Raw genomic sequence first — 121,896 nt, 5'->3', positions numbered from 1 at the left:
ATATGATGAGACAAATAATCTTATGGTATAGTGTGCTTACTTTCTGTGAAAGTGTTCTTTCACAGAAAGAAGCAGTGGAAAGGGGGAGCGAGAGGCCTCAGCCGACACTCCGGTTATCCGCCGCCGACACCCTGGGCGCAAGAGGACAGCTTATGGTCTCCAACTCTCCCTTCCTAACAGGCCTCGGTCGCTAGACATGGAGGTGTCTGGTGGCGGCTAAGGACGAATGCAACAGCCAATGGCGATGTCCCGCGTTCCCTCATATCAATCATATGGATCATGGCAGAAACAGTCAGGTTTTTAGTGGGTGTAGGGGCTACCCACCTTCTGGTAGGAAGAACCCCACATAACCCACTAGCTGCCCCCGCAGCTGGTGGGTATGAAATGTTATGCATTTTCCGGATAAAAAAAGAATAGTAAACAGGAAAAGTTTGTTTTGAATAGAACCGATTTGAAAAAATCTCTCACCATTAAAATTCAAATTTTTTTCTGCTGAACATAGGCTGTATAAAATATTCTCAAAATAGTAAAAAATCTTTGATAATTTACTATTTGATAAATAATTTACGTATTTATTATTGATTAGGACTAATGTATACCATTATTTATAATTATGGAGTCGGTGTTGTAAGATTTGAAGATTTTATAGTTTCCTTGTGCTGTCACTTGACAGCCTGGCACACTTTTACGATGGTGGATCAAAGTATTTTGGTTTGACTATAGAGCGTGAGAACACGCACACAGTCATAATTATTTTAGTGTGAATAAAATTAGCATCGAAATTACTTAAACTTGACATGCCACGCTAGACGTAAACGCTCTTAACCCTTATTCAAATGCGAGCTGGTATGCATTTTTTTTACAAAGTTGAAGTGGATTTTGGGTAATTGTGGGTCACTTATTTCATATTTTTGATCAAAATTTATAAAAAAATAGGGGAAGGGCAAGGGGCTGACATGTAATTATTATTAGCAAGGTAGAACGTGATGGTTATATACAACAATCAATAAGAGTGACAGAGACGCACAAATTGTTTTTTGTCCCTTTCTGCGTACATAGGTAATTTTTGTTTGCCCCAAACTTGTTTGGGGCAAACAAAGGACGCGTGTGCAAAACGATTGTGAAACTTAATTAAATAAAAAGACATTTTGTTAATGTGAAGTGTTTTAGGGATTGCCGAGTGATTCTTCTAATAATTAAAAATGGTAAATTGTAGCGTAATTGGCTGTAAAAACCGTACTCAACGAAAATGTGAAAACATAACATTTCACACGTAAGTAAGCCTCCTTTATATTATGTTTCTTATGGTTTACCTTTATTTAAGTGTATTGATCTTTAATCCTTTATAACAACATAATATCAATGGTAAAAAGAAGACTATTGTAAATTAAATTGAAAAATGTATTTCTATTAATACCTGACCAATAATAAGAGGTCGTCTATGGCCCAATTCGGAGAGCTATGACGATAAAGGCAGCCATTTTTTGAGTATTTTAAATTTAGCCGGATTATTATCCTTTCAGGGATACCATAATACAAAAGGGTAAAAGTTCCCGATTTAAAGGGTAATTTAAATTTGACTAAGAAATCGTTTAATAATTTAATTTGATAATAATAATAAGCCTTTTATTTCCGCAAATATGTTCATTTTACATGTAACACTCTGAATTTATAACATAGAAAACTTATTGGAATTTTATTTGATAGATAGAACTTAATTGGTTTGGAGTGATAGGTATTATTTAAATTAATTATGACTCTTGTTATTTTTTATAGATTCCCAAAGGACGAGACTTCACGAAGTCTTTGGATTGCAGCGACTGGACGGCAAAATTGGCAGCCCACTCAGCACACTCGCATGTGTTCTGTCCATTTTCAAGCTGGTTGCTTTCAGAAAAAGCAGCAGAAAATGTATTTGGCAAATTATTCAATACCAGCATTAGCCGTTCATGTAAGTTTAGAAAGCCTCAATGCATACCTATGTAAATAATAACGCTTTTAATTCACTATTCTCACAGCGTCGCGTTGGGTCTTCATAAATGACCTCGAGTATACTTACTATTTTTGTTATCTTTATTCAAAAATTTTTTTAGTCATTTAGATATAAAGTTTTTCCTGTATAAATTTTATTTTGCAGGATGTACCAGTTCATTGTGACAAAGCTTCATCTAGCGAAACTACCGAAGTTTTACCCATGGAATGCGATATTCAAGCAGTAAGTAATATCTTGTTAGATAAATAATTTTACTAGGTGGAGCTTGAGAAATTATTTTCTTGAGTTGCGGTCTTGCGAATCCCTCAACTTATTTCATCTTTTTTTATTTTGCAGTCAAATAATCTAGCAGACACGATGACACCAAGAAATTTAAAGCTGACAATGAATTTACAAAGAAGAACGTTAATAGCTGAAAACCGCAAGAAAAAAATAACCGCATTGAGATCAAAGACTCGAAGACTTGTAAAAAAAAATGCAGAATTGACTGATATTATAGAAAATTTAAAAACAAAGCTATTCATCAACCAGGAAGCAGCGGATTTACTTTCTGTGCTTAATAATGGCTCGGACTTCATTAAGCCAAACAAAAGTAAATTTTCACCCGAAGTGCGAAAATTTGCTTTAAATCTTCATTTCATCAGTCCACGCGCCTATATTTATGTGCGCCAGCATTTTAAAACTTGCCTGCCCCATACACGTACATTAGTACGTTGGTATTCAACTGTAGATGGTGAACCAGGATTTTCATCTGAAGCTCTTCAAGCTATAGAAAAAATTGCAAAAAATAATATTTCGAAAAAACTGTTATGCAGTTTGTGCTTTGATGAAATGGCAATAAGAAAATGTATAGAGTGGCTGGTAGGGCAAAAAAAAAATGAGACATGTATAGGCTCCTTAGAGCATTAATTGACAATTTGTAAGTACTAATTTAATTAGTGTATGTATATGTTACGGCTAAAGATAGGTGTGAACATAAACTTAAGATTAGCCGGCTAAACTTAAGTTTATCTTCGAGAAGCAGCTAAAGTTCGATAACATGTTAGTTTGCGTCGTGATATTCCATCTTTAGCCGGCTAATATGCACATTAGCCAAAACGAAATGGCTAAAAATGTATTCGATGGGCGCGCCAGGCCGGCGGAGGGCTTAAGGGGGTGGTGGGGAGACAACGCGCATTTTGTAATTTTAAATACCTACAGAAGATCCTGTAATGATTAAATGGTTCCTTATTATTTTATTTTAATGATTAGGTAGATATTATTTTAAGTAATTAATATTTTGTTATTTTAATTATTGTAATTTTGAATACCTACATAGGTACATAAAAGTATGTGTAATGAAAGTGATTATTTTTAATAAAGTTTTCATGTCAAAATAGTAAACATTAAATACATTGTTTCCTTTTCCATTTCCTTCTACATTTTTAGCCAAGGGCCTGCGGTTACACTTAAGTTTATCCGGCTAAAGATAGAAGAAACTAACATTAACACCTCGTCGAAGATAAACTTAAGTTTAGCCGGCTAATCTTAAGTTTATGTTCACACCTATCTTTAGCCGTAACATATACAAATAAAGATAATTTTGATTTAATTTATCCTCTAAACAGAACATTCTGCCAATAATAATATTTGAATCTGCGTGTAATAAATATTTTTATTTTTAAATGATTTTCGTTTTATTCCTGTATGCCTATTGTATTAAATGATTAAATGTTGTCAAATCTTCTCATTATTCATATTAGGATAAACTTAAAAATTGGGGAGTTTATTTTCAAACATGGCTACCCCAAATTTTGAATGTACTCTACAGTGGGTAGACACTTCTCATACAAAAACTAGTCTCTATATGTAGCAATTGATATACAACCTTATCCCTTAAGCAATAAAGTGCATTTTGGATTGATTTCACTATAGCAGGGGAACCCGCGGATCAATACCACCATACTAAAAATAATTGTTAGTGTCCTTATGTTGGTAGTATTGTTAGTTTGACAAATGAAAAAAAATGTCTGTCAATTGAGTTTGAGTTTTTAACCGGCGAATTGATTCGTGTGAAGTTATTTTCTCAGATTTGGTGCAATATTACTGTAAATAAACTTTTCTGTCGTTTACGTTGAGTTGATTAAGTTCCTCCGTATAGGGCGTGATAAAGTTTGCTGTTCAGTGTTATGTTTTTTGTGAGATAGAGACTCTTTTAAATAAGCTGTGTTTCAACTTCTACAGAAGTTTAAACTCTTATTTACTTTTCTGTTTAATGGGTATGTTATCTACTTACTTGAAATATTAGATCTATTACAAATCTATTATTCATTAAAAACAACCCTATGTGATGAAAATGTAAATGTACTTTCAAAACTGGTAAATGCATGAACCAGGGCATTGACACTGGTTGGAGAGAAATTATAGGCTTTGTTTAATTAATACCTATTTCATTTTAGGCTTCTACTGATAATGGAGAGTAGAAACAACAAGAAGTGCGTTATTTGTAATAAGAGGCGAAGTCGTGGTGGATCACCCTTACTTTTGAGTAGGTTTCCTCTGGATTCTGACCGGTAAGTTTCTAATAACACTCATTTATTACAAGATAATTTTACTGATTGTGTAAACTTAAAGGCTGGGATTAATATTTTTAATCATACAGTAAATAACCATAACCAATTTTTAATTTCAGTATTTTGTTTCGTACTCTGTAAATGAATTGCATAACAATACTAAAAGAAATTAGTTGATGAATAAATTTCAGTTTGTTATTCTTTTTCTTTTCTAATAGGTATTTCTTATTTCAGTTGTCGAATGTGGGTTAAAAATGCTGGCATAGAAGACTTAGCATATGTACCTATTGAAAAGTTACACCAACTGAAGTTTGTTTGTGGTGGGCACTTCACTCCTGAATCCTTCAATGCCAAAGGAACTCGGCTGAAGAACTCAGCTATTCCAACACTGGAATTGAGCAATCCCATCTTGCCAGATGAAGTTTTGACAGAGTTTCCTCTTCATGTAAAAGACTCCAATAAAGAAAACCTCAAGACAGGTATGATGAGGACTTCAATTATTTTTTTTAAATTTAATTTACTATCTATCAATTTTTCTGAATTATTTAGATGTCTTAATTAATTTTCTTTGGTTTCCAAAACAAACCAACCGAATGCAATTTAACAAGGTTCTTTCTTTGTAACCACAAACATGTGTTGTATGCTTATCAATAAATAATATATAATTTCAATTATTAATTATATCTATACTTTGTTACAGTTCTTTATGATCATTCATATTGCATTCCAAAGAAGTCAAATCCAGTTGAACGAGGTATGTTTATCTAAAATTATACTAATAATATAAAAAGGAAATATTTAATTGTTTGTTTGTATTTGATCGGCTCCGTAACTCGAAGCCAAGATAGCCTAAAGTGCGGGTTAGAACCCCACAGCTTGAATATTGTAGTAAACCCACTCGTAACACAATTTAGCTTAGAATGTGTGTTGAGTTAGAGGGACTTTAGTAATTTGTGTAATACAAATTCTTCAAAAAAAGTACCGGACCAATTTGAAAAATTTTAGGCAATCTACATTAATTAGCCAGGTCAGCTAGTTTAATAATATTTATAAGCTAGTAATTTTTAATGTGAGCAAGACATGTACTAGACTGATTGTACCCTAAAGTTGGGTAAGAACATGACATTTTATTACCCAATTCACATTTCATTATCTGCTTTCAGTTCCCCTTACAACTACAACCAAACAACTAAATTCAACATGTTTGGGAGCTGTGGATATACCAGATTCTGGTATTTCTGCGAAAACAACTTTTGAACCTCTTCCTTCTACTTCCAATGCACCAGAACATATGACCTATAAACCCATTACTCATGGTAAGTGTACAAACTAATTATTTACCTTCTAAAATATGCCTTCCCTCAAACTAAAGAATACCACCCTGGATGCGTTCTGCAGTCTGCAGTCAGGTCAAAATGAACTTATATGTACAACATGTCATTCTAGGTTTCTGTACATTTTATATTAATGCGATTTGACCGTGCGGATACGAACAAAGAACGCAAAGCACACGTGACTGATTGCCTTATCACGACCACTTACAGATTGTCTTGACATACCCGCAGACCGCATCCAGAATGCAGAACATTAAAACCTCTAAATGCCTTTAATTTAATATTATGCCATTGTTATTGAAGGTGGGCCCACGCTTCATATTTTATGAGAAGAGCTATCATTATCCTGTCTTTGCATTTTTTAAAAACTTGATAATGATTGATTGATTTGGAAATAATATGTTTCTTAAAACAACAAAATAAATTTTAAACTAATTTGCATATTTATAATATTTCAGATGATAAAAACATTTGCCATCAAGATGCACAGGCAGAAATATTAGTCCACAGTTATAAAAGACCTAAGAAAAACATTGAAATGAAAGGTAAGATAAAACATACCTAATTTAAAAAACTAAGTAAAATTGCTGATTAATTAACCAATATTCAATTCAATTTGCTTTAATGTTGTTTTTTTTACTAATGGAAATGTTTTTATTACAGACACTTCATCAACATTTACAATTAAAGAGAAGAGGCTTTGGCGACAGTTACAAAATGCAAAAAAAACAATAAGGAATATAGCGAAGTCAAGAGTGAATTTAGACAAGTTAGATTCGGAAGTGCTGACATCGTTAGTAAAGGATGTAGTGCAGAATAACAAAAAAAAGTCACAAGGAAAAAGGTGGACTTTAGCCAACAAAATATATGCTTTGGCTATATTTAAACGGTCCCCTAAAGCATACCGCTATATGCAAAAGCTGTTTACGCTACCAAGCACTAAAACGCTCCAAAGGATTTTAAAAAATATACCAATGGAGCCTGGTATAAATAAAAATATAATTGATATGTTAGAGGCAAAAGCATCAAGTATGCCAAAGGAAAATAAATATTGCTCGTTAATATTTGACGAGATGGCGTTAAAGAAACGGATAATTTATAACGAAATTGCTGATAAAGTGGATGGCTACGTGGATTATGGAGAGGGCGAGAACATGGGACGAGAAAAGAAAATTGCAGACCATGCGTTAGTGTTTATGATACAGGGTGCTAAACATAAATACAAACAATATATTGCGCACTATTTTGTGGAAGGCACAATATCAACAGCAAAACTGGCAAAAATTATATCGGACATCATCAAAAAATTAAAAGAAATCGGATTTATGGTTCTAACAACAGTTTGTGATCAGGGATCTACAAATATAGGAGCTCTTAACATGTTAAAAAGAAACTGTGGACAAGGCATAGATAGCAACTTTTTCTCTGTAAATAATGACAAAATTTTTATAATCTATGACATCCCTCACTTGTTCAAATCATTACGAAACAATTTCTTTAAAAGTGGAAATATGTCTTTCGATGGAAAAATTGCACAATGGAGGCATTTGGTAGTTGCAGAAGAACACAACAGAAATTTTTTAAATTTTAAAAAACTGAATAGTACCATTGTAAATCCAACATTCAAAACTAAGATGAGGGTGAAGTATGCTGCGCATGCTCTGAGTAATACCGTGGCAGCTATTTTAAAAATGATGGCATGGAAAGAAGTTTCTGATTGCAATGATACAGCATTTGTGATTGAACAGTTAGATAAACTATTTGATTGTACAAATGGTCCATCATCTTTAAATGACGTAAAGAAAGGGATCCGGGAAAATGTTTCCACATCAAGTAATCACATTGAGTCTTGGACCTTTTATACTGATAAGTTAAAAACCATAAAATTTATAACAGCAGAAAACACGATACTAAAAAATGTTAAATGCGTAAAGGGATATCAAATATCTATCAAATCCTTAAACGATATTTGGGAAAAGTTAAAGAATGAAGGGTTTAAATATATGAACCTTAGACAGTTTAACCAAGACTCTCTGGAAAACTTATTTGGAATCATTAGGCAACACAGTGTAACCAATAGAAATCCCACTATCACGCACTTTACTGCAGCGCTTAAAACAAGCATGGTTACTGGGCTGAAAGTGCCTCATAGCAGAAGTGCTAATTGTGAAGCAGACAACAATAAACATATGCTGGAATATAAAGACATTTTAAAAACTAATTTAAAAACAACAGAAATAAAAATTAATGTTCAAGATTCCACAGACACTGAATTTTATCCTGTGTTGTCTATCCCGGACCCTGAAAACTTAGAACAGCCCATTGAAAATTTGTGTAGCCTTGAAAACCAACCAGTAGTATATGTAAGCGGGTATTTAGCTGCCAAACTATTACAGAACAGTTCTTGTTTAATTTGTGAAGAGTGTTTGAGCGTGAAAACTCCTGTTGACAATGATTTGTATGCATATATATCTCTTCGCGAATGGTGGCATGATAAAAAAAGTCTCGTTTATCCAACAATTCAATTATGTACCACCGTAAATGAAGCTAAACAATTTTATCATGACCATATTGCCGACCAGATATATATGGAAAATGTTGGAAAATTCATTTTCTTAATGTTGAGTACAAATTGTAATTTTAGTTGGTTTAAATGTCAACAACATAATAAAGAAATTTATGATAAGATGTTTAAAATATTAAGTTACCTTTTTCTAAGAAAAAGTTGTAAAATCATTAATGACAGCTTCATAAAAAGTGAAAACAATTTTGCTGACAAAAGTAAAAAAGCACAGCAACAAAGCATTGAAAAGTAATCTTGAGGCTGAGGTTCGATCAGCTGATAAGAAAATTAAAGATGTTTATAAATAAAAATCCTATTTTTTCTTAGAAAAAGTTGTGAAAATAAAAGTTTACAAAATTATCATTTCTGTACTTTGTTATAATTTTCAATAATTCCTCATGCCTACAACTGCTATGTCATGTTCAATACTTATTGTAATATATCTATTTTATTTCGAAATAAATAATTTACGTTACAAAACTTCGTTTTACTTACACATAGTATAAAATAAAAATAGTAATCATTAAAATATTGAAGGTTCCTATACTAGATATCGATATGCAATTACAACCCTAGCAAAGTATCGATAATCGATAAGTTATTACGAACGTCACTAATACTGTCAGAAAATAAGGCATTATGTTGGTAGCTCCGCCTGTAGTTTGTGCGGTTGGTAAAGATTTGCGGGTCGTTCTCTAAAATGCATATGTGTGCGTGAGCTCAAAAAATATCTATGGAGTGCCGTCTCTTACTCTTTTATGCTCTTTGGTACTCTATGTCTGTCTCACAGGGGTGTACGCGGCTGTCAAGTCTATTTTATCCTTAGTCTGAGGGGAAGGGGTAGTTTTTTGGGTGGTAAATAATTTACCATTATCCATTCATGACTACCAATTATTAAATGTTGGTGGTAAAATAGTTACCATTGTCCGTCTTGGTTTGTTTTTGGTTCTTGACTAGTGACTTCCTCTTGGTTCTACCTATATTTTATTAAATATTTTGGGAATTAAATAAATTTATTGTTTTTATAAAAACAATATTTATTAATATTAGTTATTATGCTTACAATTATTATGCTTACCTTGAGTCTGAAACTAACAATTCACTAATTACGTAACGTTACGTAAATAGTTATCAAAAAAACTTAAAATTTCTCCAAATATTTATTTACTTTCATTTGTGCACACACAAAAAACAACAGTTTTTTTATATATCATCAAAATTTTGTCAAGACGGGATCGGACAGTGGTAAACTATTTACCACTTCTTTAAAATGTCTAAATTATATGAATAAATCAATTGCAGACGCTGCCTATAAGTGAGATTATACAATAAATATTATAGTTTAGGAATTTGAATCGAAAAAACACTTTTCAGAATTTTCGTTGAACAAAGTTTCAAAAATACCAAAAAAGCGCGCTAAAAATTTGAAATTTTTCACACCAAAACCGTTTGGTTGACTTTGACATTATCTGACAGTGACGAATGACGTTGAAAAGTTGTAAGATGGCATAGATAAGTTAAAAAATATATTTAAAAATATAAATAAGTGACCACGATATCTTTAAGTATTACCATATCGAATATTAGGATCCTTTTTTAAAAGTAAACGAAGTGGTAATATATCTACCTTTGTTTGAATAAGGGTTAAGGTGGTGCAACTCAGCCTAAGTTTTATAATTCTATCAAAAAATTTGAGAAATAAAATAACGAATTTATTTTGTTTAATATGAGACTATATTTTTAGTAACCATTCTACTAATAATAATGTTTAACATCTCTTGCAAATCAACATCACATTTTAAACCATTAAACTTGTACACATTTTTTATTTTCCTTAGGTCCCTAAATTCAATAAGGCTGCTAATAGGACATCTTTCACCCTCAATTTTTGATAAGATTTCAGCACTGTTGTCTTCCGATGCTATCAAGAAGCACACTAGCATGTCAGTATCTTTCTCTATTCCAAACTTGTTCAGACTCTGTCCAATGTTTTTGGTGATAGACAAGTTGAACAATACTTCAGTGTACACATTTCTGGTGGTCATTGCATTGCGTTGCTCTGAGATCACCGCTTTATTGGCAGCAACGGCAATTTGCAATGGGTCTAATATTAGGGCGGGCTTTATTATTGCACATTTCCAGGTACCTTTCAATATGTTCATCCGTATATCTTCGACATTCCGAACGTTCTTGAAAAGGTGAACATGAAGAGTTACACCATTTTCTGGGTCTAGTTTGCAGAGATAAACTTGTTTTTTTAACTGCAAAAGAACATTGTGTAAACAATCATTAATTACGAATTAATTTACAATATTAATTAAGTTACAAATCTAATGAAATATGCATTGTATCCTTACAGAGTCTTCTATCACTTGGTCTGTTGGTTGTTGATATTTCGAACAGTTTTCTTGGAGATCTGCTGCACTGCGCTTGCTTTCTTCCATTATTTCTCAAAATAATTACGTATTTGAACTGATAATGACTAGTATTCAGTAATTAAAATCGATTTATTTGATTTGTAGCAAGTTTTGTTTGGTTATTTTTTTGACAATTCACGACTGACTTCTAGAGTAGAGATGAGACGTATTTACTAGAACAGATCCACACACTAGGTATTTTACAGTACTAAGTGGCACCTATTCCAATTTTTAAAATACTTGATCCACCTAGTATTTTTTACACGATTTCCGACCCTACCATCAAAGTAATAGAGAAAAATAAAATGTTATAAAGAAAATGATATAATAAAGAAAATGATTTTTTACTAGGTTCAGTAATTGAACCAACATTTTCCTCAATTTTGTCTTCATCAAAAACTAGTTGCCAGACCCAGTTAATTGGAGATTCAAGCCAATCACTGTTTGTTCTTAAAAATTGGGGAAGAGATAGATGACAGTTTGTCCATCGTCCATTAAGATTAGTACAAAAATTCCGGCAAAACTTTTTTTAACTTAAGAGCGTTTAGGCGAAGCGCGGCGTTTCAAGGGGCATCATTGGAAATGATTCGCGCGAGGCGTTTTTTAATAGTTTTCAAATGTTTATAGCAAAACAATAACAATGAATTATATATCGTTTCAAAGTAAATATTTTAAAGAAGATATTATTTTATTATATTAAGCTATTTAAATGTTGAATTAAAGAAGAATAATGGTGTAAAAATCACTTTGATTTTTGGGTATTTCACGTTCTTTGAATTTGTGATTTCTTATTGTAAAATGCAATCTAAGAATTTTCTCAACTAACTATTTGCCCAAGGACCTATGCTATAGGATATAAATGTTTGTTACATCGTTTTCACAGTATTTTTATAAAAGTTTCAGCTTGTAAACTGACGCTAAAGTGGAAATTTGAAAACCTGTGTGGACTTATCTTGATAGAATTCTTAAATACTATACTAATCGAAATATTTTCTCAACTAACTATTTAGACGACGAAATTGCCTAATTATTTATGCCTATAACATATTTGTAATGTAACTGGTTAATGATTGTAACGGGTTGAAAAAGGCGTAAACGCTCTTAACACAAAGGTGATTATAAAGTTCCTCACTGTCCATCAAAGGTTTTAAGGTATTTCTTAAGACTACAAACAAATCTATATTATTCACAATAGCTTCCATTGTAATTACATGTTAAAAACCGCATTTAAAGTTGAATGTTATTGGTGACGTTACACAGCCCAAACTAAATTTAAAACAAATAAACAATCCTTATCTGTTTTTTACCCCCACCCCTGACCATTATCTGCTTATTCGCAAAACACGTTATTTACGAGGTATGAGTAACTTCGTTGTTGTTTTAAAGTCATGTGCTGATAGGAAAGAAAGGGTTTAACAGATTCTGAGAATAGATAACAATGTCACCTAACGATAAAATCACTTTCTGGTACCGTAATCGACGCTTTTTCTAAAGAAAAGAACTAAAATACAATTACAAGAAGAGTCAATTTTAATTTTTTTCTAAATCGTTTAACAGGTTAAGTTGCGGTTTGGAGCAGCTGGAAATAGCTTAGAATATTAATAAATAATGCAGTTATACCGACCTAGGTTGTTTCAAGTCACGATCTAGCAGGTCTTCGGAGAAAATTAGCACTTTATGTCTCGTTTCATACAAAAAAAACACAAATTATTTTTTTTTACGCTAAAGTATCAGGTTTAGAGAAAAATGTGATATGACATGTCGTGATGAGTGAGCAAAGGACTATCGATTGGCAATTTTTAAAATTCGATTTTCCGGAAAAAAATCCTATGTCCACTTTAATGCCATTTCGATCCACCGTGCTCCGTCTCTGTCTGACAAACAAATTTGAGTGCAGGCAGGTGTGAGATAGAAATAGGTGTTTGATGTATTACGTAATTTAAACTCTATTTGTACACAGATAAGGTTTGAAGTATGAAGGGAGGATATCAATCAATCAACAGCCAGCAAAAACATTATTATTCAATTTCAAATTGCATTATTAATACTACGGTTGTATCTTTTCAAAGAAAATTGTATTTTAAAGTCATAATACGTGGATTAGTCCGCACTAGTCGCGTCAAGTATGGTAAATTACTACGTACTAGGTGGAATAGGTATTTGGATCAAGTATTAATAAATACTTGGAATAGGTGCACCTAGTATCAAATTTACCTAGTATAGTTCCAAAATACAGAACTGTCCTATGCATGACATTGACAGTGGGGCGCCACCGTCAATACCGGATCGCTGGTTTCGATTTTTGCCATGTTGGAAACCATATAGTTGAACGATGGTAGCGCCCCCCTGTCATTGAGTTTGGTGGGACAGTTCAGCGTGGGTCATCTATATAACCCATCTTTACTAGATAGGCCCCCATAATTTAATTTATTGTCCGTGGTGCATAATCTTTTTCTTAAAGGTTTTAAACCTTTGTTTGTCACCTGTCATCCGCTTTGCAATGGAGGGAAGTCGAACCTTAATTTCGAACTCCTCCTATGTTCTTCTGATTAATTTCGTTGCGGGTCCAATGACAGTTAACTTTTCCCCGGGACCAACTTGACCTTCATTGGTTGGGTTTTTGTGGCGGTCAAGCTGTAGATCCTGGCTACACAGGAGTTGCAGTGGTGGGAACGAGAGGTGGGAATAGTCCCGTAACCCATCTTTACTGACTTCACGTCAAAAAAAACTCAAAACATCGAGAACCAACGATTTTCAAAGGAATTGAATGCAGTATGTATAGGTAAGGTTACCTTGGCCTCAGAAGAAAAAACATGGCTTGCTTGTCAAACTAAACTGTCAAAAATATACAGCGTGACCACTTTTAGTAGATTTCTACTTTTTTGGTAGATTTGAGGCAAAGAGAAGGAAGATTTAGTAGTGCGAAATCGTTTAGTAGATTTTGGTAGATAATTGGTATTTTTAGAACATTGTTAAATAAGTCTTAGTAAATGGTAGTCCAAAATTAAATTGTAACCGAGCCGAGAATCCAGGCCAGAAAAAAAGAACATTAGGGTCCGTTTATGGTCACTATATGAAGGCGAACTAACTTGACAGTTCAATCACAAAATATAACAGAAGACAAACTCCATACTAAACGCGCTCGAGCCACGCACACATAGACACCGCTCTAGCAAGACTGTCTTGGACGAATGCGAGCGCGACGTGGCGCGACAGATGTTCGCCACACGTTCGCTGTGGTTCGCTTGAGTCACGCGCCGGTCAACCGCCTGTGATATTATTTTGTTTTGCGAAATTGACGAATGAGTGAACAGAAAAAGTCGTATTATAATAAAATTGTTCGGTATTTGGTTGCTTAAACTCATCATTAAATACCGAATTTTCATTTTTTAAATTACCAGTTGATTCGGGGAGGTAAGTAAGTTATTTATTAGAATTTCAATTGAAATTGAAAGCCAACTCAATTATTAGGAATATCGAATTGTTTTAGAGAGGTTTTAGGAATTATTGGATAACTAGCTTTTGCCCGAGGCTTCACCCGCGTGAAATTTAGTTTGTCACAAATCGTCATAAATTATAGCCTATATGTTATTCAGGGTTATAAACAATAATACTGTAAAGTTACATCAAAATCCGTTCAGTAGTTTTTGCGTGAGAGCAACAAACATCCAGACATCCAAACTTTCGCATTTATAATACCTACCTATTAGTTGGATAATAGTTAATAGTGTCAACCACTCAACTAAATACTACTTCCTTCTCGTGTATTTGTTTGCAAACTATTACTATAATAACGTACTAAATATAAATGTATACGTGGATATCTGTTATTGTCTTTCTTGCATAGTATTAAGAGTAACATTTTTCTATGATAACGAAATAAACGCAACACATGACAAGACAACCCTAGCGCGACGGCCGAGCGTGCGAGCGAGAGAGGTATGCAAAGCGAGGTACATACATGAGTTTACCTTCTGTTATATTTTGTGGTTCAATTCAATGCACACAAATGTTGCCACATATTGGCTAGTGTTGTTAATATCGACATAAAAAAATTCAAACGTTCAAACCAAGGGTTTATTTTTAAGAAGTACTTTTATTTATCAATGAAATTAAACTTAAAACTTGTATTATTAAATAGTACTAATTTTAAAAGTGTTATAATTATCTATACTAATATTATAAAGAGCGCTGGAAATTGCACAAATTTTAAACCTGAAGCATCCATGCTGCTACAAGTAATGAAAAATGACAAAAAATTGTATAAAAATGTTAAAAAAGACTATAATGATGAAGATAAATAAATAAAAATACTATATTATGTTCAAATTATATGTTTTATTTTATGTGGTAGAATTTAAGTAGAATTTTAAATAGGTCTTGGTAGATTTGAGCATCGTTTTTGGTAGATTATCTGATGAAAAAGTGGTCACACTGAAAATATATGAATGTGTGTGTTTGTGTGCCGCACACTCAGCTGAAGTTTGTTTACTTAATTTTTATGTAGGTTATCTTTTTGTGTTTATGCTCTTTGGTGTGAAGTTGTTTGTTATCTTGCCTTTGCTTGCCTGCTGTTGACTAGGTACTGATAAGATTATTCTTGAGGAGCCTTGTCGTATTATACTGTATAAAATTAATAAAGGCAGAGGTAAAAAGTCAACAAAAATGTTGTCCTCTAGATTACCTCGCTTAGGAGTTTTGGTAAAAAATGTAAGTGCTCGGTTACTGGCTACGCAATCCACGCCGCAGCTGGATAGCACAGGGCTTGTGGTATTCCAAAAGCTGACCGGGGCCGACCGCGGCATCGCCGTCTACGGCCTCAACAGTCCCAAGGACCGGAACGCCTTAGGGTTCGACTTGATCAAGGCTATGAAGGAAGTGAATCAATTGCTACGCGAGGATACTAAGATATCTGTCGTTATACTGCACAGTTTTGTACCAGGGATATTTTGTGCTGGTGAGTTATTGTAAGTTAGAGATATAGACCCAAACATTGTGACTTATTTACTATCATACTAATTTAATCTTATTCGACTAGGTGCAAATTTGAAAGAGAGGTTCAAAATGTCTGATGAGGAGGTGGCATCATTTGTGCGTGGCCTTCGAGGCACTTTCATTGAAGTGGAAGATCTCCCAATGCCCACCATCGCAGCAGTAGAAGGAGTCGCCGTAGGGGGCGGGCTGGAGCTGGCGCTGGCCTGCGACATCCGGGTGGCGGCCGACACTGCCAAGCTGGGCCTCGTGGAGACCGGCAGGGGACTCATTCCTGGTGCAGGTGGCACTCAAAGGTTACCCAGAACTGTCCATCTCAATATTGCCAAAGAATTAATATTTACATCGAGAGTAGTTAATGGCAAAGAAGCAAAAGAATTTGGTAAGTAATCATTTTAATGTCTAGCTGAAAAGAAGTATTTGAATATTTATTTATTTCCATATTAAGCATACATTATTTTAGTACATTTTTGTAAGTTTAATTTGCATATTTTATCATAATTTCAGGGTTAGTGAACCATGTTGTGCCACAGAACAGCAACAATAATGCTGCTTTTGAAAAGGCACTCAGTTTAGCGAGGGAGATCATTCATAATGCACCTATAGCACTGCGGTGTGCCAAGCAAGCTATTAATGAGGGCATCCAGCTCACGATCAAAGACGGTTATGAGGTGGAGCAGAAGTTCTATGAGGTCAACATTCCAACCAAGGATAGACAGGAGGGGATGATCTCTTTTATAGAAAAAAGGAAACCTGTTTATGAGGGTCACTGAGGAACCAGGGTTGCCTTATTATTACTACTACTGTACACATCAACATTATGTAATAAGATAGGCCTGTGTAGATAATATTAATATTCTGTGGCTGTTGTTATGTGGTAATCTTATCACAATGTTGTTATAAAATTGTTCCAATTTATATTTTGATATTTTTGGATGCCATTTTCTGGATGAGGGTTTACAAATATTTACTTTAATATACTTTATTAATATATTTATAATATAAAATGCATAATAAATAATGACTTAGTAATATAAAAACTTGTTTCCTTATCTTGATAGTAAAGTATTGTAGACAGTAGGTTACACCTACACAAGTATTTACATTAGAATTGTACATTTACATATTTATTGTATTATTTATTAACTCCATTGAACTAAAGACACTAACCAGCATTGTGAAATTAGACAATCTTAATCAATATTATTATTCTTTGTATGAAGCTCTAACAATAAGCATTTATTTAACTCATTTATGCAATATTAAGACACTTTCTTAATTGTTCTTTGGTGTCATCAGGAGAGGTAACTTTGTGCCCAATAGTTCTTGCATCGTTGTAGATTTCATAATCGTTTCCCCCAATGTCAGTTTTGTCACCAAAGAAGTGTATTTCATCATACTTTGCATCAGCCACATGACCCAGGCAATACGTTTTGTCCCATCCTGTGGGGAACACATCTACACTTATCTGCCCCCCGAGGGCAAATGTCAAGCCATAGTCAGGGAACTGCTGTTTCAGTGCATCCACAAATGTTTGCCTCACTTTATGCTCTATGTCATACTTTGAAAATTGATCCCTTTCTACTTGTGAGCAAGACCGGCCCACGGGGCAGATGTTTATCATGCTAGACCGGAATTCAATAAAATTGCCTCTTTTTGCAGGCAATTCTAGTTTAGACATATAACCAAGAGCAAAGTTTATAAGCTTTTGTAATCTTGTTTCACCTACATGTTTGAGAATGCTCTGGGTGCTCTTCAGTTCCCCATTTCTGTATTGCATCACGCCATTTTCGCAAAATACGTAGTCAAACTGATTAGTCACTTGCTCTCCACTCATTTGCTCTACAATTTTGACATAATCAGACCCGCTTACGAGGCCCACCGCCACTCGGGCTTTTACTTGCTCAAGTATAAATGACTTTAAATCCTCTGAGATCACTTGGCGAGGCTTGGTCAGCGTACCATCCACATCGAACAAAAATAACACGTTTTTCCGGCTCGACATCTTCAATAACTTTGTAATTCGCGGCGTTATTTGAATTTTGGAGGCAAAGTGGGAGCGGTCAATAACTGGAGCACCGACACTGGCAGGGGCAGCGGCACTCAGTTCGGCAGTGCCAACACTTCACGCCGACACGTCACTCGTTGAATCAAAAGTTCAAAACACTGCTAAATCTAAGACTGCTAACAACATGGCTCGAGCACCGGCCACTGTTTTATTTTTGATTTTGATTATAGTTACAGAAACAGTACTATCGAATAAGGCAAAAAATGTGCTGGTATTATTAGGTACGTACTTAGTGACACTTTTATTCTGTTATCAAAGCTATATCGCTAGAAAATCCGGTTGGTTTTTTTGGCGACGTCAGTTCACGTCAGTGTTATCATTTTGACAGTTCTTCCTTATCTGTGGTTCTTCCACAGTTTTTTTTTGTTTGTCTTCTACCGTTCCGTTTTGTCCTAAGTAAATTATTTTACATACTATTAATATCGTATCGAATTGTAATAAAAATATTTTATTTCTTTCTTTCTAAAACATTATTTTGTGACGTCTTTAAAGATAAAAAAAATGCATTTTTACTTGTGACCATAGAGAAATGCTTGTGACTAAACTTGCGGAGTTGTGGGTAGTTTGTAGTTTTGTACAAGTTCGCGTAATTCGCATTTTTAATTTTTGGTTCATTGGGTGGGCTGTAGAGGTGTGTTGTAAGTAGCTCAGATTAATTAATTTTATTGGAAGCGGATGGGTAGTTTAAAATTTGTATTTTTTGGTTGTATTTACAGCGGATGATGGTGGCTTTGAAATCGGAGCATATATGAACAAAATATGCCAGACTCCGAATATAGACGGCCTGGCACGAAGGGGCGTGATATTCAACAACGCATTTACATCCGTAAGCAGCTGTTCGCCAAGGTATCGTCTATTACATGGCGTAGAAACTTAAAAATGCCTACCTACATTTAGCCTCCTGTGATAATAGCTATATTATATTACTTGGTCAGCAGTAAAGTAAGCATTTAGCTTTAGAAGGTTCATAAAATAATAATTTGCGGTAATTTTCGAAGCCGTGCGGCGCTGCTCACGGGGACCCCGAGCCACCAGAATGGCATGTACGGGCTGCACCACGGCGTGCACCACTTCTCCTCCTTCGACAACGTGTCCAGCCTGCCCGCCGTGCTGCGCGAGCACGGCGTTATGACCGGTAGCTATTGTTTCACTAGCTTTTGTCTTTTATTGTGTATGTCTGACATATGCAAGAACTTGAATTGAACGAATGCATCATAGGCATCATCGGCAAGAAGCACGTGGGCCCCGCCGACGTGTACCGCTTCGACTACGAGCAGACTGAGGAGAACAACCACATCGACCAGGTCGGCCGCAACATCACGCACATCAAGCTGCTCGCAAGGGAGTTCCTGGCTGACGCCAATACCAAAAACAAGTCAGTTTTTTTTTATCTTTTAATCTATTTTGTCAATGTGCACCTACCCACAAGTTTAAAATGTACAACAAAAATGCCGTAGGAAATTAGGTATGTGCCTCCATTTTTATCTTAAAAGTAACGTCTATCTTCTTAGGCCTTTCTTTCTCTACGTGGGTTTCCACGACCCGCACCGCTGCGGCCACGGCGAGCCGCAGTACGGGCCCTTCTGCGAGCGCTTCGGCTCGGGCGAGCCGGGCATGGGGCTCATCCCCGACTGGAAGCCCTGGTACTACCAGTGGGACGAGGTGCAGCTGCCCTTCCATATACAGGTACCTACATAAAGTCTTATTTCAAATTAAAATTATTATAAGATTTTCAAGCCATTACACTTTAGACCCAATAATCTTGGAATAAAATGTTCGTTAAAAAAGAAAGTTGATAAAGAAAGCAGACCTAGAAATTAATGAATTAAAGCTACCTAGTTAAGTAGTGAATAAGTGATATTATATGACGCCATATTATGCCTACAGGACACGGAAGCGGCCAGGAGAGATGTGGCGGCACAGTACACCACGATGTCTAGGCTGGATCAGGGTAAGTACCAGCTATTAGCACTTTGTTAGAATAGTTCTCTTTACCATTGATCTAATGCTGAATCAACGTCCTATACCAGGCGTCGCCCTGATCCTGAAGGAGTTAGAAGCGGCCGGGCACGGCGACGACACGCTCATCATATACACTTCAGATAACGGCATACCGTTCCCCTCCGGCCGGACCAACTTCTACGACCCCGGGGTCAGGGAGCCGCTGATCATGGTGTCCCCGGAGGCCACGGCGCGTCGCAACCAGGCCTCGGGCGCCATGGTCAGCCTGCTGGACCTCATGCCCACGGTGCTGGACTGGTTCGGGGTCGCGAGGGACGAGGTGCAAAGCAACGAGATCTGGGGGCCCGACCAGCCGAAGAGTTTGCTGCCTATATTGGAGAAGGGTCAGTTTTAATAATTTACTCGTTAACATTTTCACAATTCCTACCCTATATTGATATCTTATTAACCCTATAAGTAGTATCTAGTTTTTTTTTTGCGGTCCACACAGCTTTGTCTGTGGAGGAACACTATCTGTGGTCGCGATCCTCATCAGTGAGGGAACGAGGAAGAAGAAGAAGTTTTTTTTTGCATCTTTGATTGAAATGGTGTCTTAAGTCCTCTTGAGGTTTGTCTAGACACTATTGTTTTCTATACATATAATGTATTCCCTGGTCGGCAGAGCCCGCGCCGTCGGCGGACGAGGCGGTGTTCCTGTCGCAGACGCACCACGAGGTGACGATGTACTACCCGATGCGCGGCGTGCGCACGCGCCGCCACAAGCTCGTGCACAACCTCAACTTCGCCATGCCCTTCCCCATCGACCAGGACCTCTACGTCTCGCCCACCTTCCAGGTACTATTCATATTCTTTCCATTCAGACGTTGTAAAATCTAGAGCCTTCCTCGCGTTCACTGTTGCCAAACGAAGTTTGGACGCGAATAGGTGACAAGACCATAACTTACCATAAGCAAATATAAGTCACGATAATAACGATGGTCTACAATTAAGTACTTAAGATGCCAATCTTTTAGCTTATCTATAAATGTTTTTTGTTACCGTCACTTGACATACCTAAACTGAATTCGTAATGCGTAGGATATCCTGAACCGCACGCGCGGCAAGCAGCCGCTGCCGTGGTACAAGACGTTGAAGCAGTACTACTACCGGCCGGAGTGGGAGCTCTACGACCTCCGCGTCGACGCTGCCGAGACCAACAATCTGCATGGTGAGTTGCATTCGCTTCCGATTTACCTATTTACTCTTAGATCGACATCACACCGCAATAATAATGCCGCGCGAGAAAATAGTGCTACCAAATTGACGATGCCGCCGAATCCGGCCGTCAACCCTCGTCCTCTTCAGTCGATAGTACCGATCGTTTCATCTACGAAGACGCGCCCCACCAATTTTTTGTCGAGGGAAGCGCGGGGTGCGAGAAGTTTGATCCGAGCGTTATTATTGTAGTGTGCGTGTGCACTTATGGAAATTGCCTGTACCGATAACACTCAAACATTAGCGGAAGAATGGTGGGGCGCGTCTCGTGGATGAAACGATCTACAGGGTGGAAACGATAAGTGATCTCACTCGATTATTTCTAAACTATACAAGATATCGAAAAACTGGTTACTGACGCTGAAAGTGCTTCACGAGATCTATCCAACGGTACCAATAATAGGTTAGAAAATAAACTGGATCTATCCGAAAATTCAATGTTTCCAGCTTCCATACATTTAGTAAAACCACTTAATATTAAAAACTATACAAGATATCCAAAAACTGATTACTGATCCTGAAAGTGCTTCACAAACTATCCAATAATACCAATAATAAGTTAGGTACCTACTAGATAAACTGGATCTATCCGAAAACTCAATGTTTTCAACTTCCATACATTTAGTACTGCTACAGTCATGGTCATGGCACTCATGTCTTGATAATATTATAGCGAGTATAGCCTAGATAGAACCAATGTTTTCCATTAATAATTGTAAATAAGATTGCAATTTACGAGTTCATTTTAAGTGTTTATTATTTAGTAAAAAAAATTAACACTTAATATTGTGTGGCTGGCATACATTTAGTATGGAAGCTAGAAACATTGAATTTTCGGATAGATCTAGTTTATTTTGTAACCTATTATTGGTACCATTGGATAGATCTCGTGAAGCACTTTCAGGATCAGTAACCAGTTTTTCGATATCTTGTGTAGTTTAGAAATAATCGAGTGAGATCACTTATCGTTTCCACCCTGTATACACTTTGAATCGTCTCAGGCAAGCCGTCGCTGGCGGGCGTGGAGGCGGCGCTGCGCTCGCGGCTGGCGGCGTGGCAGCGCAGCACGCGCGACCCCTGGCGGTGCGCGCCCGCCGCTGTGCTGGAGCGCGACGCCTGCCGCAGCCTCGACAACGGCCTGCCGCTCCACCACCCGCGCTAACCGCCCGCCGCGACCGACACATGTCTCGACCTTCGATACTCCGACCTAGGCTTTACTTTACATGAGTAAACTTGGGCAACTCCTGAATGGCGGTGGTGAAGCGTGAGACGACTGTTCTTTGTTATGAATACGCTATGATGACTCGCCGCTAGAACTCGCTTTACTCGGATATAATGGTGAGACTTCTAAAGTGTGTGATTATTAATTTATGGTGGTGGGTATAGCTATTTTATATCACTACATCTATTGACGACATCTATTTGCTAGTATTCTATGTTCTTTAGCATGTACATATTATATGAATTTGTTTCTTTTATAGAGCAGAAATTAATCTACACTTGTCAATGTAAGAAAATTGAGTGCCCTATATCTATTTTTTTTATCATTCTGTGATATTAATAATACTCATAAAGAACAAAACATGGTTATAATAATATTAAATAATAATGATCCTAAAATTATCAAGTACCTACATAATTTAAGTACTGTTGGTGTTAACACCAACTATAATTTAATTATATGAATGAAATAATTTTATAATTTGTTTACTTATCTCTATTGTGAAGTATAGTATAGTTAATAATAATGTTGGTTTCTCTAATAAATCTCATGGCTTCATTAATGTATCTTTTTCATGAAAGTAATAAAACTACACAATTAGATGTTATGACATATTTAATAAATAAAATATAATTCTCCTAAATTTAAATAAACTACTAATTAATGCAGTTTAAAATTGCACAATAACTTAAATATACTAACGGTAACTATTCGAGTACAGTTGTGAACAATCTAACAACAAAGAAGACAAAACTACACTTGCCCAGCTTATAGCCTAATAATTTGAATAAAGCCATCTTCACAATCCATAAATTATATGGGATCAGAATTGATATTTAACCCATGATATTGAAATATTGAGTTTAGCATAATTTATGATGAAATGCTTTGTTTACTTATATTTAAAATCTATAAATTATATACGTCAAATAAGACAGACTTCAACTTTTTCATTAAATACTGATAGTTATTTTTCAAGCTCATTGCCTTGAGTTACATTTCCAGTACATTTTACTTTAACCATTTTATGCTTCTGATAGTGAATAGTTTTCAATTTCTATATGCAATTAACAATTTATTTTTATTTTTTTAACATTTTGTAAATAACATACTAGTTTTAAACAAGCACCTGCTTTTGTTACTATTTGAAGCATTTAACAGTTAGGGAAGAAGCACCACAAATGTGTAAGTAAATTGAGATTCTTAAAATTTAAAGTAAAGTTAATTTTCAAATTTCCAGTCAATAGTCTTCATACAACTTGCCTAATCTTTCCATTTTTGCAGCAAGATTCTGATCAATGCTGTGGACATTGCTAATCATTTTGTCAGTGTCCATGGCCTGAAACCAATAGTAATGTAGTGTTAAAACAATGGGTGAGATTATGACAATGATATTGTTGGCAAGCATAAAGAGTATCAGCACTCACCATAGCCATTACATGGTCCAGCCTTTTGCTTTTCATATAAATAGTTTTGATAAACAGGAGGCCGTACACGTACAGCGCCAGGGCCAGCAGCAGTGCGCCGAGCTTGAGCTTTGATGACCAGTAGTTGATCATGTTACCCTGCATCGACAGAATAATATCGTCAAACATTAGGTACATACTAACTTACAGATCAAGGACGCTCCGACGACGAAAAAGTACTTACAGGTTTAACCACAACCTCCGGAATTTCTGTAAGGTGAGACATTCAGATGATATTGTTTTGTTGCTCGTGTATAAACTTTGGTGCACCGACACGATCCGCTGGCACGAAGTTCGTGCGGAATTCAATGAAATGAATTTAGGTGAAGCGAGACGTGGATAGTTTTATAAATGTGATGGCTGGCGATTAGTTTTCAGAAGTAAAATTGCTCTCGATCACCAAAACCAAATTACCTATATTTATTTATTTATTGTTTTGGTGACAGCTGTCAGCAAGTAATTTTAATGACAGCTGGCCTTCAATAATATTTTTTTGTCCTTTTCTGGAAAAGGCAAAGGCACAATATATTACAGCCAAGTCTTAAGATTTTGATAATGACCCTAAACTTATTAGTTTGATGTAAAGCCGGGTCTCTAACGCGTCTTTTGCCCTACATCATCAACAAGAACATCTCGGCATTTAACAAAATTGCCTACAAAATATTTACGATGTTTAATGACAATGCCGACATGTTTTTCTTTATTGTGTAGGGCAAAACACGCACTGGAGAAGTGGAGACCCGGCTTAGTGAGCTGATAGATTTTATCTCCCCTTTTCTAGAGTTTCAGCTGAAATGTCTTTTGGCGCTTTACTGATGAATATTAGTTCGATTCTTTCCCTTTACAGGAAAAGGTTGTTGTTATTTGTACAGTTTATTTGGCCTTACCCTGCCTGAGAATTGAGAAATTAAAAAAAAAGAACAGACGTCATTGATGTCAAATCAATCAATTGTCAAAAGGTTATGTTAATAACCTCAAAATTTATTTTTAAATGAATAGTTTCATTGAATTACACAAAATATTTAGTTGAATAGCACTACATTTGGCGAATTTATGTGCTTTTAAGTTCTGCGCAACGGTACAGTAAAATATTTTCTTGTCGTATGAAATTCATTTTTTACTCTTTTGTGGGTAAACAACAATAAATTTTATTTACTTTCCAGTCCTTACGATGTCAACGAATTATACAAAGTACGCAAAGTTAATAAACGCATCTACAAACTACGCCTCCCGCATGAGACGGCTCTCCAACCGGATCTTCGGCGAAGTCGCCATTCCCACCAATCCAAAGTCGATGAAGGTGGTGAAGATATTTTCCGCGCGGCCGCTGCACTCCGACAAGGAGATCGTGGAGTACTACCCGCGGCACGTGGAGACGCACGCGCTGGTGCTGCGGCTGCGCGAGCTCGGGCTGTTCCGCGACGAGCACCAGGACTTCAAGGAGGAGATGCGGCGCCTGCGCGAGCTGCGCGGCAAGGTCAAGGTGTGGCGCCGCCACCTCGACGACAAGAAGGACTGACGCGTGCTCGTGTTTATTGTACATAAGTAGATGCTATTTTAGTCTATTTTGTAAATAGTTTCAAATACTAGCCTCATTCAGTTCAGTGGAAGTCGCACGGTTATTAGTGAACTGCAGGGCAAAAGGGAAATTAACTGACTAAAGAATAGAATCAGATGAGTCTTTCATTATGTAGCTGAGCATCTACTCTTTTCAGTTGAAGTACAGGCATAAAATGTGGTTAGTGGTTCGCTTTCTGCTCTCCGTTGACCTGAGTAAGTCTAGTAAAGGATTTCTAAGGTATAGGGAAATTAGTAAATAAAACATAAGAAAAAATAGCCATCATTTATTTGATTACAAAATCTTTCGTCAGGAAATAAATTGCTACATAAAATATTTCAACAAGAAATGCTCAACTGCTTAACGATGAGTGCGGCGTGAGGCCGAGCGAAGCCGCCCGGCACTGTCGGTAGTAAGCCACAAACAGTCTAGGCAGAAATATAAATTAAACGGTTACGGTAGATATCATGCTTTACATCGAACTATTTATTAATTAGTGCACGCTGTGAGCTCGGTTTTACATACTTTGGTCGGCGACATTACTTAATATGATACCCTATAGAGGCGCGGCTCTGCGTCCGGTGCAACGTATACTGCGGCCGCTCGTCGCGCTCCGGGCTGGGGAGGGCTCGAGGCCCCGAGATCCCGAAAGCGTAGCGAATCGAGTAGAAAACTTGCCAGTTTGATAATGTACCTCATATTACTATTTCATATTTTATTTATAATGTTACGCTACTATCACATCTCACACAAAAAATTTAAAAATTTAATAGATTAAAATACAATGTATTTAGTTTGATAAAATTATTAAGGTGCGTGTTCGGTAAACGTGCTTCTCGCGGGTATTACGTTACAACTGCAGTCGTGTTCGCATCTGGCCGAAGGCGGGCGGCGCGCGCGGCGGCAGCGGCCGGGGAGGGCGCGGCGGCGGTGCACTACGGTTAAAGCTTGTGTTTATTATAACAAAATACTATACCACCGTCGCGCAGCTCGCGCCGGAGCCGCTCGGGACGCTGCGAGTTTTGAAATGAACCAACGGTACGCTGCCGCCGCGAAGCGTCGCCCGGACGGGACGGTTGCGTTGATGACGTCACGGAGTGCTCACCGACTGGCTTGCGCTAGCTGCCTCGGCTGCGCGCAGACGCCGCGAAGATCTTTGCTTCGAAGTGGTTTTGTTTCAGGGATTTAGTGATTAAACGGGCGTCGATGCTAGCTAAACTATACACGTGAAGAGCTTTCACTTTACAGATTTCTTTGTGAACAGAACGCTGATTGCTCCACTTAAGGGCTAAAGTTAGGCCAAAGCCGCTTCCGTCTATAGTTTCGGTAGTATCCGTATTTTCTTGAACAATCAAACAGAAATACAAAGTGCGATGGACTCCAACAAAGACTCACTTATTTATTGCCAAGATCAAGAAAAAACGTATTCAGATCAGTCTGCGCGCAGCCTTTCAAAATATTGCTCAAATTAAAAAATTAACACTCATATCCGGCTCGCTTTACTAATCTTTGGAACATCAGTCGGGCCAACTTTGACGAAAGTCACCATGAAATATTTACCATACATAAAATTACACTAGCGGCGCGCTGCAGGCCGCTCCATCTTACAGTTACATCTGGCGGGGCGAGTACCTAAACCCTTCTAATTCTATAAATTGCAAGTCGTGCAATGCAAGCTGTCAACCATCACATAAACACGCGGCGGGGCAGCGCGCCGGTGCGACGACGCGGTGCGAGTGGCTTCGTGCAGGCGCAGGGCCGATTCTGAACTTTTACAAAAAGGGAAAACCTAAATTTAGGTGTAATAAAATTACGCATGCACGACTTCCAATCGTCAAGGCTATCGTTAACATTTCGTGAATCAGAATCGGTCCTTTGACCTACAAAAAAAATGTGATTTCCAGGACCTTATCAGTTAATCGGATTTAGCTCGAAATACAGTTCATTTTTGCCTATAGATAATAAATTTCACACCTTCCGTCTCAACAGTTTATCGAGACTATCCTAAAATAATTCACGCGGGCGGCGAAATACATGTGAGAATCATTAATTTTGTCGCATAGCACACACCGTTTTGTGCTAAGTTAATTTTTACATACCATTACGAGTACATACATTATTATAACATTATCTTCGTAACGCGGGACCGCTCCCGCGCGCGGTCGGACCCGAAAATGTTTGCACGCCCGCGTTTACGTCGACGTAAAGTCGTGGACACATTTTCGGTTCCGATCGGAAGCGGACGCCGCCCGCCCCGCGCGACCGACACGTCCCGCGCACTCGACGACAAGAAGCCGGAGGCGACTTTTTTTACGGCTCAAAATCGTCTCAATCAAAGTGTCGGTGTTCCATCGCCATCGCGACTTCGAGCAGGGCGGGGCGGCGACGGAGCCGACGCGGGGCTCCTAGGCGTAGGCGTTGAAGTCGTCGACGGCGACGCGCAGCGCCTGGTCGGGCGGCGGCGCGGGCGCGTAGGGCGCGGGCGGGCGCGCGGCGGCGGCCAGGCGCTCGGCCTCGAGGCGGCGGCGCAGGCGCTTGATGACGCGCAGGCGCTCCAGCGAGTTGGACGCGTACGCCGCGCCGCCCAGCGTCAGCGACTGCGAGATCTGCGCCGCCAGCTGCGGGACATAGGGCTTGCGTTAGAATGAAAGAAAGATACATTTATTACAATGGACATCACACAAATACAGGCAATTACATAGACATGACAGTGGCACATAATAATAAAAGAAGAAAAAATAAAAACATGTGTAAACTGAGCAGTGCCACCCATTCACCAACAAGATGCCCACTGCAACGGGACCCCACTCAGCATATGCCGTGGCCCACGGTGACGTTAACCTTCGTTTTCACGTCACGTGACTACAATTCGACTGCGGCACAGGAGGTGGAGTGTGACAGAGTCGGACTTGCGCTTCAGACGGATTCTCAAAAAGCGGTAGACGTAATCCCTCTATGGACCATACGCACCAGGATATAAATTGTCACACCCACACTATACTATTATTGTACTAATTCAGAAGGATATTAATACAAAAATAATTAAATCCAGTATGAATGAAATAGTAGACATCTTGATTCATCTGGTAAATATGTCTTTCAAATCAGGATTTTTTCCAGAAACACTTAAGGTGTCGGTGGTAAAGCCACTTTACAAAAAAGGTCATAAAGACGATGTTAACAATTATCGTCCTGTTAAAATATTTTATTAAAATGACATTTTATGGAAATGATTTGCATGCTATTTTTAAAAGGCTAAACATGAGCACATTGTAAAAACCAACATCCTTATACCATGTTTGAAGCAAATAAAGATATTCTTTCTTTCTTTCTATTTATAATATGCACTTACAAAAATGTAAAGCTCAGCATACGTCTCGCAATTTCGCAAACTGTACCTTGTGAGGCCTAATACAAGGTGTGGTTTTGTAAAACAACGCTCAATTTCGGTGAACTGATTTCATATACATTTTTTGAATTGAATAAATTGTATAAAATAGAGCAGCGGGTAATACCCGCCGGGTACGCACGTGCGCGTGCAGCGCGAGCTGGCGCGCCAGCAGCGCCACGTTGCAGTCGGACACGACGTGCGTGTCGGCGTGCGCCAGGAACGTGCCGCGCACGCGCTCGTCCTTGCTCTTGATGAACACGCGGTTGAGCCCGTGCTCGTACGGCTCCACCACCACGATGCAGAAGTTCAGCTGGCCCTGAGGGATTTATTTTATTTTATTCGGAAAACCAACAGATAAGACGACTCCTTGAATATTGACTGAAAGGTGTGAGTTTCTTCCGCCGCTTCTTTTCAGCACCAGCCCAGTTGTCCCGAAGTGGTGGTAGGGCGAGCTATATTTGGGACGTGTATAAGTGCCCTGGAAAGGGCCTATGTACTGAATAAACTATTTAATTTTTATCGCGAGAGCTCATCCAGTTGATAAATCAAAATTGGTGATGCCGTTACGTGATTTATGACTACTATGGCTGTACTGAAATAGCCACGAAAAGAAAAAACAAACAGTGTTGTTTGTGACTTTTAAATAAAACTAGCTTTCCGCCCGCGGCTTCGCGCGCGTGGACTACATTTCTTTGCTATAAACCTCACGGAGCCCGAGACCTTTCCAACGAATGCAAAACCGTGGAAATCGGTTCGTGCGTTCTGGAGTTATAGCGTCAGGAAGGAAAACCCGACTTATTTTTATATAGTAGATAACTATTAAAACAACGTCATCAAGTGAATCAAAAAGGGTGAAGAGATAAGAAAGCACAGTTTTACCTTGATGGTGGAGATGTTGAACTCCTGTCCGGAGTCGTTGTAGACGATGGACACGTAGTCGTTGCCGATGTACTTGCGCTTCTCGTTGCAGTTGGGGTCCTTGGCCAGGGTCGGCATCGCCGTCGCCACGTGGAACAGCACCTGCCGACATGACTCATTTTGAAAGAAAGAAAGAAACATTTATTGCCATGGACATCACAAAAGACAAAAGAGGTAAAATAAAAAAAAAAGCAAATAAGACAGAGGTGACATAAAACATACAATGAAAGAGCAAGTAAATGAGGATCATTTCGATTTTTAGCTGTGAATGCAGATTTATAGGGCTAAGAAATCCTTAATACACAGTCCAAAAATTTTTGTTCTACGACAAAAATTGACGAAGTTATGGCCAAATTACTAAAAAAATTCACTGACCGCCCGGCGCGGGGACGATGACGTCACTATATCCGATCCGAACGCTGCCGGCGTACTGCGTGGATAGAAAATATTTTTTTCTAGCCAAACTATCAGTTTTAGAGAAAAACTTGTAATGACATTTATACATCAGAATAAAGTAAGCTATCGATAGGTAATTTTTAAAAATAGAAATTGTGAAAAATAACGCAAAAAATCCATACGCTCATACGATTCAATGGAACGCAGAGACGCGATTGGGGTCTCCGCGGTGGTATATTTGGCGATTTATTCAAATAAAGTGTTCATAAGTGTTGTTAGAGTCATATCTTCTTCCAAGTAAAATATAAAAATGTATATGTATTAATTTATTTACTTCTAACAATAAGGTATAGCTGAGGCAGATACACTCTGCCTAGGCTACAAGACATTGCTATGAAGATCATTTCGATGTACATGCAATACCTACCTGTTATTTAGTTTTTCTGAGTTAAACCTACGTACCTATCTATTCGCCGTTCCCATGGGCGGGCCAGCTGCTGCAGGAAAGGACAGCTGCTTCCTCCTGGAAATCTATTTAATCTTAGCCTAGAAGCTGGGTATGACTCCCCCCTCGGCCAGAAGTTGGGTATGATTAACCCCCCCCCCCCCAGGCCCGAAACTGGGTATGACTTGACCCCTCCCCCTCCCCCCAGGCCATAAGCATAAGCTGGATATGACTCCCCTTCGGCTAGAAGCTGGGTAGGACCCCCCCATGCCAGAAATTCCAGAAACTTGGTATGACGTGACCCCCCCCCCCCCCTCCCCCCAGGCCAGAAGCTGGGTAAGGCTAGCCTAGGGGTGTCCACTTTGAAAAAACATCGATGTTTTTTTCGATTCGATATATTGAATCTGTACATCGATTTCTTTCGATGTATTGGAAGAAAACATCGATGTTTTGTATAAATCGAGTACTTTTTTAACCCTTCATTTGGCAAGACATAAACTGTTTGATTTTTTCAATAAAATCTATTTAAACCTAATTGTTACTATCAAATAAAGTTAAGAAAAATAATAAAAAAAATATTTGGTTGGTATTTTCGCGAAAAACGACTGTTGCTTATAGACCACATTGCCAAATAGGGGTACTTAAATAAAATATTGAGATATATTATAGAATTAATTTTTTAATATGAAAATCATAAAAAAAATCAATCGTATTTCACATTTTATGCATTAAACTATTTTTTGACCATTATCGCAAAGTCGACAACGACCTTTTTCTCCAACATTTGATAGATGACTTATGTCATCATACTTCATGATCAATATGCCGAGCCAAGGTTGGCTTTTTATTTTCTCTTTAGTTTCTGAAACTGGTATGTTACCGTTATATGCTATAGTTGTTGACTTCAACGCAAGAAAAACGTGTTTATCATTTAAATCAGTTCAGAGATATAAGCGTGAAGACAGACAACACAGAGACAGACAACAAATTCTTCCTCTCTCCTAAAATGCTGTGCCCGACAGGGTCCATAATTGCATCCAAAGTAATTACCATACCATCTCTATAACATATTCATGTAATACATGATTGATTTATTGGGTATTGACACTCGTTTGTATTGACAAAAAGTTAAACCTATTTTGTTAGATGTTTGGCACTGTTGCTTCTAGGCAACATCGAGGTTCGGAAGCATGTCATGTATTAGAAAACACTGTTTCTACGCCAAATATTGCTTTATATGATTAGTTTGATTTATTATGAACAAAATTTAGACAAAACAAAAACAATTGGAGATCATAAAATAGTATAAAATCATAAAACTTCCGTCTTTGTTATTCTCATTGCGCGTCATCTTGACATCTGACAGAAATATGGATATAAAATCACTCAAAACTAAGTCGACGACCGATTTACTAGTGTTTTGCTGAACTAAGCTTCGTGACAAAATCGAAAGATTTGCACAAAACTTATTATTAGGTCCTGTAGAAATATTCAAAGTGGTTGTTGCTTAAAAGCATCACTGCCAAATGAAGGGTTAAGATTTTTTATAATCCACTAATTTAAGCATTATATTATTAAAAAACAGTAAAAGCTATACATGAGAAAAATCTTCATTATATTAAAGTAAGAACAAAAAAAAACATCCGCATTTATTTTTATAAGTTTGTTATATCCTAAGTATTTCCAGTGTTCTTTTGGAAGACTTTGCAAAAACAACTATTTCTTTGTTGATTGACACAAACAAACTCGCCAACCGACACGCGTGACGCGACATTGACATAAGTTTTTTTTTATTGTCACTAGAGACACTACTCACTGCACTCGTACGCAGTGTTGCCAACATTTTTAAAATACAAGTTGGGTTGTCCGTATATGTAAAATTTTAGTGGTCAGACTTGAGTTTTATGAAATTTTAATTGGTTATCATCGATTCGATGTTTTAACACTGAAAACTTAAAAACATCGATACATCGAGTATTTCAATAGCTTTTCAAAACATCGGATCCATTCGATGTATCGCATTGTAAACATCGATGTTTTCAATACATCGATGTATATCGAATATCCCTAGGCTAGCCCCTCCCCCCAGCCCATAAGCATAAGCTGGGTATGACTCCCCCTCGGCCAGAACCTGGGTATGACTTACCCCCCCCCCCCCCCCCTCCCCCCAGGCCAGAAACTGGGTATGACTTGCCTCTCCCCCCCTCCCACCAAGGCAAGAAGCTGGGTAAGGCTTGCCCCTCCCCCCAGGCTATAAGCTGGGTATGACTTATCCCCCCCCCCCCGCCAGAAACTGGGTATTAGCATCATATTATGTATTATTATGTTCAATCCAAACAATCATTAAGTTACACTCACCCCAACCGCGTCTCCGCATTGCATCGAATCCTATGAAAATGTGGTTTTTGGACATAGCGATACTTATTTTTCACAATTTTTATTTTTAAAAATTACTGGTCTAAAGGTTACTTTATTTTGATGAATAAATGTTATTAAAAGTTTTTTTCTAAAACTGATAGTTTAGCTGGAAAAAAATATTTTCCATCCCAATAGTACGCCGGCTGCGCTCGATTCGGATATAGTGACGTCACGCGGCCCTGCGTACGTTGACTTTTAGCGGCAAAAACGGCCTATGTTTATTACTTAATATCTTCGTAAGTAATGGTCCGATTTGGATAATTCAAAAAGATATATCTTTCTTATGTCTTAAAGATTAACGTAGGTACTAGTTTTATTGAATTTTCTACAACAGTACTGATCCTCATTAGGCAGTGCCACCCTGTCGCACAGCGATCGCAATGGGACCCCACTCAGCATGTGCCGTGGCCCCCGGTGAGGGAGGCCACGACGCTGGTTTTGAGTTTTTTGAGTTCGTTATAGGATGGAATGATGTACCAGTTCGATTCCAGATGGGAAAAGAAGATTGAACTGTCCGGTATTTGCGCTCAAACAGTTTGCCTGAGCAAATTCGATTGGCTTTGATTGTGTCGCGTGACTTCTGCAAGCTCCATTTTTTTAACGTCGGAAAATGCTTTGTGCATATCTACTGGTTATAGGGAGTGCAGGGAACGGCCATTGAATTATGATTATGACTCACTAAAATCCGACGGTGTCCACCGGAGTCCAATGAAACGAAGCCGTGAGTTATTGTCCTAATTTAGACTTTCGTCCGCTTCAGGCTAGTTTCACTCTCCAGGGAGCCTCTCCGGCTTCGAGGGGTCCCCCATTCCTCTACGCCAATTGTTTTTTTATAGAGGTTCTTGTCCTGGTGGTCCTGGTGTGACAGGAGTTGCCATAGCGGGTTACGGTTTGTTCTATGTCACTGCTCAGTCATGGCTGCTGATCAAGAGCGACCCTCCAAAGAATGGGCTCGGCTCGGGCAAACACCCTGCCAGTCCCTGCCTATGGGAGTTTTCAAAGATATCCCCTGCATCGCGGCCCACTCAAGTAGACAAAACCACTGTTAGCAGGTCCCGGTACCGACCTGCATGATGTCGTCGTGCCAGACGTAGGTGTAGTGGCCGTCCTTGCCGCCCTTCTCGAGGTTGAGGAACAGGTGCGGCTGCTCCTCGCCCGCCGCCAGCGACACCAGCGTGCCCAGCGCAGACAGGAACTCCGCGTATCTGAAGAGAAATATACATCTTAACCGCCTAAAGCCTGGTCCGTGAGCACGTAGAATCCCGTCCAATGACCCCAAGCTACCCATCCTTATCGCTCGCGCGTAATTATATTGCTGTCGCGACTGTGAGTGTGCGAGCGCGACCAGGCTTTACACGTTTCATCGATTTCCGACTATCGTCGTGCTCTCAAAGACTTGGTCAATGATTAGTGATTAACAACCCTAGATAAACTTGACGTATTATTGACAAACTCAATCAATAGTGGTGACGTCATTACCTTACGCTGCCATATTCATTCTTCAATATTAATACTTCGTTGTCATGTTGGCCGGGGCCGACGTATAAAACTCCGACCTAGAAATAAAACAGAAAATTAGTAATGTTTCTAGTTAAACAGCTCCAAACACAATTTAATACCGTGTGGAGGGAGAGAAGGGGTAGACGAAAGAAAGGCAGACGGAGAGACGAAGAAAGAGAAAGGGATGGTTTTACGCAGAGTAAATACAAACGCACTTCACCGCTAATCCACGCTAAATTTTGTCAGTGTGTGCGTGCGCGCCGCATACGTATTGGCGCGCTCACATACAAACCGCGCTCGGTGCGTTTCTATGAAGATGAGCTACTCATTTGTATTTACTCTGTTTTACGCTTTCTTTTCTCACTGACCACTCACATATCACATACATATACACACATATACACTCACACACGTATTCAGCCTACTGCACACAATACACACAAACGCATGCATTCTCAAACTCAAAATATCTCTGGATACACTTTTCCGTATTTGTATTAAATTGTAGTTTAGTCATTATTAGTATTAAATTAAACGTTGGACTGCTTAACTTGACTTGTAGACGCTTATATCTGTCGCTGTACTGGTTACATAGCACCACTGGGTGCCCACGACACAGGTTATTCCTAGTGTGGGACCCGCAGACAAAGCAATATTAGTCCAGTCAAATTAGACATGAACCCTGCAATAATTCGCATACAGCTGAAAATTGGTACGAATGTTCGGAGCACCATTATGAATTAACTGTGAAAAGTCCCCATCGATCCGACGTGTGCTAAAAAAAAAATTTAAGGTCAAACTTAAAAAATACGGGTTTTTGAGATTTTCAGCCAAACGGTAAGTTTTATCACAAAAATATGTATGACAAGGTTTAAGGCCATACAATTATCTATCAAAATTGTCTATACACTTTCTCCTAAGAGTCAGCGTTTCTGAGATTCGATGATCCGAAGAGTCAAAAAAGTGTTTTCTTCATAACGGTCTTACACATAAATCCAATGTGATATCGCCTCGTGCCACGACTCAGCATTGTATCATGATGTGTTGTCGACGTCGAATATAAAATGATTAACCTCAATGTCATTTGTCATCTTTAACTGTCGAAAAATGTTTGCAACTTAGACGAAGGACTGCACTGTGAGTTTCTAAGATACGAAGTTTTCGTGTCTATTATGTTTAAGAGCTCTTATATGCACACGTCACTACTCTACTTGTAACTCTATGGTCACTCTTTTAGCCTGGTCAAGTCAGAAAATCCAGGTTATAATAATTCGCATAGAGCTGAAAATTTGTGTGATTGTTGAGAACACCATCCTTAATGAAATGTCAAAAGTCCCCAGCGATCCGTCACTTGAAAAAAAAATTTACGAAGTCCAAGTTTTTTGCATTTTTCCGCCAAACAGTAAACTTATCATAAGAAATGATAAGAAATAGTAGTAGATCATAAAATTATCAATTAAAATTGTCTTTGCCCCTTTTTCCTAACAGTCACCGTTTATGTGGTAACGATGCAAAAAGTTGGAGAATTCGCATTCTGTTAACTACTCCAAAAGTCCACAACTTCAACTCCATTAAAATAGTTTTGAATTGAACAGGATAACAAATACATCTTAAAAAAGGCCTACTGGGGAAACCTGGTAAAAAAAATACGCCAAATAACCCTCATAGGTGTTGTGGAAACATGTGCATATAACGAGAACATCAAAACTAACTTTTTGAATCGTTCTACCTCATAATCGGTGACTCTTAGGAAAAAGGGGTAAAGACAATTTTAATAGATAATTTTATGATCTACTATTATTTCTTATCTATTTTTATGATAAAGGATGATGGGCACAAATGTATGGAAAGTGGTACCCGCTCCAATAGCCATAACCAATATATATTTCAAAAGGCCTTTAGATGTAGGAAAATGTCTGCTATGGGGCCAGTTCTAATTCACGTTTTGAAAGCAGTAATTCCACTAAGTATATTATAATGAAAGTATAACACTATCATCCATGTATACGAGTATGTACTATGACTACAATCTATTAATATAACTAAAAGAAGCCTTGAAAAGGAAAGGATTATACCTACGATGAACTACCCAAGCTTAGCCCTTTATTCGCTTTCATAATCATAATCATGATCATTTTAGCCATAAGACGTCCAGTTGAACATAGGCCTCCCCCAATGATTTCCACAATGGCCGGTTGGTGGCGGCCTGCATACAGCGCCTTCCCGCTACCTTTATAAGGTCGTCGGTCCATCTTGTGGGTGGACTTATTGGGTCTTGTGGGTTTATACGCTTTAGCAACCCATAATAAAACCCTTAAGAAATAATAAAACTCCAACCCCTTAATTAATAAAAGTTACACCCTAGTTGAACTCTGATTTAAATTATCATTTGGTATGGAAATGTCATTTTAATCCAAGGTTCATCCTAGGTAGGTATAACTTTTTTAAATAAGGGGGTAGTAGTTCTTCAAATAAAAACATTTATTTCACAATTATCTCTATCAATAAATATAGAGTTAAGGAAGGATGCTGGAGCAGTAAACCCTTCATGCCTCGCATAACTTAAGTACCATAAGATGGACACGTATAATACTTCGGTTACACAAAAAGTATGTTTATCTTCGAACGCAACCAGATCTGAGGCTGGTGGCCATAGTAAATGTTGTTCGTCTTGGTAAGACCTTTCAAATGACACTACAAACATAACTATTGGAGCCGAGTACCATTTTGCAAAAAAGTATGTTTATCTTCGAACACAACCAGATCTGAGGCTGGTGGCCATAGTAAAAGTTGTTCGTCTTGGTAAGACCTTTCAAACGACACTAGAAGCATATCTATTGGAGCCGGGTACCATTTTGCCCATTGTCCTTTACTACTTGGTCAAAAAATGCAAAAAACTTGGGACTTCGAAAACTTTTTTTTTAAATAACGGATCGTCGGGGACTTTTGACATTTCATTTAGGATGGTGTTCTTAACATTCACACAAATTTTCAGCTCTATGTGAATTATTATAACCTGGACTGTCTAACTTGGTCGGGCTAAAAGAATGACCATAGAGTTACAAGTGGAGTAGTGACGTGTGCATATAAGAGCTCTTAAACATAACAGACACGAAAACTTCGTATCTTAGAAACTCACGGTGCAGTCCTTCGTCAAAGTTGCGCCCATTTTTCGATAATTAAAGATGACAGACGACATTGAGGTTGATTATTTTATATTCGACGTCGACAACACATCATGATACAATGCTGAGTCGTTACACGAGGCGATATCACATTGGATTTATGTGTAAGACCGTTATGAAGAAAACACTTTTTTGACTCTTCGGATCATCGAATCTCAGAAACGCTGACTCTTAGGAGAAAGTGTATAGACAATTTTGATAGATAATTGTATGGTCTTAAACCTTGTCATACATATTTTTGTGATAAAACTTACCGTTTGGCTGAAAATCTCAAAAACCCGTATTTTTTAACTTTGACCTTGAATTTTTTTTTTAGCACACGTCGGATCGATGGGGACTTTTCACAGTTAATTCATAATGGTACTCCAAACATTCGTACCAATTTTCAGCTGTATGCGAATTATTGCAGGGTTCATGTCTAATTTGACTGGACTATATAATGTTTACCGATTTCATTGTTACCAATTGTATTTGAAGGTGTATGCGTAAACGGTGTGTTGGCATAAATAAAATATTTGTATTTGTATTTTAGACATCTACAATTTTATCGTTTTTGACATTTGACATTTCCTTTAATTATACATATTAATGTTATTTAATTATTATTATTTTTATTTGTATTAATTTCTTCTACTACTTGACATTAAATTTGACATTTATAAAACTCATATCCTGATACACCGAGCAACTCAGACCACGGCCGCCGTCTGAAAATCAGCGTCATGTGGTATGCACTTGACACATGCTGAGACGGGGACCCTTTTGCTGCTGCAGCGCCGCCTAAGTAACTGTCCTGATTAATTTTAATTTTAATTGTCATTCTTTTGACTGGTTTTGTAATGTTGACCGTTTGTTTTATGTATGTATGTGTATTCATGTGGCAGCAAAATAAACGTTATTCTATTTGTACGCGTCACCTTGTAGGTCTCGACGGGCGGCACGAGGTCGAGGTTCTTGATGGTGCGCTCGTGCTGCGCCCCCGACACGCGCAGCGGCCGCTCGTTCAGCGGGTTGGAGATCGTCGGCGCCTCGCCTGCGCACGCCACACCACACGTCACAACCACATACCAACATATCGCTACACAGGGTGGCCCAAAAACAATGGATAACCTTGTCAATAATACCACAGAATAATAATAAGTACTACGTACAGAAATTTTACTTCGCGAAGGTATTTAAAAAAAAAAATGCTCAATGTCATTAACAATATGGTGTAATTTAGCCTGTCTCAAGAGTCAAGCACCATTTTGTTGACAAACGTCAGTGATCGGCACTGCGCCGAAGCTATAGGGCTGACTTCGGTAAAATGATGTGACGTGAGGTGCCAAACTGCGGAAAATGGCGGAGGAGATACATGATTTAGCATGAATTATCATGAATAATATTAACTAATTATTTACCTCTCAGTGTCTTAAGGCAACTTAAAAAAGTACATTCTGTGTTTTTATTATTATTTAGGCAGTTAAATACTGCACAGTATTTAGTACACCATTTTCTTTATTTTCTTCCATCATACACAAGAATACGCGTGCGTGAGTCAATGTTCGCTCGTATGTGAGGCCTTGTCGAATAGTATCCTGCAGGTGGGCCATCGTGCGTGTTTTATTTTCGATGTAAACTCGCGGAGATGAACAGGCCTGATAATACAATCAATCAAAATCAAAAATATTTATTCAGTAGGTATAGACAACAAGTGGCACGATTAATTATAATCTTTTGACCAGGTAAAAATATCACGGTTTTGGAGATGTTTAAGTTTTTTTGTATTTTTAGAAAATTGCCATCCGCGATTGCGATGCTATTATGAATTAAATTTTCCTTTTCTTATTTTTAGGGTTCCGTACCTCATAAGGAAAAAACGGAACCCTTATAGGATCACTTTGTTGTCCGTCCGTCCGTCTGTCAAGACCCTTTATCTCAAGAACGCGTGAACGTATCAAGCTGAAATTCACATGAAATACTCAGGTCTATTGTCCCTTTAAGCTGTGAAAATATCAAACTTCTAAGCCAAGCCAATCAAAAGATACAGCCGATTATGTCGATATTTTCAACAAATTTTCGACACTCGCAAAGGAATCAAAACCTACAGGATACTTCCCGTAAACTCAGAATCTTGAAATTTGGCATAAAGCATTGTCATATAATGCAAATATAGGAAAAATTGCGAAAATTTCATTTTTTTAGTTATATAATATAATAAAAATATTTTAATAAAATGAAACTTACTACCTTATTTCTCACGAACGAATAAAGGTATCAAATTGAAATTTATACCAAATACCTAGATCTATTGTCCCTTTAAGAAGTAAAAAAATCAAACTTCTAAGTTAACGCGATCAAAAGATACAGCAGTTTATACCGACACCTTAGACGAATTTCCGTCACACGCTAGGGAATCAAAACCTACAAGGTACTTCCTGTGAACTCAGAATCTTGAAATTCGGCACGAAGCAACGTTATATAGTACAGATAAAGGAAAAATTTTTTTTTTTATTTTTTTTTATGTGATAGGAGGCAAACAAGCAGACGGATAGACGGAAATTGCGAAAATGATAAATTTGAAGTTATATAAAATTTAAAATATTATTTTTGCTTACATGACAAAATATTTTTTTAATAATTATAAACTTACTACCTACCCTTTTTCACATGAACGCGTAGAGATATTAAAGTTGAAATTCATATCAAACACTTCTTAAATCTAATTGCCTCTAAACTGTGAGAAATTCTAAATCAACGCAAAAATTGAAAACGCTGAGGTAGGTACCTACCTATAATGCAAATATAGGAAAAATAAATAAATAAAAAATAATCATACCGCATATTTTGAAATTCGCCACTACTCGCAACGGAATCAAGTAAGTAATTTGATTTAATACGTCATAAATTGTAAACCGCTACGTTTGTACGGCGGAACCCTCGGTGTGCGAGCCCGACTCGCACTTGGCCGGTTTTTTTAATACTTTGGAACTAATTTAATGAATTTCATAAGAAAAAACATTTAAACATAAGACAAACATAAATTAAAATTTACTAAAAATACAAAAAAAAACAGAACAACTGTGATATTTTTACTAAGGTCTAAATTTGATATCAGAGAGATCATATAGAGGACTATCGATGGTTGCAGGGTTATCCATCGTTTTTGGGACACCCTGTATAGTATAGGTACATAAACATAGTGCACGTACCGGGCACCGGCGGCGTGATGGGGTAGGTGCTCATGTTGTGGTACAGCTGCAGGAACACGAAGGCCGGCGTGACCCCGCCGCCGCCGCCGCCCACCGCGCCCGCCGCCGCGCCCGCGCCCGCGCCCGCGCCCGCGCCGCTACCGGGACGCGACACGGGGTTCTCCCTGTGTGGACGAAAGAGCCCGATTCAATTTGCTAAATTTCAAATGACTAGTAAACGATTAGGCGGTTATCACACTGCGACAGGTTTTTTCATTGTATGCAAGTACCTCAGTTTGTATAGAAAACACGCGCGGCACTTCACACTGACAACGCGTCCGCGCGCGTGATTTTTTATATGAAAATCACGCGCTCCGCGGCGGAGCGCGGCGCAGTGTGATAACCACCTTAAGGATTAAAACGGCAAGGTAACGGTCAAACGGTGAACGTTGCAAAACATGGTTGCAGGTCGCATACCTGCAACCATTCACGTTGTCCAGTCCACGTCAAAGCCGTTTTGAAACAGGTCAACGGTTATAGTCGGCGATGGCGATCACTGCGCGTGCATATATCGTCCCGATCGATGACAAGACGCGTCGATGTGAACTCAACTGTGAACATGAGTCCAATTCATCGCTACAAATTCATATAATACGACATCTGATCTTGGTTTGGCCGAGCCTTAACTTTTTAAAGTTTTGTTCTTAGTGTGACAAATGAATGCGTGTTCACTGACCGGTGCCTCCTGGTAGGACTCATGACGGAGATGGTGTGCGAGCGCTTGGAACGCGCGAGTGGCGGCAGGTCGGCGCTGTGGCCCGCGGGCCCGGCGCTGGGCCCGGGCCCGCCGGAGCTGCTGGGCCCGGGCCCGCCGGAGCCGCTGGGCCCGGGGCCGCGCGGGGCCGCCGGCGGCTTCAGCGAGGACGTGCTCGTCGTCACTGTGCTGTCACTTGCCGTCTGCGATACAAGAATATTGCATTTTGAGGGGAAACATGTTGATTGGTGTGCGTCTATAGTCTGGTCCGTGAGCACGTAGAATTTTGTCCAATGACCCCAAGCTACCCTTCCTTATCGCTCGCGCGTAATTACGTTGCTATCGCGCTCGCATACTCACTGCAGGTGCCAGTCGCACAGTCGCAACAGCAATATAATTACGCGCGAGCGATAAGGATGGGTAGCTAGGGGTCATTGGACAAAATTCTACGTGCTCACGGACCGAACTTTAGTAACTCACATAATGAAACAGATAAATGAAACGAGTTGCAATTACCTTTTGTAACTGATGGTGTGCGTTAGAATGTGTGATGCCTTTCGTCGTACTGTTGCTGTCCGGTTGTGCGTCCACTGTGCCTGACACAAAAAAACAATACTGATTTAATTTTCTTTTTTCACCTTTACATTCTAACCAAAATATGCAATAGAAGACTGGTATTGCCATGGTCGTTAAAAAAATTATTTTAAAAGTAGACGACAGACAGTGGTAGATGTAAAGAGATGCTACCATACCGTGTGAAAATGTAAGCTGTATTTATAGGTAAACGGTAGGTATTTCTTTCGTCAGTGACGACGATGGACTCACCAGGGTCGGAGTTATACGAGGTGCCCGACATCTCCTCGGGGCGGCTCGCACGCTGCCGGGCTCGCTGCGAGCGGGAGGGACTCACCAGGGTCGGAGTTGTACGTGAGCAGCAGCGGGTGCGCGGCGGGCGCGAGCGGCGAGGTGCCCGACGTCTCCTCGGGGCGGCTCGCACGCTGCCGGGCTCGCTGCGAGCGGGAGGGACTCACCAGGGTCGGAGTTGTACGTGAGCAGCAGCGGGTGCGCGGCGGGCGCGAGCGGCGAGGTGCCCGACATCTGCTCGGGCGGCTCGCACGCTGCCGGGCTCGCTGCGAGCGGGAGGGACTCACCAGGGTCGGAGTTGTACGTGAGCAGCAGCGGGTGCGCGGCGGGCGCGAGCGGCGAGGTGCCCGACATCTCCTCGGGGCGGCTCGCACGCTGCCGGGCTCGCTGCGAGCGGGAGGGACTCACCAGGGTCGGAGTTGTACGTGAGCAGCAGCGGGTGCGCGGCGGGCGCGAGCGGCGAGGTGCCCGACGTCTCCTCGGGGCGGCTCGCACGCTGCCGGGCTCGCTGCGAGCGGGAGGGACTCACCAGGGTCGGAGTTGTACGTGAGCAGCAGCGGGTGCGCGGCGGGCGCGAGCGGCGAGGTGCCCGACATCTGCTCGGGCGGCTCGCACGCTGCCGGGCTCGCTGCGAGCGGGAGGGACTCACCAGGGTCGGAGTTGTACGTGAGCAGCAGCGGGTGCGCGGCGGGCGCGAGCGGCGAGGTGCCCGACGTCTCCTCGGGGCGGCTCGCACGCTGCCGGGCTCGCTGCGAGCGGGAGGGACTCACCAGGGTCGGAGTTGTACGTGAGCAGCAGCGGGTGCGCGGCGGGCGCGAGCGGCGAGGTGCCCGACGTCTCCTCGGGGCGGCTCGCACGCTGCCGGGCTCGCTGCGAGCGGGAGGGACTCACCAGGGTCGGAGTTGTACGTGAGCAGCAGCGGGTGCGCGGCGGGCGCGAGCGGCGAGGTGCCCGACATCTGCTCGGGCGGCTCGCACGCTGCCGGGCTCGCTGCGAGCGGGAGGGACTCACCAGGGTCGGAGTTGTACGTGAGCAGCAGCGGGTGCGCGGCGGGCGCGAGCGGCGAGGTGCCCGACGTCTCCTCGGGGCGGCTCGCACGCTGCCGGGCTCGCTGCGAGCGGGAGGGACTCACCAGGGTCGGAGTTGTACGTGAGCAGCAGCGGGTGCGCGGCGGGCGCGAGCGGCGAGGTGCCCGACGTCTCCTCGGGGCGGCTCGCACGCTGCCGGGCTCGCTGCGAGCGGGAGGGACTCACCAGGGTCGGAGTTGTACGTGAGCAGCAGCGGGTGCGCGGCGGGCGCGAGCGGCGAGGTGCCCGACGTCTCCTCGGGGCGGCTCGCACGCTGCCGGGCTCGCTGCGAGCGGGAGGGACTCACCAGGGTCGGAGTTGTACGTGAGCAGCAGCGGGTGCGCGGCGGGCGCGAGCGGCGAGGTGCCCGACATCTGCTCGGGCGGCTCGCACGCTGCCGGGCTCGCTGCGAGCGGGAGGGACTCACCAGGGTCGGAGTTGTACGTGAGCAGCAGCGGGTGCGCGGCGGGCGCGAGCGGCGAGGTGCCCGACGTCTCCTCGGGGCGGCTCGCACGCTGCCGGGCTCGCTGCGAGCGGGAGGGACTCACCAGGGTCGGAGTTGTACGTGAGCAGCAGCGGGTGCGCGGCGGGCGCGAGCGGCGAGGTGCCCGACGTCTCCTCGGGGCGGCTCGCACGCTGCCGGGCTCGCTGCGAGCGGGAGGGACTCACCAGGGTCGGAGTTGTACGTGAGCAGCAGCGGGTGCGCGGCGGGCGCGAGCGGCGAGGTGCCCGACGTCTCCTCGGGGCGGCTCGCACGCTGCCGGGCTCGCTGCGAGCGGGAGGGACTCACCAGGGTCGGAGTTGTACGTGAGCAGCAGCGGGTGCGCGGCGGGCGCGAGCGGCGAGGTGCCCGACGTCTCCTCGGGGCGGCTCGCACGCTGCCGGGCTCGCTGCGAGCGGGAGGGACTCACCAGGGTCGGAGTTGTACGTGAGCAGCAGCGGGTGCGCGGCGGGCGCGAGCGGCGAGGTGCCCGACGTCTCCTCGGGGCGGCTCGCACGCTGCCGGGCTCGCTGCGAGCGGGAGGGACTCACCAGGGTCGGAGTTGTACGTGAGCAGCAGCGGGTGCGCGGCGGGCGCGAGCGGCGAGGTGCCCGACGTCTCCTCGGGGCGGCTCGCACGCTGCCGGGCTCGCTGCGAGCGGGAGGGACTCACCAGGGTCGGAGTTGTACGTGAGCAGCAGCGGGTGCGCGGCGGGCGCGAGCGGCGAGGTGCCCGACGTCTCCTCGGGGCGGCTCGCACGCTGCCGGGCTCGCTGCGAGCGGGAGGGACTCACCAGGGTCGGAGTTGTACGTGAGCAGCAGCGGGTGCGCGGCGGGCGCGAGCGGCGAGGTGCCCGACGTCTCCTCGGGGCGGCTCGCACGCTGCCGGGCTCGCTGCGAGCGGGAGGGACTCACCAGGGTCGGAGTTGTACGTGAGCAGCAGCGGGTGCGCGGCGGGCGCGAGCGGCGAGGTGCCCGACATCTGCTCGGGCGGCTCGCACGCTGCCGGGCTCGCTGCGAGCGGGAGGGACTCACCAGGGTCGGAGTTGTACGTGAGCAGCAGCGGGTGCGCGGCGGGCGCGAGCGGCGAGGTGCCCGACATCTCCTCGGGGATGGCCTCGCAGGACACGCGCATGTCGCTCTTCTTGGCCGCCTTCTTGCACGCGTGCAGCGATACCGCCGTGCTCCTGGAACATTGTTGACAGATTGACACCGAGTATCTATTGTTTTATCAGTCTCCGTCGACAGGAGTATGCAAGTATATGTGAGTAGTGTTATGTGTCTCACGCGGGCTCGCTGGGCAGCAGGATCATGTCGTCGGGCTCGGGCGCGCGCTCGCCCGCCTTCCACGACGACGACATCTCGGGCGACGAGTTGGAGCGCCGCACCGGGTGCCGCGACTTGCCCTGCCACCACACACCACGGTTAACATCGGACGATGGAACATGGAAACAGTGACGTCATCGACTTGTAGTGACATAGGAGTGGCAAAATTATAGGAAAATTGCATTTTGATAGCTTAAAAACAGTACGTCAAATGTCAAAGTTGCATTACAGAAAAAAAAAATTAATAAAAAGATAAATAACAACAAGGCCAGTACTAAGTAGAAACTGCATTGATTAGTATTATCAACTAGCTTTCCGCCCGCGGCTTCGCCCGCGTGGAATTTTGTCTGTCACAGAAAAACAATATCGCGCGCGTATTTGCTCACCGTTTAGACCTACCCTGGACTACGACAAACATTTTAAAAACAAAATCAGCTCAATCGGCCTAGCCGTTCTCGAGTTTTAATCAGTCTAACGAACATCAATTATTATTCTTTTTTTTTTTAAATCTTTGGACAATTTCACACAGCGCCAGCTAGCCCCAAAGTAAGCAACTTAATGCTTGTGTTATGGGTGCTAGCTTAACGGATATACTACTTATATACTTTTTTTTTAAATACATACATATTATACATAGTGACACCCAATATTTTTATTTATATAGATAGATAGATGAAGGTAAGGGCTCACCTCGGGGATGATGAGCAGCATGTCGTCGTCGTCGGTGGTGCTGGACGACGACTGGCGCTGCGGCGAGCCCGGGATGTTGATGGGCTGCGTGCTCATCCTGCGGCATCACACAATAATCAACCTTATGATACACAGTCACTGAGTAACGATCTCTTTTGTATCGCGAGCAGAGAAGAATAAATCGATAATTTATTACATCCCTTGTACGCAATTAGGGAGCGTACATTAGTTGAGCTGACGAGTTAATCGAACATTAATACTGATAAATCACAAGTAAGCTTAGGATGCGAGCAATTATATCGATTTTGCGTGATATACATTTTGACGTCTAAAATCATCGATAAGATATTATTACGGCGCGCATCCTAGTCCGGCTCTTGGCCTGCATCTTACCTGATGGGAAGTGATGAATAAAAAAATTACCTTATAATTTTTTTGGTAAATACATACATTTGCCAAACATTCGTATCATTTCTTGCGAATACGAAGTCAAAACATTTGTGATGTACCCTTTTTGCGTACCTGAGCGGCTGCGGCGGCTGCGGCGGCACGATGCAGTGCGAGGCGGCGTGCGGCGGCTTCTTCTCGCTCGCCACCACCGAGTCCGAGCTGCAACAGCGCCAACAGCGCGCGGTCAGTGCCTACTACTGGACGTTGGAGGTGTATACTACATGGGTTTCATTACTCATTCACGCACGAAACGTAGGTACAGTAGAACGCCGATTATCCGAATTAATTGGGCCCGGGGTAGATTCGGATAATCGGACATAGACTGGTAATAGAGAAAAACGAACTGTCACACATAGAATAAAATTTAATAAGTTTAATAAACAGATATATTTCTACTTTGCGTTATTGTAGAACTGCTAAAATAACGCTCAGATTAAATATATCCGAGTTCCAACAGAACAAATGAAAAAATACTTGTTTTTAATTTTTTATATTACGCTCAGGACTGATTCGGATAATTTGGCGATTCGATTAATCGGCGTTCGGATAATCGGCGTTCTACTGTATTTAGTTAAAATATAAATGTAATGGTTATAAAAACATCAGATACAAAATAATATACACAAAGTGAGTTGAAGTATTCTAAAAGTAATCTGTACTTAACACTTATTATTCTGTGCATCATGATGTATGAATTATGTACAAATAGTATGTAACTTTATTTACAATGGGTTTAAAAAACGCATCAGTCAGTACATTTAAAAATAAAAGGTTGTTACTCAACAAACAACTACCCATGACTTTCACCCACCAGCTAGGCGTGCACGTGTTACCTGGACTTGTGCAGGTCGGGGTGCGGGCTGGCGTGCGGGCGCGAGTGCGACGACGCCGAGCCGCTGCGCGAGCGCAGGTCGCTCTCCGAGCCCTGCGGAAACAACATAAGTGTCTAAATGACAACTAAACTGTAGCTGTAGATCCTGGCTACACAGGAGTTGCAGCGGTGAGAACAAGAGGTGGGCGTCTCGTATATGACAAGAAAATAGTGTTCTGCGAGACAACGGCTGTCGTTTTCATACTTAAAAATCAAATTCAAAAATATTTATTCAGTTTAAACCACAAGTGGCACTTATGAACGTCAGTTGGCACCATTGACAATTTATTGACAGGACTTTACAGTGACGCCGTCATGGTGAGTGTAAATGCGATAGACCTCCTACGTTTCAGCGCTCACCAGTTGGCGCCGCTGTTTTTGCCACTAGTAAGTGACAGTGACCTTATCTACAGAGTGGTGCCAACTGGATACTAAAAAGAGCCCTCATTGGATAAAAAAATTAAACTAAGTTGTCTCACAGTTGCCACTTTTTGCAAATATCTGGTATGATGTCGTGGGTCCTTGCAATTTTCGGGGTAGACTAACGGGGGTTCCAGCAGTGTGGAGAGAAGAGACTCGGGCATGTGTCCCGGCGCAGTGAAGAACAGAGACAACTCACATGGTCGAGGCGCGAGTCGCCGATGCCGCTGGAAGCCGACGAGGGCGGCGGCGGCTCGGGTGAAAGTAGCGCCGCCACTTCTTCTAGCGGCCACTCCAGCATGTGGTCCCAGTTCAGCTGGAACATGCAAGCATAACGTTTAACAAACTCGAGACGGTATGAGCAGGCCTGTTTATCTCCTCGAGTAGGCATCGAAAACAAAACATGCGCGACGTACCCGCCGGCGAGTTTAATTCACAAGGGATTCACAAGCTTTTCTTCACCCATTGTATAAAAATATTTTCTATGGAAAGAAGAAAAAATACGCGTGTAGTGCGCTAGATGGCGACACAGTAGTTTCTTGTAGCAGTCAGCCCATAGGATCGGCACAGTACTGACTATGTAAATGAAACGGTGCTCAACTCTGAGATAAGCTAAATTACACCATGTCGTTGACGACATTGAGTAGACATTTTTTGAAATATCTTCGCAAAGAAAAGTTTCTGTACGTGTACATAATATTATTATTCTGTGGTATGAATGGCATTTGATAATTTGCAGTTACACTAGAAGTAAATGTAAAAATGCATGACATGTGTGTGACACCGACCTGGTTCTGCACGCGCAGCACGAAGGAGAGGTCCCCGGTGGGCGCGCGCACGTGCACCTCGGCCCAGTTGGCGCACCAGCACGGGCACGCCGTGCTTGCCACGCCGCCCACGCGCGACCAGTTCGGGTCTTCCGTGTCCTGCGAACACAATCGCGTGATTACATTGGCGCGAGCGTATGGGGTGAGAACCGCGCCACGTGGCAATGTGATCTAAAGGCTGAGTTGCACCACCTTATTTTAACCGTAACACTACCCGGTGCTTTTTGTATGGAGTTTGACAGATTTTGACGTTTGTCAAAGTTAAAGTAAGATGGTGTAACCCAGCCTAAGTCCACAAATCCCTACAGATTAGTGGTAACGCTGCTAGTGATAGTTCAATAAACATTAATGGAAAAATGAGATCATTTACTTTCTTTTACCTTGATCTTTTGTACGCTGTCTCGAACTCGACTGTTATTTGCTAGCACATCTAGTAGAGATTTTCCAAACCAAAGTCTCAAAATCTCTGAACCATAACCAGTGAAAAGGCATTTGAAACGAAGGAATACAGAGAATGCTTGGCTACTGAATACTGGGGTTAATAAACTTACAACTTCTTTGGATATCCTTTCGAACCGCTGTGTGAACTGGTTGAATACGTCCGCCACGTAGTCCATCGTCTTGTTGTTCTCCGAAGAGTTTTGTCTGCAACACAACTGACGGTTATCCCACGCAATAGCGAAGTTTCTCGAAATTTTTTTCTTGTAGATTACGCAAATGCTCTGGCAAAATATCTGATGGAACAATAAAACTAACAAACTACCTTGACTTAGCGCAACTAATTTGAGTGCATTCTTTTTAAAGATCTATCGACGAGCATATCCATAATAATATAGACTATTTAGTAAAAAATCATAATTTTTATCTACTACTTCTATTAATACCTTTTATAATATAAGAAATACAATAAAAAATGATATGAGATGTCAATAACATATTATGAGATCAAACTGCGAGCGTAAACAGGAAAATGATACAAAGAAATCAAAATCGTGCATATTTTTTTCTTAAATTATGAGTTAGCATGCTATCATATAATATTCCTATAAATTAAATCGTGCTAGCTAGTTAGGTAAAAATGCCTACGTTTGCGCGCTACGGTACAGGCCTAGGAGTGTAGATTTATATTTTTCTAATGTAGAGGAGAAAAGCTAACTCATTCTACAAGTGAGTTCGGTGAAATATGAGAATCTGTGTTAGTGGATGCATAATGCCGCTCAAGTGATACATCAGCCAGGGAACGGCAGCGTCGGATCGTTGTGCACTAATAATGAGAGGCCGTTTGCACATCGTGCGCATGAGTCGTGCAGGCAAGCGTGAGGCCCTTTTCACACGTCCCGGTTGCCGGCTAACCGGCGCCGGGTACCCGGTCGTGAAGTGTATGGGAATGCCGGATTAATTACGCCGGAACATGTGAAGGCTACGTACCATGACCATACACTTCACCACCGGATACCCGGCGCCGGTTAGCCGGCAACCGGGACGTGTGAAAAGGGCCTGAGAGGAGGCGTGCAGCGTGAAGTGGGCGGGGCGGGGCGGGGTGGGGCGAGGGCGCACACCTGGTGGTGTGTCCGCTGGACGGCGGCTGCAGCGGCTCGGAGATGGACAGCGACGAGCTGGAGGTCTCGGTGGAGCGCGAGTGCTGCAGCGAGTGCTTGCTGTAGCTGCACACACACGCACGTCAAGTGGCTGCCCGCCAGTACGCTAGTGGCTCCCCTCTTTAGGATTGGCACGGTGCGGATACTTAAAAATCTGACTGAGGCCCTCCTGGGCCTCATTTTACCTATTCTATCAAGGGTTTACTGCCAGACACACGCACGTCAAGTGGCTGCCCGCCAGTATGCTACGCGACGCTAAATAGCTCCCCTCTTTAGGATTGGCACGGTGCGGATACTTAAAAATCTGACTGAGGCCCCCCTGGGACTCGTTTTACCTATTCTATCAAGGGTGTACTGCCACACACACGCACGTCAAGTGGCTGCCCGCCAGTATGCTACGCGACACTAAATAGCTCCCCTCTTTAGGATTGGCACGGTGCGGATACTTAAAAATCTGACTGAGGCCCCCCTGGGACTCGTTTTACCTATTCTATCAAGGGTGTACTGCCTCACACACGCACGTCAAGTGGCTGCCCGCCAGTATGCTACGCGACGCTAAATAGCTCCCCTCTTTAGGATTGGCACGGTGCGGATACTTAAAAATCTGACTGAGGCCCCCCTGGGACTCGTTTTACCTATTCTATCAAGGGTGTACTGCCTCACACACGCACGTCAAGTGGCTGCCCGCCAGTATGCTACGCGACGCTAAATAGCTCCCCTCTTTAGGATTGGCACGGTGCGGATACTTAAAAATCTGACTGAGGCCCCCCTGGGACTCGTTTTACCTATTCTATAGAGGGTGTTCTGCCAATAATATTTACTGATTGACATCGAATGTCAAATTCGGTTCCCTTTGATATTTGTCGTGCCGTATGACTTTAATATTTTCCTCTCGGGATCAAACGTTGTCTGGTAAAACAGATCGCAGCTAAAATAGTGTAAAAACCCGCCAAAAGTAGGACGTTAACGACATGCCTTTATTCACCTTCACCGGTTAGTAAATACACCATGGTGAGTACAAATGTTACTGATTGTGCCTCGTTTTTAAATTTCCTATTTAACATTAGTCAGTAAATGCGAGATTTATGAACCAAACCTAAATGAAACTACACTGTTATTACAACTATAGTTGATATTACTCGTGTCAGTGAAGCCAAAGCTAATACTCATTACAATGTTGGAGAGATAGTTTATCAAAATTGTAACTGGATTCTGTTCGATTTTAGATAGCTAGATTTGTTCAAGGGTTTTGTACAAATGAAGGAGCAACTTACCGCTTGACTTCGGGCTGCAGGGCGCCGTTGCTGTCGCCGGCGCTGTCACTGACTTGCACCTGCGAGCAGCAAGTTTTGTATATAGGAAAGTTGTATTTTCTACTCCAGCGCGTCGTTAAATGACCCAAAATTTAAAAATACCGAACAAATTAATAATTAACGTCATTTTCTATCTTGAAGAAAATTATAAGCTAATACGACCAGTACTATAAGTAATGATAATAGGACTAATGTCGACAGTTACCTGCACCGCGGCAGCGTGCGCGTTCTGTTGTGTCTGAGATTGGTCTTGCTGTTCCGTCGCGGCCGCGACGCTTTCTGAATGCTGTTTGCATAGTACTGCACATCTACACAACACCATATTAGTCATTAGCTCTTTATTCAGTCGGAAGAATGAGAATTTGTGATTTGTTCGATGTGAACAAAGTGCATTTTTAGTGTCCTCATTTCATCTCGGAACCATCTCACCCAGGTGAATTGATTCAACTAAGGCCCAGAACAGACGGTGAAACGCAACTGCAACTTTCTGATGATTCTGATGAATGAAACTGAAACTGAAAGTTTCAAACTGGTCGCGTCATGTGTGGTCTCTCAATGGACGCTATGGCAGAAACTTAGATGCAACTCAAAAGTATCTAGCAGTTGCAGTTTCGTTGCAGTTGCGTTTCACCGTCTGTTCTGGGCCTAAAGCGGTTGACTTTGTTCACGTGGGTGAATTAATTCCTAGGTGAACAAAGCGGAATAATCCACAAGTATTACCTGTCACACAGCCCCTGCTTGATGGAGTTCTGCAGGCAGCCCGACGTGGTGATGGTGATGAGCTTGTGGCCCACCAGCCACGTCATGGACTGGCCGCCCGTGAACAGGAACTCCGCTAGGTCACTCCTGCGCACGGGACACAAAACCACGCAGCGTTAAACTCATGTTTAAAAAGTTTTGGTGATACAGACACGTAAAATACTGTCGAAATGATTCGTTATTTATTAAGTAACCTATGCATTTGATAATGGGACACTTGAGACACTTCCCTAGATATGGTCAACGCGAGAGCGTAACCGGTGTCGTGTTAAAAAGGGTATGAACAGTTAAAGCCCGGTCCGTGAGCACGTAGAATTTTGTCCAATGACCCCAAGCTACCCATCCTTATCGCTCGCGCGTAATTATATTGCTGTCGCGACTGTGCGACTGGCACCCGCAGTGAGTGTGCAAGCGCAATAGCAGCATAATTACGCGCGAGCGATAAGGATGGGTAGCTAGGGGGTCATTGGACAAAATTCTACGTGCTCACGGACCAGACTATAGGTACAGCGACAGCACATCACGTGCGCGGGCCGGGACTTTGATGAAAAGGAGGCGTGGTCAGTTCTGTATTGATAACTTTTTGTGCTAGTTTTTTATGTAATCTGGCAAAGTGGTGCTAGAGTTTATTTTGACGCCTTGTTCTCGGACTCTCACTTGCAACGAGATCGTGACAGCGATACCTCTGCGGCTTGACGCTGCAAGGGGAGGACGTGTAGCGCGCGAGGAGGTCCACGCAGGTCTCGGTGAGCTCGACGTGGAAGGCGGCCGACGCGCTGTGTGTGTGTGTGAGAGTGGGCGGTGGTACCTCTGCGGCTTGACGCTGCAAGGGGAGGACGTGTAGCGCGCGAGGAGGTCCACGCAGGTCTCGGTGAGCTCGACGTGGAAGGCGGCCGACGCGCTGTGTGTGTGTGTGAGAGTGGGCGGTGGTACCTCTGCGGCTTGACGCTGCAAGGGGAGGACGTGTAGCGCGCGAGGAGGTCCACGCAGGTCTCGGTGAGCTCGACGTGGAAGGCGGCCGACGCGCTGTGTGTGTGTGTGAGAGTGGGCGGTGGTACCTCTGCGGCTTGACGCTGCAAGGGGAGGACGTGTAGCGCGCGAGGAGGTCCACGCAGGTCTCGGTGAGCTCGACGTGGAAGGCGGCCGACGCGCTGTGTGTGTGTGTGAGAGTGGGCGGTGGTACCTCTGCGGCTTGACGCTGCAAGGGGAGGACGTGTAGCGCGCGAGGAGGTCCACGCAGGTCTCGGTGAGCTCGACGTGGAAGGCGGCCGACGCGCTGTGTGTGTGTGTGAGAGTGGGCGGTGGTACCTCTGCGGCTTGACGCTGCAAGGGGAGGACGTGTAGCGCGCGAGGAGGTCCACGCAGGTCTCGGTGAGCTCGACGTGGAAGGCGGCCGACGCGCTGTGTGTGTGTGTGAGAGTGGGCGGTGGTACCTCTGCGGCTTGACGCTGCAAGGGGAGGACGTGTAGCGCGCGAGGAGGTCCACGCAGGTCTCGGTGAGCTCGACGTGGAAGGCGGCCGACGCGCTGTGTGTGTGTGTGAGAGTGGGCGGTGGTACCTCTGCGGCTTGACGCTGCAAGGGGAGGACGTGTAGCGCGCGAGGAGGTCCACGCAGGTCTCGGTGAGCTCGACGTGGAAGGCGGCCGAGGCGCTCCCGCCGCGCCCGCCCATCGGTACGCGCGATACTGCCTTGGAACCCTGACAACAGCCGAAGCCAATCTTCGTTAGCCTACTTGTAAATAATGTCCTGTTTGAGGTCTGCTCAATTCGAAACTCGACTAGAAAAACACATTTTAGATCACACCAATTCTGGCAACGGTTTTGAAAGTAGTTGTTGTTAGTGACCTATTTCTGGAATTGATAATTAACTTTTAAAAAAAATAAAACCGACTTCAAATGCGTGAACACAAAAAAAAACTAAAAATTGAAAATATTGCGTATTTAAAAAAAGTTCATCCCCAATTTTCCACCCTTGGGGGTGAAATATTTTCTTCAAATTCGCATGAAACCACCCTTTTGATAATACCTATTCAACAAAAAAATAATCGTTCAAATTGATTAATAATCGGCGGAGATATTGCGTATAAAAAAGTTCATCCCCAATTTTCCACCCTTGGGGGTTGTTTTTTCTATTATTAAATTTAAATGGGACCACCCTTGAGGTATTACCTATACGGCGAAAAAAGATTTGTTCAAATCGGTTCATAATTGGCGGAGTTATCGCGTAACAAACATAGAAAAAAAAAAAAAACATACACGGGTCGAATTGAGAACCTCCTCCTTTTTTGAAGTCGGTTGAAAATGGAAACATAACATGGTAGACAGGTAGCTTACCAAACTGGAACTCCTCTGTCGATTAGAAGAGTCCTCGTTTGCGTTCTGTTGGAAATTGTTTGACTTGTACTGCAACTGCTCCTCGAACGGCATTATGATGTAGTTGTGTAGGCCCTGCGCACACGACAACGGCAAATTAGTAACCAATAAACGGTGAACGTTCACAGGCGTGACCTGCGCACTCGAGCATCCTGTCATACATAGCACACGTCACAATGATAAAGAAACTTTATCCAGCACATCAAGAATACATAACACATTCCAAAAAAAACATGGTATGCTGAAAATGTTCCCGCTCCGCAAAAACCGCGTCACGTCACAGTCGTCACATCGTGATGCTGGTTTTCAGCGGGCACCAGCGCGCGAGGGATTATGACCCTCCCCTCTCTGACAGAGATGGTTTGTCAGAAAGGACAGATTATAAGATTATACGTAAAGTTTTTACACAGAGGTGCGCGTGGGACTCACGTGGATGATGAACCGCACTCGTTGCGGCGGTAGGAGAGGCGGCACTTGAGGAACCAGGCGGCGATGACGTGGTGCGCCTGAGCTGGTGGGCGTGGGACTCACGTGGACGATGAACCGCACTCGTTGCGGCGGTAGGAGAGGCGGCACTTGAGGAACCAGGCGGCGATGACGTGGTGCGCCTGAGCTGGTGGGCGTGGGACTCACGTGGACGATGAACCGCACGAAGTTGCGGCGGTAGGAGAGGCGGCACTTGAGGAACCAGGCGGCGATGACGTGGTGCGCCTGAGCTGGTGGGCGTGGGACTCACGTGGACGATGAACCGCACGAAGTTGCGGCGGTAGGAGAGGCGGCACTTGAGGAACCAGGCGGCGATGACGTGGTGCGCCTGAGCTGGTGGGCGTGGGACTCACGTGGACGATGAACCGCACTCGTTGCGGCGGTAGGAGAGGCGGCACTTGAGGAACCAGGCGGCGATGACGTGGTGCGCCTGAGCTGGTGGGCGTGGGACTCACGTGGACGATGAACCGCACGAAGTTGCGGCGGTAGGAGAGGCGGCACTTGAGGAACCAGGCGGCGATGACGTGGTGCGCCAGCGACACCACGTAGTGGTTGTAGCGCGAGGGGTTGGTGTAGGGCAGCAGGATCGCGAACACCGACATGTACTGGTCCTCCACGAACGACGCGAACACACGTGGGAGCCGCGTCAGCGCTGCAAGGGGCAAGCGCGTGCGAGTTTCATTTATCAGTCAACTACACTGGTCGTCACAAAAATCGAGCCTCCCGCGACAAGCACTTTCAAACGTATGCATCCCCACTTCCCACCAATATTGGCACCATTTAAAAGCCTAGTTCTAAACTTCATTTCATTAAAGGAAAGTTTTTTACCCCAAAAATGTGTCTGTAGAAGAATCCAGAGTCACTTCTTAAAAAAATAGGTAGTTACGCTTGAGCCAACTTTTATGGGTATAAAACTTTAAGTTGGGATTAATCGCTATCCATCTGTTAAAGAGGACGCGTGAGATCATTATTTGGTTTTATAACCATAAAAATTGGTCTAATTGATCCCGGAGGTGAGCCCAAAGTGAGGTCTTTTTTCAAGTCACATTTATTGTATATGTTAATCGTTTATAAAGAAATTAAATGTGTTTTTCTTTCAGGATATTTATTGGGCTTTCAAATAACATCAATATTGTTAGGGCACCATAATTGTGTGAGTAGAAACGTGTTTTCCTGTAAAACGTAGGTGGGCCGATTTTTGTGATGACCAGTGTAGTAAAAGTGGGTGGGTAATTTTATTACGTATAGACTAAAAACCAATACATAACTCCAAAGCATAACTTCTCAAACAAAACTCATTGAAAGAAGTAAAACAGTGATGTTTTAGCTTGTTTTTAAAATCTATAGGAGAAATAAACTTGGACAGCTTTAAAAAGGGGAATTATAAAATGAGCGACTAAAAAAAAACTTTGCGACTGATGATGGCATACTGTTTTAATACCTTGAGCGGTATGAATTTGAGTAAGCGAAAAATTAACCAAACTAATGACGAATATTGATCAATAATAAAATCCAGAACGAGCTTACAAAATGTGGGTTTTGATTATTACATTTCAGACATAAAAATATTATCCGGGCGACTAAATTACTAAGTGTTCGACTAGAAATACAGAGAGGGCAACTTTAATATGAAGATACATTAGATTTTTCTAATTGAGGTTTTACTGAACGAACTACAAAAAAGTTAATTCTAAGCAAAGTTTTGTGAGCTGCTTTATTAACCCTTCATTTGGCAAGACACAAATTGTTTGATTTTTTCAATAAAATCTATTTAGACCTAATTGTTACTGTCAAATAAAGTTAAGAAAAATAATAAAAAAAATATTTGGTTGGTATTTTCGCGAAAAACGATTGTTGCTTATTTACTACATTGCCAAATAGGGGTACTTAAATAAAACATTGAGATATATTATAGAAATAATTTTTTTATATGTAAATCATAAAAAAATCAATCGTATTTCACATTTTAGGCATTAAACTATTTTTTGGCCATTTTCGCAAAGTCGACAACGACCTTTTTCTCCAACATTTGATAGATGACGCATGTCATCATACTTCACGATCAATATGCCGAGCCAAGGTTGGCTTTTTATTTTCTCTTTAGCTTCTGAAACTGGTATGTTACTGTTATCTGCTATAGTTGTTGACTTCAACGCAAGAAAAATGTGTTTATCATTATTTTAAATCAGTTCAGCGGTATAAGATTGAAGACAGACAACACAGAGTCAGACAGCAAATTCTTCCTCTCTCCTAAAATGCTGTGCCCGACAGGGTCCATAATTGCATCAAAAGTAATTGTATACCATCTCTATAACATTATTCATGTAATACATGATTGATTTATTGGGTATTGGCACTCTTTTGTATTAACAAAAAGATAAACCTATTTTGTTAGATGTTTGGCACTGATGCTTCTAGGCAACATCGAGGTTCGGAAGCATGTCATATATTAGAAAACACAGTTTCTACGCCAAATATTGCTTTATATGATTAGTTTGATTTATTATGAATAAAATTTAGACAAAACAAAAACAATTACAGATGATAATATAGTATAAAATCATAAAACTTCCGTCTTTGTTATTCTCATTGCGCGTCATCTTGGCGTCTGACAGAAATATGAATATGAAATCACTCAAAACTCAGTCGACGACCGATTTACTAGTGTTTTGCTGAACTAAGCTTCGTAACAAAATCGAATGATTTGCACAAAACTTATTATTTGGTGCTGTAGAAATATTCAAAGTGGTTGTTGCTTATAAGCATCACTGCCAAATGAAGGGAATGATTATTGGTTACTGATATTATATTTGAGGTCTCATGTTTTTTATTTTGATACGCTTTATTAATGAAAACTACAGATTGTTACAGCGCGCGAATTCGAATGGGGGCGGGGCGACTGTCCCGAATTTTTAACAAAATATGTATGCAAACACGTTTTGGGTCTAGCAATTCGGCTCAAACTAACAACACCGCCACTGGAAGCAAAACTGATACCTATTGGACAAAAAAGAAAACGAGGCTAAGTCCAAGCCAGCACTTATCATACAGTGACGATGAGTAGGTAGAGCTCCTCAATCCTCATAGGTACCAATCAATGAACCTTATTAATAAGATTACTTTTTTTTGGGTTGACAGAAGCGACTTATTTTATTTTGTTTTTTTTTTGTTGATTCGATTTAAGAAAATACAAATTTATTTCATTTTTCGTAATATACCTACATTGTTTCATTTGATTACCTACCCTTAAATTTTAATGATTTATTTTTTTCGCTACTAGAATAGTGTTCCGTCAAATATTTATTTCATAAGATCATTTTTTATTTAAATGTGGGCTCATAATACGCTGCTCATAATAGTATTTTTCAAAGTAGTTTTTGCATTCGAAACACTTCATTAAAGTTAAAAATACCGCTCAGTATAAAAAAAGCATTTGCCAAATATTGAAAAAAATGCAGGACCTAACGTTGACACTCAATCAAATATTAGGTCCCTCAAATATTATGAAGCTTCTCATTTTGTATTTTAAGGAACTCAATTTTTTTTTGTAAGTTGCTGTTCTTTTGATTTTTCGTCACTCGCACTCAGTCGCTCACTTAGTAATTCTTTAGCCCACATTAATTATTTTTGACACTTACAACATAAATTTACAGTCACTCGTTTAAATACTACCCCTTTAAAAATTATGTAATTTGTCATATGTGTGTGACCACCATAGTATCTGAGTGTGTAAGTATAAAAACTCACTGGACAGGAACTCCAGCATGGGGCTGGCGATGGTCTTGGTGTCGGAGATCTTGGACAGGTCCAGCAGCACCTCGGGCAGCATCTTCACCATCGTCTCGCGCATCTCCAGCGTGAAGATCGTCAGCGCGTTGATGTAGGGCTGTGGTGTGCGCAGCACTGCAATGGCACAAGATCGTGTCACAAGATGATGACATAACAGATTCCGACCAGGTATTGTTGTGTCCATTTTATCCTAAATAGGTTAAACTTTGCAGTTGTGTTAATTTATGTAATAGTTAACCAGTGGCTTTATATGAACATTGTTTTATTGAATGTACAAAATGTCCGCATAAATTTAAATGGTCCTTCGAGCCGGATGAACTAAAAAGTCACCTAAGAATGCTTCCAGGCTGACACACAAGTACATGTAAGGCATCCACCAGTCACTGTCGTATGGTAGGTGCAGATTCAGACAGTCTCATAGTATAATACAAGTGTGCGGCTCACCCATTCCATATTTGAGCAGGCAGCGCACGATGCGCTGCTGCGTCTGCGGCTCGAGGCAGGTGTGGTAGGGCGCCAGCGCGGCCAGCGCCGGCATACAAGTGTGCGGCTCACCCATTCCATATTTGAGCAGGCAGCGCACGATGCGCTGCTGCGTCTGCGGCTCGAGGCAGGTGTGGTAGGGCGCCAGCGCGGCCAGCGCCGGCATACAAGTGTGCGGCTCACCCATTCCATATTTGAGCAGGCAGCGCACGATGCGCTGCTGCGTCTGCGGCTCGAGGCAGGTGTGGTAGGGCGCCAGCGCGGCCAGCGCCGGCATACAAGTGTGCGGCTCACCCATTCCATATTTGAGCAGGCAGCGCACGATGCGCTGCTGCGTCTGCGGCTCGAGGCAGGTGTGGTAGGGCGCCAGCGCGGCCAGCGCCGGCATACAAGTGTGCGGCTCACCCATTCCATATTTGAGCAGGCAGCGCACGATGCGCTGCTGCGTCTGCGGCTCGAGGCAGGTGTGGTAGGGCGCCAGCGCGGCCAGCGCCGGCAGCGTCGCGCAGTGGAACTCGGACAGCAGCAGCTTGCCGCCGCCCGCGCCGCCCGTGCGCACGCACTCCGGGAAGTACAGGCTGCGGTCCGACACCTGCAATGACGATACCGCTTAGTTCTCATTTCATTACTTAGGATGGTTTTAGCGTCAGGCGGACTGTCAGTGCGGATCGCTTCGCACAGACGATCTGTATGAACTGCTAGGGAGCGAGCGGTTCTTCCGGACCGCATTACTCTAAAACGGTCCCTAGAAGTTTATACAGATTGGCTGTGTGGAGCGGATCCGCACTGGACGGTCTGCGTGACACTAAAACCAGCCGTACAGGGACGTTTGCCCCCAATGTGGTTAGCTGTCGTTTCGTCTTCGTTTCAGTCGAATGATGTCCACTGCTGGACGAAGGCCTCCCCCAAGGATTTCCACTTCGATTGGTCCTGCGCCGCCCGCGTCCAGGTATCTCCCAGGACCTTCACCAAAACATCGATCCATCTATTGAGCGCCTGCCCACACTGCACCTTTCGGCTCGTGGTCGCCACTCGAGAACTTTTCTGAGCTGATGGCCAGCTCTGCAAGCTATGTGCCCCGCCCACTGCTACTTGATTTTAGCAATTCTACGTGTTATGTCGGTGACTTTGGTTCTGTGGATCTCCTCAGTGCTGACGTCACGCGCTCGCTGGTCACTCACCATGGCGCAGAGCGTGGCGGCGAGCAGGTCGAGGTCGTGCGCGCGGCGGCCCAGCGCCAGCGCGCGCGCGTGCAGCAGGTGCGGCAGCGCGCGCAGCACGGCGCCCAGCACGAACCACTCGCACTCGCGCGTCAGTGCTGACGTCACGCGCTCGCTGGTCACTCACCATGGCGCAGAGCGTGGCGGCGAGCAGGTCGAGGTCGTGCGCGCGGCGGCCCAGCGCCAGCGCGCGCGCGTGCAGCAGGTGCGGCAGCGCGCGCAGCACGGCGCCCAGCACGAACCACTCGCACTCGCGCGTCAGTGCTGACGTCACGCGCTCGCTGGTCACTCACCATGGCGCAGAGCGTGGCGGCGAGCAGGTCGAGGTCGTGCGCGCGGCGGCCCAGCGCCAGCGCGCGCGCGTGCAGCAGGTGCGGCAGCGCGCGCAGCACGGCGCCCAGCACGAACCACTCGCACTCGCGCGTCAGTGCTGACGTCAGCGCGCGCGCGGCGCGCCCCGCGCCCACAGCGCAAGCGCCCTGTAACGCAATAAGCAAATAAGTTAAAGCCCGGTCTGAGAGCACGTAGAATTTTGTCCAATGACCCCAAGCTACCCATCCTTATCGCTCGCGCGTAATTATGTTGCTGTCGCGCTCACACACTCACTGCGGGCGCCCGTCGCACAGGCGCGACAGCAATATAATTACGCGCGAGTGATAAGCTTGGGGTCATTGGACAAAATTCTACGTGTTCGCAGACTACAGTAGCTTAAATAGAACTTAAAACCGCTGCCTGAATTGCTATGATTCGTTGCATACATGGAAAAACACATAACTCCGCTTTGCATCATCTCCACTATCTAGCTTCGCGGCTATGGACAGACACAGTTCTTAACTTCACTCCGTTCCACGGCCTTGATCATTTTCAGTGTAACAGGCAGCCTAAACGGGACTGAAACGTGTGTGATACATATCAGGGATGTTATGGATATCCGAAACCGAAACTTTCGGATATCCGAAATAAAAAAATATCCGTAACCGAAACCAATTCAAAGGTTTCGGATAGTTTCGGATGTAAGCAGAGTCAAGCAAGTCCCTACGCTGAATTTTAAAGTACATGAGTTTTTTCCCTTAAGATAAAAGATAGAGATGCCAAAGAAATCTCTTCTGTACCCATTATATTCGTAAGGCATGAACTGTGTTGGACAACTATTGGGATTTGTATTCTATTCTTAGCACAGATATCCATAACCGTAACCGAACCGGTAACCGGTATAAAATTATTCCAATATCCGTAACCGTATCCATAACCGAAACTACATATCCATTACATCCCTAACATATGGCATACGCACGGGCGGCAGGTCGCGCTGCGGCGGCGCCATGGCGCGCGTGCACAGCGGCTCGCACTGCAGCAGCGGCGAGCACAGCGGCCGGACGCGCGCGGCCGCGGCGCCGTGCACCGGGTTGGATATATGGCACACTTACGGGCGGCAGGTCGCGCTGCGGCGGCGCCATGGCGCGCGTGCACAGCGGCTCGCACTGCAGCAGCGGCGAGCACAGCGGCCGGACGCGCGCGGCCGCGGCGCCGTGCACCGGGTTGGATATATGGCACACTTACGGGCGGCAGGTCGCGCTGCGGCGGCGCCATGGCGCGCGTGCACAGCGGCTCGCACTGCAGCAGCGGCGAGCACAGCGGCCGGACGCGCGCGGCCGCGGCGCCGTGCACCGGGTTGGATATATGGCACACTTACGGGCGGCAGGTCGCGCTGCGGCGGCGCCATGGCGCGCGTGCACAGCGGCTCGCACTGCAGCAGCGGCGAGCACAGCGGCCGGACGCGCGCGGCCGCGGCGCCGTGCACCGGGTTGGATATATGGCACACTTACGGGCGGCAGGTCGCGCTGCGGCGGCGCCATGGCGCGCGTGCACAGCGGCTCGCACTGCAGCAGCGGCGAGCACAGCGGCCGGACGCGCGCGGCCGCGGCGCCGTGCACCGGGTTGGATATATGGCACACTTACGGGCGGCAGGTCGCGCTGCGGCGGCGCCATGGCGCGCGTGCACAGCGGCTCGCACTGCAGCAGCGGCGAGCACAGCGGCCGGACGCGCGCGGCCGCGGCGCCGTGCACCGGGTTGGATATATGGCACACTTACGGGCGGCAGGTCGCGCTGCGGCGGCGCCATGGCGCGCGTGCACAGCGGCTCGCACTGCAGCAGCGGCGAGCACAGCGGCCGGACGCGCGCGGCCGCGGCGCCGTGCACCGGGTTGCCGGCCGCGTCGTAGCAGAAGCCCACGCAGTTGAATGCGTTCGCTCGCAGTCCGAACACCATTTCGAGAATCTGGAACGGATAATTCCAAGCGTTACAGCTATGTATCATTGTATCTTCGGACGCAGGTCGGTCGGTACGGGACTATTCCCACCTCTCGTTCCCATCACTGCAACTCCTGTGTAGCCAGGATCTACAGTTTGACCGCCACAAAAACCCAACCAAATAAGGTCAAGTTTGTCCCGGGGGAATAAACTGTCATTGGACCCGCAACGAAATTAATCAGAAGAACTTAGGAGGAGTTCCTAATTATGGTCGGTCGGTAGTTAACCTTTAAAGTCCCAGACGGCATACATTAATGCCATAACAATTGATTATCTATTGTGTCTAGATTCGCGGGCCTTGAAGGATTAATCTGTTACACAGTCAATGAAGCACATGATGTCGTACCTCGAGCAACTGCACGCAGGAGGATTTAATGAATGCTGCTGACAACGCCACTCTTGTAGCGGAATTTGGGGCTGACACTCTGTAGGTTTGTTGTTGACACGATAAGAAGAAGATCATTGTAAATAAATAAATAAATAAATTGTAACAGTAAAAGTTAATATGCTACATGTTTATATGCTTAAAATTTAAAAAAAACAACTAAGAAGTCATCAGTCGTCTCACGTTCCCCCCGCCACTGCAATTCCTGTGTAGAACATAGGAGGAGTTCAAAGTTAACCCTTTAACTGGTATAGAGAAAAATATTTTTCATAAGTTTTGTATCTTATGTTTTCTCAATAAGGTTCAAAATATGGTGGCAACAATTCTGCCACTACCAGGTAAAGGTTTAAAGGTCGACTTCTAAGAACTAATAAGTCAGTACCGACCTTGAGTCGGATCTCGGGGTGGTGCTGGAAGACGGCGGGGCGCTTGTAGTGCTGGTCGAGGTGGTCGAGCAGCACGAGCAGCGCGCGCGCGGCGGGCGCGGGCGCGGCCGGCAGCTTGTCGTGCAGCAGCCGCAGCAGCCCCGCCGCCGCCAGACTGCAGTCGCTCGTCTCCGCGCCCGCCGCCAGCCCCGCGCTCCCCTCGTATATCGTGAAGGGCCGGTTGAGGATGCGCTCGAGCAGGTCGATGAGGTCGGTGCAGTCGGCCGGCGACAGGCGCGCCAGGTCGGCCAGCGCGCGCGCGGCGCTCGCGCGGACGGCGGGCTCCGCGTCTTGTGCGCACGCGCTCAGCACCGGCACGCCCACGCGCTCCACCAGCTCCGAGCCGTACACCAGCCTGCGGGGGACAACGTCATTAGCTCTCACGAGTCCAAACTCAGAATACGCTATTGCGCGAAAATGTGCCTCACCAACCCGTGCCCAAAGCCAGCGTGGGGAGTGTAGGCCATAAGCTCCTGCCTCTGGTGAGAAGGGTCGTGCTCTTGCAATAGAGACCAATGACTAATAATGAAATAATGGTATCGAAGAGAACAGCTCGTCCGTTAGGCCCGAAACTGCATTAAGCGGGCCCCGACGCGGTTTCATACGAAAGTCCCCCGGGCGAGTGCCCGCGACGGAGCACTTTGTATGAAACCGCGCCGGGGCCCGCTTAACGCAGTTTCTGCCCTTAGATCTGATATGATTTCAGTAGTAGGGAGTTACATGGCACGCACCTTTAAAGACTACATGTAATCACGTTAACAACAACGCGCAGGTAGCGCTCGGCCAGCGCCAGCGCCGCGCCGTGATCGTACCTGTCGCGCTTGACGAAGGCGAGCAGCGCGGCGAGCGTGTGCAGGCGCAGCGCGGTGCGCGGCTCGCGGCGCAGGTAGCGCTCGGCCAGCGCCAGCGCCGCGCCGTGATCGTACCTGTCGCGCTTGACGAAGGCGAGCAGCGCGGCGAGCGTGTGCAGGCGCAGCGCGGTGCGCGGCTCGCGGCGCAGGTAGCGCTCGGCCAGCGCCAGCGCCGCGCCGTGATCGTACCTGTCGCGCTTGACGAAGGCGAGCAGCGCGGCGAGCGTGTGCAGGCGCAGCGCGGTGCGCGGCTCGCGGCGCAGGTAGCGCTCGGCCAGCGCCAGCGCCGCGCCGTGATCGTACCTGTCGCGCTTGACGAAGGCGAGCAGCGCGGCGAGCGTGTGCAGGCGCAGCGCGGTGCGCGGCTCGCGGCGCAGGTAGCGCTCGGCCAGCGCCAGCGCCGCGGCCGCGCCCGCCGGGCCCACCGCGCTCAGCGCCGCCGCGCGCGCCGTGATCATCCGCATCGCCGACGCTTCCTGCGACCATAACACACATCTCTCGCTTTAGTATATCGTCTAAGTAACTAGAATGCAAAGTATATCAAGTGTATTTAAATCTTATAGAACGTTTATTATGTATCATAGTCAATCTAGGTACAAATTTTCGACCAAAGTGCACACGTGGCAGTTATCTATGTGCACAATGTCACACTATTCGAGTTCAAGTAGCGTGTTTCAACTTAACCTGCATAAGATAAAAACCGACCGGACTATCTTCAGCTCAGCCGAATCGAACAGTAATTGAGTTTGGCGTGTGGAACAGTGGTTCATCTCATGAGTAGGTACCTATATTACAACACTGGGGCTGGGAATACGGTCTGAGGCCGTATACAGAAAGAAAGCTGGAAACTTATAAGCGCTTACCGGCGCTTAACAGCGTTGGTAACCCGCGCAGGAAGATATATGAACGTGCGCCGATAAGCACTAAACGGTGCCGACAAGTTTCAACACGCGCTGGTCAGCGCTAGAAGCTGCCATTTAAAATGCCATTCAACTTGCTTCCTTTGTGTAGAACGGACCAAAGCGCCTACAAGTTTCCAGCTTTCTTTCTGTACACGGCTTGAGGGCACGCACCGGGCGGTCGTGTCCGCAGTAGTCGACGAGGTCCAGCAGCGCGTCGTGGTCGCCGCAGTAGTGGCCGCCGTCCTGCAGCTGCTCCAGCGCCGTCAGCAGCGCGTGCGCGCACGTGTGGATCAGCTCGTTGGGCGGCTCGAACATTTCTGCGGACAGGGAGCCATGTTTAACTATTTATTTATTTATTATCAGAAAATGTATGTTTACAGATAGGTCCAAAACACATACATATAATATAATTAATTTTACATTTAGTTGCATGTCATAAAAGGTGTCATAACTATAAAAGGTGTTCATCCTAAACTCGCACTCGCACACTCATTGTGGGTGCCAGTCGCACAGTCGATACAACAATATAATTACACACGAGCGATAAGGATGGGTAGCTAAGCTAGGGGTCATTGGACAAAATTCTACGTACTCACGGACCAGACTATAGTTTATGATATTATTTAGCAAATGTCTGAAATGTATCCTCCACAGATCACTGAAACTAAAGGGAGATGTGAAAAGGGAGCGGGGCTAGTGTCGCAGCAATATGCCCAAAAACAGAAAACATTGCTCGCGACAGCAATGACTCTGGATGGCGAGCAGCACCTCGTACGTCACTACGGGCCGCTGGAGTATATGTATACAGTGTACTGACTGTCCTGCTCCAGCACGCGCCGGATGATGTGCAGCACGGAGTCCCAGGCGGGCTCGTGCAGCTCCTGCGGCGCGCGCGTCACGAGGCTCTGGATGGCGAGCAGCACCTCGTACGTCACTACGGGCCGCTGGAGTATATGTATACAGTGTACTGACTGTCCTGCTCCAGCACGCGCCGGATGATGTGCAGCACGGAGTCCCAGGCGGGCTCGTGCAGCTCCTGCGGCGCGCGCGTCACGAGGCTCTGGATGGCGAGCAGCACCTCGTACGTCACTACGGGCCGCTGGAGTATATGTATACAGTGTACTGACTGTCCTGCTCCAGCACGCGCCGGATGATGTGCAGCACGGAGTCCCAGGCGGGCTCGTGCAGCTCCTGCGGCGCGCGCGTCACGAGGCTCTGGATGGCGAGCAGCACCTCGTACGTCACTACGGGCCGCTGGAGTATATGTATACAGTGTACTGACTGTCCTGCTCCAGCACGCGCCGGATGATGTGCAGCACGGAGTCCCAGGCGGGCTCGTGCAGCTCCTGCGGCGCGCGCGTCACGAGGCTCTGGATGGCGAGCAGCACCTCGTACGTCACTACGGGCCGCTGGAGTATATGTATACAGTGTACTGACTGTCCTGCTCCAGCACGCGCCGGATGATGTGCAGCACGGAGTCCCAGGCGGGCTCGTGCAGCTCCTGCGGCGCGCGCGTCACGAGGCTCTGGATGGCGAGCAGCACCTCGTACGTCACTACGGGCCGCTGGAGTATATGTATACAGTGTACTGACTGTCCTGCTCCAGCACGCGCCGGATGATGTGCAGCACGGAGTCCCAGGCGGGCTCGTGCAGCTCCTGCGGCGCGCGCGTCACGAGGCTCTGGATGGCGAGCAGCACCTCGTACGTCACTACGGGCTGCTGGATCTCTAGCGCCTGGGGATAGAAACACATCGCATTAGCGAGGTATACATTGAGGTTAGCACACAAAGTTACACAGTCATGAAGTATACAGCAGGAATGTTATGGATATCCGTAACCGTAACCGAAACTTTCGGATATCCGAAATAAAAAAATATACATAACCGTAACGATAATCAAAACCGATTCAAAGGACGAGAACCAAAAGTAGGTGACAGATGCCAAAGAAATCTCTTCTGTACCCATTATATTCGTAAGGCATGAACTGTGTTGGACAACTATTGGAATTTGCATTCTATACGTAGCACGTAGCGTGGGCAGGCCTCCCACTAGGTGGACCGACGATCTGGTGAAGGTCGCGGGAGGTACCTGGATGCAAGCGGCGCAGGACCTGTTTTTGTGGAAATCCTTGGGAGAGGTCTTTGTCCAGCAGTGGACGTCTTTCGGCTGAAACGAACGAACGAACCGTAACCGTAACTTTCGGATATCCGAAATAAAAAAATATTCATAACCGAAACTACATATCCATAACATCCCTAGTATGCAGGAGTCTTGAAGTGGTTCACCTTGAGGAAGGCGGGCAGCACGGCCAGGTAGGAGATGTGCAGCGCGTGCACGCGGCGCGGGCCCCACAGCGCCATGCTGATGTAGAACACGGCGCCGCGCACCAGCCCCGCGTCCCCCCCGCCCGCCCCTCCCCCGGGCTCGCCCGCGTTGTTCAGGACTTCCACCAGCTCCTGCAGCGTGGCGTGCCCGATGTCGGCGCCCAGTACGCTGCGCATTAGCTGCGGACACAGAACAGTCATTGAGTAGAAGATATTGTGAACTATGATTTCAGGGCTAGAATTAAGGCCCAGAACAGACGGTGAAACGAAACTGCAACTTTCTGATGATTTTGATGAATGAAACTGAAAGTTTCAAACTGGTCGCGTCATGTGAGGTCTCTCAACGGACGCTATGGCAGAAACTTAGATGCAACTCAAAAGTAACTAGCAGTTGCAGTTTCGTTGCAGTTGCGTTTCACCGTCTGTTCTGGGCCTAAGTGTTTTTTTATTACCGTAACCAGGTTTCAGAGTGGTTCTCATCGGCGGGATACCAAGGCGGTAACTGTGCTATTATGGTTTGATTTTTTTTTAACCACAACGAGGAAGCTCTTGGCCTGTATCTCACCTGATGGTAAGTGATGATCAGGCCGAAGGTGGAAGCGAGCTTCACCCGGAATCCTCAACCACGGAGGAACTGGCCATCTTACCTCTAACTGCCGGAACCACAACAATGCTGTTAACATTGTTGTTATGACTTAGGTAATGATGATGGTAGCTAGCCAAGCGGACTTAGAACAAGCCCTACCACCAACCAAACCGAACAGAAAAATCTGCCCTCATTGGGAATCGAACCCGGGACCTCTGCGTCTGAAGCAGGTCGATACACTAGATCACAGAGGCGGTTGATGCAGATTTTTGTGAACTGGTCGGCAACCGCGCGTCTGTCGCTGTCTGAAGGCCAAAATAGTGTCAGCTAAAGAATGACATAAAGTAGTGCCAAGGTGTACCTTCCAACTGCTCTGGCAGTAGTGCTCGAGGTTGACGGTGCGGCAGAGCGCGGCCACGAAGGCGGCCAGCGCGGCGCGCGGCAGCAGCGAGTACGACACCACCGCCTCCAGCAGCGACAGCCCGCACAGCACCACGCTCGCCTCCGCCGAGTACGAGCACAGGTAGCACGCGTTGCTGCAACGTGCGACACACGCCCCGCTCAAGTATATCTTACAACACATGCTTACATGTGTACGTCTAAAGCCCGGTCTGTGAGCACGTACAATTTTGTCCAATGACCCCAAGCTACCCATTAGTACCCATCCTTATCGCTTGCACGTAATTATATTGCTGTCGCCACTGTGCGACGGGCGCCCGCAGTGAGTGTGCGAGCGCGATAGCAACATAATTACGCGCGAGCGATAGGGATGGATAACTTGGGGTCATTGGACAAAATTCTACGTGCTCGCAGACCAGACTATGTCAAAACTTTTGAATAACGAACAGTAGCGTGTAGTGAGATTAGGTGGCACATGTAAGTAAAGCTCACTCGCCTTTTGTGAATTGCAACAACTATACTTACTCAAGTATTAACCTTGTTCGCACTGGTCAAGTAATTTAGGAGAGTGGTGAGTAATTTAGCAACTAAATGTGTCCGAACACCAAAAATTTAGTCGAGTGAGTTAATAAATCTGAGGCTAAACGAGTCCGAACCGGTCGATTTAGTAGAGTTCATATAGAAAAAAAAAACACTAATCACTTGTAAACCGTACTCGATCATATTGCGAACGGTTTTTTGGTCAGTAGCGAGTAGTTCAGTTAATAAAAGCGAGTTACTTTACTAAATTACTCGACTGGCGCGAACAAGGCTTAACGCGTTGACCTAAGTCAGCCACGAGACGCGATAAGCACGTTGCCAGTTTGCGTTCGTTGCTGACTTGGTCATCGTTTATGATATAACTTTAACTAAGTATAGACTAAGAGCTGGTGAACGCCAGACCTACGTCATTTTACAAAAGCTGAAAGTTTGTCAGCGTATGCTCCCAATATAGGATAGAATGTTGGTGAATGATGAAGTTTGGGTTATCGTGGCTTTGGCAGCTATCCTAAAAAAACTGTCTGGCAAGGAGTTGGAACTGTCAAAACTGTCTGGCTGATGTGGAAACAACTTCTAATCATTGCCCAAATATAATACATAAAAATCAGGTTTTATGGTTTAACGTAAGTAGAATTACAGTCTATTGAATATACAGAAAAAGCCACCGTAAAAGTTAGGCTTACGTTGTACCATAAAAGCTGATTTTTTGTATAAAATATTAGGGCGATAATTAGAAGTAGTTTCCTCATCAGCCAGACAGTTTTGACATTTCCAACTCCTTGCCAGACAGATTTTTGCTGCCAAAGCCACGATGACTTCATGATTCACCAACATTCTATCCTATATTGGGAGCATACGCTGACAAACTTTCAGCTTTTATAAAATGATGTAGTTCTGGCTTTGCCCAGCCCTTAGTCTACATATAAGTAGTGTTGATAATCAGGAATAGGTTTTGACAGACTGGAGAACAATGGCGCTTTTGTTCAGCAACAGAAGTGGGTAGATGGAATAAAACAAAACTTATTTCTCACACCTAAAAACATGCAAGGGCAAATACCATGTAAATGAATACATTTGTTGTATTTTTACAGAAAACTATGTTATTTAAAACAATTTCGAAATGACAATAATATACCCACATACAGAATAATAACAAAAGAAATTAAAAAATGTTAACATTAGGCATGTAATCTCTAAAGATGATTATAATAATATTCAAGATATTTCACACACGCCTCCAATCCCTCAAAACAAATCTTGGGTAGGTACCAAAACTACAGATAAAATACTTTACTTAATTTTTTTATATAAAATATTGTCAATATCGAAACAGAGACAAGTTGAGAGCATAAGTCGGTTTGGGGCGCCGGCCGCGCTCAATGGTCGCCGTCTGCCGCCATCAATATTTTCCTTCAGCTTCAGCCGCGGCCGAAGGGCGTAAGCGACACGCAAACACTCAAAAATAACTCTGCATACATCTCGCGTAGGTAAACATAATCCACCTTGTTATTGTTGACGTTCAGGCTATCATCGCATTGAATCTACTCTAGTCTAGTCTATTTCGAACTTATTCACTATTATTTAAACCAATGAACTCACACACTACAAAAAAATACAACATTCACATTGAATATTGTTTTCTTTGTCCACATTTATGTAAACATCATTCTATTATAGGCCATTGTGAGAATCTTGTTAATAAAATTACAATTGTGCAGTAGCACTAAAGCTAGTTTACAAAATAAGCCTGTGTGTGTTGGTTCCAGAATGGCAAAATAACAGTGTGTATTACACTGCACAACAGCATTTTTGTTGCATGGAATGTTTTTTATGGATCTAGCTGCATTTTCTACCCTGATTCCAAATCTGTACTTAGATTTTCGCTAGCAGCTCTACTTTTTCAGATGTGTTAGGGTAGCTATTTTTATCAAAAAAAACATGGTTTTCTGTCATATAACTATTTATTTAACTATCTAATTAGTACAAAACTTTCTTTTATGTGACTTTATTGAATGAGTTCGAGTGTTACTACTGTTCTGGATATTCCAACAGCATTCAGCTATCATACTTTCACTCCAATAGCCCTGGTACCGCTCCTCTATGGCGCAAATATCCTGATGAAAGCGTTCTCACTGCTCCTCGCTTAAATCTCCAAGATTTTCAGGAATTCGATCAAGGTGGCTATGAAGGAAATACATCTTAATGCTCATGTCGTATTTAAGTTGCTGAAAGTATAGTACTAACTGATTGAAGTGGTCAGGAAAATTGACGGACTACTTATTTCCCAAAAAGTTTTTTACGAACCAAACAAACTCATTCCATGCATTTTTTTCAGCGTTTGTCATACTTACAGTAAATTTACATCGTTTATTAATTTTCTAAGTTGTGGTCCATCGAAAATTTCAGTTTTTAAGAGCGTTTACGTCTAGCGTGGCATGTCAAGTTTAGGTAATTTCGATGCTAGTTTTATTCACACTAAAATAATTATGACTGTGTGCGTGTTCTCACGCTCTATAGTCAAACCAAAATACTTTGATCCACCATCGTAAAAGTGTGCCAGGCTGTCAAGTGACAGCTCAAGGAAACTATAAAATCTTCAAATCTTCCAACACCGACCCCATAATTATAAATAATGGTATACATTAGTCCTTTCTTCTTTCTTTCTTTTCAGCCAAATGACGTCCACTGCTGGACAAAGGCCTCCCCCAAGGTTTTCCACAATGAACGGTCCTGCGCTGCCCGCATCCAGGCTCTTCCCGCGACCTTTACCAGATCGTCGGTCCACCTAGTAGGAGGCCTGCCGTAGAGACGATGGCCGTTGGGGCAGGAAAGTTCTCGAGTGGCGACCACGGGCTGGAAGACGTAGCGTGGGCAGGCCTCCTACTAGGTGGATACATTAGTCCTAATCAATAATAAATACGTAAATTCTTTATCAAATAGTAAATTATCAAAGGTTTTTTACTATTTTGAGAATATATTATACAGCCTATGTTCAGCAGAAAAATTTTTGAATTTTAATGGTGAGAGATTTTTTCAAATCGGTTCTATTCAAAACAAACTTTTCCTGTTTTCTATTCTTTTTTTATCGGCGGGTTCATTCCGTACCTGTACGCTTCATGCGTTCTCTAGCAAAAGCTGAAAATCAGTGTTCTGCCCTTTTGAGGGTAGTGTTTATACTGAGCTCTTTGCTTTTTGCATCGCTGCGGCACACATCACTCTGACGCAGGGAACTATTTGAAACGCTAGTCATCTTTATCTTATGTTGTTTTGTCACTTTTGTTATGTTGCAACTGTTGAAATTATTACTAACCTGTGTAACAAAATACCAGTGGTGTCACCTAGTGTGTTTCTTGACTAACTAACTTTATTTCGATATTGAATTGAATTTCAATAGCAACTATACATAATGTGTGTGTTAAAAGCATTAAAAAAAGTGTGTTACAACAAATAAACAATTTATCTATCTATCTCACGCCTCTTCCCGATTGGTAGGGAGAGGTCATTTCCAACCGCCGCTCGTTCGCTTAGGCTGGGCACTGTTGGAGCGTGTCAGTCTGCTGCGGTGAATCACGTGCCAAGACTGCAGTGTTAACTGACAACCATCTACAGGCTCTCGGCCTATACGGTGGAGGAATGGCCCGAAGCACCCATGGCCCGGTAGAACCTGGGTCGCCCTTTGTGTGAGGCGATCATGCCGTCGCACCCACTCCTCTAATACAGGCAGAACTGCCTCTATGGTGCGACGTAAAATTTGGCTGACGGCCAGGTGTACCCTTCAGCACTCTAGGGCCTAGATCCTCAAGCCTCTACCTTTTGGTTTCCACCTCTCGTGGTGCACGTACACGTACATTTCCCCTTGGGACCTATGGTCACCTCGCAACTGGCGTCTATTCTCGGTTGTCGACACTAGCTTTGTCGCCACTGAGGATAAATGGCATAAATAATATCGATTGTCACCAGTGGTGACACATACTTTCCCAGTTGTAGCTAGAGGCTTTCTCACAACTTATGACAAATTAGAAAAATACATCACAATTATGCCTAGTGGGGACGCACGTACACAAATATTGACACAAATGTCATCGTGCATGACATACGTAAAGTAAAAGTCAAGTAAGACCAGATGAATACAAATATTATTAATTTTATTAATAATTCGTACGCGTGGACCTCGTTTTACTCCTTAGTTCGTAAAATCTGTTGTTTGATATCATGTTGATAGATGGCGTTTCACGGCTTCCCCCGCATGAATATTTACGAACGTCAAAAACAGTAGTTTGTCCAGCGCTGTAGATTTTAACCAATGACGATAGATTGCGCTTTTTAGACACGTCTTATTTATTTATTGAAATTTATTTGTCACATATCGTCATAAATTATAGCCTATAATTATGTTAATCTGGTTTATAAACAATAATACTGTAAAGTTTCAACAAAATCCGTTCAGTAGTTTTTGACTGAAAGAGTAAAACATCCAGACATCCAAACTTTCGCATTTATAATATTAGTAGGATTGTTATACGTCGCCACTAATGACAATATTTTTTTCCCCATTTATCCTCAGTAGGGACATAGTCAGTGTCCACAACCGGGAATAGACTGACTGCGGATACTATGCGGTATCCACGAATTACCTCAGCCTGTGCCTCAGTGATATCATGCGTTGCGCTTTTTTCAACAGTAGGATGCTCCACGACTACACAGCACTGTGCCATACTCGAGCCCCATATAGGACCATATAACGCGTGACGCAAAAGTATGGTCAGCGACTCAGTGCAGCCGGGCCTCCGAGATTAGGCATCAACCGGCTTAGTGCGCCGGCAGTAGCCAAAAGCTTAGGGGTGAGACGATTCAAGTGGCCGTCAAATGACCACTGTCCAACTAACTACAATCCGAGGTACCTACCGCAAAGATTTTCCGACTGTAATATGTTGTGTATGTTCCCCCTACAACTAGGTGGGACCCTGCTGGCAGAGCATTCCTATTAACTATTCTGTAACCACCTATTTATGGCAAATAAATTATTAGTATTATTCCTCTTTATAATATTAGTAGGTATACATACATAACTTGTTGTTCCAAATTTTCGTCATTCGTTTTCGTTTCATCGCTAAAAATAACTTAATTTTATTTTTCATTACGTCTGAAATAGAATTTGTAGTAAAAATAGACTGTAATGAAAAATAACAATAAAGTATTTTAATTACCACGTGATCGCAAAATCTACCACCAAGATTTTGCGGATACACTATAAAAGTCCAGCTACCTGTCAAAGATCAACGTACGCGTGACACATGTCAGCAGAACACCGAGCGACGTGACCTCACTCTGGAACGCCTCGAGGCGGACTGAATTTGAACGATTCGTGCGCGGCGATTTATAGTAGTTTTCAAATACTCATAGAAAAAAAATTACAATGAATTATTTTAAATTTCAAAGTAAATATTTTAGATAAGATATTCTTCTATTATATTAAGCTATTTTTGTGTTGAATAAAGGAAGAATATTGGTGAAAAAATCACTTTGATTTTTGGGTATTTCACGTTCTTTTAATTTGTGATTTCTTATTGTAAAATGCTTAAATCTAAAAAAATTCTCAGATAACTATTTGCCCAAGGATCTATGCTATAGGATATAAATGTTTGTTAAATCGTTTTCACAGTATTTTTATAAAAATTTCAGCTTGTAAACTGACGCTAAAGTGGAAATTTACAAAACCTGTGTGGACTTATCTTGATAGAATTCTTAAATGCTAAACTAATCGCAATATTTTCTCAATTAACTATTTAGACGACGAAATTGCCTAACTATTTATGCCTATAACATATTTGTAGTATTACTGGTTAATGATTGTAACGAGTTGAAAAAGTACTGTTTTTGCGCCAAACGGCGTAAACGCTCTTAACTTCTCAGCACTCAATTTTCGAAACGATCCATTCGTTGAACATTTTTGTGCGGACGTACTGTAGTACAGTACCTGAGGTGTACTTGGTTGGGGTTTTAGTGTATCAGTTGAACGCAGGACAGGTCTAGTAACTGACGGCACATTAGAATAAACCCACTTAGAATGATTTTAGCGATTAATTCCTGTTATGTTTACAACGCAGAAATAACAGTCGTCGTGGTGGTTTGACGGTTCACGCCAAATCATAGGACTAATAAGGTTCAAGGGATCCCTCTTGTTATTTTTCCATAATCGTAAAGACTCCACACACGTTTTACACACTATATTCGGTATCCAGGGCTTGTTATTTGTTTCCAACAGCCGTTGAAAGTACTCCAAATAGGCATTTTTCACGAAGTCTGACACATTTAAACGGATTTTTTTGAATGTATATCTGCCTCAAATGTGACAAATCTATTTGGATTGTTTACACAGGTCCTTCTAGACGAAGTCATTGCAAAAAAAGAAACAGAAACTAGTAAGACGTTGACGATAGCGATATCAGCAGTCAAATGGAGAGTACATTTTAAGAGGGTACCTGTATCTCCTAAACTAGAGCTTTTGGAAAAAATCTGAGGGTAGATTTAAAATCAGCGAGCCTAAATTAGTAAACAACAAGAGAAAAATCTCATGCAACAAAAAAAAAAGTTCGATTTTGTTGTGCAGTGTTATCATCTGTATAATATAATTATTTTATTTTGAATCTATCACCAATTCCTAATGGTCTCTATAGACTTGCATAATTTGTGTTTTGGATAGAAAAAAATATTAATTTAATGACACATTCTAATAACTATAAATAAAAATGCTTACTTGACAATTCCATGTACAATTTCTTCATCAAGGTATGTGGCATTAAACTTGACCACGTTGATTATGAGCTGGAGGAACTCCACAATTTGTGTCGGATTCTGGATCTGTGGCAGCCATTCCAAGAGGAATGCTCCTATCTGGAATGACAATCTTGTATTAGAAGCTGGGTGATAATTTATTTTAAAACTAGTAGCGCAAAGATACACTTATAATAGAAATGCACTAATTTATTACTATTGTTGCCACAAATTAAACATAAAAAGCACCTCTACTAAGTTTTAATTGAGAATGTCAAATCTTATAAAATGAATTGCAAAATGTGTTGGTAAGCGCATAACTCAACATCACCTGGACCAATTCTTTTTTTTAATGTTTGTTGAATCCAAGGATGGTTTTTATCCAAGGATGGGGTTAAACGGGGTCCATGCGTACGAAGTCGTGGGCGGCTGCTAGTTGTTTATAAAAAGATATTTATATTGCAAACAGAACTGCAAAATTGTTGTGTTTAGATACATTATACAGTCTAACAAAATATTTAAAAATAATCAATAGATATGGTACAGCCAACAGCACATTAAACTATACACTTTTGTTGCAAGACAGCTCCTATTACAATTACATTAAGGTTCCACAGTGTTCAGGTTGATGTGCCATCGTTTGGACAAAGTCAAAGCGACTCACCAGTTCTTCAAAGCATTTGATATTTTTTCCCGTGTTTGTGAGCGTGTGCAGCAGCTTGAAGCGCAGCGGCGCGTCCTCGGGCGCGTGCGCGGCGTGCGTGTCGCGCAGGTAGTGGAACAGGATGGTGCGCATGATCAGCAGCTCGTCCGCCTGCCCCTCCGCCAGGCAGCGCAGGAACGCCAGCGCTGCGTGCCTGTTCTCTGCGTTCGGGTCATCCAGGAGGTCTCTGGTGCAGGACCACAGCTTTTTCACTGAACCCTTTATTTATAGAAATAACAAATGTTGTAATGTGTGATTCTATTGCATAAGATTTTGATGTTATTTAAAGTGTACCTTTTCCATTAATAACATTTTAGTATCGGTTTGTCGGCATCAGTTTCTGCATAAAACATTCTTTTTATGTAAATATCAAACTTCTTTAGGATTGAAATGGTACTCGTAATCAGATAACAATGATAAAACTCAGTGCATTGTTTTGATGTTGAGCAATGAAACATTATTTTGAATGTGAATTCCATGCACATCAAAATAACTGATGCGATTTTGAAATCAATTATACGATCACACAAGGTGTGCCACAATAAAATGCATCCATCACATGAGAAATAATAATGTGGGTATGACAATAAAAATGTATGCGGCTTGTCTTGCTACCTCCGAGATGCGGATGACGAGCGCCTTCTCGCCGAGCTCCTTCATGGCGCGCAGCCGGCGGTGCAGCGGCGCCTCCGCGCCCAGCTCGCGCTCCAGCTCCGCCGACACCACCAGCTCGCTGCGCGCCGGCAGCGGCGCTGCAACACACGCGCCCGTCAGTCTGCGCCCCGGCCACCCGCCGCAAGACCCGCCCGACCCGTACCCGATACGCACCCGTTCCTCCCTTTTTGAAGAATACTTTCAACATGTCTTGAAGTATTTTCGTGTCCTTGTCTTTCGGATTCATCTTTGTGCGGTGACGATGTTGGCTCCCGTCTGCGAATGTGCTCAGGCCCGAGGCTAGGTGTGGTGATTACCTATGATTGTAGAATAGCAAGTAAAAAGACATATTTATTAAAAAATATTCACACTACCGCTCCTGCTTTGCTATTCACCATTTGACAGCTTCTTTTACTTACAGCTGACAGGTTGCATTCTGTTCGATACGATTTCTGAACGAATAAAAATATTTATTTTTCGATAGTTCTACGGGACGTAACTTAATTTTAATTGTTATTTATTGCAACTATTAGTTAATCATTATTATTTGTGGAAATTAAATTAAAATTTCCACATGAATAATCACTTAGCATTTTAATTGTTTATCCAGATTCCAGAATACTGATTTTTGAACGAAGTCAGGAGGAGTGTTGCCCGACTAAAAATAGAAATACACTTCTGTATCCATCGAATAGATGGCGCAGTAAGCAACCCTGCGCTAAAGCGCCTCTTGTGGCCTTGCGGTAGATTTATATTTTTTGTGTATTATTCAAAAGCTCAATAGATGGCGTGATGATATTCTTAACCTCTCCTATGCTTTGTCTCAGATCTGTGCAACCCCCGTCAACTGCTATGTCTCAGATCTAAGACAAGACTACTTTGGTCATCTTTTGCGTTAATATAACTCTTATTCCAAATAACTTACGTGTTTTATTCCTTGTTTTCGGTTCCCAATAAAATAGTCAACCATAAACAACATTCACCCGTTCAAATTGAAACTGTCATTCAGTAAAAAAATGATGTTCAAATTGCAAAGCTAGTACGGCGACGTGTGATTTTAGTGCTCCGAAAAAAACGAAGATATTTGTGCGAAATCTATAAGAATGGTAAGTAAATGTTACTTTTTATAATTCTTTACGTTATTTCGAACCAATAACTTAAAAATCTCCCAAGATTTTCTCTAAAATAATTATGAAAAAGACGAAAAAAAAATTAGTATCCCTTAGGACATGTAAAGGTACGATAATTTTCTCAGTGTTTTACGCGTATTTTTAACATAATATTCGAAATGCTTTTATACATTTGAAGGAGTATTTATTATAATTGTAATTTACACTAGTTTTCTTTGCAAAAAGTAGCTAATATTGTCAAAAATCGTTATTTTTTATCAAACTGGTATTGAATTACACGCACACATAGAAACGAAGTCCGCCATTTTTTCTCGTATACACACGACTTATTGAGACGAACCGTTAGGGATATACAGTATGGTCTTATAATTCAAATAATAAATAAATATGATTTATCCTTGACTTGTTCTTAAAAACTTTATATGTATATGCTTTCTGTATAGACAGTGGGACTTGATTCGTGTCATGACCTGCTGCTGCAGCCAGGATTGTCTTCGCACGAGGGCACTCCTCAACGGCGAACAGCTCCGTCATAAAAGTTTATAGTATGCATTCTGTATAGACAGTGGGTCTTGATTCGTGTCATGACCTGCTGCTGCAGCCAGGATTGTCTTCGCACGAGGGCACTCCTCAACGGCGAACAGCTCCGTCGTAAAAGTTTATAGTATGCATTCTGTATAGACAGTGGGTCTTGATTCGTGTCATGACCTGCTGCTGCAGCCAGGATTGTCTTCTCACGAGGGCACTCCTCAACGGCTAACAGCCCCGTTGTAATACTTTATAAATATTATTTCGTGATATATAACAATAAATATTGATTATATAATTTACTGAATGGTTTTATTTATAAATTAATAAAAATAAAGGATTTAATTCTGCTGTTCCGTGTCTTATTTCCTAAATGAACATCCTATATACATGCACAGATCTGCGCCAAAGCATACAGGCGTATACTTGCTATGCCCAGATCTGAGACAAAGCAAATAGGCAGCTACAAAAGGACGCCATCTTGGATTAGATCTGAGACTAAGCAGATGAGCACTGCAGACAAGGCACGCACACATGCACACAAAATCTAAATAAAACCTGATAATATTTAACCGTTTTTCAATAATATTGTCTATGAAAGGTATAGTAGTGTAATATATGGTAGGAAAGGTTATTTTTCAAGCTTGCCACACAATCTACATACTACAGCATAGACTTGAACAACACGGAGAAAAAAATATTCGAAAAAAGGTAGTGTCAAAATGCCTACTCTTCAGTTTTTAGACTGTTTTGCTATATAAATGCACTAATTAAGCACATGTTATATATTTTATATAGAAATCAATGTATAATTACGAATCTAAAAGCCTCTACGCGGTCTAGTTTTGACAAAAATACGTTCAAATAAAAGTCCAAAGTACAGTGTTGTGAAATGCAAAATGGTGAAATTGTAGATCTTTTTTGTCATTTTCAAAGTGATATTTATAGGTCTTCTACTGTAAGAAATCGGTAACTGTTTTGGACAATGAATTCCTCAGACGTTTCAGTATGTAAAAACATAAAGTGAAACAAAAATTGGTTAGCAGAGTTTATTGAAAATCGTTCATGTTTGGTAATAAGTGAAATTTTGACAGCAACTCTGTGTTCAAGGGTCTGTGGAAAATAAATATACGACATTTTATGATTAGCATACATGGCATAAGATTCGTTATTTATTTAGGATTAAGAAACACCAATCAGTTTAGTGTGTACCTAACAATTATTTTGAACAATTTGAATATTTCGACAACACTGCGCGCGCGCTCGATTGCCGGCGCGAAACCTTAGCAGTTGGGGGTGCAGTTTTGCGCGGCTCAATAGCACACCAAAGGTTAATACGATTATACCAAAAATTAAATCACTTTATAACGAAGCTGCGAAGTTTCGTAAGGTCAGCAAAGAACGGGTATTAACTTAGGTACTAACAATTATCAATTTAAAAAAAACATTCGTGAAGGATCTGCGCGCAGATAACATAATAGGTACTAAATTATTTATGTATTATGGCATACACAACAGGTAACAATCAAAGTGTACGGGCAAGCCATCGTACATTGCACTTACTTTTACGCTTACGTTTGCGTCCTACTTTTTGGGCGCGCGTTAGTTACTATTTTAAGTATTTTTCTTCATTATAACTTAGTACGTCAACAACCATCCCACGTAACACTACTACTCAAGAAAAGATTTGCCACGATAACTCTGTCAGTATTTTACTACAATATAAACTTTAAACTTTGGAGATCTTTTCTTCTCGACGTGCTCTTCAACTCTACTTCAACTAACTTCAACTCTACTTAGATAAATGTATGGCCCTACAAACCATACATTTAATGGTCCTTCGAGTATAAATTCACCAGTGAAGTGTACAGTGTGTGATCAGTGATAAATCTGCGGTAGCGAATCGGTTGACTGGCCTTCCGGAAGAGGAAATCCCCAGATCAATTGAGAAGGCGCACATATCGCAGAGGCATCCTATCACGTACTTGCACTACCTCCTGGAACGAACCAACACCAAGCTTCATCTGCCACCGTCAACTACGTGCCAGATCACTAAGCTACGAACTACTTACGAAACTTCATCCAACTTCTACAACTACAATCAACTACTTCAACAACATCATGCTGGAACTACAACAACAGTGTTTCAACAACATCAAAACTCTCTGCTCTAACTACAAGAAAGACAGCGAAAACCGAAAAAACCAAGAATACTTACTGAAACGACTGGAGTCTCTCGAGGCACAGTGGAGCGACTTCAGTGCACGACATAAAAAACTACTGGAAACGTTCGAAGACAAGAACATCAACTACTTCACCGAAAACATCTACGAAAATACGAAACAACTTTACGAAACTACTAGAACAAGCATGGAGAGCTTACTGAAAAAACTATCTGAGCCCAAGTCTCTGGAATTCGACCTATCAGGAATGCTGGAGGAGAGCTCGGATGAAACTTCATCTTCAAACTCACTGCTGGAAAAACAAATGTGTAACTTCAAGGCTCTTGACCGTGCTATGTCCAAAATTGACCTCAAAACAATCACAGAGAAGTGGGAGCTTCAAGACCATCTCTCTATACTAAAATCCAAGTGGCAAGACATTGACAAACTACATTGGGAATTAGAAGCTAAGTACAAGGGCTCTAACGACAAATACTACAACATATTTGTCGAAATGGAAGACAAGTATGACGACATCCGACGAGTTTTAAACTCAAGAATATGGTCGACTGTGCATTACGAAACATCAGCGCCGAAAATGGAAATACCTGAATTTTCTGGCAACTATACTCAATGGATTTCCTTTAAAGAACTTTTCATGGAAACCATTCACAACAATCCAATGATAAACAACGCTCAGAAGATGCAGCATCTCAAATCTAAACTGAGAGGCGAGGCAGAACGCATAGTGCAGCATCTCAGTATCAGTGCCGACAACTACAACTCATGCTGGGAGATACTAACGCAACGCTATGGAAACCGACGCCTTCAGTTTACATCTTTCATCAACACCATGCTCAACTTGCCTACTATACAAAATCCTGATAGCTACAACTTGAAAAAGATGCACGACGTCATCACTGAATGTTTGAATGGAATCACAAACATTGGCATTGACACGGCTACGTGGGACCCACTTATTGTCCACCTGATGTCACTGAAACTCGACAGAAGTACTTACTCGGAATACATGAAAGAACTACAAGACCACAGAGAATTGCAGCCACTAAACGACTTTCTATACTTTCTCGAGTGCAAGTTCATGGCCTACGAGTCCATGAAAAACACCAAAAAAGAAGCTTTTGGTACTCAAAATCAGAAACATACTTTCACGAAGACTTCAACTTCAAACAGAAACATTCCATCGTGGAATACTAGCGAGAGAAACTATTCATTCAAGAAATACAACAACGAACCTAAGAAAACTTATTACACTACTTATGGAAAGTGCCCCAACTGTAACGAGAATCACGTGTTGATGCAATGTCCAAAGTTCATCGACATGAACCCCACTCAACGCAATAACACTGTTGCAAAACTGCATTTGTGCGAAAACTGCTTATACAGGCACGGCAACGACAAATGCAATTCTACAAAAACTTGCAAAGAATGCAACATGCGACACCACACTTTATTGCACAACTCTACAAAGAAATACCTATTCACCAACAACTAAAACATCAAACGAAACTAGCTCAAAACCACGACTTTCAACTTCTTCTCAACCATCTTCCAATCATCTATCGACGGAAGATGTGGAGATCTTACTGCCAACTGTACAGCTGCAAGTGCTGTCTGCAAACGGCACTCAAATTAAACTTCGAGCTTTACTAGATCAAGGCTCGCAAGTGAACTTAATTACTGAAAGGGCGGCGCAACTGCTACGTCTGCCTAGGAAGCGACTGAACGCAACCGTAACAGGAGTAGGATCTGTTTCTGGAGACTGCAAAGGACGCCTAAATCTGTCTTGCAAGTCCATTTACTCCAGTTACGAGTTTGAGGTACAAGCCCTCGTAATGAAAAAGCTCACTAACAACTTGCCAAACTCGTCATTTGAGCCAAATGAATGGTCACACTTAGAAAACTTGAAGCTCGCAGATCCAGACTTCCACATGTCGCGCCCTATTGACCTACTGCTAGGAGCCGACGTATACTCCGACATCTTACTAGACGGAGTACTCAAAGGAAGTCAACAATCACCGATTGCACAACAAACACAATTGGGATGGATTCTGTGCGGCAAACTGAAAACTTTAAACTGTCACGTGACTCTTATCGATCTCAACGAAATATCGAAATACTGGGAAAGCGAAGACATCGTCCAAGACGACAATGACATGTCTAAGGATGACTTCTGTGAAAAACACTATTCAAACACCGTGCAACGTCACTCAAACGGGAAGTACATCGTTGAAATGCCACTTCTATCTAACTATGAAGAAAAAATGGGAAACTCAAGATCTATCGCTCTCTCACAATACTTACAACTGGAGAGACGATTTGAGAGAAACCATAAACTTGCTCAAATGTACCGAGACTTTATCAACGAGTACATTGAACTTGGTCACATGAAGCCGTCGTCATCGATACCTACATACCTACCGCAACATTACTTACCGCATCATGGCGTTTTACGTGAACAATCAACAACTACCAAACTGAGAGTCGTGTTCAACGCTTCTCAAAAAACTACAAGTGGCTTCAGTCTCAACCAACTACAAGAAAAGGGCCCAAATCTACAAAAAGATATTCAGGCGCTTATCTTAAAATGGAGGTCATACAAATATGCATACACCGCGGACATAGAGAAAATGTACCGCTGCATAGAAATAACTCAAGATCAACAGAAACTACAGAAAATTATTTGGCGTGACTCACCAACTGAAAAGCTCCGAGAGTATGAACTGTGCACCGTAACTTATGGGATGAAATGTGCTCCGTGGCTTGCTATGAGAACTCTCAAACAACTTGCAATGGACGACGGTCACAAACACCCAGAAGCAGCACGCATACTTCAAGATGAGTTTTACGTGGACGACCTTGTCAGTGGTCACAACGTACTCGATGACGCAATCAAACTTCAACAATCACTAATCGAACTACTAAAACTGGGCGGCATGAACCTGAGAAAATGGTCAGCGAACGACCCCATTCTACTAAATAACTTAACTGAAGATCAAATTTCATCGCGTAACAACTTCGACTTCAAACACGATGAATCACTGAAAACACTTGGCCTCGGCTGGAACCCCACTACTGACAAATTCTCGTTTAATTGGCAATTGGGAGACAACGTGAAAGCTGTTCTTACAAAGAGGACGTTACTATCAGAGATATCAAAACTTTATGATCCCCTGGGATGGCTCTCACCTGTCACAATTACAGCAAAACTACTGTTCCAGAAAGTATGGACGGCCAAGTTAGGGTGGGACGAAGCTCTACCCTCCGACATTCAAGACGATTGGGTCAAACTTACAAGTGAACTTCCGCTAGTCCAAGATGTCAAACTTGACAGATGGCTAGGGGGGCAGCAATCAAACATCGAACTACTTGGCTTCTCAGATGCAAGCGAGAAAGCTTATTCATGCGTCATCTACAGTTATGTCGCTAACCCTGAAGGCCCTCCAACTATAAAATTACTCACTGCAAAGACTAGGGTTGCCCCTTTGACACAAAAAACAACACTGCCAAGAATGGAATTATGTGGTGCACTACTACTTTCACAACTTGTACAGAAAATAAAAGAAGCCTTCAAAGGACACACGATTAATGTCCGAGCATGGTGTGACTCTCAAGTTGTTCTCGCCTGGCTGCAAGGAGACGTATCCAGATGGGAGAGATACGTGGCCAACCGGGTCAACAAAATCAAGCAAGTTATTCCATCAACAAACTGGCAGTACATTAAGTCAGAACAAAATCCAGCAGATTGTGCTTCTCGAGGACTGTACCCCAGCAAACTAATAAACTTTGAGCTGTGGTGGAAAGGTCCCGAGTTCCTTCAAAATGTTGAAACTGAAAAGTCAATGAAAAACCTTACTTGTTTATACACTACAAATACTGAACTTAAAACCAAGAAGGTGGAAGCCCTGAAAACAAATCAAGAACATTTTATTGAAAACTTAATAAATAAATGCAGTTCATTGTCGCGTGTAACAAGAGTCACGGCGTGGATACTGCGCTTTATTACAAATGCGCGCCGTACGACGAAACTTGACACCAAACACTTGACTACTACAGAAATATCAGCTGCTAATGAGCAAATAATTAAATTCGTGCAACGTACAGAGTTCGATAACGAGTACAGACAACTGATGAAACAAGATGTTATTTCGAACAAAAGTTGCATGTTCAAACTCAACCCCTTCTTAGACGACAAAGGGATTATACGTGTCGGCGGCCGTATCAACAACTCCAACTTACCATTTGAGATGAAACATCCCGCCATCATCCCGCGGAATGGACGTTTTACTGGTCTACTTATCGATCAAGCTCACTTTACAACACTTCACGGAGGTGCTCGATTGACGTTGGCTCATCTAAGACAACGCTACTGGATTGTTGGCGGAAATCGGGCAGTTAAAGCAAAATTACGTCATTGCATTCGGTGTCATCGACACAAAACAACTGAAAGCCAACAGATTATGGCCGACCTACCACAACAACGTGTAACACCTTCCCGGCCGTTCACGCACACCGGGGTCGACTTCACTGGTCACGTGGACGTCAAACTGAACAAGGGAAGAGGCGTTAAAACATCAAAAGGATACATAGCTATCTTTGTTTGTATGGCAACTAAAGCCGTACATATAGAGCTGGTATCAGATCTCAGTACTGAAACTTTCATTGCCGCCTTCCAAAGGATGTGTGCTCGACGTGGCACTCCAAAACATGTCTACTCGGACTGCGGCACCAACTTTGTCGGCGCATCTAAAGTATTCCGAAAGGAATCCGAACAATTCCATCTACAACTTTCTTCAGAGTTTTTCGACCACATTGGACACCTGGAGGTAGATTGGCACTTCAACGCACCAGCCTGGCCTACAGCAGGAGGCCTCTGGGAGGCTGCTGTGAGATCCATGAAGTACCACCTACGACGTGTACTCGGAGATCAGAAACTGACCTTCGAAGAGTTTCAAACTTTACTAGCACAGATCGAAGCGTGCATGAACTCCAGACCTCTGTGTCCACTAACTGAAGATCCTGAAGAATTTCAAAACTTTTTAACTCCGGGACACTTCCTCACCGGTGGCCCCGTGATGTCACTGCCGATCTCCGACCACAGTGACGACAATATCAACTTACGTCGGCGATGGCAACTTACTGAAAATATGCTACAACAATTTTGGAAAAATTGGTCTAACGAGTATTTAACGCAACTACAAGGACGAAGCAAATGGAACAAAGCATCTGAGAACATAAAGGAAGGTGATATCGTGCTAGTCAAGGACAACAACTTGCCCCCTGGAAAATGGGCCATGGCTCGTGTGCTTGAAACTCATCCCGGTTCTGACGGATACGTACGAGTGACTACTTTGAAAACTCAAACTGGCGTTATAAAGCGGCCCATCGTCAAACTGTCACCGCTCCCGTTGGAAACTGAAATCAACTCCAAACTACCAATATGCACCACATCTGAAGAGCCCCAGCAAGACGAAATCACACCAAAACAATCAACGAAAACTAAAAATAGCAAGACAAAAGGATTATCAGCCTTAACTACTGCACTATTAACAATGTTTATTGTTTTGACTGGATCATATGGCGAAGCGGCGTCAAGCGCTCGTATTACAACACTTGAACCCGACCGGCCGATATATTATGACACTGTCGGCAAACTGCAAATGATTCACGATGAGTGGACACTGCTTATGTACTACAACTTAACTAATTATTGGACTAAAGTTGACCAACTCAAAACTTACCTTCAAGGTTTAAGCGATCTGTGTGACAAAACGGATCCCAGATACTGCAAAACAACTTTAGATCAATTATCACACGAGATGGAACTTCTTGACTTTTACAACATGATTCTGCTAGCGCCGCATAAACACCTCTACGAACGGAAAAAACGAGGCTTGATCAACGGCATTGGCAGTATCGCTAACACCTTGTTTGGAGTTTTGGATCAACAATTCGCTGACAAGTACCAAAAGGACATTGAAACCTTACAAAACAATGAAAACTATTTACTTACTCTGGTAAAAAATCAAACTTCGATTGTTGAACTCGAGAACAAGGTGCTAAAGAAAACTGAAGACAACATAAATCGCCAAGTCTCCATGATGGAAGGCTACATGAACCAAACTGACGCCAACTTAGCCAAGATCGAATCAACTATGGAAGCCATGATGGCCACTAGTTATTTCAACTCAGCGTCACTGACGGCATATTTACTCATTAAAAATATGCGAGTTATGCAAGACATGCTATTCGACACACTCACTGACGTCTATAAAGGACATATGGACGTGCACTTACTTACTCCAGTAAACCTGATTGACCAACTTAATGACATTTCTGGAAAATTGCCGAAATCATTAACCTTACCTGTGGAAAACATAAGAGAAGACATCAAAACAGTCTACAAACTACTGTACGCAAAAGCAAGAGTTACTTCAGATTACTTTTTGTTTGAAGTTCACATTCCACTCACTTCAGACGAAGATTTCCTCATCTACAAGATGATTCCACTGCCTGTCAAGACTGAAAATGGTACAACAATTATAAACTTGCAATCTCAATACATTGCTGTCAACTTCCACAAGAACACCTACATATCTGTTACAGAAACTGATTTGAAGTTGTGTACTCAAGTCAAAACAGATAATTATCTATGTTATAAAAATGTGCCTATTTTCAACTTGCATAACTACAATGCTCCGTGCGAGGCTAAGTTATTGAGTCACAGCTCGGGGACCACTTGTGACGTCAGGCCAGCGTCGTGCAATGACGCCTGGATCGAATTACACGAACCGAACAGCTGGCTGGCCGTTTGCTGCGAGGCTTGCACTTTGCGCACGATTTGCAACTTTGACGTGACGTCGCACTCTATGACGTCATCTGGAATAGTAAACCTAGCGCAAGGATGTGTATTACAATCCAAGGACTTCACTATTCACTCGCACAATGAATACAACAGCAAAATTATCAACATCGATCACTACTCCGAAATCCCAACTCTCAACTCTACGGCAAATAACATTATCCAATTAACTCGCCATAATGTGTCATGGAAAGTACTCCGAGAAACACATGATACTGAACTTCAAGAAATTGACGAGCGACTACATTCTCTGCACGAAAACGAAGTTTTACCCACAACCATTTCCAATCACGACATTCATCAATACACCATATGCTATGCACTCCTCAGTGCAGCAATAATTGGAATGAGTGTATGGATTACCAGAAAACTTGTCAACTATTACCGTATCAAGCACAACGGCATAACAACTCATACAAACGAAGCATTTGAACTGGAAGAAATGAAGACACACTACGCGGTGGGTCAAGAACACAGCCCCAGCCCAGCCGCCGGCGCCGCGCCCCCGCGAGTCCCGGCCTCCAACGCCTGCTACTGCGGCACCAAAGAAGAACCACGTTACTTTTACTTTTGACGATTAGTATTTAAAAATTGTTTGCTTTGTAATGGCATATCTTAATCTTGATAGTTTTACTTCCTAGTTCATCTTATTTTCTTTTCGGGTTGCCAATATGTACGGGCAAGCCATCGTACATTGCACTTACTTTTACGCTTACGTTTGCGTCCTACTTTTTGGGCGCGCGTTAGTTACTATTTTAAGTATTTTTCTTCATTATAACTTAGTACGTCAACAACCATCCCACGTAACACTACTACTCAAGAAAAGATTTGCCACGATAACTCTGTCAGTATTTTACTACAATATAAACTTTAAACTTTGGAGATCTTTTCTTCTCGACGTGCTCTTCAACTCTACTTCAACTAACTTCAACTCTACTTAGATAAATGTATGGCCCTACAAACCATACACAAAGGATACAATAGCAGATACAAATAACTGCAGTTAAGTAGGTAGGTAGACAAACTACATTTTCCTTTCTCACTACTTTTAGATAAGTACTTAAGCGGATAAAATTGTGTGAGCATAGATAGATACTCGTAGAGCATGATAAATGCCGCGGTCGGAAGCTTCTCTCTCCTGAGCTTGTAACACATGCAATTAATTTGCTTACACCTGGCGTTTTATACCTCGCAGCCAGGAGCGGGGAGTCCCTCAGGTAATATAGGAGCGTTTAATCTGGCCGGATGACGAGGGTCGACAATTTGCCTCACCTCTGACACGGACAGACGTGTAGCCACCGCCGTAAATACCTGCGCGACGTGGATTTATTGTTAAACATATTATTACTATCACAAGTAGGTACAACATAACATACTTCGCATTAATGGTCAACCTATGTTAAGGAAATGACATTGTGATTTGGTAGGTAGGTAAGTTAATACCTAAGTAGGTACCCTACCTATGCAACTTTTTTAACGTCCTAAGTTTAAAAAAAATGTCGTTATTAATTAAAAAAATTAAATGTTTTATTAGTGACACGAAAGTAAGTAGCTAGGAAGGTATAAGTACCTAATGTTTTTAAAAGTCAATTGCCAACAATGCAGAGCTCTGGAATTGTATTAGCTCAGACAGCGTTTTACAAAAATATTGAAATTACTATAGTTAAGTAGTTTGGAACACTCCCAGCAAATACAATTTTTGGTCGGATTGAAAAATAGTTGTTCAAGAGGCCGTGCCTTTGGCTCGGGGCAGCGAGTAGGCGCGGGCTGCTGAGGCCTTACTCTGCAAAACGATTTCGATATTATCGGTTCTATGAGTCACTCTCATTCATAATAGCATCACAGGATGAGCGAGAGAGTACGTGGAAACTTACACAGTCGAAAAGACTAAAGGTCGTTAGCGGAATAGGACCACCAACTGTGCATTCGTTCAGTTTTGAGCATTCTTGGCTCTGGCGAGTCGGGCAGTCTCTCGGAACAACGCGCGGAATCCGTCAGCATTAAGCAGTAATGGCCAAACTGGCGGGAAACAGAGCTGCGCCCAAATTGCATTCAGCTTACTCCATGCACAGCTCAGTTAAGTAGGTAGACTATTCAAATAGTTCTTCATTTGTATTGGCTGGCTTTTACCTATTAGGTACAGTCGACAGCACATCAGACAAGTTTTTTTGTAGGTATACCTCATACCATCTCTAACACCTAGGTACAGCGACATACAATCAAGTGTTACAATCTTAAAAGAAACTAGGACCTTATACCCAACTGCTGCGGCGTTCTTCTGACGAAGTAAAAATGAACGAACGTCAATATAAAGTCCATTATTCGCGAGTATTATTTATCCGCCGGATGAGCGCCGAATCTCCATTTGAACCGCCTTTAAAACTTTATATTAGCCTCGTAAAGAATAAGAGGAAATTGTAAGCCCATAATGCAAAAAGTGCTTAAACGATATACTTAGTCAAATTGAATTTCCTCTGAGGAAAAAATAAGGAGCAGCGAGTTGTGTCGCAAACTCGCGCGAACTTCTAAACCCGAGTCTGTTTGTATTGCAGATTCCGACGACAGATTTTTTCCATTAGCCGTTCGATTACGGCACGGTTCAATGTTTACAACACTCTTTTTCGCTTTGAACCAATGTTCACTTCACGGCTTTATTGGATCACTCTGCATTTTAAAGTGGTCTCCTAATGTCTCCTAATCTAAAAGTAAAGGCATTATAGCCCGACCAGGAACATAAAAACCCTCGCCATGTTGCGGAAAACTAATGGTACTAATTTCTTTTAATGGCAACAGTAACTGAAAACTTCATTGACATGTCACCTTGCATGTCAGTCTATTGCTGTCAAAGTGTAAACAAACTTTATTTTAAATGTGCGCAATTGATTTTGTGAATTAAATTGCTAAAATCTTTTTAAAGTCGTGAAAGAAAAGTGGTTCACAATGTGTTAAAGTATTTGTCGAAGAGAAATACTAAGGGTTCGGACAATATTTTCATTGAATAATGTTTCCGACAAAGGTTGTCAAATTGACTGACATGTTTATCGCATAGTACAGTCCACTATGAAAATTAGCTGTGGTTTGTTTCAACTACCTATTTAAAAAAAAAATTGTCAATTTCTAAGTGTTGAATTTTATGGAATTGGGAAAGAAGTACCGAGTTTGAAGCGTTCATGAGCAAACATTGCAGTTGAATATTCAAGTTCTGAATTTGATTATTGATGAATAATAAAATAAATCCTACTAGATCGATTGATGGTTTCATTTAATTTATTTAAACCAGGTTACCTATAATAATATTTTTTCGTTAATTTATGAAAATATCAAATTAGCCCGTAATCCTGAATTCTGATACATAAAGTTAGCCTATTAATTTAACACAGGTACGACTGTACTCAGTGTTGCACTATCAAATGCAATTGACGCGCCTCTATGCCAGGGTTTTTATGTTCCTGGTCAGGCTATAAGTAATTGATCATCGTTGATCATCTTATTGATCCTTATTTGATCATGCATCTTGTGAAGTTTGAAATTTTCATCTATGCCAGTGACGTCACTCCTCAGTGTCACCCATTGTGTCACCCTTAATGCACTCGCGTTTGTCAATGGTATTAGTACAAAGAAACAGTCGTGCTTGTCATGTTTCCTATTAGACATGTATTTACAAAATTAAAACAAGTCGCTGTGAGTGCTGTCCGTATTAGATTGGATCATGTCGTATTCGCCGCGTGTCTCGTGGCCTTCGTGTGGCTGTGCTGGGGCGGGCTCGAGTCCACGTCCTCCTATGTACCTAGTCACTTGCAGAAGTACTTACTGTTTCCAGAAGACTTTAAGATTCTAGAGAAGCAATTAAGCAAGGCCGAGCTCAAGAAGTTGACGCTTAAAGTGGAACAGCTGAACGCCCACGTCGAAGTGATCAATTGGGATAAGTATCGCCCAGTGAACTCGGAGACGACCATAATTGTCATACTCGTACATAAGGATGTGGAGCGCCTGCAGCACCTCATCATATCTTTGGGCCAAGTGCACGGTATTCACCAGGTCCTTATAATATTCTCACATAGTTACTTTGAAACCGTAATAAATGATCTCGTGAAAAGCATCGATTTTTGTAAAGTGATGCAAATTTTCTATCCACACTCCTTGCAACTGAACCCGAACAAATTCCCGGGGATCGACCCCACCGACTGTAACGCAACGTCTCTCCTGGAGGACATCGGCTCGCCGGGCCGGCTGCACTGCGTCGAGCGCGACGCGCGCCGCACGCAGCGCAAGCAGCACTGGTGGTGGACGGCCAGCTACGTGTTCGAAGCGCTCGAGTGGAGCTCCAGCAAGCAGATGACCGTGTTCCTCGAGGAGGACAGCTACGCGCTGCCCGACCTGCTGCACATGCTGGAGTTCGCGCGCCGCGTGCTGCCCTACTTCCCGGCCGTGCAACTGCTGGCGCTGGGCCGCCCGCCCGCCGACGACCTCGAGTACGACATGCTCACCGTCGACGCCTGGAGCCCGCCCTACGACCGCGGGCTGGCGTTCAACAAGACCACGTGGCGCAAGATCGCAGCGCGAGCCTCGCTGTACTGCTTCTACGACGACTGCAGCTGGAGCTACTCGCTGGTGCACCTGTTCAGGAATTTCACGGACGGGTTCGCGGAGATGGCGGCGTGCTCGGCGCCGCGCGTGCTGTCGACGAGCGTGTTCGCGAGCGGGCGGCGCGCGGCGCGGTGGGCGGCGCGGCGGGCGGCGCGGGCGGCGCTGTTCCCGGCGGCGGCGCGCGCGAGCGTGACGGTGGGCGAGCGCGGGCGCGTGCGGCGCGCGTGGCGGCCGGCGCGCGGCAACGGCGGCTGGGCCGACCCGCGCGACCAGCTACTGTGCCTCAAGCCGCTCGCCACCACCGCCAACGACGCAGCCATCGAAACCACTCTACCATCGAAACGAAAATTTAAAAATATTACGTATGGGGCTTAATTCTTGAATTAACTATTACATTTATTATTTATTTTGGCTAAAAAAATTTTTTTTTGTAGATGTAGGCTAAATTAATATTGTTTGATCATCATTTTCCACCAGCTGCCATGAGGTGCAGGGCAAAAGCTTTTTCTATTGTGGATAAAAAATAATACTGAAAATTGTCAAAATGTTCTCTACTTGTTGATATTTTCATCATTTCCATCGAAAAGGACCGTCACAATGGCAAGTAGTTGTTCTAATGTATCAGTCGCAGTTTAAATAAATAAAGCCCGGTAATCTAGTATTAGATGTTTTATTCACAATTTACTTATTCAAAATATTGTAGTTAAAGTCAACGCTCGTTCACATTTAAATCAAATGGAACTGAACTGAACGACCACGATTATGTAACTTATTACATATATTATGATTCTCATCATAATAATTTTAATACATTATGTATGACGGCCCACAGTCACTCTAAAATTTCAATGAACTCATAATTTTGAGAAACTCTTGAGTGTTCGCTGCTGAAGTAAGTTCTAAACATAAAGTTGTGAATTTCCATCTGTGCGTCATTAGAATTCAGGGAACTCGACCAATCTCTTTGAATGGCCTCATTTTTATTCAGAAATCAAGTCCGACTCCACTGGCCGCTTATGGCCGTAAAGCACCCTATTCATTCACCAAATATATTTTTATTGTCCTGTCAGGCATTTTGGAATTGGCGAATGGAGCTCCCTAACCACTGCATTTTATTGTTTACCTATAGATACTGTTTTTATTATGAAATTTTTGATTCCTGCAAGGTTACTGTTTGATACTTTTTACTGTGCAAATCAATTACTCATATCAATCAGTTATTGCTTGACCACATTAGCACATTCACATTTCTTGAGTTTATTCATATTATAGGTGGTATAACTCAAGCGGTTACAAAACATGGACGCAGTAAGGGCACAGGCGCACAGCAACTTTGGAAGGACAAAGTTAATTAGTAGAAAGACAATAGCCTCACCTCGGAGTTTTCCGCATCGAAAGATAAAATAATTGTCCTTATTTATTCGTGTCTGTTATTTTTGTAGCGATTTTTGTTCCGATCGGCCATAACTATGAAGCTCCTCAAATATGCATTGCGCCATTACGTATTCCGCGGCGTCCCGGCGTCCCGGCGGACCCCGCCGCAAGGTGTGCCGGCTCGTTGTTTGCTCTCATATAAGTAATTGTCGCTGTATTGATGTGCTCGGTTTAACGTTAAAGTGGTCCCGCGAGGCATCCTACTTCAAATAAAACAATGAACAGGAGACCCGGCCGACTTCCTGTTCGCACGTGAAGTAGATTATACTTTAATGCGCCTATTTTTTGGCAATTTTTTACTGTCATTTAATTTTATTTTATACATGAAGTCCACAACTCCACATACAATTAGTTAATTTATTGATCTCTACATTTAAAAAAATGGTTTTTGTTTGTGAAACTTCCTTTACATAAAGTTATTTTCATTTTCATTTCATTTATATCCTAACGAAATGTTTCGTCGACGGAAACGAATCCATTCCAGGCTTCCAGCAAAAGCTTCTACTAAAACCCTCCCAATGCCAAACCCAGTCTAGCACGTCAGGTGAACTACGAATCTACGGTGGGGAATCCGGGAATTTCATTTGTGCAGCCCGCCTTACAAGTACAGGCATCCGCAGTCCACGTCCACTCGTTTCCTCTTTGCCTGTAGTAGTTAGAAGGAGTATATTGTCATTTCTGGTATGCTGCTAATTGTACTCCGAGCCGTCTAGCAGCGCTTTATGGCACTTCTCGCTGGCGAAATACGAGTACAAGTGCGGTGGTTCGTTTCACTGGGAAATTGCGTGTTGCTCCTCGCTGTTGCATTGCTCTTTGATGCGAGGTGGCCGCTCCTGGAGAAGGAAAATAAAATTTAAAGCAACTGAAACTTAGAGAATCTACAAGGAGCAGGTGTACATGAATTTTTAAAATAAACCACGTGCAGAACGAATCCTACAAAACTATTAAAAGTTACGAGTTCCTACTCGTAGTTGCTTGCGTTTTCTCAGATACGAGTAAGTAAGTAATTTATTTTTAAGCTTATATCGCCGTTAGGATTATGAGTGATCACTGATTATGTACTTGACATTAGTTGTACAGTAAATAAAAGTTTGTAATTGAATAAAGCAACTAGAGCCATATTTCATCTTGGCCGAGACCGAGAATGATACTTAGTTAGGGTAGGGCGGGTCGCGCCCCGCATTGTCCCGCGAGCGTGGTCCGTTTGTGCATGAGCCGCTGAATATTCATGTGCGGCCGCGGCCCCAGCCCCGCGCCCCAGGACAATAAACGCGTTTCTTGTTCACGTAAGTGAGCGCGTGCGATAGCGTAATGTAGAGGTACTTAGTTATCGAACAAACGTTTAAGTTGAGCAGGGTTTGACCAGGATATCCTTATTTAGTTTCCAAAATATAAAACTTTTTACTAAATATGAAACTTTTACATAATATACGACCTATGCTTTGTTTTTGTAAGTTGACCTATACAATACATAATTTTATGCAGGTCATAATCGTCGCCGTCTTAAAACTGGATTTAGAAAATAAATACACTTAAGAGACAGCACTGGATACATGGAACCTGCGCGCTGCGATGTTGGCTCAGCTCGACGCATGGCTCCGGCCGCATTAGCTGATGGATGTAATTGGTAGAGGCATTAAGAGCGCCGTTTGTATTCGTTATGGCCAATAAAGTATAAATAACTAATAGGATGGGGTACAATTTCCATACATTTTCAGGCTACTTTCTACCATTACTAAGTTTATAAATTACTTGTGGTGCTTTAGCTAGCTTTTATTAACAAAATCCAAGTAAACCTTAAACATGATTTCTAAGCCATAAATCTTAAATATTTATTTGTTTAAAACTATTCAATTTATAATAAGAGATGTACCAGATAATACTTTGTTAGTACTTACCTAGGTACCTACCCTTATGTAATTATTAATCGCTTTGAAATTCGACACAAATGCATACTGTAAAAAAAAGTAAACTGTCCCAGGAATCAAGTATTATTCTGCCGTTGTACACCTATTAAGTATGATCACGCGCACGGTGTCACACGACATTAAAAAGTATCTCAGTGGTATTATCTGTGGCACACACAGCGTTCCAAATTTAAAATGTTGTTAGGTCTTAGTAAATACTGTAATGTTTTTAACGCTGACAAATTGATGTGAAAAATAATTTGTTTGTAAAGTATTTAGTGATTATGTGAAATGTGTTGTGGTTGTGTCGTGAATTTTATTAATTATGTATAGTGAACATAGTAATCCGTTTTGTGGTGATCGACGAAACTGCTGATGCCGAGAGTACGTTGCGGAGTGCCGGTCGCGGTGAGGGGAAACGTCAGGCCATGACGCAAAGGTTAGTGCCATTTGTATATTCTTATGAAAGCATGCCTTCGTCACGTTTTCAAATTAGTAATTTTGTAACCCCTTTACTGCGCAGTAGCAGCAGTAAATACACAGGGTACAGTCATGTAGGTACTTGGTATTTATTTTATGTTTACAAAAGACAATGTCACAAACAATGTCGAAACAAGTAGAACAATGAAATAAACAAAAAGCAAAATCAGAAATGATCCCAAAGCATTAACCAGTTACAATTAATTATTGAATGTAGGTATTGACCATTTTTTTGCTTGACTTTTTTAACAGTCAATCCAATCGCATGAGTCAATGAAATGAATCTGCAGGCAGGACGTTATATCGTTACTAAAACAGTTAAGTAGGTACCTACTTACTTATATTTCACTAAATCAGACCAAAAATTTTACAATCAAATCAACACTTGGAGTTGTTTGAAATGTGTAACATGAGATGATGAATTTTCAATAACGTGGCAACGTGAAATTGCTTCTTGGCTTCCACTCTGACATTTTGTATGGACAATGTTATCTAATGTAATATAGCTAAATTGATTATGTATCGTAGCTGACCGCAGCTCCGGTAGGCTGCACCTGCCAGCTAATTATACAGGAGATAATTATCTGCTAATCTCCTAAGCCCACTGTTAATTGATCTGTCGCGACACGGCTTACCATATTCAGTTGCTATATTGTATTGTACTATTAGTGCTATACGAATACTTCGAAGTTCGAATATAATACATGCATACGTGTATCTAAAAATTGTGGGTAAAAGAAAAACGTTAAACCAATATGTAATAAGTATCTACTAACAAAACTCGATTGTCAACTGTAGTATATACCTAATAAATAAATAAATAAATTAAACAAACCTTGATAATGAATATTGCATAACATGAGGAGTACAAAATTACACCGATTGCTCACTTGCTTACTAGTATGATAATGTGTGCCTAATGACGAACAAAAATGAAGTAGTAATTGAATATTAATAATATTGTCAACAAAAGCGTTAGTTACTCAATTGTAGGCAGGTTAAACGGGCTTCCATTAAATAATGTCTTAGAGACGAACGACAAATGGGGTTTTCCTAATGTGTTATGGAAATGTTTAATCTTACTTTACGTCAGTCATTATTCCGTTCAGCTGACCCAAGCCGGCCGGTCTTGACACGTAGAGGACGGAAAGGCAGCGCGCAATAAACTCGTCACGTCCGCCGTCCGCTCCGAGCGGAGATAAGGGCGGGCTAGGGCGGGCGGGCGGGCGCGGGCGGCGGGCGGCGCCCTGATAGCGGAGATTACGCTCGTACGGACGCGTGCCGCACACCTGTATTAGCATACTGCCATCTGCTCCATACGTTTCAGCCAGTACTCGGATTTAGCGGAGTTCTTGTTGATATTAGGATGTATGCTAATGGCCTGCGCACGGTGACGCTGCTCGCAACACAATTACAAAATATTTCAAAAACAGGTTACTGTAATCTATTATTGGCTGGCTTTTAACAAAATTTTTATAAATTAATAAGGGGTTTTTTTGTCTAAAAGTTAGCTTTCGAAGTAAAAGGAGCATTACTCCTTTTAATTCGAAAGCTAACCCGTTAGGTTCTCAATTGTAAACCACATCTTGGAATTTGGTGTACGACGTTCTTAGTCGATGGACCGATCCATAGATCTCAAGATAGCAACGGCTGGATGAAAAGCGGGAGGTCATCTTTATAACGCTCCTGATAAGGTTTTGTAGATTTAAGTAATAGACCAGCTATTTAAAGGTAACATTTTGGTTACATTTTAATAAAAATTAAATAAGTTACATGAAATTATTTTACATCTCGACCTTTTATATTGAGAACTCGGTTTGATGGATACGAACTAAGTAGGTACCTACTCAATACTCAATATTTTTTGCATCCATTATGCACCAACTATTGTAAACGCAAACAAGCAAGTTGCCGCCCGTCGGCAAGTGTTCGTTGTCTTTTTACGCCTCCATGGGCGCCGCCGAAGTGCCGTGTGTTTGCGAACGCGTGGCGGCCGCAGCGGCCATTACATCGTTTAGCGCTGTTTGCTGCCGCGCCCTGCGCCTCCACGACCCCAGCTCATGTAGCCCCAGTGAGGACACCAGTGCTAGGTAGTTTCGGAGTAAAACATATCTAAATACCCACTCAATATACATTATTACTCGTATCACTGCATAATTTATTAAAATACTTTAAAAAACAGTTACTACCTAAATGGGTAACTTCCAATCATTGGAATGTCAATTACTTAGGCACGGTACTTAGGGCCTTGAAATTATTCGAATAGTGTCTTCTGTGGGCATTATACTGACTGTGAAAAATTTTTGCATGTTATTTTTAGATCACTGACCAAGATCGGTGTTCATACGTCGATGTCTAGGCGGCCACGAGCAGCAAAACACCGCAAACGTAGCGCGGGGCTTTTAGCCTCGCTGAGCCGCGGTCTAACGAATTTATCGGCCGTCTGACCTGTGCTGCACAGTTTTTCTAGTATTAAATCCGTTTGGTCTGTAGTGTCATTCTCAACTAGCACGAAAGCTGAGAGTTTGTAGTTTTTAACTGCTGAAAACTAGGCATTATTTGAAGCTCAACGGTGAGCCGCGGGACGACCGACGTTTTGTTATTATTGAGGAGCCATTGGATGGAACCTGTTGTTATTTTAGCCACGCCTTGAGTAGTTTTTGAATCGAGCCTTATTTTTCATAGACAAACGAAGGTACAAAATCAATTTCGCAACAATATACCAATCGATCAACATGGAAAGCATTGGGGGAGGCCTATGTTCAGCAGTGGACGTCCTATGGCTGAAATGATGATGGTGATGATGATGATTGCCTTTAAACGAGCACTAAAACGTAGTCACTGCGTGCCTATTCTAATAATAAATTTTAATCATTTGAGCCGTTGGTGTGCAGCGCGATCGTCATGGTGCAAAGTAATGTGGAACAGATGTAAAGGACGTCAATTTATCAAATGGGAATGATAAGGTTTATTAAAAGTTGTTTGGAAGTATTTGGAAAGTGCTTTTGCTGGGAAATTTAATGATTTACTGTGCGAGGGAGGCGGCCGCGGCAGGGGGGCGGAAAGAACAATGAAAGTTGTAATGAGCGGGATAACTACGGTCGAATGAAGTCACAACAAGGAAGGGCACAGAAGAATTGTTCGACTAATGTATATCATTGATTATAAGTACCCATATGCTCCGTATGCCAAATCATAGTAATTAGCTGTAACAAGCTAATGGCTACTACTACTTATTTATTTAGTTAGGCTTCCAAAAATTTGTTGTCTTATTTTTTGTATCAGTTTTAAAATGACTTAGTCATCATACTCGGAAGCATGTATGCTTACTACTCATAGTCCGATTCATTTCAGGGTAGACCGTAGATGTAGCCATCAGATATATCGCAAGTAGGAAGGAATACTGTCCCTAGTTGCGCTGGAGGCAGCGACGCGGCGGCAAACAATCGCTGTTGTTGTTGGCGATTTGAGAACGATTAGCGCGCGCAAACAACGCTTACACGGAAAATTACACAAAACACGAAAAGTTGTTTTTCGCTAAGCCGGCCGATGTTTCTTGCGAGAAACTTTAGATTTGTCTTTAATTTAAATTATGAGAATAATAACGATTCATGAATTTTTTTTCAATTTCCTTTTAGTCTTGCCTGAACTTATTTCAGACTACGTATTATACACGTACTATAGATGAGATTCATGAAAGCTATGATTTAAGTCCATTAGTCACAGTACAGTTTACAGTTATTTAGTTAGTTATTACAGTTTTTATCAGTGAAAGATTTCATCATCATCATAAAGTTGTTCTGCTTACCTACCCATTGACTTCAAGCGAGAATGGTATGGATTACTCGTCTCAAATATTATTAAAACCCCTTTGTTAACATTAAAATAAATTTATTAACCCAGTTTATTAGCATTTTACAATATTTTAAGAAGAAAGAAATATAAGAAAAAAGCTGTATTATATCAGTTAATCTTTCAGCAAAGGTTTTAATTGTCTTACAATTAAACTAGTTTTCACTTTAAATGAATGTATTTTTTTTATTATTTTTGTATATGGTATAGGCACCTAGAAATCCTAGAATACCGTCGGTACAAGTAATTACGTATAGCTATCTCTTGCAAGCTTGTAGACGAGCTCGTATGCAGCGCCGTGTGTGCTGATGCAATGTTGATAGCCGTCTGTTTGCGCGCGCAGGGCTGCGACTTATGACAAGTTACGGCTAAGTTTATTCATCAATAACACTCGGTCGGTTCAAACCACTGCGACAAGATGGGCTGAGTTATGTGTGTGCAGAAGTTGTGGCCCACCTCGAGCACGTCTGAGGGATAGTAACTGCGCGGGAGCCGTGTGTGCCGGCTGGTGTTGAGCCACTTGCAAAGTTTATGCCATCCATAACTCAGATTGGGCAAATATTGAGGCACGGTATCCTATTCCGACGCAGTGCTGGTGAGTTCACTGTGAATAGCTAACTATATGATGCTCAAGCATGTTCTGTGCGGAAATACATAAATTGGTTTCTAGAGCTTCGATTTCGGTTGAATCGAAAAGCAATTATTTGTAGGAGTAGGTATATTTGTTAATAATGTTTTTCGCTGCTAAAATTGATTCCAAAAATCACGAGAATCGTTCAGCAGCAAACTTGGCAACTGTTTTTACAAATAGGCCTGTATGAGTATAACACATATTCCTTGCGTTAAATAATAGAGCTTTGGCTCAATGGACGGCGTCGCTAAATACTTTAGTAAATAAGTAGCTAAGTGTGAACTCCGGCAGCCCTGACGAGGCCAGCGGGGCAGCCGCGTCAATGGGCCACTGCGGCTCAAAGGGCTCGAGGACTTATCCCGCCTTTCACGGCTTTCAAGCCACACTCTACAACTGAAATAGGCCTGCACACCTTTTCTCTGCGAGGATAAGGAGGAAATATAGGCCTGTAAAAAGTGGGATACATTAAATATATTACTATGACTCGTATGTAGAGGGCTTGCTATACCTTTGACTTTTTCTTTGTACAGTCAATTCTGTATAACACAATCAATTCGTACAAATAAGGTGCTCGCAGCATTTACTTTTGTTTCAGCTGTGTTATTTTTTTAATAAAAATACGGTGAATAAGTCACCGGTGCTGAAACAGACTCTTCAGCGGGAATTCAATTACGCCGAAGTAAATTCCGACCGCCACAAATAATACGGTTCCGGGAAATACGTGATCAGCAATGAGCTTTTTCACAAAATGTGATATTTTCATTAATATGTAGCTTGAAAATGTACTACTCAAATAATTATTAAAAATGTGATTGACTGCATTTTGAAAATATAGGTACTGAGGTACTGTGTTTCATGCGCATAGATACTTACTATCATCATTATTCATCATACTCTACAATAAGTAAATAAAGTCAATTTATATTAAAGTACCAAGGTATAAAGAAATAACAGGAAAACTATTCGATATTTTGTCACACAAATAATCGCGTCAGAACTTAGGAGGGTTACTCGTTTAGCTTATAAAGTTGTGAGTGATACGACACGCGCTACAATCTTCTACGAGGCTTCGATAAGTTTAGTGAGTAGACCCTTGGAACTAAATAATGTAATTAACCCTGCCTGCGGCTACGTCTCAAACTTGGATACATACGTGCATGTGTTCGCCGTGATTGTGTGAGCACGTGCCGAGTACCTGGCGTCTCCGGGGACGCGAGCTAATCTCAAGTCTTGATGCGCGGCGGGGAACAAACTAACACGAGATGTTGCTACGTTCTTAAAGTGCAAAGGCGGAGAAGCGATTGCGGTTACACAGCATGCACTTAAACCAACTGTTGAAAATGGAACACCTACTGCGAATTTTGTCTTTAAGCTCTGAAGTTTCTCAAAGGTGCAAAGCAAAGGAAATGCATATCTAATTTATCCGTGGTAGTTAAGAGAGGAGAGGTAATATCTTTTAATTTAATGTTACACTTTCGTTTCTGTTATTCGCTTTGTTGTGGATTTGTGGTGAATTGATTGTGTCTAGAGTGTAAAATCACGGCTATCTAGTATTACATAAACCAGTGGCGCAAGTGCTCGCCCGGCGCAAGAAGCAAAGCGGCTAATTCGAAACCAATCCGAGATATTGGAACGTCTGCGAGGTGCTGCGCCGCCTGCAGCTGTTTATTGACTTCGGATTGCTCTGCATTTTGTCCGAGATTGCACTGCTAATAATCTAAAATAATTAAACTACGTTCCACGTAGGATGATAACTTATAATTATGGTTGAGTTTCTAGTTTCTGTTCCGTATATTTAAATTAAGTTTTTATGTTCGATATTTAATTTTAGGAAAGGACCTAGGTAATAACTGGTAATAATTCACGTCCTTATAAACCTCTATTTGTCAATATCATGAAAATCGTTAGAAAGTTCCAGGGCATAATCACAACAAAATAAAACATTGCTCGTCTAATAACCGTTTTCACCATCATTCCTGTTTGAAGCAAATAAACTATTTTTCTTTATTCATTCCCTAATTTTAAAGTGACTCCTATGGTAACACATAACAGGAATTTTGTTTTTATAGGGATAACTTAAAAATTAGGGATTGATGGTGAAAACGGGCATAAGTAAACTAAACATTTACAAGTTTTCCCAAGTGTCATGTGTGAAGTTGTCTGAGTCACTTACGAATGCGTGGTTGTTATGTAACCATTTACAGAAGTGGGTCAGCACTTTCAATATAAGTTTGACCTATTTTGTAATTATTGTTAGACATATCTAAAAACGAGAAAATTAGGTTCTTAATGGTTTATGTTTATTGCAAAAAGCTACTTACTTTGATTAATTTACACCGATTGCAAAAACTGTGCTGTATTGTTAGAAAATACTTATTGTAGTGTTAATTTTCTTTCGAACTCGGTAATAATTCAACGTTAATACGCTCTTAGCTACAAAGTTGACACAACAAAACAACAAAGTGCACATGAATCATTTCGCGTTTCGTTCTTGTTTGTGCATTAGCTGCAGCCCGAGAGCGAGCGGCGACCGCAGCGGCTTGTTAGCGAGCGCAGCACACACGTAACGCCTGTATCGATGTACTAACTTACTAGTTATCTGTTTTGTGCTTACAGGCTCTCTTGTAGATTGTAGAAGTGCTAAGTAACTATCTTCTAAATATAAAATTTGTTTACAAGTGTTGATAAAGGTATCGATACTGAAACCCCTTGCTGCCTACAGTCATGCGAGTCACACGCTTTGTTGTTACTCTGCAAAGCGCTGCCTGCCTTCTGGGGCTGCTTAGTGAACATATCATCGTGATCATCATTTGCGCGATTAACAAGTTTAGTTTCCCCCTGTTATAAACTTACAACTTTTTATAAATTACGCTCTAAATTTAGTATTGTATACCGGCCACCGCTAAAGTACAGCAAATCCAGCAGCGGCCAGTGCAGCAGTGTCTCGCACGGGTGTAGCCCGCGGCGCTCGTTAGCCGCCCGCCCTGCGCCGCCCTCCGCAAACACCGCTGCTACGCGGGCGGAGACCATGGCGAACTTGTTTGCCGAAAACCTTTCAATAGGATAATACAATAGAGTCTGACGACTGACTAACCGTTTGGAACTATGACACTATAGTTTCTACTATGTATTAAAATACTTTTTATTTTTGTCATTAATGTAGCTTAATAAGTACTAATATTAGTTTCTTCTACTTAGTTAATTCTATGAGAAGTGAAAAACGTAAACGTTTTTTAAGAGGTGAAATTGTGAAAAATACTCGTATTTCACCAGCTTCTATAATACGTATATCAAAATGTTATAAAAGTTTTTAAAATCTCGATAATATTTTCCTTGTGGTCGCTTCTGGCTCCAATCCGTCCAAGTCTGCCGACTGATATCGTTTAAGTGCTTTCTCGTCTAGCTAATAAATCCAACCAACAAATAAAATGAAAATCAGTTCACAGAGCGTTTACGAGTGGTTCATATAATATAAAGTTTCGAACAATAGAAAAGGAATAAACCGGAAACGTGGAAAGTGCGCGCGAGTGAGATAACGTGGAGTCGCTGCCAAGTGCGGCGCGGCGCGAGTAACCTCTGGCCCGGCCGACGTGCTGCCGCATTGTCCCGGGGGTGCTCGCATCGGAAATGGATCAATATTTATTAAGTGGCATCGATAAAATTTATTCTCAAAGAAAGTTACTTGTTAATTACATACTAGCTTTTGCCCGCGGCTTCACCCGCGTGAAATTTAGTTTGTCACAGATCGTCATAAATATAGCCTATATGTTATTCTGGGTTATAAACAATAATACTGTAAAGTTTCATCAAAATCCGTTCAGTGGTTTTTGCGTGAATGAGTAACAAACATGTTAACATCCAGACATCCATACAAACTTTCGCATTTATAATATTAGTAGGATTGCTATTCGAAGAGAGAGAGAGAGACACACAACGCCGACGTGTGTTTTAGGTTTGAAATATTTTTGGGAAATCCCAAGTAACTATTGTAGATTCTAGATTTTTTTGTGCAAATGACTATAAAGTATGAGTCGGTTCCAATAAAAATATGCATTTTCCTAGCGATCTTTGTGAAGTTTGTGGACTGCTTGTTGATATCATACAAAACTGGATTTTGTGGGCTGATTTAGCAATAGAAACTTTTAAAATTTGATTTCGTTGCTACTATTTATACTATTCATGTATATCGGTGTCATACCCCGTCGCAGCGCGCCTGCTTGGCATGCGGGGCCCGCGCGGGCCCGGCGGGCGCGTGCAGCCTTATCATGTCGCGCGGATAAGCCGGGCCCGCCGCTTTGAATACGTTGGATCCGCGGATACATCCTATCTCGCGCCGAGACCCGGCCCGCGCTCGCTCGTGCCGTATAAATATTCAGCAGATCTTATTTGATGTACTCAGCGAAAGCTTACAAGCCTACGACTGGGAATAGGATCGCGATGATTGAAATAAGAATAATTCAAAACGTTTCTTTTTCTCGTCTTCCGGCTTTCAAAATGAGATGTCAAGTCTTGATTTAAGCTAGTCTTACGTGTTTTACTTCCACTGAATATTGTTACTAGCTCGTAGTCACAGCCTTTGTCAATATGCGCGTCATAATAATCTACTATTTTGAAGATTTTTGCCGAGATGACTTGCATAATTTGTATGTCATCTCAAGAACAGATTTTAAGTTTTCAATTATAATAATAATTTATCTTGGCATGTCAATGAAACGGAAAGCCTGAAAAGGAATGTCTAACATAGCCATCATTGAATGTACTGAAGCCACATGTAGAGCAGCACCGGCGCGGAGTAATGGCGGTGGCGGGAATCGAGACGCGCGACGAGAACGGTAACAGAATACCGCCCGCGCCAAATAAACTACGAACGGTGATGGATGACTGCTCTAGTGCTGCCCTCTAAAAGATTTGTTAGGTGCTTCAATACTTCAGTTTTGGTTTTGACCTATCAAACAAGCACAAAAAAGAAGAAATGTAACGATAAGTGAGTTCTATAGAAAATTGTATTTTTAGGTAAGTATTAAAAAAATGTGGAACTCAATTATTCATGTGAATTTGTAGATCTATTCTGTTCGGTGTCAATGTTATTGGGGTATACCTACCCGAGCTTAGACTATTTGATCAGTGTTTTATTGTTAGTGTTACCACAGTATTTCGAGTAACTCATCAACATCAGTTCATGGTGGAAGGCTACATTCCTCTGAGTATAACCTGGACGCCAGACTTCACTTTTTCGTGTTCCCAGCACTAGAGTGCGGATGTAGCGCGTCAACTCCTCGGCGACGCGCGCGAGATTGATGGATCCGTCTTTGTGCCGCGTCCCCGTCACTTGCTGCGAATAACATTCAATAGTTTGTTCCTAAGACGCGGCGCGCGCGAGTTTACTTCTTAGTAGTTCCCTCCGTAGTTATTAGTAGGCGCGCACACCGTTGATTTTTAGTTGGCCGATAGTTGTGCCCGATTTTAATCGCCGTGCCGACGAAAAATCAACGGTGTGCGCCTATTCTTACTGAGAGGTAGAGACGTGCAGAATGTGACTAGACGCGTTTTGATCTCGGATGTAGATAACTCATTTAATAGATTCTAATAGATCTACTTATTTAGTCCTTAGCAACCAAGATATTCCAGAGAAAGTAAGTAAAGCATTTAAATTCCATTGCGCCGTACTTATTTAAATCACGTCTCAGAAGAATCACAGAGCGCTGCAGCGGTTTGATAATACGCGTCCGCCGTGGGCTCATCCGTATTCCGCCAGAACGGCTTATTATGGGCAAAGAGGCCACACAGAAGGAACTAACAGTATTATCAATGGTCCCATGCGGTTGTGCTACAAAGTAGATAGGCGGGGTAGGTTCGTTCACAATTCAATATTTTTATTTCCACTCTTACCCACCCACGGATTGTCCTTTGTAGCAGTTGTATTTCATCTCAAATTACTATTTAAAATTTTATTTACTAGAGTATGTTTTATGTTACATCGGTGGGCTTGCGATATTCTTGATGACAGTATACCGCCGCTGCATATTTGCCAACAAAGAATTAAGTAATCAAAAGACTATTCGTATGACTTTCTACTACAGTCGTGATTAGATTAATGTAACTTTCATTGGTGGCTCTTTCAGTTTCGACTAGGTAGACATCAGTGGATTCAAAACTTTCTGAAAAGTGAATTGAGAAAAGAAGTATTCATCAAAAGGCCCTACTACGCCTTTCTCACAGCCGTAGAGGCGCTGCGAGCGCCCGCAACGAAATTGCTGCCCAATTGGAATTCGAGGCGAGTCGGAGAATCTGCGTCGGCCCCTGCCACAGGAATGATGATAATGGAGGAAAACTCTGCAAACGGTTCTGAAATGCTTATCAGCTGTGTTTTTTTTTAGCAAAAACAAAGAACACGACGAGCGAGGAAATCTTGCTGAATGGCGCATTGGGCATGAAAAAGTTTCTTTCTTATTGATATATATAAGTAGTTGTCATGTGCATTTTTTAATTGAATGAAATGAATGAAAATATAGAGTTATCGTAGACCTGCTACAGAGTTGCGTGTGCCGACGCTCATTAGAGCCGCGCGGTGGACGCGACGTGAGACTCGTCGCTGCTTTTAATTGACCCCTTGCTGCAAGCCGCGGGTACTCTGGAAATATTTCAGCTGGAAAAAATACAGATTTAGGACAAGCAGGCAGGCTTTAATATGACTACACTCGTATTTACAACAATTTAATTGACTGACACCTTAGATTTGCACCCTGTGTCGGTTGATAGAAGAAAAGAAAAAACAGAACTAAACGATGTTCATATAGAAAATGATTGCATTGCATGCATTCTGCGGGTTTTATCCACTTTTATTACACCTTGTGAATTTTTTTAAGTAAGAAAGAAATGAAAATATCTATAGATACGAGTAGATGATATAGTTTGAATGGCTTTACATATTGGATATGCTTTATTAGTCGTAGCAACCGCTTGACACGCAACGTCAAGGTCAGGCTGAATGAGCGGCACCACGACGCCCAGGCTGAGTGTCTCCTCCAGCGATCGCGATCCAATAGAAAATTGTAATTAAAAATTTCCAATCGCCCACTTTCATAACCGAGTGTTTTCTTTCGATCCCGCGCTCCCGTCCGAAGCGAAAGACAATTTCTATTTTCTCCGCGTGCCGCAAAATCGCCGGAGATTAATTCTTGGAAACAGTGGTTTTTCGTTTAATATAATAGAATGTTCTGCGAATTATTTCAGAAAATTCATTTCAGCTTTTTTTGTTTTTGTTAACTAAATTATTTCAATTTCTCAATTAAACGTTTTGCAGGACACTAAAAAGGTATGAGGTATTTTAATGAGTAGTTACAAGCTAACTTTGTCCCACGTAGATACATTTAGGTCAAACATGACAGTAAGTGAATGTGTGAACTTTCACTTACATACCTACACATATTAGTTCTAATCATAAGGCACAAAACGATTAACCCTACGACTGAGTTTGTTGCGGCGCTTCTTCTCAGCACTTGCCAAATGTTGGTCTCGAAGCGCTGGTAGGGTAAAAAGATTATGAGACATGTAGAGGCTCCTTAAGAGCAAAATGACGATTTGTAAGAACTATTTATTATAGTCTTTTTCACCTAAGATGATCCGTATGACGTTTCGAGTTTGAAAGATTTAGAGATGTCACATAACTAAACCATAGCGATTTATCTATCGATTTTTTTCGAAGAGTTAGTAAAACCTACTTTTAGAGAAATATTTTGTATAGAGGTGTTATTTAACAAAAAACATGTTTTTTTAATTACAAATATTATTGTAACAATTTTTTATTGATAATATTCAAATTTCATGGTTCGTGTTCAAAAAAACGATTCTTAAAAAGTACTGGTTCTGTTTCTTTAAATTAAAAACTATTAATTTATTTTCAATGCGTTTATTAAAGTCAATAATCGAAAAATATTGTTGATTTTTGTGATGTTTTTAATAACTAAGTATTCACTGCAATCGATTAATGAACCGCGGAAATAATCGATTTTATCATACAAGAAATACCCCAGCACTAAATCTATTCCGTTTCACACATTGCGTACATTAAATAAAAAATATTTTTACATCGTATTTAATTAAAATATAATCAATAGACTCAGATTTTACTATATATTTCAAGACAAGTAGTTAATTTATTTTTATTATATTGCTAATAAAATACTAATATTTTTTCAAAAATATTCTGCATATGTAGTATGCGTAATATGGATAACCTTGAAGTGTCATACGGATCATCTTACGTGAAAAAGACTATAGTCCAAACAAATAAAGAAATTTTGACATTTGACATTTGACATTTGACATTTCAGCACTTTTCAGTTAGAACAATAGTATAGATGAACTACACTGAACTGTCCTTTATTTGACACTGACAGGGGGGCCAACGTCAATAGCGGATCGCTAGTTCCGACTTTTGCCACGGTGGAAGCCATATAGTTGCACGAAGATGGTGGCGCCCTGCTGTCAATGTCGTCGGTGGGACATTTCAGTGTAGTTCATCTATAGTGAAAGTTTTAACAAGTGCGAATCTTCTCCCTATCGTGCGCAACTTGATACTTAGGTACACACGCAGCTGCGCAGGCTAGATTTTGGTGTGCTCCAGATTGATTAATTAAAAGATTTAATCGCGCAATCCAGCCATTACAATAATGAGTTTCGAACAAAACTCGCAGGAGCAGGCAACTTTCACATAGTTACGAAATTATCTTAACCGACAAACTTTGTCAAAGGGGCCGATATAAAGCGTCCGCGAACTTTTAACTAAGAATATAAAGTTTCATATTTTGAGAGCAGCGCGGGGTGCGGGGAGTGGGGGCCTGAGCGGCGGCTTCATTAATTAGAGAGGCTTTCGGCCCGACTCGCTGGAGGATGCTTTGTAGCGCGCGAGCGGCGCCGGTACACAGCGTCAGTCGCTGTGAGCCTGGGACAAAGCTCTACCCGCACCGTTAAGTGCCTGAACGAGACAGGACGGCTCACTAAATACTAGATGAACAATGAACCTACCTAATGTGTAGCTACCTAATTAATTGCAGGTACTCAATATTAACAATGGTTCGCAAAAGAACACTCATTCATGCCCATATCGGTGAATATTTCCCGGGAAAAGACTTCAATAAAATTGGTTTTCCAATTCGCGTTCCAATTCTCTAAAAAAAGATGGAAGTGGGAACACACTGAAGTGAAAATTGAAGTGACTTGAACAATAAAACCCGAACTGCATTGCGGAAGAGTGTAATATAAAATCGCTGAGTCACCTGAGGTGCGTTTACACCGCACGACTGGCGGCGCAGCAATATCGCGCGCCGACGTGCCACCTGCCGCCTGCCACGAGTGCTGACTTATCGGCTTTAAACTGAAGATGAGATTTGCAGTACACAAGACATGCATGGCGCATCCTGCGGCTGCCAAATCAAACGAGAAGCTACGTAACCTAAAGTAAACATTTCTGTATTACACGAAACGTGTCTGTATCAAAGGTTTCACACTCACCTTTTTAAATACAAATATTTATCGGAGGCAAAAGGAAAAGATAATGTACCCTAATTCGCGATGACTTTCATGTAACGGACATGCGCCGCGGCGCGGCCGGTGCGGCCGGTGCGGGCCCGCGACGTCGCCGCTTATCTCATGCGGCGCGCCAGTTACAAGCCTCAGTGCCGCCCGCAACGCCCCTCTAATGCAGGCCTAACTAGATGTCAAATTAACATTTTTATAGCAAACTTTATTACCGTAAACTCACTTAATTTCAGTTCTACTGATGTAATCATGTAATTGTGACTAGGCAATATATTGCTCAGTTGATCCGTAAAAGCTAACCACCACACACAAATAAGCTTTAAAGTTTAACGGCATGTAGGTACCGAAGCTACCAACTTTACTGCTTAAAATTGTATACTGATAAAATCTCAACAAATGCCGCTTGTACAAAAGTAATGATAATTCCATTTGAACTTTTGTGTAATAATAAGAGAAAATCACACCAAATGCTTTGTAAAACAAACTGAACCCGTTTAAAGTTGTGTGTCATTAAAGAACAGTAAATTGTACAAATTCGGAAACAAAGTGGAAGTGAAGTTGTAAGTTTCGCCTTGTCTTCCCGCGCCCACGCTGATGCTGGGAGTTGCGCTGCGCTGCGGCCCGCCCCGCCTGCCGGCCTCCGCGACGTTGTAAGGGCGACGACTAAATGGGTTCATTGACAACTAAATAAGAACAATACTTTTGATGGCTGTATGCTGCGTATGTATAATAGTGGCCGAACAGATTATAAGACATCAATCCCAATTTTTCATATCCTATAATATCCAAATAACGGTGCTTCCTTGAAATGTCAATGCCTTTTAAATATTAGAGTTAAACGACAGTTCCGACGATAATTCAAACACAAACGAAACAACGCATTCCGAAGCTTGTCACGCGACGGCTGTGCAAGACTACCGAGCCATAATTTAGGGCGATTGGGTTGTGGGACGACCGTGAAGATGATGGAGGACAAAGAACACAATATTTAGTTCGGTTTGTAATGTGCCTGCGCCCTAAACAACTTGCTTGCGGTTGTGGTCGCACACAGCACTAACTGGACGCTAACTTGTCGCTAACCTTCGTTTTTAGGGTTCCTTGTAACTTTTTGAACCTTTTCAATTGACCTGTTATACTAATAATTAATTTTGTAGTCATTATTTACGAATTTGATTTTGTTTTAACTTAAATATTTTACTAGTTAGGGTTATAGGGTTACGGATATTAAACCACCTTTACCGTTAAATTTGAAATAAATTTGGAGAGCTCTTTCTATTTTTATTAATTTGTCCGACCACTCACAAAATATAGGGTAACATTATTTACAAAAGCAATTGATTTGACTTTGTAAACTCATATTGGGTAGATCTACTGGCCCAGCATCCGCAGGCCGGTCGTTTCTTGCCAGGTTTCCACCTCCAGTCAATTTGCGCGAAACTTCGCTCTTGTCTCTGGCGGGTTTATTTTGTTTCCCAGGGAGGCTCCGCCACCTGTTCGGAAAAAATTACATTAACGAGATTGTCGTTGCTCTTACGCGGCTTCTTGCTAGATTTTTATTCCTTCCGAAATGTGTAAAAAGGTATTTCATTTTCTTAATAGAGTTGCTTTTGCCTGTGCTATGTTCAAGTTAAAACATGATCATTGGTACGATACTGTCTCGCACAAACATGTATGTTTGTTTGTCTGGGTGTTAATAAAAAATCCTGCATATTATTCTATTATGTAAATTATCGGTATCTACGAGTATCTATTTAAGTTAATCGATACTACTGGTACTAATCGGAAGAAGTGCTGTGTTCCGCTAGAAGCTTTTTAACTTTGCGCGAAATAAGAGCCCTATCTATCTTGTCTCTTCGTCGCTTATTCTTAGTTCATTTCACTTTCCTTGCTTTTTCTGTCAACGATGAAGATGAATCTGTATTCCACCACTTAATCCGGACTCTGATATTCCTTGGATAAGTTTTTTCTTTAGGAAAGTAAATCTGCCTAGCGCTGAAGCTCCGCAGCAGATAACAAATGTAAATTTTCTCCAAGCAACTTTATCTGGAGTCCCAGTCTTTAGTCGGAATGATAGAACAATCAAAGGTGCTCCAATAAATGCCGACTAGTTCGAACTTGTTCCACGACAGACCATCTTTTGTTCCATTGAAACTTCACTTTTACGTCTGGGCGGTCCAAACGTAAAAGTCTACGACACTCGTCAAACCACGACGGCTATAGGAATGCTTGAAATTTCATTTGTGATTCTGATTTCAATCATTGACGTAGGTCACTGATGACCACCGATAATACTTCTTTGTGATTAAATAACAACTTACCTTCGGTTCGAATTATGGAAAATCCTTTTTAATGGATGCTTACGTTTTAATAACTATCTGCGTGCCGAATTTCAACGCCACCCACTCAGTAGTTTGAAGTGTGTGTTAAAAGACTAGTTACTTTGCCTTTTATGAGTAGGTACATCCAGTTTTTCATTGTTTTGTGCGCTGCCTGCGCTCGGGCGAGGCGATAATTCGAGCCCAGCTTAGTTAGCGAGCGATCAATTAGCTAATTAGGAAAACAGCGCTGTTTGTGCTTTTTCAACTTCTAAGAGCCATGTTTATTTTGTGGTTTATTATTTGTAAGCCTTCTATGGCTCAAAAGTTAGAGATTGTTTGCTCTTTCGATTTCAGGCGATTTAATTAGAAGAATCGATAATTAAATATTTCCTGATTTCATAGTATGTACCTACTATATTTAACTACTTTAGATTAATAGTTTTTTCGAAATATACTCCAAATATATTTTTTCATTACTTACTAACTGGGAAATGTGCAATCGAGCTTTATCATTTTTCTGTACAACTGTTATGATTAGAGAATCGTAGTACCTACCTACTCGTACTACAGTAGTGCTACGGCTGTAGCAACGTGCTCATCTCGTAGCAGAACAACTGCAGTAGCCGCCACCACATCACACTTTCATTCAATTGTGTTAGAGGACTTGATCAGATGATTTAGCTTGTACGTAAGTGACCTAAGGCTCAATGATTTTTCAGGTAGGATTTCAGAGACGTATTAAAGAATGTGTCAATCAACGGTCTTCATTCTTTCTATTCATCTCTCAGTTTCAATACATAGTTTTATTTATGCTCCCCGGAACTTTATTGAGCAACCACGGGAAGTAGATACATATTTTAACAAGTATTCTGTGCCAAATATAGCAATCAAGTGGCTTTGTAAAGAGACATTAACATCAAACGGCCATAAAGTAAAATCTAAATAAGTATTTATTTAAGTATCCGCAAGAGAACGAGCGCAGTCGCCGCGGGATCAGCGACATAAACCGCGGACGTAAAATAAAGCCTCGCTCCGAAATGAAGAGTAATCATTCCGTTTTATTTTTCGCGATGAAGGATCAAAGAGAAACTTTCATTTATTGCTGTATCATTCCGACCAGGCATCTCCATGCACGGGGTTTATCAATTTCAATTAAAATCAGTTGCTTCAATGCTCAGTTGCAAATAACTAGGATAACGCCTAAGGTAGATAGCAAATAACAGAGAGACGTTTGGTTAAATAATAATAATAAATAATAAATAAATATCCTTAGACATTTTACACTGCGCTTCTAGTCCCAAACTAAGCAAAGCTTGTACTATGGGTACTAGACAACGGGTTGCCATTGAACAAAAAAAAAACGCATATTAGATTTTTCAACTGTTAACGTCGTATGCTTAAAAACTATTCTGATGAAGCGTTTAAAATATTTGTAACAACTTTAATGGTTAACACCTCTTTGGAGTCACGCGTGTGAATCATTCATTACATAATGGTGTAACCACCACACGAGCGGCCCGAATAAAACGTGCCGTGGCGTGGCGCGGCGTTTCGCTGCGTGGCGTGGCGCCGCGTGTGTCGTGAGCGCGGCTCGGCGATTGCTCAAATTGATTATTAAGTGCACGTTAGGGGAAACTTTTAACGGTTTTTGTGCGCGATCGCGTATTGTGTGGGAAAGCAAACGACTGTATTATTTTGATGGACTAAATGGACTAAACTCGGTACATAAGTGTTTACTTGCTGGTTTTAATTACTCGCAATAGGTTTTCTATAGTTATAATAATTAGGAGAAGATACTATAATGTATGGGACTTCATTCCAATGAAGACGCCAACGCTTCAGTCTCAAGTGTAGGTCTTGGCTACGAAATCTGACGATTTACGAGTAGATAAATGCAGAAGAAATAATTAGTGTTGATTGTAATTGCGTGGCGGCTGCGGTGCGGCGCGGCGTGCAGCGGTTCCCGGAGCCATCGTTATGCACATATCATATTCAGTGCCACATTTTTTTCGCTGAAGCGATTTACATGTAAATTGCGGTTTATCAGCCGCTTTTGAGTGGTTTTTACCTGAACTCGAATTTAGTTAGGGCTGACCAACTTTTGTATGTCTTTACTTTTTTATTGTGTAAGTGAAAGAAAGAAAGAAAAATTGTTTATTTGGTTCAAACGTAGTAATTGTAAGTGGTATAGTTATCGTCAAATGCAGCGTAATAAATACGTTCACAGGTATACAGTGTAGGTATGTATGTACAATGGCTTGATTTCTACCCACATTGACTCTCAATGGCAATACTGTACTGTTTTGATCATCATAAAAATATCTGCACAACACATTATCCGCTTTCCGTATAGTACATATATGTATAGTCCCCGTAGCTCAAAGGTCAGGGAGAACAAGTGGGAAGTTTTTAAAAGTTTAAATAATCATGTCTAATGTAATTAATTGTAAAACTAGTAGTGAAATGTGGACTTGATAATCGGCAGCCCTGGGAGAGCTCACGTGCCGCGGCACTAGTCCTGGTAGTTAACAATTATCGCGGACAGGCGGCGACGGGCCGGCGGCGGCGGCGGCTTACAACGAATTAGCCGACACGTCATAACACGAGCACCCAAATGAATTAGGCGCACGAGTTGATCGCTATCGCCAGAACATAGACCATTTCTAATTGCTTATCATACATACCCACAAGATCTCATAGACTGCGGAACCGCCGCTTAACACTTGATAACAAATAACGTTAAGTGATATTTTCCACCGTGCACTCAGAACGGAGTTTAGACGACTAGTTCGTTTTAAGGAAGGGTGGACGAGGAAAGTAATCAGCACTTCTAGCGATACTCCTTCCGCATCGCTGGAAGGTCAATGCAATTTACTAAAATACAAAAATACTTCTTATTATCCATGACCATAGTTTGTTATAGTCGGAGTTCATAGATTTGAAATATTTATAGACAACATTTTAAAAACTAGGTTAGTCGTAGGTACTACCTATTAAGTATTACATAGTACGTATTACGATAATATGCGTCTACAAAACTTGAAAAATAATTCTAACTAATTTTCTATTACAAATTCTAAATACATTATACAAAAAGATGTATTTTGTAAGTTTCGAAATAGTAAGTGTTGCACGTGTACCAATGGAGGTTAGGTAGATCCTTTCTTTGAAAGTCACAAAATGTACGCATCTCCCACATTATTTTTGTTTGAAGGTCATCCAACTAATCTGTCCCTCGGCTTACAAATTACTTTGGAGCCGTGACGTCCGTAACTAGTTGGCCCAGATTTCCAAGTTTTAATGAATTGGATCTCCTCATAGAGCACAGCCGCCGCGGGCGCGGCCGCCAATGAGATTGCACCAACTACACGCGTCACGCTAACGACGCGGCCGACTCGCACCAAGCCGCGGTACATACGGCGTACTTGAGGCACACTAGAGAGCCGCATGTGCTGAGAAACGACAAGAACATTGTAGTAATTAATACCTTTGTAGAAAAGCCAACAGATTTTTTTTATTCATTAACTAGTGTCTGATGAGAAAAACGGTTTTGAGTATGGAAGGCACATTTTGACGTCAGAATCTGATTCTTGCGGGGCGACTCTCTAACGCCGATTCTGTATTTTTGGGTGTATTTTGGATTGGCTCACATACATAGTCTCGTTTCAAGTAAGGGGATTGGAATTATCCTGATATTGATATGTCTATAGGATATTATTCAATAGGTACAATAGCTATTTACAATGCGCCAAAAAATAAGCTAGCGATGAACATTCATATTTAAAAACCAACAAAGAAAGAAATTGTCCAATTTGCTACAGTGGTTTTAAAAACAGTATTATAATGCACCTGGTCGAGCATTTCCACAAATAACCGTAAACAGCTCGGATGCGGCGAGCAGCATTTGCAGCGCGCGTGAGACGTAAGCGGTGTCGTGCTCGCGGCCCGTTTGAGCTCACCGCCCGCCCAAACTCGCGCGCCCAGCACAAACTCAGCGGTGCCCGACTGCTTCGTAATAAATTACTTCAAATTCTTTCCACTTCTTTATTGATCGACCAAAATTGTTAATTTCTTTTTAGACAATCGTGATGTTAGTACCTATCGTGTCCCTTAACCAGTCTCCAGACTGCCCGGAGAATGGGTAATGCGAGTAATAGACGGTAGATAGATAGAGATGGGTAAGCTCTAGTAGCTTCTTATCTAGGATTTATGAACTTTTTGAACTACGAGTACAAATAAGTGTTATTTTATTTCTTTTTCATCTTGATTCTATTCCGGGTACCTAGATCAGGAAGACACCAAATGCTAAGATTTCACTTAGAAAATAACCGGTTATTTACGACTCCGGAGTCGTGACAGTTATTTTATTACGTCAATTTGTTATTTTGTCGCCACAGCACAAGCTGCTTAGTGGGGGCGAGGCAATGCAATGCGCGAGTCGGAACAGTTTGTTATCGCTGTGGAGTGCGCGGCCCGCGGCGCCCTCCTGAACTACATACGAGTGCAATCTCATCACGGGTCGGTGCCGGCTCCGGCGGGAACGCCGTATTTTGCTGTATTTCACCAATATTCGTTTTCGTTCTTTACATGATTCGACTTGCTATGTGATTACTTTGCCGTTTTGGTCAAATGAAAATGCTTCATGATCTACTACATATTGTTTCCTACATTACTTTCGATAATAATTTACCGATTTCGATTATTTAAACTTAGCGCAACTGATGTTTTTTTAAAGAAAACTTATGACTGCATAATTTTCTTTCATCTTTTAAGTTAGAACAAAATAATGATTAATGTTATTAGAGCGATCAGGGGATCGTGGAGCAGATGCACCGGGCAGTGTAAAGGGCGCGGACGCCGTCTGCATACAAACTACGCGCTTTGGCACGTCGCGTCGCGATGAAAAATACCCTGGCTGCCTAGCGCTCATACTCGTAACAAGCACAAACTAATGTGGAACTTGAATTCCTTTTAATAGAATAACATTGCGTCATAATTTTTTACCATATTCACAAATTGTTTAGAAAAGACAATTTTAAAACTATGTATTTAATACTATCTTTACATCGGAATTAAGATCGTTAGTGTCCGTAGCTTCCATGGCTCATGGTTTTCAACCAATAGCAGTAAAAAGTTTTGTGACAAAGGAGCATAGGTACACAGGTGAAAAGGTCGATCTATTTTCATTCAAATGTCTTACTAATTATTTTATGGCTTTGTGTTTTGATTTATTTCGTACTGTGCCAGAAAAGTTTTAACGCAAAACAACGAGTTAAAGTTTGCTCCGCTCCGAGCTCCAGTTGACGACCCCTACAAATAATATTACACCATTTTCTTGATTTTGAAGATGCAGTTCTCGCGGTGCAACACAGCAGTGCTCTGTATTTTAATGAAAATAATACCTCAATATCGATACGAGTAAAAAATGTATCTAACAAAACCCTATTAAGCATTATATTTTGTAGTAAGTATAGTACTTATTACTACATTCCACATGAATATTCAAAATTGATATTCATTAGACCAAGCTATATATTTTAACTCTACGTCTATTTATAAAATAGTCTAAAAACTTCGTGAATTTTGTAAACACTAATATCTAATTTCATTTTCACTTAAAGTAGGCTACATAGTTTTGGGGCCACTAGCACCATGATAGTAGACTGCACTTTTAGCGATCTAGGGGCATTTAGGAGTTGCAATCACCATATCGTGGGATTTTCATATGCTAACGAAGCTAAAAAGCTGAAGTTAAGCATCGATTTTCGTAATCGAATTTTCACTTAGCTATTCTTATCCTTCTAGCTCGATCGTTTTAAATGAATAAATTTCTACGAATGCTTTCGTATGCATTTCTCATAAGACATACCACCCTCCAATACCATCGCCTAGTGCAGCTATTTATTTATCACGTGTTATCAATGAAGGGGCGAACAAGCGCAGAGCGATTAATTTGCATAAAATATCACATCGCCCGTGAGCCTGCACTCCTGCAGGCGGCCCGTGCCGTCTAGTGATTAGTGTATACTCGCCGACGTTTATTTACTACCCTAAAACCTGGTGTTTGATACAATAATGGATCCAACGAAAAGCACGCTTTGTGTTTACTTGATTCATACCTATTTTGTTCCCTTCTTTATTTTCACCTTTCAGTAAGACGTTCCAAGTCAACATGCATGGATGGATGTATCAAATATGATTGTGGTATGGACCTGAAACAGAAGTTTGTGACAATAACTCATCGATAGTGATTAATAAGGATGTAGGTATCTAGTAAGTGATAAATATTGTATAATTTCGGCACGGTATAGATCTCGACGACCACAATTTATTTATAGCGTTTTTGCAGCGAGCGAGAAAAGTAAATTAGCTACATCCGTGGGTCATGAGCTTGAGCTCGGAGGCTGTGATTAGTAGTCGATACTTAAAGTATACCAGCCTCGATATTGCAAAGGAAGTGTTTAACGCGGTATTAATTACTGCACCACCCTGCATGCTGCAAGCAGCCTTAACATGGACGGCGCTGTATATCGGAGATCGTTGTCGATGTTATAGTAGGTGCCGCTAATACACAACCATGATAAAGTAGTTACGTCACGGAGTACGTTAAGTAACAACTCAAATTGTAGAGAACAAATAAAATAATGAGAAAAATGGGTATTTAGGTATACATAGGTAATTGTATGATATATCACAGAGTTGATAATACAAAGATTATTTTCTTGAAAGATTCTCTTGTAATATAAAACATTCATACAATAAAATGAAAACATTTTTGTCGGCGAACAATGCTCGCCACCGGAATGGGCCCGCTGCGAGCCGCGCGGCCGCCAGCTGTTTGCGCGGAGTTGTGTGCATTAGCGAACTTTACTTGCTGCCGCGATTGGGACTAGTGAAGAGATCATATTCATTCTAGGGGTAGACTCAACTCGCTACAATTTAGATTCAGAATCTATGTTGATTATCTTAGTAGTTTCAATTGATTGTGAAATACATATCCTAGTCATTTCTTCGTTTGACTCTTGGTCGATATATCCTTTCGCTTTTGGTGCCAGAACCTTTACCTAAGAACGATTCGCCAACAGAACTATTTGTTTCTGAATATTTGGACGACGGAATCTTTAACCAAAATAACGATTCGCCAACAGAACAATTTATTGCGATCAGAGACATTGAATTAAAACATACTTTGCCTAGTTACGTATCGTATAAAATGTCTGGTTTACTTATACCTGCATATTGGCCATAACATTATTTATCGCAATACAGTGCCTATTATTTCTTTTATTGGGCTATCAACATGAATTTATATTTATAGAATTCATATCGATATTATAATATCGTATCTGTGACAACACTAGGGTATCGCCAGCGGCGCAAAAAGTAGTTGTCGCGATATGCGGCGCGAGTTCGTTAGCTGCGCGTGCGTTTAACTGGAGTTTAATTCCGAAGTTTGGTCGTCGCGCCGCGAGCTGTAGGGCGCACCTAGTTTAGCTGCTGCTAGTCGGTTAGTCTTACGACGGTAAATATACTAATCTTTTTGTTATTAAGTGACACTGCACTTGTGTTCGACTGTTCTTCCATCACGTTCGGCGTTCGTTAGTTTCCAAGTTAGGTAATAGATATAATGGAGATTATTTGACTGACTCTTTCCATGAGATTTTGACGAGTCTGTAGGTGGTTACTTTAATAATTGCAAATATTGTCAAAATAAGTTAATTTAAATATGCGAAAAAATTCAGAGAACTGCCTCTAAATCAACAATGTAAAACTAAAACCGTTACTTTTATTTATTTTACCGGCAGATGGACAGTGGTGAGTTTGTTACGCCGCTCAGACACTATCTTTTTTCATTAACTTCGCAAGGTTTTGATTGTCGTTTTATTTTGAACAGTTCGGAAGCCGATAAAAGCACTAGACGTGAGCTTCACCAGCGGCGCCGGCGCGGCATAATCCCCGCGCGCCGACTGCGTCATCGCGCGCGCGGATTACTGGCGATTGCCTCCTCTCGCTGGCCTAGTACTGCGCAACACTCGCACTGTGGGCACCCCAAGCTAAGCCCAGTGAGTGTACTACTGGACCAGGCTACAACTTGGAGCGCGTAAACAAAACTTTCAACAACAGCAATCGGCTAGCTTTCATTATCGCAGTAGTTTAAAGCCCGCCATTATGTTTACGTCGTTGTACTACGCGGCAATAAGGGCTTAAGCTTATGTCCGATAAATACCTAATTCCTAAGAAATACTTGCACTTGTACAAACATAATAAGATGTCAAATTCATATTCAGTTATATACCGATAAACATTCCAGAAATTATTAAAAAAAACAATACATAGATAGATCTCAGGTGACGAACACGCGGAAATTAGTTTCAGCCAGGTATATCATCTCCTCGCCGAGCAGGTATTTAAATCACTCGGTAATGTAATCGCGCGGAGGTCGCCCTGGCTGTCAGCGGCAGCGAGGAATTTTTCATGTGCACTTACCACGACGCGGCTGCCTGCGGGTGATACGAGAGCTGCTTTTTAAATTTTTACGAATCTCACCAAGCGGGCATTAAGACTCATCTTTATCATATTTATAAATCACCAATATCATTACTAAACCCTAAATTACTTTTCGATCAAATATCACTATTGGATTTTTGTTGACTTAACCTTTCAGTTAAAAGTGTGATTCGGGTTTATTTGTAGTAAAACGGAAGGAAAACAGAGTTCCGACAGCTCATGAAAAATATTTACATACGGCTATTGACTGTAGACGTGTCTCATGACTCAACATGTACTCGACTGCGTATCCATTACTTACTAACATAATTTTCAAACTAAGCAAAGCTTGTCGTTAATGTACCTACACATAGGTGGGTACCTAAAAGTAAGGCTGTTTACCTTTGTCCTTGCAAAGCATACACACACTTGGCAGGGCCTCTCAGCAGTGGGCAGCTAAGCTCTGACGCGCGGTAGTCAAGGACCTACTTAAGTCTTCGTAAAACTAAAACCCAGTTCTCCCAAGTCAC

At 42.2% G+C, this 121,896-nt stretch overlaps 6 protein-coding genes and 2 long non-coding RNA genes across 9 annotated transcripts; 4 read left to right on the top strand and 4 right to left on the bottom strand.

Annotated features, from left to right (window-relative positions):
- The first annotated feature begins 944 nt into the window (after window positions 1-944).
- On the top strand, window positions 945-3,107 carry LOC135074341 (uncharacterized). Of its 2 annotated transcripts, XR_010257817.1 has the most exons (5): window positions 945-1,059; window positions 1,171-1,273; window positions 1,777-1,951; window positions 2,138-2,215; window positions 2,330-3,107. It is a non-coding gene; the product is annotated as an uncharacterized LOC135074341 (long non-coding RNA). The 2 variants fall into 2 exon arrangements; XR_010257816.1 differs by having other exon boundaries at window positions 945-1,273.
- Window positions 3,108-10,153: 7,046 nt separating this feature from the next.
- LOC135074882 (EKC/KEOPS complex subunit Tprkb-like) lies at window positions 10,154-11,011 on the bottom strand. Its single transcript, XM_063969261.1, has 2 exons — window positions 10,800-11,011; window positions 10,154-10,703 (listed from the first exon to the last, which is right to left on the bottom strand). The coding sequence occupies exons 1-2, from the start codon at window positions 10,884-10,886 to the stop codon at window positions 10,164-10,166; spliced, it is 627 nt and encodes a 208-aa protein (XP_063825331.1). The 5' UTR covers window positions 10,887-11,011; the 3' UTR covers window positions 10,154-10,163.
- Window positions 11,012-15,395: 4,384 nt separating this feature from the next.
- On the top strand, window positions 15,396-16,826 carry LOC135074331 (enoyl-CoA hydratase domain-containing protein 2, mitochondrial). Its single transcript, XM_063968589.1, has 3 exons — window positions 15,396-15,816; window positions 15,898-16,233; window positions 16,359-16,826. Exons 1-3 carry the CDS (start codon window positions 15,525-15,527, stop codon window positions 16,622-16,624), a joined length of 894 nt encoding a protein of 297 aa, XP_063824659.1. The 5' UTR covers window positions 15,396-15,524; the 3' UTR covers window positions 16,625-16,826.
- LOC135074332 (phosphomannomutase) lies at window positions 16,818-18,019 on the bottom strand. The gene has a single exon (XM_063968590.1). It carries the CDS (start codon window positions 17,854-17,856, stop codon window positions 17,104-17,106), a length of 753 nt encoding a protein of 250 aa, XP_063824660.1. The 5' UTR covers window positions 17,857-18,019; the 3' UTR covers window positions 16,818-17,103.
- Window positions 18,020-18,034: 15 nt separating this feature from the next.
- LOC135074330 (N-sulphoglucosamine sulphohydrolase) lies at window positions 18,035-22,904 on the top strand. Its single transcript, XM_063968588.1, has 10 exons — window positions 18,035-18,140; window positions 18,636-18,765; window positions 18,918-19,054; window positions 19,138-19,294; window positions 19,431-19,605; window positions 19,807-19,870; window positions 19,950-20,264; window positions 20,543-20,715; window positions 20,959-21,088; window positions 22,137-22,904. The coding sequence occupies exons 1-10, from the start codon at window positions 18,044-18,046 to the stop codon at window positions 22,295-22,297; spliced, it is 1,539 nt and encodes a 512-aa protein (XP_063824658.1). The 5' UTR covers window positions 18,035-18,043; the 3' UTR covers window positions 22,298-22,904.
- A 1,846-nt stretch (window positions 22,905-24,750) lies between these two features.
- LOC135074339 (small ribosomal subunit protein mS33) lies at window positions 24,751-25,659 on the top strand. The gene is made up of 2 exons (XM_063968599.1): window positions 24,751-24,901; window positions 24,987-25,659. The coding sequence occupies exon 2, from the start codon at window positions 24,995-24,997 to the stop codon at window positions 25,340-25,342; it is 348 nt and encodes a 115-aa protein (XP_063824669.1). The 5' UTR covers window positions 24,751-24,901; window positions 24,987-24,994; the 3' UTR covers window positions 25,343-25,659.
- Window positions 25,655-77,830, bottom strand: LOC135074780 (uncharacterized). The gene is given in 51 exon segments (XM_063969162.1): window positions 25,655-27,999; window positions 28,912-29,088; window positions 29,652-29,792; window positions 34,016-34,154; window positions 34,429-34,505; window positions 38,552-38,667; window positions 40,826-40,989; window positions 41,541-41,657; window positions 42,556-42,809; window positions 42,896-43,171; window positions 43,258-43,670; window positions 43,797-44,137; window positions 44,280-44,621; window positions 44,764-45,156; window positions 45,257-45,375; window positions 45,986-46,082; window positions 46,508-46,594; window positions 47,269-47,360; window positions 47,926-48,042; window positions 48,515-48,652; window positions 49,105-49,198; window positions 50,113-50,217; window positions 51,426-51,484; window positions 51,670-51,772; window positions 52,185-52,310; window positions 53,532-53,784; window positions 53,786-53,921; window positions 54,558-54,671; window positions 55,230-55,307; window positions 55,436-55,734; window positions 58,830-58,985; window positions 59,316-59,946; window positions 60,536-60,658; window positions 60,702-60,824; window positions 60,868-61,053; window positions 62,667-62,852; window positions 63,656-64,049; window positions 64,507-65,021; window positions 65,619-65,764; window positions 66,265-66,381; window positions 66,420-66,536; window positions 66,575-66,691; window positions 66,730-66,846; window positions 66,885-67,001; window positions 67,040-67,181; window positions 67,733-67,951; window positions 68,719-68,893; window positions 76,054-76,190; window positions 76,735-76,992; window positions 77,389-77,525; window positions 77,602-77,830. Coding segments are annotated over 51 exon segments (9,366 nt in total). The 5' UTR covers window positions 77,675-77,830; the 3' UTR covers window positions 25,655-27,786.
- LOC135074343 (uncharacterized) lies at window positions 41,680-42,545 on the bottom strand. Its single transcript, XR_010257818.1, has 3 exons — window positions 42,469-42,545; window positions 42,075-42,148; window positions 41,680-41,761 (listed from the first exon to the last, which is right to left on the bottom strand). It is a non-coding gene; the product is annotated as an uncharacterized LOC135074343 (long non-coding RNA).
- Window positions 77,831-121,896: the final 44,066 nt, after the last annotated feature.

This window comes from Ostrinia nubilalis, chromosome 9 (genome assembly GCF_963855985.1).
Source record: "Ostrinia nubilalis chromosome 9, ilOstNubi1.1, whole genome shotgun sequence".
Classification (NCBI taxonomy): Eukaryota; Metazoa; Arthropoda; class Insecta; order Lepidoptera; family Crambidae; genus Ostrinia; species Ostrinia nubilalis.
Note: the sequence above shows the minus strand (reverse complement) of the source record. Positions and strands in the feature narration are given on the sequence as shown.

What these genes read in the sequence shown, in the direction of transcription:
- LOC135074339 (XM_063968599.1), top strand. Translation starts at nt 24,995, where the DNA reads ATGTCAACGAATTATACAAAGTACGCAAAGTTAATAAACGCATCTACA.
- LOC135074882 (XM_063969261.1), bottom strand. Translation starts at nt 10,886, where the DNA reads ATGGAAGAAAGCAAGCGCAGTGCAGCAGATCTCCAAGAAAACTGTTCG. An exon ending in ACCAAGTGATAGAAGACTCT is followed by an intron (nt 10,704 to 10,799) that starts GTAAGGATACAA and finishes GTTCTTTTGCAG; the next exon opens with TTAAAAAAACAAGTTTATCT.
- LOC135074330 (XM_063968588.1), top strand. Translation starts at nt 18,044, where the DNA reads ATGGCTCGAGCACCGGCCACTGTTTTATTTTTGATTTTGATTATAGTT. An exon ending in GATGTCTAGGCTGGATCAGG is followed by an intron (nt 19,871 to 19,949) that starts GTAAGTACCAGC and finishes GTCCTATACCAG; the next exon opens with GCGTCGCCCTGATCCTGAAG. An exon ending in ACGTCTCGCCCACCTTCCAG is followed by an intron (nt 20,716 to 20,958) that starts GTACTATTCATA and finishes CGTAATGCGTAG; the next exon opens with GATATCCTGAACCGCACGCG.
- LOC135074332 (XM_063968590.1), bottom strand. Translation starts at nt 17,856, where the DNA reads ATGTCGAGCCGGAAAAACGTGTTATTTTTGTTCGATGTGGATGGTACG.
- LOC135074331 (XM_063968589.1), top strand. Translation starts at nt 15,525, where the DNA reads ATGTTGTCCTCTAGATTACCTCGCTTAGGAGTTTTGGTAAAAAATGTA. An exon ending in ACCAGGGATATTTTGTGCTG is followed by an intron (nt 15,817 to 15,897) that starts GTGAGTTATTGT and finishes TTATTCGACTAG; the next exon opens with GTGCAAATTTGAAAGAGAGG. An exon ending in CAAAGAAGCAAAAGAATTTG is followed by an intron (nt 16,234 to 16,358) that starts GTAAGTAATCAT and finishes TCATAATTTCAG; the next exon opens with GGTTAGTGAACCATGTTGTG.